The 128082-nt window shown below is 37.1% G+C and overlaps 1 long non-coding RNA gene across 2 annotated transcripts; it reads left to right on the top strand.

Moving 5' to 3' along the window:
- The first annotated feature begins 67069 nt into the window (after window positions 1-67069).
- Window positions 67070-125661, top strand: LOC110740426. Of its 2 annotated transcripts, XR_004180094.1 has the most exons (6): window positions 67070-67111; window positions 71076-71188; window positions 77380-77564; window positions 86424-86484; window positions 116476-116539; window positions 124626-125661. It is a non-coding gene; the product is annotated as an uncharacterized LOC110740426 (long non-coding RNA). The 2 variants fall into 2 exon arrangements; XR_002518725.2 differs by lacking the exons at window positions 86424-86484; window positions 116476-116539; window positions 124626-125661 and having other exon boundaries at window positions 77380-80578.
- Window positions 125662-128082: the final 2421 nt, after the last annotated feature.

Below are 128082 nucleotides of genomic sequence, written 5' to 3'. Positions count from 1 at the left end.
GAAGTTTACTTAGGTTTTTTTTCCTTTATATTTTGTGTATATCATAGTAATTATTTGGAAACTCTTGCATATCAACTTAAAAATCTGGTATAGTCATTAGTTTTCAGCTTTCTGGCGACATGGTGAGATTATACTTTCTTGTCTACTTTCGTGGTAAGATTATACCCCTTAGGCTTGGGTGTGACAGTGAGACAGTTCAGGACAATGAGTTCTGAGTGGAAGTCACATGGGTCACTTCTGGGCTGGGACATTTGATTGCTGATGTGAGACTTTCAGAGCTCTCTCTTTTTTTTTTCTGGCACAGATGGTAGCTGGTCCCTCAGCCCACATGTCTGAGACAGGTTTCTCCTTACCAAGTCACATTTGCATCAATAACATATGAGAACATTGGCCTAACAGCACCCTCCACAATACTTATAACTTAATATTTTTCTAGCTTGATGTCTTCTAGTCTCTATTATGTGTAAAGTACACCTGCTGACCTGAGATAAAAGGGTAGCAATCAGCAAGAATTAGACTGCAGCATAACATACTCTGGATTTAACTGTAATTTCACTTAATTTTAATACTTCCCTTCCAGTACTTTATATATATACACATATAATATATATAAAGATATATAATATGTATATATAATATATAAAGATATTTATAATAGTGCATATAAAATATATATTTATAGATAATATATGAAGATATATATATCAATACATATTTATATATTTTATATAAAGATAGAATACATAGAATATATATTTATGTATAATATATAAAGGTGTGTCTTATGTATAAATATATATTTTATATATAATATATAGGTATATATAATACAGAAATATAAAATATATAACATACATGCTCACATATGTATATATGGCACACATATATAGGCTACATGTTATATATAGAGCCTATATATTACATATGTAGCCTATATATTGATTTTTTTCTTTTCTTTTTGCTGTAGTATATAAGCATGTTTTGCTCTTGGCAAGCATCACTTTTTCAAAATAAACTATAACATAATTAACCTTTCCTCCAGTGATGAATACTTTTGGATTGTTTTCATTATTTTTGCTATATATGTTTAACTTCTCTGGTTGTTGCCCACATCTGTTCAAGGTTTCGCACAGACTTGGACAGCAACCAAGGAAGTTAACTGTACCTCCATATATTACTGACTGTCCATGGGGATTACTCACAAATGCTTATGAATAAGATGATTCCTGCTGGTGCTACCTGGCATGTGATGCTCTTCCAGGACCAACATCTCTTGGGAACCTTCTTTCTGCACTTGATACCACAGATGCACTAAATTCTCCGTTGACTCAGGAATAGTGTCAGAAAAAAATGAGGGTAAATTTCTCTCTCTATCATTAACTTACTCTTTGTTAAAGGGTCACCAAGCAGTGCTGTAATTGCTGACACATTGCCCTAAATAGATTTTTTTTTTTTCTGCAGAGGATTAAGATGTGTAATTATGGGGAAAATTTTCTAGGCTTTTTGCCTTTCATGTATGATAAATCAACTGGCCTGTACCATCAATTTTCTAGGCTTCTTAAGATCTGTCTAAACAGAAGCCACAGAAAGAGCTTTCATATTGTCCCAGGGAGCTCCTCAACCCACATTCGAATAAGCGTCGTATTGATTCTACCTCACCAGTTCCTCAGACAAGCATGACTGTTCAGCACTGATAAAGTCTAAGCTAAACTAAAATCTTTTCCCAAATAATGCTGAAATGAACATTGTTGAGCATGTAGATTTACCTGCATGTATCAGTTCATGATATATATTGACAGATTTCTTTCAAGACAGATTGCTTTTTGCCAAGTCACATTTGCATCAACAGCATGAGAAAATTGGCCGAATTAACTCTTGAAATATTGACTAACTTATTGTTTTTCAGGTTTGATAATTTGATGTGGAAACTTATAACATCTTGCTGCATTAACTTTTTAAAATTTGTTTTTCATTTGCACTTGTCATTGCTAAATAAAATTAGAAACCATAATAAGTATTTGTAACTTTTTCAAATACTTATTCAAATGATAACTTATTCAAATGATACATATATTTGGAAGCAAAATAATGCAAATTATCTTAAGTGACTACGAACAATTTCTTAAGCTTTATTTCCTAAACTCAGGTATCACTCTTCAGAGAAAGCCTCTTTTCAAAATGGCTTTAATTATATTTTTCTCTAGGTCATTTACATAGCTCACATATTTTTGACTCATTATTTTGAAGACTCATTGATTTATCAACTTTATCTGATGATTTCTAGACATATAAAATGAGCATTTAGCTCACTTAGTCTATTTTCTCCTCTCCTTACCCCAATGTTTGATATTTATATTTTGCTTATTTTCTTGTTTAATTTAATTAATGTACATAATCAACTTGAATCATTCTTTTTTTATCCTAATGAGCCATAGACAGTGTTCCAGTTATCTATTGCTGAGTAAAAACCATCTGAAAATATAGTGGCATAATAATTTCACTAATTTCACAGATTGTGGTCTGAAATTCCACCAGGACACAGAAAAGACAACTTATTTCTGCTCCATGATATTTGAGACTTCAGCTGAAAAGAGTCAAAGACTGACGAGTTGTAAAGTGGTTGGTGGCAAAGTCATTTCAAATGATTCCTCACATGTCTGGTGGATGATGCTGGCTATTGTCTGGAACCTCAGCCGAGACTGTCAGTCAAAGCGTTCAGAGCTTTTGCACATGGTCTTTCCACGTAGCCTGATTTCTTCATAGCAAGGCAGTTTCAGAGTCTCAGGACTCCCAAGAGCTGTCTCCAAAGAGGAGGAGGAAGCTGTGTGACTTGAAATTTATGCAATGCCACTTCTCCTTCATTCTATTATAAGTGGAGTCACCCTGGGTGACCCAGAATCAAGAATAGGTGACACAGATTCCACCTCTTGTTGGGAGGAGTGCCAAATAATTTACACATGTCTTTTAAAACTGCCATAATGACCTTATGCAGATTGCTTAGGGCCAACCTACGTAGTACAGTGGGATTTCATTTCCTTCTCTATAGGTCTTGTATCAGAGCCACTGGGCCACATGAGGAAGAATGTCCTTAGCAACAAGATCAATTGGGTTTTCCTTTCTTTCACTCCATGTAACGCTTAAAATAATGTTACATTTTATTATGCTTTGTATTTTGTATTTGAATCATTGATCTGTTGCATAGTTCTCATTTTTCCTCTCTTTAAAGCTTTTAATTGCATTACTTTTTCTTCTACAATTTGCCTTAATTTTCTCCTCAATTTTTTCCCCAGTAGCTCAACTTTACCTTCTAATCTTGAAATCCTTTCTTTCTGGGTGCCTTTTCTCAGGACTCCTTGTTTGTTTGTTTGTTTTGTTGTTGTTGTTTTGTGCTAACCAGGGAAGGTTCTCGCCAGGCTTAGGGTACAGCTGTCATGTTGAGATTCTCATTTGCTGCTCTCCTGCATTGGGGATATCTAGGCTTCCATTTTCTTGGTTGATTCTCTTTTTTTCTGAGTTCTTCTCCTAAAGAAGGATATCTATGAGGTAAATTTTATGAACACTTCTATGTATGAAAATGTCTACTTTCATTGTTAAACACTAGTTTAGTCACATAGGCAGTGTAATAGGTCAAAAATAAGTATCCTGTTATACTTTTAAAGGAATTTTCATATTGTCTTCTAGAATCCAGTGCTGCTGATGAGAATTCTGATGTCAGTCTTATTTATTTTCTTTGTAAGTGGCCTGTGATTTTTTTACTCACCTTTCTTGAATATTTTCCTCTATTGGAATATTTTTTAAAATGTATCTTGGCTGGGTGTGGTGGCTCACGCCTGTAATCCCAGCACTTTGGGAGGCTGAGTTGGGCAGATCTTGAGGTCAGGAGATTGAGACCATCCTGACGAACACGGTGAAACCCATCTCTACTAAAAATACAAAAACAAAATTAGCTGGGCGTGGTGGTGGGCGTCTGTAGTCCCAGCTACTCAGGAGGCTGAAGCAGGAGAATGGCATGAACCCAGGAGGTGGAGCTTGCAGTGAACTGAGATCGTGCTGCTGCACTCTAGCCTGGGCGACAGAGCAAGACTCTGTCTCAAAAAAAAAAAAAAAAAAAAAAAAAAAAAAAAAAAAAAAAAAATCTTTACTTTCGGTTTATTCGGTTTTGTAAACAAGGTGTAGGTCTATTTTTATTGATTATGCACATCATGTGGTGGGATGGAAACTGCTATACTTTAGCTCTGAGAGCTTCTATATAATATTTTTGGTAATTTTCTTTGATTTATTTCTTCTCTTCTAGAACCTCAATATATCTTGATTTTTCTCATATTTTACATTTCTTTCTCTCTTTTAAAATTGCTAATATAACTTTCTCTTTTGATTGCTCCTTTTTCATAACACCATCTTATTTTAGTTATAACTTTTAGAACATTTTTTGGACTATTAAGAAGGTTTTTTTTTTAAAGTTTTGTGTTTTTTTTTACTCTATTATTTAATCTATATTTCTCTCTCTGTGTCTTCACTTGGTTTTTCTCTCATACTACTTTCTTCACTCATATGCCTAATGATCCTTTGATGTCTACACAGATTTTTATATTACGAGAATTCCTTCGGCTATTGCTATAAAAGGATGCTTGCCAATAAATTTTTTCTCGAGTAGAATTTGTGCTTTGGAGCCCCTCGTGGTGAAACAGGTGTGTTATGAACTAGCAGATTGCCATTTAAGATGCGCAAGTAGGAGTTAACTCTCAGACTACTGAAGCTCCACGTCCCAGACAGGGAGTGGTTTTCTGGGGATTAGACACCTAAGCCTTGCACCTTAAATGTCTCTATATATTTTATTAAATTTTACTATAGTAGAGATTTCTGCTATAAGAAGACAAATAAAGCCTATTTTTGCTCTGAGGGCTGGTGAAGTAAAGGGGGATGAGGATGGTAACTGAGAGCTGTGCCATATATCTCATCTACAGACTTTCACCGAGTCCTTCTATTTTGGGCTTCACTTTTTACTTTAGAATTCAGCTTTACCTGTTGACTCTGAGCTCAGTTTGCAACCAGCAGGATTCTTGCCAACAGGGTATATCCCCATCTTCTTGGTAGTGTCTTTGTAGTGTATTATGGGCTAGAGAATTATTTGTCTTTTTCATCTTCCCATGTTTCCATGCATATTCTTTCTTCTGGGAATTTATGGAAATTTCTCCTTTGCTGTTGACCACACATTTTCTGCTTTCTTAGCAGTTATAGGTTCACTGCCTAAACTGTTAGCTTGTTTATTCATTCACTTATGTTTTAGTCTTTCATTTGGAGGATCTTCAAAATTTTAAGAATCAAATTTCTGTGCCCATTCTTCCATCTTGAATTAACATGTTTTAAACTGAAGAATATATTTTAATTCCATAGACATTCAGGAGAAAGAAATGGGCTTCCTTCCTGTTTGCCATGCCAACCTGCTTGTTTAGAAGAGTCAAGCAAACACAAGACACCTGTTTCACATCAGGTTCTTAATCGTTCACCTGCAATCACTTGAGCTAATGTTTGATTTAACCGCGTTGTGAAAATTGTAGTTTCTCCAAAAGCAAGAGTTCCTCATCTGCTGTAGCATTATGCACCTCAAGAACTGAATCACTGCCACAGACGACATCTGGATTCTGACAACACCGTGAGTATTTCTTAGAGAAAATATTGCAGTGAGCAGCTTTATATCTCAGTAAGGGCCGATATATCATAGAAACTGAATATAAATATAGAGAATGGCTGTTTTGTACAGGGTGATAAAAGGAATTCCATTTGGTCATGACAAGCCAAACGAACAATTTTTTTTTTTTTTTTGCATAGCGTAATATTAGGTAGGAGCTTCAGGATGTCTCAAATAATTCCTACTTGGTTCCTGATGTCTAAAACTTCATCATCATTTAATTACAAAGCAGATAACCCTGAAAATAGTAGCATGAGGTTTTATTAGTTATTTGCACTTCATATGGATGAAGAAATTAGAAACAAATATGTACAATAATATGTAAACATGAAGGGGTGGAACCCGGAGTGGGGATGAGGTTACTCTTCCTAAAAGAGGAGCTGAGGGTCAGCAGTGGAGGGCACTAGAGGCCAACTCTACTTGATCGAATGACTTGGTTGTGCCCAGCATGTTAATTATTCCCATCACAGGCTGCCGTCTTGAGTCTACAGATCATATTCACATAGGCATGTCAGAGAAATGGGCAGAGAACTTTTGAAGCAAATTAATATCATTTTCTTGTGATGTACCTAGAATTATTTATTTTATAAAAGCAGTCAATATCTACAAAACATTTTATATATTATGCAATTTAAATTCACGTATTTTTATGGCACTCATTGTTGCATTAATAATGAATAGAGGTATCAATGTTGGAGAGAACTTGATGCATCATGAAAATAAGAGATCTCTCTATCTGGGAGACACATGATGTAATACAAGGAAATTACTCCCTATAAGTTACAACAATCTATTCTCTCTCTCTCTCTTCAATGTCTATTTGATGTCTTCTTTCCCCTTCAATCTCCAAACTCTCCTCCTCTATCCCCGTTCTCAGCTGAATTTTTTTTCTATGTCACTGAGAAAATAAAGTTGATCAGAAAACTTCCATGTTCGCACATCATTACATCTTCTTAATGACTAGCATCTGCCCCACAAACTCTCCTCACTCAAAATTTAGCACAGATGGTCCTGTTTAGAGCCACCCCACTGCCTGGAAATTAGATAGCTCCATCATATCCTTCTTCTCCCTGCTCTCTCCTTCATTATCACCCCTTCACTTCTACTAGATCATTCCTGGTAGCACACAAGCTTGCTCTTATTCCTCGCCTCTTTAAACAAACAAACCTTCTTCTTGAAGCTACTAAATGTGCCAGCTACGCACTATGGTTCCTCTCTTCTTATTCTCCCCTAGATGTGCCACTCACTGGAATAAAGTGCTCATGTTAACATTGCCAATGTCCTCTATGTTGCTCAATCCAATGGTCAGGCCTCAATCCTCACCTCACTTGAACCTGAAGTAGTGTTTTACACAGGTGGTGACCCCTCCCCCTCCTTACCGTTTTTTCAGTTGGCTTTCTAGACACCACAATCTGTTGGTTTTCCTCCTACCATTTTTGTTGCTCATTCTCAGTTTTGTACTCTCAATGTTAGGTGTTGCTTTAGCTTATGTTCCCCGGCAAGGAAATTACAGAGACAAGGACTTGCCTGCAGGTAGTTATTTTTATTAAGTGATTCCAAAGAGGAGTGGGGAGCCAAAATGAAAACTGAATCAGGGATGGAGGGAAAACCGAATGAAAGGTGATTTATTAAGTTGATTACAACTATTGTGAATAACTGAGGCTCAATCTTTCTGGGGCCTTTTTGAGAAACCAGAAGGTTTAGGTTTAGAAAATAAAACTAGTAGTGGCCCAGGCAACATGTAGATGAGGGGGATATTTATGTATTTCACAGATGAAGGGTTGCCTCTGCTGTTACCCGTACCTTAAATCTTCCTGGTATAAACATGCACTGAAATGGCTGAGGGGGCTACCACAGGCTTCCAAGTAGTGGCCAGAAAGAAAGCCCAGAGTGAAACCAGGAGATAACACAGTTCGGTTGATATAGGGAGCTGTGCGGCTATAGTTGCACAGCAGCTGGCTGCTACAGCAATGGCTGAATTAAAAAGGTCAACAGAGAGGATGTGATTCAGGGAGGGAAAGATACTAACACAAATGCACCAGAGCTTGTCCTTGAGTTCTTTTTTCTACCTGTGCTCATCCTCTTGTTGAGACCCATTCTGTGTTGGTTTTAAATACCATCCCTATGCTAACAACTTCCAAATGTGTAAATCCAACTCATACTTTTTATATACCCAACAGCCGATGGGACCTCTATGTATTCAACAGGCATGCCCATCTTAACATGCCTCAAGTGGTACTTCCAACCTTTCCGTTTCACGCTGGCTTCACCATTTTAGGCACAATACATCTACTTCTCACCATCTCCCTCGTTACTGCCCTGTTTCAAATTGCCATCATCTTTGACCTGAAGTAGGGCAATTGTTCCTTAACTTTGCCATCATCTTTGACTGGAAGCATGGTCGCATTTGGTGACATCTACTACATCTGCCACAATCTGTGTGAACCTCATCAAATGTAGACTCGGAGTTTGAGAATCTTTTAAAATCAGCATAAAACATGTAAACTGAGACTGTTAGAATGTTCCAGCTCTAAAATGTTATCATTACTATTTCATAAGGCTAAGCTTGGTGAAAGTTTTCTATATTTCCTTGAAATTGTGAAAGTTATTGAAACAGTATATTTCTGAATGTTATATTTGGCTTAGAAATCTATACTTCAGTGAACTAAATAAAAGTGAACTATTATTTTGGGTATGTCATTAAGAAATGAAACAAGCCTCTTTAAATGCTATAAAATAAGCTTCACGTAAAGGTTCTAGGCTCCTTTGTAGAAAACAAAATCTACTTTGTAAAATGTAATTTTAAAATAATTTAAAATGCATTTTTAGATGTTATGGACCAAATTTGCCAGTATCTTCTATTAGACTTTCAGCAATAAACAGTAATGAACTGAGATAAATTCATCTCATGTATCCAGTTTAGTATTAGAGTGGTGAATGTTTCCAAAATGCTCAATGGCAAAGAAATGAAATGTTTTCCTGAGTTTTGAGGGGCTTTATAAAGTTTACCTGTGCCTGTTTTGATATTCTCTCTAGAAATTATCCTCTCATTATGAGTTTCACAAAACATTTCTTTTTTGAATCACAATTGCTTCAACTAAATGATGACATATTGTGTACTTGAGAAACGTAGAGAATAGATATTAAGTGCTCCCACCACACAATAATAACTATGCAATGTAATGCATTTGCTAATTATTTAACCATTTCACAATATATGTATATTTCAAAACATGATGTGATACATGAAAAAAACATACAATGTTAGCTCTCAGTCTTAAAGAAACTAACACATTTCATTTCATTTTTACTTTTTAACTTGTATTTTAAGTTCGGGGGTACAGGTTTGATATATAGGTAAACATTAACAAGTTCAGGTTTGATAATGGGTAAAGTAGAGTCATGGGGGTTTGTTGTACAGATTATGTTTCACCCAAATACTAAGCAATTAGTAACTCATTAGTTATTTTTCCTGATCCTCTCCTTCTTCCCACACTTCATCCTCTGGTAAGCCCCAGTTTCTGTTTTTCCCCTCTTGGTGTCCATGTGTTCTCATCGTTTTAAACGATGTGCCTGAGCCTCAGCATGGTGCGACAAGAGTCATTGTGAATTTCAGTTGACCCTTTATCCTGACAGCTTTCTAACAAGTGTGTAACTGTGGTGAGTAAACACACACATATTGAGTCATTGCAGTAGACTTTTATTTTTTTGCTATATGTTCTCTTTTGAATCGTGTCTAAAATTGTACTCATACAGTTGTTTAATCTGAGTAAGAAAAAGAATTCCCAAATTCTCAAGGGAAAAAATGAATATCACATTAATGCCAAGAATAATGTTTGTAAGAATTATTCTTTATATAGCTTAGTTGTGTTGATTAGTTAGTTTTTCAGCTTCCCTTGGTTCACCCAGAATCATGTTATAGGCCAGTCATAGTTTACTACTTTACTTTAGCTATTATCATTGTAGGCAAATAAATTTCTCACTACATGTATGTTTTAAAAATGCTCTTTCTACAGTAATGACTCTCTGTTTAGTATGACTTCCGAAGTAAGTAATTTGAACACTCATGCACTATGAACAGAATACTTAATGATGCTACTTTCCTTTTGTTTTGTTTTGTTTTGTTTGTTTCTGAGATGGAGTCTCACTCTGTCACCCAGGCTGGAGTGCAATGGTGCGATCTCGGCTCACTGCAAGCTCGGCCTGCCGGGTTCACGCCATTCTCATACCTAGCCTCTAGTGTAGCTGGGACTACAGGTGCCTGCCACCATGCCCAGCTAATTTATTTGCATTTTTAGTAGAGACGAGGTTTCACCATGTTAGCCAGGATGGTCTCGATTTCCTGACCTTGTGATCCGCCTGCCTCGGCCTCCCAAAGTGTTGGGATTACAGGCGTGAGCCACCACGCCCAGCCCGATACTACTTTCAATAATGTGTCCTTGGCCTTAGTATTATTTCAGAGACAGAGAAAAATAGAGACTATATATTTGAACTGCTAAAATTCCATGATCAGCTGAAAATGGTTATAAAATTAAGTATATTTAAAGAAATTTAATGAATTTTTATTAAATCAAATAGACAATATGAGACAAGAGAACCAATACTGTTAATACCATTCTACAAGAGTTTGGATAAATAACATTTGTTTTGATAAGGAGTGGGTCCATCTCTGCGGGTTTCTAAGATGTTTCCTTGTTAAAAACAAAACAAGAACACACATTTGAAAGTAGCAGTAACTGTTTTAGAATATCAGGGTACCCCTCGGAGTATGACGGTTATAGTATACTAAGTGCCATCCTTATAGTCCCACACAGATAATGCAATTTATAAAGCCTTTATTGGTCTTTAGTGAATATCCTACACACTGGGAGAATATGGCTACACATATTTTTATGTCTGCTGAGCTTCAATAAGGATGGACCTATGTAAGTTTAATATAAAAATATATGTATTTCTCATTTGAATACTCCACATGGTATGAGATCATGCATTTATAGTTCCCTAATGTGCCACCTTACTGTTTCAGCAAGATTTATGGATTTTGTAAAATGTGTTAGACTGAGATCTTTCACTGTAATACTTAAACCTAACATGCTGTGGTACAGTAGCAATTCTAATATCTCTTCAAGTTAACAGTGCGTAGAATAGTGCTAAAGGAAAGGCATAATCTAATGCCTCTAGTGTTGACGGATATTTTTCTAAGAGCTTTAAAGGCTCAAAATACTATGTTTTATTGTGAGCTCATTTTAGTTCCCAATAAAGTGATAATGTAAATATTTTACTAAGCATATACATTTACTTGTTGCCAATATAGCATGAAAATAATTAGTAATGAGCTTGATGCATTTGGCATTAAGACACTTCCATGATGAAACTTTTAAGATGCTTAAGTATTTAGGCAACAAAAAGCAGATGAGTAGGGCATAACAAACACGTATAAATGATATGTTTATATAATGTATTTAATTTTAGATTTTGAAAAAATATAGTTTATCCTTGTGAATATTGTTATTTTTGATTCAATGTGAGAGTAGATAGTCTTTGAATAGACTTTTTATAGCTTCTTTCTTCCAGATCTCTAAGTACAAATTAATTTTAAAAAGGGTATACATATGTTAGCAGAAAATGTGTCCTCCTTTCCAAGTAAAAAATAATCCCACTAATTAAAATAACTGGAAAAATTGGACTAAACCTGGTTTTCTGAATGGATTACTGCTTTTCTTATATTCTGTTGAATTAGAGTAGTCTTTAAGAATTTCTGATTCACCTTCAGGAAGTAATTTTGTGAGATGTTTTCACCATATTACATCACATTTTAAAGATGTATATGCAGAAGCAGAGTATGGAAGGGTTCTCTTTATCCTTGCTGCCTCTATTCATTATTATGACGTTCAACCCCATTTTTCTGTATTTGTGAAGATCTACAGTTGTTCCAATCTCATGCAATTTTCTTCCTTTTATATTTGCGAGCTCTGATGCCATCAAAATGTACTGCATAACAAGAGACAAGACTTATCTGTATAAATGACCACTCTTGGTAAATACACATCTGGGGAAGAATATTTACGGCATATGCTTTTATAATGCAGTTTTTCACTGGGTCTACATTCTAGTGACTTCTCATTTAGAAAGTGTTTCATGGCCACCCTGCAACCGTATAATTGGAGGATGATAAGAAAATTTGCAGTGGTTCACCTTTTTGTTGTTGCTGTTGATTTCTTTAAAATTACCCAGAGAGTGTTCTTGTTTGTGGGGTGGGGGTGGGAATCAATTAATTTTGACATATGTCAGATTTCCCTAGAGAAAAGATGAGTATCTGCCAGCTGACCGTTAGTCCTTTCCAATTGCTTGTTTCCTTGCAGAGAGAAAATTAGAGATCTGTAATAATTGGATAAAGTCTGCTTCCTGGATAACCTACTGTCTTGACTGTGGTCTCTTGGTTTAAGGAGTAGAAACAAACCCAAATTCGTGGTACAGTCTTGTTATTTAAAGGATTTAGGGTAATAGCTCAATCAGGTGAAATGCGCTCGGCTTATTAGAAACCATATACTATGTTTTATTGTGTGCTTTCCTCATTCCTCATTTCTATATGGCAGAAATCATGTTTTTGTGTGCCTACATTCTAATATTTCACATATTGTATGACACATTGAGGGTACTGAATAAATATGTGGTGAGTCTTCCTAAGCATCAGGTACTATCTAATGTTTTAGGGATACAGATGGGAAAGAACAAACTACATCTGCCTTTAATGAGCCTTGCTTTTTGACATTTAAAGAAAAAGAAAGAAAGAAAGGGAGCCCAGGGAAGAAGGAAGCTCAAGGATCAAGGCTGGTACTTGTGAGTCTGCATCTTCTCTCATCTCTCCTTTTCTATAACCATTCATCAGCCTGGTATTTATTTGTTACTCATTCACTACCAAATATTTGTGGACCACCACTAGATGGGAATTAAGTCATGAACAAAAAAGTATAAAAGCAGTAAATAATTCATTAGAGAAGCTATGCATAAATTTATAGGGGATATGTGCTAGATGAAGACTAATCTGGCAGAGAACAGATCTTGGAGAGCTCTGCAAGTGAAGTGAGGGAGTTTGCCTTTCCTTTGCTATTGATCATGAAAACTACCTAGTTCCTAGTCTTTTAGATCTCTCCTTCCAAAAATAAGTGTTTTCTGTATGCTTAGTGTTAGTTAAAATTCTAAGGAAAGAATAGGATTGATCACTGACAAACCAGTGAATTGAATCTTTGTAATTCAATCACCCATGATTGTATGAATACAAGGGAAAAGGGGAGTAACAAATATTCACATGGAATATAAATGGCGACCCAAGCCTTACTCTTCAGCAGTTTGTGTAAAGGTCAGTAAGACAATGTGTTAGGGCTGAGTGTGTACCACCAGACCTTCCTTTAGAATGTGCCCAACTTTTTTCTTATTCGTTGGTGAAACTTTTGTGTTGAGACTTGCAGGCCTTTACAAAGAGATCATCAGCGATCATCAGCATATTTTCATCTAGTGTTTCATATCTGAGGGCAATTATTATAATTTATTTAATATGAAATTATTTGACTAGAAATGGCATTTAAAAAAATATCACAAATATATCTCAAGCATCCATCTTGTTACAGCACAAACTCTCCTTGCTTTAGATCCAAAAGAAAGACAGGAATTATAGAGCCTCCATCGTTAAAATTCAGTGACCTTATTTCTTACTAGAAGTGAGAGTAGAGGAAAGCTTGGGAGTGGGTCTTGAGAAACGAATATTATTTGAACTTGAAGATTTGGTGAAATTCGGGGAGCAAATCCTTAAAGAGATGTTCCAAATTTGAGAAAGTATATTGATATTTAAATGAAAAATCTTTAAACAATTGGGGATTGTTTCCAGAACAATATTAATCAACAACTTTAAGAAGTTGTAATTAAGTTACTAGTGTTTTCTCAGGCCCACCTGGTATTGTACTATTTGCTTAGATAGCTTCTGTTTCCGCTTTTCCCTTCCAATCACTCTTATTGATTAATCAGACTGAGTTCAACCTATGATGTATATTATTTTAGCCCAATTAAAAAAATCTGAATATTGATAGAGGTGGCAATCTAACTCTGAGGTGATACATCGATACTTGACCTCTTAGATTTGTGGCATCATTAAATGGTCTCCATACCCAAGATATGGCAAAAAGCAAGGCACATTAAAGGCAGATATAGTTTGTTCTTTCCCATCTGTATCCCTTAAACTTTAGACATTACCTGATGCTTAGTGAAGATTCACCAAATATTTATTCAGTACCCTCAATGTGTCATACAATATGTGAAATATTAGAATGTAGGCATACACAAAAGCCTGATTTCTGCCATATAGAGATGAGGAATGAGGGAAGCTACAATTTCTTGAATATTTACTATATTCCTAGGACTATTCTAAGTGCTTTCATATCATTTAAGTTAATCCAGACAACAATTTTATGAGCTTTTGACACTTAAAAAGAACTGCTGTTTTCTATTTCTCTCCTATGTGATTTCAAAAGAGAAGGTGGTAGAATCTATATTTTGTTTATACCAAACTGCATATTTCTGTTATATTTTTAACAAGATACAGTTATTGCATTTTTGAAATCTCTTAGAGTTTTACAAAGATAAAAGCATATTAGAAAGAACTTCTTTCTAATAATAGAAAGAACTTCTATCATTTGATGATATATGCTTTACAATTATATGGATCAGGACACAGAAATAAATACCAACTGAATAAGGTTTTACATAACAACTTATTACAAAGTGAATATATAACATTTGATGAATTTTCTAAAATACAAAAAAAAAGTTATCTGTTCATGGAAGAGGATATTTGTGATAAATTTAACTTTTTTTCTCCAACCAGTCCCAGGCTTGCTTACTTTGTAAAATTAATGGGAATGCACTTGCATAGGATTATTTTTTAAAGAGAGATAAACATGTCTTTCAGAAAACTGTACTACTGCAATTTTTTTTTCTTTTGTTAAGAAATAGCTTATGGTAAAGGAATTCCAAGCATTGGCAACATAATTTTTATTTATTTTTTTGAGACAGAGTCTTTTGCTCTGTCGCCCTGGCTGGAGTACAGTGGCACAATCTTGGCTCACTGAAGCCTCTGCCTCCCGGGTTCAAGCAATTCTGCTGCCTCAGCCTCCCGAGTAACTGGGACTACAGGTGCCTGCCACCACACCCAGCTAATCTTTGTATTTTTAGCAGAGACGGGGTTTCACCATATTGGCCATGCTGGTCTCGAACTCCTGACCTTATGATCTGCCCACCTCGGCCTCCCAAAGTGCTGGGATTACAGGTGTGAGCCACTGCACCCAGCCAGCCAACATATATATATATATATATTTAATGTGGAGGGAAAAATGACAACAGGATTGAAATTCATGTAATTTCACCAAAAAGAAATTATTTAAAGCTTTCTTCTTTCACATGGATACAGTAAGAGTTTTCCCATTAGAGAGTAGCTAACCTCCACAGTAGCACTGATGTTTACAAATGCAGGAGATTTTTGTTAATCACATTGGACGATTTTAATTACATCCTTTCAGGTATATAAAATGTTACCCTATTCCTGCAAATCCTCCCAATGTCTGTTTAAAAAGAAAACTTGCTCAGCATTGGAAATATTTTCAAAATTTAAAAATTGTTCTAGACCTTTGGGATTTTAAAAATACATAAAGCATGTTTTTTATTGAACAAAGCATGACAATTTGTAGACCATGTAGTGTAGCAGCAAAGGTGGCATTCACTGTTCAGCTGACACAGTGAATGGGTTCATCAAGTTTCTTTGAATATGTTACGGAGCTTTTGAATATCTGAAAAAACATTTCTTTGAAACGATCAGACAACTGTTTGATAGGTTTTTCTTATTTGTTAAGATTCAGAAGCTCTATTTTTCTCAGCATGCAGTGCTGAGCACAATGGGCAATGTTGACTAGTCTTTATTTAGATACGCTGGAAGAGCATTAGTTTTCCTTGGGAAGCCATGCACATGCAAAATTAATTGAGGAAACCAACTGATTTTTCTTTCCCAGCTGCAATTCAAATGACTCAGGTGTAATACAGTGCAGCTGAGAAAAGTCAAGCTATACAAAGCCCAGCATTAAACAGTTGCCACTCACAGAATAAATTGTTGATTGTCAAATCATCATTAAGAAAATCCACAATTTCCAAAGGTAAATTTAAAAACTCCATCCTTTCCTGCAGACCACTGCCCAACTAATAGATTTAGAGTTGAAACAACAGATTTCAAAATTCTGATTCATTTCATTCTCAGTGTGAACCTGTTTTCAGGAAAGTTGTTTTCTCAGTAATAACATTGGTCATCCTAACAAGTCGAATGACAATTTTCCAGGGGAAGCATTTTCCAAACAATAGTTTCTCTGCTTTAAAGTGATGTGAAGCAGTAAATGTTTAAGAAACATGATATTTTGGATGAATTAGGTAAAGCTTTTTTTTTTTTTCTCTTTCATGCATAGCTCATGCTCCACTAATCATCAAAAATGACATTTTGTCAAAAACGATTGAAAATTTATTGAGTTCTTTATAGTATTCAAAATAACATTCCCTTTTGTGGAGTTATTCACATTGTTCATTGAGCCTCAAAATTGTTTTTAATCATCTGAAACGTACAAGGTCTGTCTGTAGTAATCACGTGTCTGCACTTAACCAAGACCCGAAGGATAAGATCTACTATTATCTCCTTTAATCTTATTTTGTGTGTCTTATTCTCACAGCACATACTTGAATAATCTGCTGCCCAAAGTGAGGTCAAAATCGTTCTTTCATTTCATTGGTTTTGTTCTTTAAATCTGTTTATTATCCAATCACAGTTTTGTTTTTCAAGTCCCTCAAGATATGAACTAATTTTCCACTCAAAATATTGCTTATGTCATAATAAATCAGACTGTGTTCACTGTTAGTGAATAATACATTTCAAATGAACTGAACGTTCAATTCATTGTATATAGATCAGCATCTTTGCAATTTCTTAACAATTCAGAAAAAAAAATTGTTTTTCTTTGACTTCCCTTAAGTTTGACTAACTTGACCAATACAATAATTTACCAAGAGTTTCTGTGGCTTATGATTTGGTTGCAAAGAGTTAAAGACCAAATGCTACATTCTCAGAAATGATTCACAAATACATTTCAAGGACAGTTTGGAAACCGTTGAGGGGATGAGACTCTTTATAGTAAGGGAATTAGGACACATTAGGATCTGGGTTTGTTTCATTTTTAGAGAGAATAGTCAAGAAAGTCCTCTGCCAGGAAACATGTTCTTTCTCCCTAAAATAACTTGATTTCTGGAGAGAAAATGAATAGAAATTCTATTGTTCAGAAACTTGGTTAAAAGGTGAACCTCAGAACCACTCCATACGCCAAGGGAATGCTTTTAGTATTGCTTCCTGAAGTCAACTAATGGATTGAAAAGGGACTGGGAAAAGTGGTCACCAGGGGAAGCCTGATGACGGGCAGCTGCAGCTGCACCAGTGCCAAGCACTGACCATTTAGGACAAAGAGGAGCATGTGAAGATGCACTGGGGGCATCAAGAGCAGTAGAAGTAGCAATAGAAGTGCCTCTTTCTTCCTCCTAGACAAAAGGAATAGAAAAACGTACAGAAGAATGGAAGGAAATGTGTAAGGAGAAAATAATAAAACACACAGTAAAGAGAGATTGATGGAATGGGATGGCAGAACACTGTAGGGTGTTTCACAAAGGGAAGCAAAGCTCAAATAAAAATGAAAATTATTGGATGGTAAGCCTTTGTAGAAAATGATCACACACATACATTCACACATACAAACACATGACACAAAGGGACGAGGAAGGAACTCAAGAAGATAATAAATATAAAACTGAGACACTGATCAAATAATTTCCTGCATGACTGAGAACTGATGGACAGCATGAAACACCTACTTATATGATATGCTTGTAAATCAGCTATTTGGTTAATACAACAATAGTGGGTGCAATTAGCAATATTTCCTTTTAAAAATACTTCAATATTAAAGAGGTCAAGTCTACTTGATATGTTTTCATGTTAAGAAGGGCCCTACTCAGGTACTGCTTGAAACCCTGCCCTATTCAGATTTCCTGAGAATCAGTGCAGCATGCGAGATGGAGCGTGACTTTGGAGTCAGGCCGACCTATATTTTGCTGTAGGTTAGCTGTGTGGCCTGAGGTGAGTTACCTAATTTTTGTGGCTTTAGTTTCCTTTCATGCAACATGAGAATCATAAACTGTTTTAGGGAATTGTGGGAATGACAATAGGCAACATCTAAAGAAGTGCTAGGACATACCAGAAGCTCAAAAATGGAAGTTTCTATTGTTTCTGTTGTTGTTGTAGTTATTGTTATAATCATTGAGAGAGACTATTTAATATCACCCTTTAGTAAGGCTTCAGACAGAGTAGGTAGAATATGAAGTAGTTTTAAAATTATGATTAGGATGTAAACTCCCAGAGAGGGGGCACAAAAATTTTTGAGTAGAGAAAGTAACATTGGAAAAGACACCAGAGTGGAATCCATAAGGAAAACGTCGATTTGGTTCATTTGGCCATTTGGAGGCAAGACCAAAGACCTCACTCTGAAATGCATTATGCATATTTCACTTCCGTATGGATTGCTGAACCTTCAGTTGCACTGCAGTGCTTATGATAGGTCTATGGTCTGCATGTTTTATATTCTTGTGGTGATTTTTCATTCTAAAGAATTTGCTGGAAGCAGTATGTAAATGCAACCTCTTTTGTATTGTCAGGGTCTGCCTGTTTCTTACAAGCCAGAGTGAAAATCTACACCAAAATATCACTTGACTTCAAAGAACAATCATTTTTCACTTATTTGTATCAAGGGACAGTGAACATTTGTGAAAGCGTCTACATTTATTTTCAAAATACAGCGGGTTGTATTTTGTAATCCTCTGCATATATTTGTAAAGCTGCAGATAGGCTTAGAACCTTCCAAAATGAGGGTCTTTTGATGAGCATGACTTCTGAATTGCAGGTGGAACAGATGCCCCAGAAGGGGACATGATTTTTCACTAACTGGGACAAACTGGCTAAAAGCAAATCTTGGAATTGTGATGGCTTTGTAAATAGGCTGAACTGAAGCAAGGATTTTGAGATTAGATTAATGCCAGCCTTAGCTGGAATGATGTGTGCTCTTGAGTATCTGCAGCTGTGAAATCACTACAACATGCTCTAGTTGAATGTGATTTTCTTGCCCTGATCCCTGGTACACTTTAGCTCAAACAGATATCCACATGTAGAAATAGGTCACTCAGGGGAAAATGTGTATTTCTTATACCCTCAAAGGGCTTTAGATTTACATATCAGCAATGGCTTACCATGAAACTCAGAGAAAATACTGTATTTCCATCTGTAGCATGAAGATTATTGACATTTAAGGGGAAACTACACATTTTCACTTTTAGCAACACTTAGAAAAAAAAACCATAAACAGCATCTCGTAAAGGCCAATATTTGGTTCATATTTTTTCTCATTAGCTGTTTGCTAGAAGAGCAAATGATTAGAATATAGGTCCAAGTACATCTTTTACCCTCTAGAAAAATGTCATAATCTTAGCATACATTGAAAAAAGAAATACTAATGTTTCAGGTTAGCAAGGGTAGGAGAAGGTACTAATCTATTATGTGAGGGGGAAATGATATGGATTTTTCTTGACTGAAAACCAGCTGAGTTTATGACAATGAAATGAATTCTTTATAGAATGCTCACTTTTCATTGAGTTGGATTTTAAGCTTTTGAAAATCTAGAATTCTGAGCTAAAACGATAGTCAACAACACATGGAATAATTTCACAAACATAATAGTGAGAAGCCCGACACAAAAGAATATATATTATATATGAAGTTCAAAACAGGAAAAAACTAATCCAAGTTAGAAGTCAAAAGATTGATTCCCTTTGACAGGTAGAGCAGACTGGCAGGATGCATAATGGGGCTTCTGGGGTGCAGATAAACTTTTGCTTCTTGGTCTGGCGCTGGTTACATAGGTGTGCCACTTTATAAAAAATCCATCAATCTGTATACTTATAATGTTGTACCTCTCTGTACTTTGTTATGCCTCAGCACAAAGATGTTAATAACTTGGTTCTGTAAAACTCTCTCTTGATCTACTTCAAGGGTGAGTCCTATGGCTATGAGAATGTATCAGTGGTGGTATGGCACTGTGACTGATAAGCACTGCAAGTTCTTATGGTGCCAAAGATGCTCACATTTCGAAGGCTCAGCATCTTCTTTAGCAGGAGTCCATCAAGTGTGCATATTAATAGAGCAAAAAGTCCATAAGTAACTAGGACCAAATAAACCGATCACAGGGCAAGCTTAGGGGGCATTTGGGAAATTGTACTAGCTTTTTTTTAAAGCCAGAATTTCATATATTTTTCCTTAGAATCACTACAAGGTAAGAATATAAACATCTGTATCAGAAGAAACATAATGATTCTTACCTAAAATAATGTAATTATAGTAAGAGCATTATTGGGAGGCAAGCTCTTATTCTATACTATTTTTGGTGCCAAAATGAAATGAAAACTTATTTTTAACCAAGAAATATTATATTCAGGGAACAGAACCGTCCTTTGGAAGCATGAGGCATAATTTTATTTGCAATTTGCCCATTTCTTTACCTACAGGGACCACTTTCCAGTTGTCATTGTTCACAGATGCGAAGAGATCTTATGTCTAATTCAGTACTTTGTACATCTGTCCAGAAACACAAAACCAGACCCCCATTTTACATTATGGGAGAATCAAAAGCAGTTCCAGAGCATAATACTGATGCTTTTCTACACATGAGGGAATTTTCTCAGCAAGATGAATAGGACGCTCTTTAACATCAGCCAGACCTAAGTCGAAGTGCTGCCTCTTACTACCCCAAAAAAGGAGAAAGTCACTTATGTTTTTGTTTGTTTGTTTGTTTGTTTTCTGTAAAACATCTACTTCCTGGAATTTTTCTACTGTTTAAATGAGATAATATCTATAAAACTTGTTTAAAAAGTTTTCCCCATATTATTTGGTAAATATTCATGAATATACTACTACTATTGCTACTACTGCTGCTAATGACAATAATAATAATAATAAATTAGTAGTAGTAGCTAACATATGTGCCAAACTATTACTAGTGTTACTAGTATTACTAGTGTTATTAGTATCCTCTTTACATAATAGTGGTGGTGGTAGTCGTATGCACATTTACAACTCGATTCCAACTTCAAATCTGAAATCATATAACTTATGTCACTCAATTCTACCTCTTGCAAGCAGACATCTGTATATAAAACACAATTCCCTAACCTCATAATACTCAGCTCTCTTAACCTTTTCCCAAACTTTCCTTGCATAGATTTGTTTCTTTTTCAATTTTCCCTGTTATAAATATTAAAATTTTAAGTACTAAAACATTTCCCCTTTCCTTCTTTTCTGAGAACTCACTCCTTCAACAAATAGAAGGCGTGTTCTCATATGCCTCTTTTCTGCTGGCCATAATGCTAGGCAATGGTGAATAAGGTGGACAAGGTACCTGTACTCATGAGACTTAATGTTCCAGTGTGACAGGAAGAATATAAATAAGTATAGAAAATAATTGCTGATTTTGATAGTTTCTATGAAGGAAACCTGCAGGGTAAAGTGAAGAGGAGCAGCAGGTGGCAGGAACCACGTTAGATGCTTAAGTTGGGACAGGTATCTCTGAGGGGATGACGTCTGTGGTGAGATCTGGATAAATTACTTCAAGAGCAAATCTCAAAGCAATTCCCTACTATGAAGTAACAAACCTTTCTATTTAATGAGAAAGAAAATGAAAGTTTGAGAATGGTTAAATCATAAGAATAGCACGTTATTCTTCAGTGCAATGCATAAATAACTCATTAAAACATTTTCATGTGAGTTAATTCATTTAATCTACATAATAATCTAAGGAAATAAATCATAGGGCAAGTATTACTGTTTGTCCCCCAACCCTAACTTTATAGATAACAAAACCAAGACCCTGAGAGTAAGTACTTTTCCAGTTTTCCACAGCTAGTGAGCAATTGAAGTGAGATGTAAATATTGTCTCTTGATTCTTGATACTAAGACTTATTTTCTCTAAGGGATGTATAGACTGACTTTTGTAGGATGTGATTTTAAAGGAATTTTCAGAGTGCAACCTATACTGTGTCCTGCATTTAGTTGGTCTTTTTATCTTTTCCTTTCTTTCTATCCTGTGCTATTCCCATTCCCTATGGCCAAATCCAATTCTTCTCAGGCCATTATCACTACCTTTGTTAGAGGGAAAATTCAGGGGATATAAATACACAGTCATTATAAAATGAGTTCTGATGACCTTTTAGTATTTGTTGTGTATGAACTGTAAGCAGCAGTTAAAGATGAAAAGGAATTGGCATTGAGCCTTCTTAATTATTGTTCCTGTTTCAGACCTTTAATATAGCTTTGGCTCTTGCTGACACATCTAAATGAGGTTTACAGAACCTGGAGCTGAGAATTCAGTGCTCATTAACAGAGAGATGACAGGACGGCGGCGTTTTCTTTTTTGCCCTTTTAGAAAAAGAAATCATCATGGATCTCAGATTTAGATGTTTTATTTTACATGTGGATTACCTTCTGATTTGGAATTATTGTAAGTGTGCTCATCTAGAGGAAAGTCTAAAATAGGTTCATGAAAGCAAGAAAAAAGAATGAAGGCTGTGCTTTGTTGGGCTTTCTGAATTCTGTAAGACATAACTGATGTGACTAGTATCAGAACTCAACACACCATTGTAAATTATGCTATCCAAAGAGGGTTGAAAAGCAGAGGTTCACAACCTGGGTGAATTCCATCTCCATGGATACCACGGTCATCATCATCCCGACTGGTTGCAGGTCTTTAACTGGTCTTCTGACCTCTAAGGTCTTCTCATCTTGAACTCACCTATACATCGCTGCCAGATTTGACTTCTGAAAGGGGCAGCTTGGGTTATATAGTATCCTCCAAATTTGTTTTTTTTGAGACACAGTCTTGCTCTGTTGCCCAGGCTGGAGTGCAGTGGCGTGATCTCAGCTCACTACAAGCTCCACCTCCCCTAGGTTCAAGTGATTCTCCTGCCTCAGCCTCCCATGTAGCTGGGATTGCAGGCGGGCACCACTACCATGTATGGTTATTTTTTTAAAAAAACTTTTAGTAGAGACAGGGTTTTGCCATGTTGGCCAGGCTGATCTTGAACTCCTGACCTCAAGAGATCCACCTGCCTCGGCCTCCCAAAGTGTTGGGATTATAGGCATGAGCCACCGTGCCCAACCAATAACCCCCGAATTCTGTTGCGGGTGGCCTATTTAATAATGAATTATATATAAACTCTTTCTACTTGTTATTTATTAGTTTTTAAATTATGATGTTAGAGTAACTAAGTCAACTAGTTAATAACAAAAGGCAAATAGAAGGTTAGTAGGTTGCTTAGCATGATGTAGTTTGCATATTTATTGGGTGTGAAGTTCTCACTTAATCAACTTTTACAAGAAATACCATGGTGGCTGTGTTTCTGCTAAAATTGGGATTATGGCTTCCTGATAACCCCTCCCCCTCCCCGCTAAAATGTGTGAAAACTGACTTCTTGTCTTGTGTGTGGAATAGAACATGGGGAACAATAAAAAGGCTTATTGCAAGACACACATAGATAAGAAGCTGAATTCCAGGGCAAAGAAAATGGAAAATGATATTATAACTCAGCTAAATATGGTGGCAGTTTCTTAGCCAGCAGAGTAGACAGACTCTTTAAAATGTATTAACAGAAAACATATACCAAAAATCTGAACTTCGGACAGTGACTAAGAGAGTAGGAATTCTTTGTAGTAAGGAGCTTGATGTAAAGAAACAATTATCCATGCATAAAACCTTGTGAAGTAAAAAAGCACACAGAGGGCCAGAGAAGGATCATCAGGACTTAGGTTCTGCAAGAAGAACGGCTCACGGCAGAATAAACAGAAGGGACAATTTCCTGACCATGCCCACTTCCTATCATTAACCTGTTCTTCAGTGAGAGGAATTATAAACAGATGTTGGAACTGCACGTTGTAGTCGTTTTTGTGTATAACTGATGTTTACATTTACTCTATAGTTCTTATTTCGGCCATTCTCAACTCTGTTCTCATGCACTTGAAATTCAGAGGATGAATACAAATATGGTTATGACTAGATAATTTGCTTAAAGTGTGTGAACACAAAGTAGACAAATTAAGGACACTTCATGCTTGTTACCTTCTCAGAGTTTATTTACATGTGAACTGAGCTGGATGTTACAAAGGCATTCTCAGTTTAGTATCCTGTTTCTTTACTGGATGATAGATATTATTAGGGGATCCTCATATCTCAGTATTTGAAAGGGTCTCCTAATACACAGCAATGATCTTACTTTCATACTTCATTCTAACATGGTGACCAGGAGAATTAGCAAATGTGGAAAATGCTATAAGGAAATACTCAGTTAAAAATAAATCGGCAGTGAATATGAATATCCTTGTCCTGACTTTCAAAACCTCAAAAAGTCAAGGCCATTTGAAAATTTGTTCACTGAATAAACAGTTATTAGCATCACATATGCCACTCACTGTGCTTGGTCCTAAAGAAATTTAGATAAAAGGAAATAGAGTTACTGTCTCTGAAAAGGTCAGGTGCTAGTTGGAAAGCATGTACGCAAATAAATAAAATAATACAAGGGATAGATAAAAAGCTGTTCATTATATTCTGATAATTCTTCTAGGGCAGATTGGGGAGGGACTGGTAAATTCTTCAGGAGTAGATAAATGACTTTTGAGTCTTAAAGAGTGGACTCAGGAAAGGCATTGGAGAATGAAAGAAAGCAACATGGTAAAGTGTGGATGACTTACACACACACACACACACACACTTAAAATATAGTTTTACCTAGTTGGTTGCAATGGTCTACATGTTTGTCCCCCCCAAAATAATATTTTAAATCCTAATCTCCAAGGTGATAGTATTAAGAGGAGTGGCTTTAGAGAGGTGATTAGGTCATGAGGGCAGATCCTTCATGAATGACATTAACTCCCTTATAAAAGAGATCCTAGAAGCCAGGCACGGTGGCTCATGCCTGTAATCCCAGCACTTTGGGACCCCGGTGGGCGGATCACGAGGTCAGGAGATCAAGACCATCCTGGCTAACACAGGGAAACTCCATCTCTATTAAAACTACAAAAAATTAGCCGGGCGTGGTGGCGGGCGCCTGTAGTCCCAGCTACTCAGGAGGCTGAGGCAGGAGAATGGCGTGAACCTGGGAGGTGGAGCTTGCAGTGAGCCGAGATTGCACCACTGCACTCCAGCCTGGGGGATACAGTGAGACTCCATCTAGAAAAAAAAAAAAAGAGAGAGAGAGAGAGAGATCCTAGAGACCGAGCTAGCCAGCCCCTTTCTCCACATGAGGACACAGCTAGAAGTCACCTTCTGTAAGGAATGGACTCTCACCAGACACCAACTGCTGGAGCCTTGATCTTGGACTTTCCCATCTCTAAAACTGTGAGAAATAAACTTTCATTGTTTATGAGATACCCAGTTTGGGGTATTTTGTTACAGCAGCCCAAAGACGTTGGTCTGATCCTTAGACCATTCAGAGGTCAGGATCACCTCTGACACATGTTGAAAAGGCAAATTTTCAGATAATCACATCAGACTTCCTAGATTGGAGTCCCTAAGAGCCAACTTTAAAATATATCATTGTAACCAGACTCCGAGTGATTCCAATGCCCACTATAGATGGTGAATGAGCATTCTAGAAGCTAAAACTAGTTCCATGTAACAGGTGCCTCTGTGGAATTTCACAAGTCATAGGACCGTTTTATCTTAGGTATGTCATACTGGCAGACAGACCATATTGAACTCATAGACATCCAAGGTGAAAAATGCCAGGACATAAAGATCAAGTCGTGGAGTTTTCTAGGAATATGGGACATGTAGTACTCATGACTTGGGACTCATTTTCAATATGCCACCAGGTTTTCTCTAAGTGGATTGGAGGGTGTTGAAGGATGGTGCATAACTCTTCATAGAAGAAAGTTCTACTGGAAAGAGGAAAATCATGTAGAATAAAAAATCATTTTTCTTTTAATTTTTATTTAATTTTTATTTTAGTTCATGTGGGTACATGTGTAGGTTTTTTATATAGGTTAACTTGTGCCATGGGGGATTGGTGTACAGATTATTTCATCGCTCAAGTACCTGATAATCATAATATTGCCAAGTATCTGATAATTAGGTACTAACCATAGTACCTGATAGGTATTTTTTCTGATCATCTACTTTCTTACACCCTCTACCCTCCCTCAAGTAGGCACTAGTATCTGTTTGCCTCTTCACGTCCATGTGTCATTATTTAGCTTCCGCCTATAAGTGAGAACATGTGGTATTTGGTTTTTCAGTTTTAGTGTTAGTTTGCTAAGGTTAATGGTCTCCAGCTCTATCCATGTTGCTGCTGCAAAGGACATGATCTCATTTTTTATGGCTGCATTATATTTCATGGTGTATATGTACCACATTTTCTTTATCTTGTCTACCACTGATGGGCATTTGATTGATTCTATGTTTTTGCTGTTGTGAATAGACCTCTAATGAACATATGTGTGCATGTGTTTTTATGGTAGAATGATTCATATTACTTTGGGTATATACACAATAATGGGATTGCTAGGTCAAATAATAATTCTGTTTTTAGTTCCTTGAGGAATGGCTGACTTAATTTACACTCCCACCAGCAGTGTATAACCATACCCTTTTCTCTATACCATCTGTTATTTTTTAATTTTTTATTAATAGCCATTCTGCCTGATGTGAGATGGTATCTCATTGTGGTTTTGGAAAATCATTCTTTTTGACAGGCAGACTTGTGCCTATATGAGTTTTACATACTTCATTGCTTTTTAAATATTTCTTTAGGCAACTTTAGAACATGCAGATTTAAAAACCATACTGTTAAGGTCTTAGTTATTATTGTATTTCATGCTTGAGGATAAAAATCTCAACCAAAACCCATCATTCTCAGGAAAGTATCACAAGGACAGAAAATCAAACACTGCATGTTCTCACTCATAGGTGGGAATTGAACATTGAGAACCTTTGGACACACGGCGGGGAACATCACACACCAGGGTCTGTCGGGGGGTAGGGGGCTGGGGGAGGGATAGCGTTAGGAGAAATACCTAATCTAAATGACGAGTTGATGGGTGCAGCAAACCAACATGGCACATGTGTACCTATGTAACCTGCACGTTGTGCACATGTATCCAGAACTTAAAGTATAAAGAAAAGAAATCACAACCAAAAACTGAGGACTCTGCCTACTCCCTTTTTTGGGATTGAAGCCCTTTACAGGAGGTCGCATATATGATGGGCTGCTTAATTTTAAGACATTTTAATTTTCATTTATATTGGCATTTTTTTAAGACTCTGTTTACGTTTAAACTGATTATGGTTTAAAGTGATTATTTATCCACGGTGATTTCTCTGTGGGAATCCTGAACAGATATGATGATTGTTCTCCCTTAATATATGGCTGAAACTTTATCCCTAGGCAGTTCCCTCTATTAGGAGATATTTGCCTCATGTCTTAAACCATCTATTTTTAAAATGAAATTAATTCATTTAGAAGAATTCTTAGTGGTGGTTGATAAAGTATTGTAGCGAGGATGATGAGAATGTTGACAGCTATGAATCATTGAATACTTACCACATGCCTAAAGTTGTTTAAAGATATTTACCTGGATATATTTATTTATTCCATTACAACAACCTTATTAATAGCCCCATTTTATAGGTGACAGAACAAAATCATAAAAAAGTAAAATATATTGCTCCAGGATGCTGTGAATAAGGGGGTAAGGTTTAGGATCCTGAGGATCCTAACTCAGGTAGTGGATCTCCCAAGCCTAGGCTTTGAACCTTAATGGCATTCTGCTTGGTTTTGAAGCTGCCAGTTCTGTTTCAGATTTTTTTTTTTTAACCCATTACTTATTATCTGAATTTAGCAATTTCTTCAACGTTCATTATCTTCATTTTGAGATAGATAAAACAAAAAATGCCAATCATATTTCTTTAGCTGTATCTTAGGCTAACACCAAACATGAGCTTGTACTTTTGCCTTTCACACCCAAGAGCATGCTGTCAATTATCAGGTTACCCACCCCCTGCCCTCATGCCTGGTGACATGCCTTTGTTTGGCTCAAAGAGAAATTATTCTCTTGGTGATTTGGCCATTGAAGCTTCTGGTCCAAATGAGTTTTTATCCTTAACAATAAGATGGCACAACGGGCTTTGGATACCTAGTTGCAAATAAATAATGCCAGTCTCTCCCACTATGCTCTATGGAAGGGCACAAGAATTCCAACCCGACAAAAGGCCGTATAATTTCATAGCCAAAAAAAATAAAGAAAAATAAACAGGGGCAGAACAAGAGGGCCGAATAGGAACAGCTCCAGTCTCCAGCTCCCAGCGCGAGTGACACAGAAGACAGGTGATTTCTGCATTATCAACTGAGGTACTGGGTTCATCTCACTGGGGAGTGCCGGACAATCCGTGCTGGTCAGCTGCTGCAGCCCGACCAGCGAGAGCCGAAGCAGGGCGAGGCATCGCCTCACCTGGGAAGCACAAGGGGGAAGGGAATCCCTTTTCCTAGCCAGGGGAACAGAGACACACAACACCTGGAAAATCGGGTAACTCCCACCCCAATACTGCGCTTTAAGCAAACGGGCACACCAGGAGATTATATCCCACACCTGGCCAGGAGGGTCCCATGCCCACAGAGCCTTCCTCATTGCTAGCACAGCAGTCTGTGATCTAGCCGCAAGGCAGCAGCGAGGCTAGGGAGGGGCGCCCGCCATTGCTGAGGCGTAAGTAGGTAAACAAAGCCCTGGGAAGCTCGAACTGGGTGGAGCTCACAGCAGCTCAAGGAGGCCTGCCAGTCTCTGTAGACTCCACCTCTGGGGACAGGGCACAGCTAAACAACAACAACAACAAAAAAGCAGCTGAAACCTCTGCAGACACAAGCAACTCTGTCTGACAGCTTTGAAGAGAGCAGTGGATCTCCCAACACGGAGGTTGAGATCTGAGAAGGGACAGACAGACTGCTCAAGTGGGTCCCTGACCCCTGAGTAGCCTAACTGGGAGACATCCCCCACTAGGGGCAGACCGACACCCCACACCTCACACGGTGGAGTACATCCCTGAGAGGAAGCTTCCAAAGCAAGAATCAGACAGGTACACTCGCTGTTCAGCAGTATTCTATCTTCTGCAGCCTCTGCTGCTGACACCCAGGCAAACAGGGTCTAGAGTGGACCTCAAGCAATCTCCAACAGACCTACAGCTGAGAGTCCTGACTGTTAGAAGGAAAACTAACAAACAGGAAGGACACCCACACCAAAACCCCATCAGTACGTCACCATCATCAAAGACCAGAGGCAGATAAAACCACAAAGATGGGGAAAAAGCAGGGCAGAAAAGCTGGAAATTCAAAAAATAAGAGCGCATCGCCCCCTCCAAAGGAGCGCAGCTCATCGCCAGCAACGGATCAAAGCTGGACGGAGAATAACTTTGAGGAGATGAGAGAAGAAGGCTTCAGTCCATCAAACTTCTCAGAGCTAAAGGAGGAATTACGTACCCAGCGCAAAGAAACTAAAAAACCTTGAAAAAAGAGTGGAAGAATTGATAACCAGAATAATTAATGCAGAGAAGGCCATAAACGAACGGACAGAGATGAAAACCATGACACGAGAAATACATGACAAATGCACAAGCTTAAGTAACCGACTCGATCAACTGGAAGAAAGAGTATCAGTGATTGAGGATCAAATGAATGAAATGAAGCGAGAAGAGAAACCAAAAGAAAAAAGAAGAAAAAGAAAGGAACAAAGCCTGCAAGAAGTATGGGATTATGTAAAAAGACAAAATCTACGTTTGATTGGGGTGCCTGAAAGTGAGGGGGAAAATGGAACCAAGTTGGAAAACACTCTTCAGGATATCATCCAGGAGAACTTCCCCAACCTAGTAGGGCAGGCCAACATTCAAATTCAGGAAATACAGAGAATGCCACAAAGATAATCCTCGAGAAGAGCAACTCCAAGACACATAATTGCCAGATTCACCAAAGTTGAAATGAAGGAAAAAATCCTAAGGGCAGCCAGAGAGAAAGGTCGGGTTACCCACAAAGGGAAGCCCATCAGACTCACAGCAGATCTCTCGGCAGAAACTCTACAAGCCAGAAGAGAGTGGGGGCCAATATTCAACATTCTTAAAGAAAAGAATTTTAAACCCAGAATTTCATATCCAGCCAAACTAAGTTTCATAAGTGAAGGAGAAATAAAATCCTTTACAGATAAGCAAATGCTTAGAGATTTTGTCACCACCAGGCCTGCCTTACAAGAGACCCTGAAGGAAGCACTAAACATGGAAAGGAACAACCAGTACCAGCCATTGCAAAAACATGCCAAAATATAAAGAACATCGAGGCTAGGAAGAAACTGCATCAACTAATGAGCAAAATAACCAGTTAATATCATAATAGCAGGATCAAGTTCACACATAACAATATTAACCTTAAATGTAAATGGACTAAATGCTCCAATTAAAAGACACAGACTGGCAAACTGGATAAAGTGTCAAGACCCATCAGTCTGCTGTGTTCAGGAGACCCATCTCACATGCAGAGACATACATAGGCTCAAAAGAAAGGGATGGAGGAAGATCTACCAAGCAAATGGAGAACAAAAAAAAGCAGGGGTTGCAATACTAGTCTCTGATAAAACAGACTTTACACCATCAAAGATCAAAAGAGACAAAGAAGGCCATTACATAATGGTAAAGGGATCAATTCAACAGGAAGAGCTAACTATCCTAAATATATATGCACCCAATAGAGGAGCACCCAGATTCATAAAGCAAGTCCTTAGAGACTTACAAAGAGACTTAGACTCCCATACAATAATAATGGGAGACTTCAACAACTGACTGTCAACATTAGACAGATCAACGAGACAGAAAGTTAACAAGGATATCCAGGAATTGAACTCATCTCTGCAGCAAGCAGACATAATAGACATCTACAGAACTCTCCACCCCAAATCAACAGAATATACATTCTTCTCATCACCACATCACACTTACTCCACAATTGACCACATAATTCGAAGTAAAGCACTCCTCAGCAAATGTACAAGAACAGAAATTATAACAAACATTCTCTCAGACCACAGTGCAATCAAACTAGAACTCAGGACTAAGAAACTCAATCGAAACCGCTCAACTACATGGAAACTGAATAACCTGCTCCTGAATGACTACTGGGTGCACAATGAAATGAAGGCAGAAATAAAGATGTTCTTTGAAACCAATGAGAACAAAGATACAACATACCAGAATCTCTGGGACACATTTAAAGCAGTGTGTAGAGGGAAATTTATAGCACTAAATGCCCACAAGAGAAAGCTGGAAAGATCTAAAATTGACACTCTAACATCACAATTAAAAGAACTAGAGAAGCAAGAGCAAACACATTCAAAAGCTAGCAGAAGGCAAGAAATAACTAAGATCAGAGTAGAACTGAAGGAGATAGAGACACAAAAAACCCTCTAAAAAATCAATGAATCCAGGAGTTGGTTTTTTGAAAAGATCAACAAAATTGATAGACCGCTAGCAAGACTAATAAAGAAGAAAAGAGAGAAGAATCAAATAGATGCAACAAAAAATGATAAAGGGGATATCACCACCGACCCCACAGAAATACAAACTACCATCAGAGAATGCTATAAACACCTCTACGCAAATAAACTAGAAAATCTAGAAGAAAAGGATAATTTCCTGGACACGTACACTCTCCCGAGACTAAACCAGGAAGAACCTGAATTCCTGAATAGACCAATAGCAGGCTCTGAAATTGAGGCAATAATTAATAGCCTACCAACCAAAAAAAGTCCAGGACCAGATGGATTCACAGCTAAATTCTACCAGAGGTACAAGGAGGAGCTGGTACCATTCCTTCTGAAACTATTCCAATCAACAGAAAAAGAGGGAATCCCCCCTAACTCATTTTATGAGGCCAATATCATCCTGATACCAAAGCCTGGCAGAGACACAACAAAAAAAGAGAATTTTAGACCAATATCCCTGATGAACATCGATGCAAAAATCCTCAATAAAATACTGGCAAACCGGATACAGCAGTACATCAAAAAGCTTATCCACCATGATCAAGTGGGCTTCATCCCTGGGATGCAAGGCTGGTTCAACATATGCCAATCAATAAACGTAATCCAGCATATAAATAGAACCAAACACAAAAACCACATGATTATCTCCATAGATGCAGAAAAGGCCTTTGAGAAAATTCAACAGCCCTTCATGCTAAAAACTCTCAATAAATTTGGTATTGATGGAATGTATCTCAAAATCATAAGAGCTCTTTATGACAAACCAACAGCCAATATCATACTGAATGGACAAAAACTGGAAAAATTCCCTTTGAAAACTGGCACAAGACAGGGATGCCCTCTCTCACCATTCCTATTCAACATAGGTTGGAAGTTCTGGCTAGGGCAATCAGGAAAGAGAAAGAAATCAAGGGTATTCGGTTAGGAAAAGAAGAAGTCAAATTGTCCCTCTTTGCAGATGACATGATTGTATATTTAGAAAACCCCATTATCTCAGCCCAAAATCTCCTTAAGCTGATGAGAAACTTCAGCAAAGTCTCAGGATACAAAATTAATGTGCAAAAATCACAAGCATTCTTATACACCAGTAACAGATAAACAGAGAGCCAAATCAGGAATGAACTTCCATTCACAATTGCTTCAAAGAGAATAAAATACCTAGGAATCCAACTTACAAGGGATGTAAAGGACCTCTTCAAGGAGAACTACAAACCACTGCTCAGTGAAATAAAAGAGGACATAAACAAATGGAAGAACATACCATGCTCATGGATAGGAAGAATCAATATCGTGAAAATGGCCATACTACCCAAGGTAATTTATAGATTCAATGCCATCCCCATCAAGCTACCAATGAGTTTCTTCACAGAATTGGAAAAAACTGCTTTAAAGTTCATATGGAACCAAAAAAGAGCCCGCATCTCCAAGACAATCCTAAGTCAAAAGAACAAAGCTGGAGGCATCACGCTACCTGACTTCAAACTATACTACAAGGCTACAGTAACCAAAACAGCATGGTACTGGTACCAAAACAGAGATACAGACCAATGGAACAGAACAGAGTCCTCAGAAATAAAACCACACATCTACAGCCATCTGATCTTTGACAAACCTGAGAAAAACAAGAAATGGGCAAAGGATTCTCTATTTAATAAATGATGCTGGGATAATTGGCTAGCCATAAGTAGAAAGCTGAAACTGGATCCTTTCCTTACTCCTTATACGAAAATTAATTCAAGATGGATTAGAAACTTAAATGTTAGACCTAATACCCTAAAAACCCTAGAAGAAAACCTAGGTAATACCATTCAGGACATAGGCATGGGCAAGGACTTCATGTCTAAAACACCAAAAGCAACGGCAACAAAAGCCACAATTGACAAATGAGATCTAATTAAACTAAAGAGCTTCTGCACAGCAAAAGAAACTACCATCAGAGTGAACAGGTAACCTACAGAATGAGAGAAAATTTTTGCAATCTACTCATCAAAGGGCTAATATCCAGAACCTACAAAGAACTCAAACAAATTTACAAGAAAAAAACAACCCCATCATAAAGTGGGCAAAAGATATGAATAGACATTTCTCAAAAGAAGACATTCATACAGCCAACAGACACATGAAAAAATGCTCATCATCACTCACCATCAGAGAAATGCAAAAAAAAAAACACAATGAGATACCATCTCACACCAGTTAGAATAGCAATCATTAAAAAGTCAGGAAAGAACACGTGCTGGAGAGGATGTGGAGAAATAGGAACACTTTTACACTGTTGGTGGGACTGTAAACTAGTTCAACCATTATGGAAAACAGTATGGCGATTCCTCAAGGATCTAGAACTAGAAGTACCATATGACCCAGCCATCCCATTACTGGGAATATACCCAAAGGATTATAAATCATGCTGCTGTAAAGACACATGCACACTTATGTTTATTGCGGCACTATTCACAATAGCAAAGACTTGGAATCAACCCAAATGTCCATCAGTGACAGACTGGATTAAGAAAATGTGGCACATATACACCATGGAATACTATGCAGCCATAAAAAAGGATGAGTTTGTGTCCTTTGTAGGGATATGGATGCAGCTGGAAACCATCATTCTCAGCCAACTATCGCAAGAACAGAAAACCAAACACCGCATGTTCTCACTCATAGGTGGGAACTGAACAATGAGATCACTTGGACTCGGGAAGGGGAACATCACACACCGGGGCCTATCATGGGGAACGGGGAGTTGGGAGGGATTGCATTGGGAGTTATACCTGATGTAAATGACGAGTTGATGAGTGCTGACGAGTTGATGGGTGCAGCACACCAACACGGCACAAGTATACATATGTAACAAACCTGCACGTTATGCACATGTACCCTAGAACTTAAAGTATAATAAAAAAATAAAAGAAAAAAGAAAAATAAACAGTGTTTGGGTGTCCTGTGAAAGAGCTCCTTCTTTATATTTTTGTTCTTTGAATGAAAAACTCTATTTACAGAATATTATGCTTAGTAATGCCATTGTAACTACCTTGTTCTTTTTACTATTTCATAGTACATGAGTGTTCTTACAGGTATAATGGATATCTTAACATCACCTCACATTTTACAGTGATATTCTTTGGCATATTACAAGGCAATAATAACACATGCCTTTTCAACACACATTTATATCATCAACTGCAATAATTTAGCTAATACAAAAAGCTACGTAGTAATGTATAGCTTTTCCCTTCTTAGGCTCTTCCACGGCTTTGTGCTTCTGTGTTATAATAATAATGACTAGGAAGAAAATGATCTATCACCATTTAGTACACCATAAATTTTCTACAAAATTGATGCTGTGTCAGTCATAGATGACCTGCCTCTTGGTGAGAATTTGCTAGCAAAGCAAGCCCTTGTTGAGATTTTTCTGAAATTTAGTTTGTGATGAAACCTGCTGTCAGCTTGAGGGCTTTATATCAGTGAGTATCTTGCCAACTTAGGTGTTCTTTTTCTTTCTTGGACAGGTTCTTCCTCATTTTAAAAACACAGCAAATATCCTTCCCTCCCAAATACAGCACATATTATCATTTAATAGATGACAGAAAATATTTAAACTTAATTTCAGGAAAGAAAACATTATTTTAAATCATAACATAAAATTAAATGTTAACATCAATGTGAAAAATTACAAGATAAAACAATGAAAGCCCAAGTGTTTGGAAGTTAAAAAACAAAACAAAGCACACACTTCTTTCCCATATAAATATTTTGTCAAAGAGAAAAACAAAATTGCAATTAGGCACCACTACAATTATACATATTAGGACTGCCAGAATGGCTGTGTGAGGAACTCAGTGGACCTATGTAACTCAAAAATAAATACAACAGCAAAAACAAGAATAAAAATATTTAAAATCTCTCAGAAATGTCATAAGGACATAAAGCAAATGGAAACCTGTTAATTCAATAAAATGAATTAAATCTCTGTAAGAAGAGCAAAAGTCTATAAAACAAGAACCTACTGCTGTATCTGGAGTTGGTTCCTTCTGGTGGGTTCATGCTTTCGCTGACTTCAAGAATGAAGCTGTGGACCTTTGTGGTGAGTGTTTACAGCTCTTAAAGGTGCCACAGACTCAAAGAGCGAGCCTCAGCAAGATTTATTGTAACAGTGGAAGAACAAAGCTTCCACAGCCTGGAAGGGCACCCAAAGGGGTTGTTGCTGCTGGCTGAGGTGGCCAGATTTTATTCCCTTATTTGTCCCCACCCATGTTCCATTTCTGTCCTATCAGAGTGCTGTTTTTTCAATCATTCCTGCTATTGGCTACTTTTAGACTCCTGCTGATTGGTGTGTTTTACAGAGGGCCGATTGGTGCGCTTTTTAGAGCACTGATTGGTGCATTTTACATAGTACTGATTGGTGCATTTTATAATCCTCTTGCTAGATGCAGAACACTGACTGGTGCATTTTACAATCCTTTTGCAAGACAGAAAAGTTCTCCAAGTCCCCACCAGACCCAGGAAGTCCAGGTGGCTTCACCTCTCACTGCTGTTCTTTCTCTCCTTTCCTCCTCCGGGTGTTATGGAAGCTCCACTCTGGAATGTGTGGCCAAGAAGATGAGAACTCTCTCTTCCTATAACTCCTAGTTAGGGACTACAGTTTCATTCTGAAAGGCATAGGCCACTAGCACCACTTATATCCCAGGTCACCCCCAGTTCCATGCTGTGGAAGCTCTATTCCAAGCAGGCATAGCAGAGAGGACTGGGGGTGCCTTCTGCCACCCAGGCTTCACTAGCAGGGTGGGAGCTCTACCCCAAGCATGGTATAAGTTGAGAATAGCGGGCTCTAGCCGCCCATCAGTTCATCCTGCTCATAAGCTAGGGTCTGCCTTCTGGGAAACGTAAGCCTATAAGATGAGTAGCTACTCAGCTTCCCCTACGGGGAGTGCTAGCAGAGTAAAAGGTCACTGTGAGAATCTGGCTATTGTCTCTACCCACGATGGTGATACAGAGGTGAAGTGGTTGTGCCTTAAGGGAGAGGCAGCTGATAAGAATTAAGACAGAAAACCAAACACCAGCTGATAAGAATTAAGACAGAAAACCAAACACCGCATGTTCTCACTCATAGGTGGGACCTGAATGATGAGAACACTTGGACACAGGGCGGGGAACATCACACACCAGGGCCTGTCCTGGCGTGGGGGGGGGGGGGGGGGGGGGGGAAAAGCGGTAGTTGAAAACCCTATGGGGGAGTGGCGTTTAATGGGGTGGGGCACCCAAACCGGCCAATGTAAAAATATGTAACAAACCTGCATGTTGTGCACATGTACCCTAGAACTTAAAGTATTAAAAAAAAAAAAAAAAAGAAGAAGAAGAACTCCACAGTTCTTCCCAAGGGGACTGACTTTACTTGGAACAGATGATAGAGAAGTTCATGCCTAAGGGCACTTTTTAAAAGTTTTATTTTATTTCAAGATTTTGGGGGAAACAGGTGGTTTTTGGTTACATGGATAAGTTATTTAGTGGTGATTTCTGAGATTTTGGTGTACCCATCACCTGAGCAGTGTACACTGTACTCAATATATAGTCTTTTGTCCCTCACCCCTTCCCATCCTTCCCCACAATCCCCAAAGTCCATTATATCATTCTTATGCCTTTGCATCGTCAAAACTTAGCTCCCACTTCTAAGTGAGAACATACAGTATTTGGTTTTCCATTCCTAAGTTACTTCATTTAGAATAATAGTTTCCAACTCCATCCAAGTTGCTGCAAATGCCATTATTTCATTTCTTTTTATGACTGAGTAGTAGTTCATGGTGTACGTATACCGCATTTTCTTTATCCACTCATTGGTTAATGGGCAATTAGGTTGGTTCCAAATTTTTGCAATTGTGAATAGTACTGCTGTAAACATGGGAGTGCAAGTGTCTTTTTCATATAATGACAACTTCTTTCCTCTGGGTAGATACCCAGTAGTGGGATTGCTGGATCGAATGGTAGTTGTACTTTTAGTTCTTTAAGGAATCTCCGTACTGATTTCATAGTGATTGTACAAGTTTACATTCCCACCAGCAGTGTGAAAGTGTTCCCTTTTTACCACATCCACACCAACATCTATTATTTTTTGATTTTTTAGTTGTGTCCATTCTTGCAGGAGTGAAGTGATATCTAATTGCAGTTTTGATTTGCCTTTCCCTCATCATTAGTGACGTGGAGCATTTTTTTCTTTTCAAATGTTTCTTGGCCATTTCCTTATCCCCCTTTTGATGGGATTTTTTTTTTTTTCTTGCTGATTTGTTTGAGTTCCTTGCATATTCAGGATATTAGTCCTTTGTTGGATGCAAGTTTGCAAATACCTTCTCCCACTCTGTGTGTTGTCTGTTTACTCTGCTGATTATTTTGTGGTGCAGAAGCATTTTAGTTTAATTAGGTCCTATTTATTTATTTATTTATTTATTTTGTATTTGTTGCATTTGCTTTTGGGTTCTTGGTCATGAAGTCTTTGCCTAAGCCAATGTCTAAAAGTTGTTCTGATGTTATCCTCTAGAATTTTATATGGTTTCAGGTGTTAGACTTAAGTCTTTTATACATCTTGAGTTGGTTTTTGTATGAGAGTTGAGGGTCGTTTCATTCTACATGTAGCTTGCCAACTATCCCAGCACTATTTGTTGAACAGGGTCTCCTTTCCCCACTTTAAAATATAAAAAGAAGAAAAAATGGTGAGCACGAACATTGGAGGCTACATATTGCATGGAAAATAGGCCTTGTAAGTTTATTTTCACCAAGTCAGTAAGTACATAAGTACATAAACACAATCATCCAATCAACAACAGCAACAATAGCAAGTCTAAGTAAAGGAGGATTGGAAAGTATCCTGAGTTCCTACATTTTACTATCAAAGATGCTGAGTTTTCAATAAAAATCATTACACATGGAAAAAAACACATTATGACCATACACTGGGAAACAAATAGGCAATAGATACTGCCCTTGAAGGCACTCAGATGTTGAACTTAGAGATAGTTTTCAAAGCAGCTAATAGAAATATGTTCAAGGAAATAAAAACCATGCTTAAAGAATAAAAAGCAGGTATGAGAAAATGATTTATCAAACAGCACATATTAATAGATCTTTTAAGAAAGAAACAAATGGATATTCTGGAATCAAAAGTATAAAAACTGAAATAAAAATTTACTAAAAAGTCTCAGGATAGATTGAGCTGATAGAATCAGCAAATTTGAGGAAAGATAAAGATCATACATCTGAAAATCAAAAATTAATGGGCAAAAATAAATAAAAATTCAGAAAAATATAAGACATTTTAAACCCAACAACATACATATAATAAGAATACCAGAAGGAAATGAAAGAGAGGAATGAATAGAAAAATTATGCAAACAATGATGGCTGAAAAATTTCTAAACAGACTTAAAAACACTTTTGTAAATATTAGAGAAGCTCAGCAAACTCTAGTATATTTGACAATAGCAATACGATAGAACAACGTGGGAATGAAGCTGTATTAGAGCCAGGAAATGAGCCAAGATGGTAACAGGACCAAACAAGAACACAAAACAAACCAAAAATGCTAAATAAGAAAACTAATTTATAAATATTTGTGATTGTGCTCTCCTTTATTATCATAATTTCTTTAAAAGACATAAGGTGATGTAAAGCAATAATTATAACAATATGTTATTGGGTTTGTAACACATATAGACATAATATGCATAACAATAATAGCACGAAAAATAAGGAAGAAGGAAGCGAATGGAGCTATCTAGGTATAAGATGTATATGCCTTATTAGAACATTTAAATAATTAACACAAACTCTTTCAAAAATATAAAAGACAAAGAAACACTTCCCAACTTATGCTGTATATATAGCATTACTCTGATATCTAAACCAAATGAAAATAGACCTTATGAATATACTCATACACTTAATGGATACGGAATAAAAAATCTTCAACAAAATACTAAAACCTGAGTATTTCATAATACCTATTGAAGGTATTATAGGCCGGGTGCGGTGACTCAAGCCTGTAATCCCAGCACTTTGGGAGGCCGAGGCAGGTGGATCACAAGGTCAGGAGTTCAAGACCAGCCTGGCCAACGTAGTGAAACCCCATTTCTACTAAAAATACAAAAAATTAGCCGGGCATGGTGGTGGGCTCCTGTAATCCCAGCTACTCAGGAGGCTGAGGCAGGAGAATCACTTGAACCTGGGAGGTGGAGGTTCCACTGAGTCAAGATCGTACCATTGCACTCCAGGAGATGCGACAGTGTGAGACTCCATCTCAAAGAAAAAAAAAAGTATTATAAATTATGACCAGGTGCATTTTATCTGAAAAATGCAAGTTTGGTGTAATATCTAAAAATCAATTCAAGTAATACACGATATTAATAGAATAGGGGGGTATTAATCCCTTATCAGATACCTCGTTTGCAAAAGTTTTCTCCCATTCCATGGGTTGCCTTTTTACTCTACTGATTATTTCCTTTGCTATGAAGAAGCTTTTTATTTTGATGCTATCCCATTTGTCTATTTCTGCTTTTGTTGGTTAAGCTTTTGGTGTCATATCCGAAAATCATTGCCCAAACCAATGTTAAGATTTTTCTCCATTTTCTTTCTAGTCGTTTCATGGTTTCAGAAATTACATTTAAGTATTTAATCCCTTTTAGTTGATTTTTGTATATGGTGTGAGATAAGGGTCCAATTTCATTTTTCTGCTTGTGGATATCCAGTTCCAAAGTAAATAACCTGACTAAAAAATGTGCAAAGAATTGAACAGATGTTTCTCAAAAGAAGGCATGCAAATGGCCAGCAGGTATACAAAAAAGTGCTCAAGATCACTAAACATCAAGGAAATGCAAATCAAAGCCACTATGAGTTATCACCTCACACTTGCTAGGATGGCTATTATCAAAAAGACAAGTGATACCAAACGTTGGTGAGGATATGGAGAAAAGGGATCTCTTGTATACTGTTGGTGGGAATATAAATTAGTAAGTCGTTATGGAAAACAATATGGAGGTTTCTTGAAATATTAAAAATAGAACTATCTCATGATCTAGCATTCCCACTTCTGGGTATATATGTATAATATATATAATATATAATATATTGTATATATTATTTATTATAAATTATATATGATATATAATATATAGAGAGAAAGTAAATAAAATCAGGAACTCAAAGAGATATCTGTAAGGTCATGTTTATTGCAGCATTATTAGCAATAGTCAAGATATGAAAACAACTAAATGTCCATCCATGTGTGAGTGGATAAAGAAAATAGTGTTCATGCATTTACATGGAACAGAATATTATTCAGCCTTTAAAAAGCAGACTCTGCCATTAATTACCATATGGATGAACTTGAGGATACTATACTATGTGAAATAAGCCAGATGCAGAAATACAAATACTGCATAATCTCACTTATAGGCAGATCTCAAATAGTCAGCCTAATGGGCAGACAATAGGGTGGTGTTTACCAGAGGCTGGGAGTAAGGGAGAATGGGGAGGTGATGGTCAAGGAAGTAAAGTTGAAGTTATAAAAGATAAATAAGTTACCAAGATCAAATGTACACCAGTGTGACTATAGTTAACAATGCTGTATTGTGTTCCTGAAATTTGCTAAGAAAGTAGATCTCAAGTGTTCTCACCACAAAAAAGATAAAGGTAATTGTGTGAAATAATGGATATGATAATAAGATTGATTTTGGTGAATTTTCTACAATGTATATGTGTATCAAAACATCAAGTTGTTCTATATTCAAAATATATTCAAACTATGTTCAAAAATATAGTTTTTATTTGTCTATAAAGCCTCAATAACCTGAAAATTAAAAAAATTGAATAGAGGAGTTAAACCACATGATTATCTCAGTAGATGCAGAGAAAGTATTGACAAAATCCACACCCTTTCATGATATTATATTCAAAAACTATGAAAAAGGGAGCTTCATCAATCATATAAAGGGTATCTATGAAAAGCCCACAGCTATCATCATTTCTAATGCTCAGTATTTTTCCTTTAAGATTGAAAACAAGATAAAGATGTTCACTCTCACCACTTCTATTCAATAGTGGATCTAATCTGAGCAACCAGGCAAAGAAAAATAGAAAATGCTGTTTCTCAAATAACATGATATTGTATATAAATGCACAATAAAAATATTAATATGGAAATATTCCCCAAATTGATCTGTAGATTTGACACAATCCTCAAAATCCCAGCTTTTTTCTCTTGCAGAAATTGACAAGCTGATCCTAAAATTCATATGAAATTCTATGCATTCAGAATAGTCAAAATGGTCTTGGAAAAGAAATTGGAAGATTCACACTTCTCAACCTGAAAACTTACTACAAAGCTACATTAATCAAGATAATGTGCTTCTCTATTCACAATAGCAAAGACTTGGAATCAACCCAAATGTCCATCAGTGACAGACTGGATTAAGAAAATGTGGCACATATACACCATGGAATACTATGCAGCCATAAAAAAGGATGAGTTTGTGTCCTTTGTAGGGACATGGATGCAGCTGGAAACCATCATTCTTAGCAAACTATCACAAGAACAGAAAACCAAACACCGCATGTTCTCACTCATAGGTGGGAACTGAACGATGAGATCACTTGGACTCGGGAAGGGGAACATCACACACCGGGGCCTATTATGGGGAGGGGGGAGGGGAGAGGGATTGCATTGGGAGTTATACCTGATGTAAATGACGAGTTGATGGGTGCTGACAAGTTGATGGGTGCAGCACACCAACATGGCACAAGTAACAAACCTGCACGTTATCATGTACCCTAGAACTTAAAACTATAATAATAAAAAATAATAATAATTTAAAAAAAGATAATGTGCTTCTGGCATAAGGATAGACATATAGGTTAAAGTCCTGAAAATAAACTCTTACCTCTAAGGTCAATTGATTTCAGTAAAGATATGAAGAAAATTCAATGGAGGAAGAATAGCCATTTTTACAAATGGTGCTGGAATGACTAGATATCCACATGTAAAGAACAAAATCGGACTTCTACTCACATGATACCAAACAAAGCCCCCTCGTAATGAATCAAGGACCTAAATATAAGAACTGAAACTACAAAAATCTCAGAAGAAAGCATGGAAGTAAATATTTGCGACCGTAAATTAGACAATGATTTCTTAGATAAAATACTATATAGATGACATAGATAAATTAGGCTTCATAATATTAAATATTTTGTGCTTCAAAAAACACTATCAAGAAACTCTAAAGATAACTCACAAAATCAGCGGACATATTTTCAAATTATATATCTCACAAGTGACTTGTGTTCCAGCTATATAAATTATTCTTGCCATTCGACAACTAAAAGACACATAATAAAACGAGTAAATTATTTTAATAGGCATTTCTTCAAAGAAGACATACAAATGGCCATTAAGCACATGATAAGATGCTCTACACCATTAGTCATTAGGAAAATGCAACTCAAAATCCAAATAAAAGTCTACTTCACCTGCAGTAAAATTGTTGTAATGAAAAAGATAATAACGGTTTTTGGTAAGAATGTGGAGAAACTGGAACCCACATGTGGGAATGTAAAATTCTGCAGCCCCTTTTGAAAAGTTTGGTAGTTCCGCGCAATGCTAAACATACAGTCACCCTGTGATCTAGCAATTCCACTCTTATATATGTACCCAAGAAAAATGAAAAGATGCCCATACAAAAGCTTGTGTATGAGTGCTCAAAGCAATGTAATTCATAATAGCCAAAAGATGCCAATAAGTCAAGAGCTCATCAACTTATGAATGGATTTTTAAAAAGTGACTTACCCTAAAATGAGATATCATTCAGTCTTAAAATTAATGAAATATATGTTGTGATGTGGATGAGCCTTGAAAACATTGTGCTAAGTGAGAGAAAGCAGATTTTTAAAAGGCCACATATTGTATGATTCCATTTATATACACCGGCAAAAATAAGCAAAGGTATAGAGTTAAAAAGTAGCTTAGTCAGTAACTATAGCAGCAGCATGGGGGCAGTAGAGCTCAGAATGTGGGGAGGGGGAAGACGAGCTGCTGCTCGTTCATTCGTAGTTTCCCTTGGGATGATGAAAACATTCTAATATTTAGTTATGGTGATGGTTACACAACCTGTAAATATATTAAAAACTATTAACTGTACACTTAAAATGGGTAAATTATATGGTATGTAAATTATATTTTAATAATGCTATTAAAAAGCCAATGATAAAAATAGTACATACATTCTGATACCCATCCTGTTATTGAATATATTAATTAGAAACTCATCTAATCACGTGTACCAATAGGATGTTCATGACATTAAATTATTTTAATTTTTCTTATTTTTCCTGTTTTTGAAAAGTTTTACAATGCATAGGAATTATACTAAAATAGCTTTTCAAAAACTTTTATTTAGAGGAAATAACAAAAAAATACATTTTTGATTTTTTTTTTTGACCACATAGATCTTGTTAGATTTTGTGGTTTCCCTTTTAATTGTAAAAATTGGACACTTTTGTTCTATTAAAAAATTTGCTTTTTCTCTCTGCTTCGGGAATAGAGATACTGTCTCACTAGTGAGGCCAGGAAATGATCCCTTAGTTTGTATTTCCCATTCCCAGGCTTACATGAAGGAGAAAATACTCAGATTTGTATGGAATCAAAGCGAAGCAGCATGCTAGCCTACTCCCTCAAGAAACCCCCACACTAGACAGTTTTGAATATATGGGTCTCATACAAGGAATTAAGCTCCAATTTGAGAGACAGACTTGATGGGGCCAGTACTTTTCATTTCTGAGTGTTCATAAAAAAGGGAAGTGCCCAACTCCTGTGACTGGGGGAAGGGAGATGATTCCAGAGGCAGAAAAGGACGGAAACTCTAGGTTCTAGGGATCTGAATTCCAAATCACTCCAAGACAGTGCTGTTTAGTGCCTGCTACCCTGAGGAAATGGCCATGTAATACTGAACTGAAAGATCTAAGAATAAAGGGCAGGTGACTTGGGAATCAGAAAGAGGCACACCTGGAACACATGAGCTAGAGGGCGAGTTCTGTTTTCTCTTAAAGATGATCAGAGGCCTGGACAGACAGACAGCAGCAGATGGACCTGAGGATGCCCACATTTCACTAGCAATATTGGCAGCAATGTGAACTAGGGCAAAAGGAGGTCAATTGAAAATCCAACCAACTCTTTTCTACTTTGTACTGAGTATAACCTGTGTTTTTGGAGTGGGAGGGTAATGTAGAGGGCAGAGTCGCTCATTAAGGGGAGAACAGGATATACCAGCTAGTTCTGCAGGCAAGGAATTTGAAGTTCTGATTTGGAGAAATAAAACAGTGATAAAATTGTCCCTGGTGTTTTGGTGCAGTGTGAGTGTGGGTTACATAAACAAGCTCTATGCATATTTTGAAAGTTACTCTGTATTTTTCATTTTCCTGCTGGTATTTTGTACTACGAGTTTAGCACAAATTTGGTTGAAAGGCGTCAAATGAAGCACACAAAATGGTGATGTGGTAATAATATAATTAAATAATTTACATGCACCTCTTTTTTCCTTTCAAAAAGCAATTATGCTAAATACATTGTGGTGTTCCGAATCAGTGTTTGAAACAGAAGAATAGCATTAATGGAAAAACTGGTGAAAGCCGTACAAAGTCTAGAGTTCAGTTAGTAATGATGTGTACTGATGTGGGTTTCTCAGCTTTGAGAAATGTCTTATATAACAACAGCAGAAATTGTGCAAAGGGTTTATGGGAATTCTCTGTACTTTCTTTGCAACTTTTCTGTAAATTTAAGAAGTTCTGGAATAAAATGTTAATTAGAAAAGTAGTTATGACTCACATGGTCTCTACTACATGTTACTCTTCCCTCAAGTTTCCAGCTGAAGAGCCAATTCATGTGGCATTTAAAAGGAATTTATGGATATATAATAGTTGTACATATTTATGGGATACATGTGATACTTTGATACAAGTATATAATGTTTAATGATCAGAGTAACTGGGATATCCGTCACCTTAAAAAATGTACCATTTCTTTGTGTGGGAAACATTACAAATCCATTCCTCTAGTTATTTTGAATTACACAATAAATTATGTGAACTATAGTCACCCTATTATGCTACCAAATACTAGATCTTATTCCTTCTAACATTTCAACATTACAGACTCAAAATATTGGCACCCGGTTTGTACAAGCTTTCAATCTAACTGCTGCTTATTCTAGAGAAAACTCAAGAAAGGAAATCCATCAGTTAACATAGTTAAATTTGATGCACACTATCAGTTACAAATAAGCTATATATTTGCTACTTTATAATTTGCTTCAGATTAATTTTCAACTAGAAATTTCTTCTTGTGTTCTTTTTTGCATGTTTCATGCAATGTTAATTTTTTTTTTTTTTTTTTTTTTTTTTTTGAAACGGAGTCTCGCTCTGCCGCAATGTTCGTTTTTTTTTTTTTTTTTTTTTTTTGAGACGGAGTCTCGCTCTGCCGCCCAGGCTGGAGTGCAGTGGCCGGATCTCAGCTCACTGCAAGCTCCGCCTCCCGGGTTTACGCCATTCTCCTGCCTCAGCCTCCCGAGTAGCTGGGACTACAGGCGCCCGCCACGTCGCCCAGCTAGTTTTTTGTATTTTTTAGTAGAGACGGGGTTTCACCGTGTTAGCCAGGATGGTCTCGATCTCCTGACCTCGTGATCCGCCCGTCTCGGCCTCCCAAAGTGCTAATTTTACTTTAATTTTTAGCTTAGTAGCCAATGAAAGTGCAGGCAGAGAATAATACGCATGCAAAGTGAGCTGTCACGTGCTCTATGGCACTCTTTCCCAAGCAATAACCCAGTTCTACCATCAGGATGAAATTTCTAACCTTCGTTCTTCCAGTGTATCTCCTCTGGAGGTGAACAAATGCCTCATAAAACAGCCCAGTGGTGCAATTATCACTTTAGTATTAGAGGGACACTGGCAAGTGCTAAAATTCCACATTAGATACAACATTTTACTGTAACTATAAACTCGCAGTGGCCTTTAGGTATTTGCTACAGTGTTAGTAATGATTCATGCTTGGCATCTGACAAGAAATGGAAGGATGCCTTATTTGATAAAAACCAGTATAAGGAGATTAAGAGATGAGTTTTGGGTAAATTGTGTGAAAGATAATGGCTCATCAAATATCCAGTGCCACACTTCAATAGTGCTGGCAATTTAACATGTTTCATGGCAAAATATGATGTTTCAAGTGAAATATTACCATCTATGATTTTCAAAGTACATAGTGATACCCTAAGCAGTCTTAACAGGTGGGGACATAAAGCAGGTTCTCTTCCCCTTTCTTTATTTACACAAATAGCTGCCAGCATAATTCTAGGTTACCAGATTGAACAGAGCCTAAAAGAACATCACTAATATTTGATATATCTTTTGGTTAGTCTAAATTATAAATTTCTTATTTTGAATTAATTCTACTTTTCTCTGGAATTTATACCCAAAAGTATTTTTCTTTACTTTTGACAATTCAGAGAAACACTGAAGGAAAGGATTATTTTGTAAAGAACAATCAAATCCCTTTTACTCTCATTGCCTTAAACAAACGTAGGTTTATGGAGAATCCTCTTCACAGTATTTCTGTGTTAAAAAAATGTTATCATCACTATAAACCTATAATGCCTTTTAAATTTTTAAAATGTAACATTAGATAAGTAATGTTTTCTGTTTTCATATGGATTTTATAATTATGCTAGATAAATAATATTACATCAAGTGGGGTCCTATCCCAGAATTCATTGAGCTGTTCATCTGCTGTAGAACCTTTCAATTTCTTTCAACATTTTTTCATTGTAGATAACATTGCAATTGGCATCTTTATGCAGCTATCTTTTTTGTATAATTACTTTCTTAATATAAATTTCCCAGAAATGGTATTATTGCCTTAAAACAGTAGCTGTGTTATAGTTCTTAAGGTATATTTCCATATTGTTTTGTAACGTGTTTTGTCCTTTTGCTGTCCTGCTTTCATGCACAGATATTTAATGAAACATGCCATATATGTTGACAGAACTCATGTTTACATTATGGTTCCCCCAAATACCATTTGAGTAGAGAAGTTAGAGACATTCACTTATGTTTTTGCTATAGGAAGGAGTATCCTCTATTTTATTTTATTTTATTTTATTTTAAAGATAGAATACATCTGCCTAGGATACGAGCAACCTTTTGTTTTTGCCTTTCCAGATTTTAGAAGCTGTACTATTACCAGATTGCACATTAAGCATCAGTAATGTACCATAGCAAATGTTGCTACCCAGCTTTATATTGGTTGATATAACTTTTCATTTTTTTTTTGTCTAGGTAAAATCTAGTTCTAATGTTTATAGTACTTTAAGTAAGACATCAACTTATTTGTATCTGTTATTTTATTTAAAAAGTGACACCTAAGAATTTTCTGCTAATGTAGTTTTTATTTGCATGTAAAGCTGCGTAGTGTTATATTGAACAATAAACCCTGTTACATAATTAGTTGTGAGGAATCATTTCAATTAAAGTAGATTATAATCACAACATAGTATATAACATATAATCATAATATAACACATATATAATAAAACATTCAAGACTACTCTTAGTATCAGTGACAACAATTATAGAAACTGTGAATGTCGGGTTAGTCTGATCATTGACATTATAATGGTTAAATCAGATTCTATTATTATTAGACAATAATGCATTGCTACTGATTAATGAGCCGTGAACAATGCAATCATTTAGAAAAACAACAAGATCAAATAACCCAAAAGATCTCTTTTAGTTAGAAACATATAATAATTCATATACTCTCAGGGTGTACATGCTTTCCATTCAGTTGACTTTCTTCTATCTCAATATTTCTGTATTAACTGGGATGATCCTAATTACAGAGAAAATGATGTGTGGGGAACAGAATAGATTTCTGCTCTCACTCTGCAATATCAAATGATAGAGAGGATATTATCAAACTATTTGTATTTACATTTGCCAATTTAAAACCTCATAATCATATGATGAGAAATAAGGGTTAACATGAAACTATTAAGTTGTGAAATAAATTAGAAATTGGTGAAGGTTCACCATTACCTTGAGGGGACACAAGTAAATTAGTACAGCCTCCTCTGTTGAGTGATACTGAGGGTAGGTTTAGGCATAATTTGACTACTAGGTTTTCAGAGGGTTGTTCTGTTATCCTCAAATGTTGCTCTGTTCTCCTCAGAGGTCAATTATGCAATCATTAATTGTCTTCATTTTGCTAATTTTTCTGTAAGAAGAAAGACATTCACACGTTAGCCCTAACTGTTTCACTTCAACTTACATACATTTGATATAACTTCTGGGATGGGCAGGGGAGAATGAGGCATTTTCCAGTGAAATGAAGCCATTTCTTGTCAGCAAACTAATCTGATTAGAGCTCTAATAAATCCACCTAAACTGAAATGCCTTTGTGTAAAGCAACTGTGTGCAATAAAAAACCAAAACTTCATAAATCATTTGAGACTGAACTGTCCATAATAGAAATTGCTTGACAACCACTGTTTCCTGTAGACTGCCCTCTTGTTATATCTACGTAATCCTGCTCCATGGAAGAAAAGCGAGATGATTCCAGGTAAAGGAGGCATGAATAAATTTGCCTCTAAAATACTTGCTCCTCTCAGTGGTGACCTTACTGCATTGTGTTTCTCTCTTTTTATCAATCACTAATTCAGATATCATAAAACAGTTTGGATTTAGAATTCTGAAACTTTCTATTTGTATATTTCATATATAATATTTGCATAAATTATCCACATATGTATTTACATAATTTATTTGTTCAGCACGCATTTTTTATTTTATTTTTTATTTTATTTCTTTTTATTTACTTTTTTTAAATTATACTTTGAGTTCTAGGGTACATGGGCACAATGTGCAGGTTTGTTACATATGTATACATGTGCCATGTTGGTGTGCTGCACCCATCAACTCGTCAGCACCCATCAACTCGTCATTTACATCAGGTATAACTCCCAATGCAATCGCTCCCCTCTCCTTGCTCCCCACAATAGGCCCCGGTGTGTGATGTTCCCCTTCCCGTGTCCAAGTGATCTCATTGTTCAATTCCCACCTATGAGTGAGAACATGCAGTGTTTGGTTTTCTGTTCTTGCGATAGTTTGCTGAGAATGATGGTTTCCAGTTGCATCCATGTCCCTACAAAGGACACGAACTCATCCTTTTTTTATGGCTGCATAGTATTCCATGGTGCATATGTGCCACATTTTCTTAATCCAGACAGTCACGGATGGACATTGGGGTTGATTCCAAGTCTTTGCTATTGTGAATAGTGCCACAATAAACATATGTGTGCATGTGTCTTTATAGCAGCATGATTTATAATCCTTTGGGTATATGCCCAGTAATGGGATGGCTGGGTCATAGGGTACTTCTAGTTCTAGATCCTTGAGGAATCACCACACTGTTTTCCACAATGGTGGAACTAGTTTACAGTCTCACCAACAGTGTAAAAGTGTTCCTATTTCTCCACATCCTCTCCAGCACCTGTTGTTTCCTGACCTTTTAATGATTGTCATTCTAACTGGTGTGAGATGGTATCTCATTGTGGTTTTGATTTCCATTTCTCTGATGGCCAGTGATGATGAGCATTTTTTTCATGTGTCTGTTGGCTGTATGAATGTCTTCTTTTGAGAAGTGTCTGTTCATATCCTTTGCCCACTTTTCGATGGGGTTGTTTGTTTTTTTCTTGTAAATTTGTTTGAGTTCTTTGTAGGTTCTGGATATTAGCCCTTTGTCAGATGAGTAGATTGCAAACATTTTCTCCCATTCTGTAGGTTGCCTGTTCACTCTGATGGTAGTTTCTTTTGCTGTGCAGAAGCTCTTTAGTTTAATTAGATCCCATTTGTCAATTTTGGCTTTTCTTGCCGTTGCTTTGGTGTTTTAGACAGGAAGTCCTTGCCCATGCCTATGTCCTGAATGGTATTACCTAGGTTTTCTTCTACGGGTTTTATGGTATTAGGTCTAACATTTAAGTCTCTAATGCATCTTGAATTAATTTTCATATAAGGAATAAGGAAAGGATCCTGTTTCAGCTTTCTATTTATGGCTAGCCAATTTTGCCAGCACCATTTATTAAATAGGGAATCCTTTCCCCATTTCTTGTTTTTGTCAGGTTTGTCAAAGATCAGATGGCTGTAGATGTGTGGCATTATTTCTGAGGGCTCTGTTCTGTTCCATTGGTGTATATCACTGTTTTGGTACCAGTACCATGCTGTTTTGGTTACTGTAGCCTTGTAGTATAGTTTGAAGTCAGGTAGCGTGATGCCTCCAGCTTTGTTCTTTTGACTTAGGATTGTCTTGGCAATGCAGGCTCTTTTTTGTTTACATATGGATTTTAAAGCAGTTTTTTCCAATTCTGTGAAGAAACTCATTGGTAGCTTGATGGGAATGGCATTGAATCTATAAATTACCTTGGGCAGTATGGCCATTTTCACAATATTGATTCTTCCTAACCATGAGCATAGTATGTTCTTCCATTTGTTTGTGTCCTCTTTTATTTCATTGAGCAGTGGTTTGTAGTTCTCCTTGAAGAGGTCCTTTACATCCCTTGTAAGTTGGATTCCTATGTATTTCATTCTCTTTGAAGCTATTGTGAATGGAAGTTCATTCATGATTTGGCTCTCTGTTTGTCTCTTACTGGCGTATAAGAATGCTTGTGATTTTTGCACATTAATTTTGTATCCTGAGACTTTGCTAAAGTTGCTTATCAGCTTAAGGAGATTTTGGGCTGAGACAATGGGGTTTTCTAAATATACAATCATGTCATCTGCAAACAGGGACAATTTGACTTCTTCTTCTCCTAACTGAATATCCTTGATTTCTTTCTCTTGCCTGATTGCCCTAGCCAGAACTTCCATGTTGAATAGGAGTGGTGAGAGAGGGCATCCCTGTCTTGTGCCAGTTTTCAAAGGGAATTTTTCCAGTTTTTGCCCAATCAGTATGATATTGGCTGTGGGTTTGTCGAAAATAGCTGTTATTATTTTGAGATACGTTCCATCAATACCAAATTTATTGTGTGTTTTTAGCATGAAGGGATGTTGAATTTTGTCAAAGGCCTTTTCTGCATCTATGGAGATAATCATGTGGTTTTTGTCTTTGGTTCTGTTTATATGCTGGATTACGTTTATTGATTTGCATATGTTGAACCAGCCTTGCATCCCAGGGATGAAGCCCACTAGATCGTGGTAGATAAGGTTTTTGATGTGCTGCTGGATTCGGATTGCCAGTATTTTATTGAGGATTTTTGCATCAATGTGCATCAGGGATATTGGTCTAAAATTCTCTTTCTTTGTTGTGTCTCTGCCAAGCTTTGGTATCAGGATGATTTTGGCCAAAAAATGAGTTGGGGAAGATTCCCTCTTTTTCTGTTGATTGGAATAGTTTCAGAAGGAATGGTACCAGCTCCTCCTTGTACCTCTGGTAGAATTTGGCTGTGAATCCTTCTGGTCCTGGACTTTTTTTGGTTGGTAGGCTATTAATTATTGCCTCAATTTCAGAGCCTGCTATTGGTCTATTCAGGGATTCAACTTCTTCCTGCTTCAGTCTTGGGATAGTGTAAGTGTCCAGGAAATTATCCATTTCTTCTAGGTTTTCTAGTTTATTTGCGTAGAGGTGTTTATAGTATTCTCTGATGGTAGTTTGTATTTCTGTGGGGTCGGTGATGATATCTCCTTTATCATTTTTTATTGCATCTATTTGATTCTTCTCTTTTTTCTTCTTTATTAGTCTTGCTAGTGGTCTATCAATTTTGTTGATCTTTTCAGAAAACCAGCTCCTGAATTCACTGATTTTTTGGAGGGATTTTTGTGTTTCTATCTCTTTCACTTCTGCTCTGATCTTAGTTATTTCTTGCCTTCTGCTAGCTTTTGAATGTGTTTGCTCTGGTTTCTCTAGTTCTTTTAATTGTGATGTTAGGGTGTCAATTTTAGATCTTTCAGGTTTTCTCTTGTGGGTATTTAGTGCTATAAATTTCCCTCTACACACTGCTTTAAATGTGTCCCAGAGATTCTCGTATGTTGTATCTTTGTTCTCATTGGTTTCAAAGAATATCTTTACTTCTGCCTTCATTTTGTTATGTACCAAGTAGTCATTCAGGAGTAGGTTGTTCAGTTCCATGTAGTTGAGCGGTTTTGATTGAGTTTCTTAGTCCTGAGTTCCAGTTTGATTGCCCTGTGGTCTGAGAGACAGTTTGTTATAATTTCTGTTCTTGTACATTTGCTGAGGAGTGCTTTACTTCCAACTATGTGGTCAATTTTGGAATAAGTGTGATGTGGTGCTGAGTAGAATGTATATTCTGTTGATTTGTGGTGGAGAGTTCTGTAGATATCTATTAGGTCTGCTTGGTGCAGTGTTGAGTTCAATTCCTGGATATCCTTGTTAACTTTCTGTCTCGTTGATCTGTCTAATGTTGACAGTGGGGTGTTGAAGTCTCCCATTATTATTGTATGGGAGTCTAAGTCTCTTTGTAAGTCTCTAAGGACTTGCTTTATGGATCTGGGTGCTCCTGTATTGGGTGCATATATATTTAGGATAGTTAGCTCTTCCTGTTGAATTGATCCCTTTACCATTACGTAATGGCCTTCTTTGTCTCTTTTGATCTTTGATGGTTTAAAGTCTGTTTTATCAGAGACTAGGTTTGCAACCCCTGCTTTTTTTTTGTTTTCCATTTGCTTGGTAGATTTTCCTCCATCCCTTTATTTTGAGTCTATGTATGTCTCTGCATGTGAGATGGGTCTCCTGAATACAGCAAACTGATAGGGCTTGACACTTTATCCAGTTTGCCAATCTGTGTCTTTTAATTGGACCATTTAGTCCATTTACATTTAAGGTTAATATTGTTATGTGTGAACCTGATATTAGCTGGTTATTTTGCTTGTTAGTTGATGCAGTTTCTTCCTAGCATTGATGGTCTTTACATTTTGGCTTGCTTTTTGCAATGGCTGGTACCGGTTCTTCCTTTCCATGTTTAGTGCTTCCTTCAGGGTCTCCTGTAAGGCAGGCCTGGTGATGACAAAATCTCTAAGCATTTGCTTGTCTGTAAAGGATTTCTCCTTCACTTATGAAACTTAGTTTGGCTGGATATGAAATTCTGGGTTGAAAATTCTTTAAGAATGTTGAATATTGGTCCCCACTCTCTTCTGGCTTGTAGAGTTTCTGCCAAGAGATCTGCTGTTAGTCTTGATGGGCTTCCCTTTGTGGGTAACCCGACCTTTCTCTCTGGCTGCCCTTAACATTTTTTCCTTCATTTCAAGTTTGGTGAATCTGACAATTACATGTCTTGGAGTTGTTCTTCTCGAGGAGTATCTTTGTGGCATCCTCTGTATTTCCTGAATTTGAATGCTGGCCTGCCCTCCTAGGTTGGGGAAGTTCTCCTGGATGATATCCTGAAGAGTGTTTTCCAACTTGGTTCCATTTCCCCACTCACTTCCTTGCACACCAATCAGACGTACATTTGGTCTTTTCACATAATCCCATACTTCTTGGAGCCTTTGTTCATTTCCTTTTCCTCTGTTTTCTCTAGACTTCTCTTCTCACTTCATTTCATTCATTTGATCTTCAATCATCGATACTCTTTCCTCCAGTTGATAGAGTCGGTTACTGAAGCTTGTGCATTTGTCACGTAATTCTCGTGTCATGGTTTTTATCTTTGTCAGTTCGTTTATGGCCTTCTCTGCATTGATTATTCTAGTTATCCATTCTTCCATTCTTTTTTCAAGATTTTTAGTTTCTTTGTGCTGGGTACGTAGTTCCTTCTTTAGCTCTGAGAAGTTTAATCGACTGAAGCCTTCTTCTCTCAACTCATCAAAGTCATTCTCCATCCAGCTTTGATCCATTGCTGGCGATGAGCTGTGTTTTTTTGTAGGGGGTGATGCACTCTGAGTTTTTGAATTTCCAGTTTTTCTGCCCTGCTTTTTCCCCATCTTTGTGGTTTTATCTGCCTTTGGTCTTTGATGATGGTGACGTACTGATGGGGTTTTGGTGTGGGTGTCCTTTCTGTTTGTTAGTTTTCCTTCTAACAGTCCAGGACCCTCAGCTGCAGGTCTGTTGGAGTTTACTTGAGGTCCACTCCAAATCCTTTTTGCCTGGGTATCAGCAGCAGAGGCTGCAGAAGATAGAATATTGCTGAACAGTGAGTGTTGCTGTCTGATTCTTGCTCTGGAAACTTCATTTCAGAGGTGTGCCGAGCCATGTGAGGTGTGGGGTGTCAGTCTGCACCTAGTGGGGTATGTCTCCCAGTTAGGTTACTCAAGGGTCAGGGACCCACTTGAGCATGTAGTCTGTCCATTCTCAGATCTCAGCCTCCGTGCTGGGAGACTCACTGCTCTCTTCAAAGCTGTCAGACAGGGTCATTTACCACATTTTTTAAGTAATTAGTATATATTATGCTTTTTCTGGATACCTTAAATATGAGGATGAGAAGACACACTTTCCATTCTTGGGGAGTTCTATCTGGTATTAGAGACAGGAATTTAAAAATGTATTTGCCACATTGGATAATTAAAGCAATAGTAAAAATATTATTATGCATACTTTTTGTAATGCAGTGTATAGTATCATGAAAATGCTCCACTCAGTTCTTTTGCTGTTGAAAGCATAGTTGATTGATGGCCCCAGCTGCTGTCCCTCTGTGTCTACCATGGACTTGTGCCCAGACACCACCTCTGGCTGCTCTCAGCCAGTGACTGAGCACTGCAGGCATAGTTAGACAGGCCCAATCTAGTCAGACATAAGACTTCTCCCACAGGTAGTATTGGATCAAAGATTCTTCCTTGGCCTAACTCAACGTTTTTTGGACCTGGGGTGCAGTCTGAGACTTTTCCTCCATGATCTTTTTTCCCTTGTCCTTTACGGGTGCCAGACTTGCTGCTCCCTTGGAAGAACCTCCCTACCCTCTCTTGCTTGCCCTCGTTTGTACTTTACAGGCTTTTCTTCAATAAATCTCGTGTACATCTCATCTCATCTTGTTGTCTCCATCTTGGAGGACCTGAACTAATGAGCCATATGTACTGAAGGCTCACTTTGTGGCAAGAACGAACTAAATACATTACTACATGTCCTTTCCTCAGAACAAGCCTGTATGCCAAGTCTCCAGTAAGCCAATTTTGCAGATGAAGAAATTAATGCTTGGAAAGATTAAATGACTAGACTGAAATCACATGGCTAGCAAGAGATGGAGATGGAATTTGTAGCCCTCAAATTTATAACAGCCACCAAGCTGCCACTATACTTAATTGCAAAACCATAACAACTGGTAAAAGAAATGTAGAAGCACAAAAGAAATGATTGTCCTGATAGATGAGAAAATATACTAAACAGTGTGTAACTTTATGTGTATTCAAGGGTAGTAGGTAGCTGGCTAAAAGAGGATTTAAAAAGCACCATGGCATTAATCATAAAAAGACAAATGACCCAACAAGAAAAATAGGTAAAGGATATGAATAGACATTTATCCAAAAAGATGTACAAATGGCTAGAATACACATGAAAAGATGCTTGGAATCATTAGTAACTAAGATAATGCAACACAAAATCCCAATGAGGTTCTACTTTGTACCTAATAAAATGGTTGTAATGAAAGAGGCAGATGATAACATGGGTTTGCAAGGATATGGAGAAGTTGAAACCCTGGAATACCACTGGTAGAAATGTAAAATAGTGCAGCCACTTTTGAAAACAGTTTGACAGTTTCTCAAAAGGTTAAACCTAGAATTAACATATGACCCAGTAACTGCATTCCTAGTTATTTACCCAAGAGAATTAAAAATGCAAGTCCACACAAAAACTTGTATATAAATGTTCATGGCATTATTATTTGTATAGCAAAAAATGCAAACACCCAAGTTTCATTAACTGATGAATGAATATTAAAAAAGATATATCTGTATAATGGAGTGTTATTTGGCCACACAAAGTAACGAAGAACTGAAGCATCCTCCAATGTGGAAGAACCTTGAAAACATACTAAAAAAAAATTAAGCCAGACATCACAGGCCACGTATTGTGTGACTACACATTTATTTAAAATCTGGAATAGGCAAATCCATAAAGGCAGAAAGTAGATTAGTGATTGTCAGAGAATGGGGGAAGACACAATTGGGAGTACCTGCTTACAATGAGTTTTCTTTTAGGGGGTGATGAAAATTTTCCAGATTTATATAGTGGTGATGATTGTGTGATTTTTGTGAATACACTAAAAATCATTGAATTGCATACTTGGGAAGGGTGAATTTTGTGGCATTTGAAGTGTGTGTCAATAAAAAGAAACCCAAAAGGTTAGAGAAAATGTTTAAATACAATTTAAATCGTCATGCTTTCTTTTTCTCTGTGTTCACAAAGGCATCCCATCCAAATATCTGTAGAACATGATTTGAAAACCAATGCTTTCAGGGTCCGAATAAAAATGAAAATTAAAGCAAGACAACAATGACAATTTAAAAACCAACAATGTTGGACAGCATGTTGTCTCTGATTGTAATTCAAAGGAGAAAGTGGAAAGAATGTGGTGAAAATCAACATGGAAAGAAATGAATTTTCTAAAGGAGTGTAAACTCTCACCTGAAGACAGTGGTCAATCATCACCAGCTTTTAGCACAAAGGAGTGAACTGGTTTGAATTGTGTTTCAAGACTAAAGTTCAAGGAGCAGAAACTGGAAAAATGTTATCAGGGAGAGGCTGGATGCAGGAAGGTCTGTTGGGAAGTCCGTGGTGATAGTTCAGATAGGAGGACTTGACCTAAGATAGTGGTGATGGAGATGGAGACGGAGGTGGAGGAAAGGTGAGAGTTACTCTTATAGTAGAATCCACAGGGCTTGGGTCAGAAGTGAGGATGGAAAGAGAAAGAAAAATTGAGATCCTGCCATCTCCTGCTTGGGCACCTGGATACGTCATAGAACTACATTAGCTTATATTGGGAATCTAAGGCATTAACAATCAAAGTTGGAGGTAAATATTTATTTGAGTATTTTGACTTTGTGGTGCTTGCAAGACATTTGGGTACAATTCTCTTTTTATAATTCGAGATATGAATCCAGGACACAAGAGAATGATTCGGAGTAACACTCTGAGATCAGCCTGTTTTCTCCGTGAAATTACTTTACTCCTGACCTTTTCCTATTGTTAGATACCAAGAGTTCTTTCATGTACACTGTCTCAAGGCATTTGTTTTTTTTTTTGTTTTTTTAATTGCAAAGTGAATGTAGTTTCAATGTTCTTTCTTGAGTTTCAAAAGAGATGTCTGAATCCAGGGAAGAGAGAGTTGCTTTCAGACAAAATTATTTTGTTTGTGTTGTAATATTCTTGGCATTTTATACCCTAAGCCAAAAATACCATAAGCAACAGATTTTTGGAAAAATGCAAACACCCATGCAGACAGCATAGACACTATGGTTGAGAGTTGCCTGGCTAGAGATGGCAGTAATTTGAAAGTATTTAAAATACATTAAGTCCCTTGGGTTTCCTCAACACTTCGACCCCTCATTTCTCTAAAGTGCAACCTTGAAGGTGAAGGCTGATGGTAGGTGGGGATGGGGTGGGTTAGTCAGATTTGTGTGCATTTTTCCTGGAAGAAAACCAGAAGTTGTAGCACGTCCTTGTTAGAATTCCTATCCACTGGCATAAGCAGACGGCTGGAAGTAAAGACCACAGGTATTGCTTAGTTTTAAGTAATCCTGTGGGAATCCCCCGTAAATTTTCTGTGTGCACCAGAGAACGTCTAAGAGCTTCTAGTCACTGAAAATGATTTGAAGAAAATGCCTCAGTTTCTTCATCTGTAAAATGGAGAACTGATACGGGAATTAAATGAGTAGAAAAATATAGAATACTTAAAATAGTGCCTAGCATGTAGCATGTGCTCCAAATGAATTATCGTTATTAGTGTAGAACTGGGAAAGAACAAACTGAAATCTACCCTGGCCTCACCTGGATGTGGGTATTGCAAACCCCCAAGTAGGAAAGGTTGTAAGCTGACACCAAACCTGTTATATTAATGTTAAATATCTGTATTTTTGTGGTGTGTGTTTCTGCATGAACACCTACAGTTCAGTATGTACAATACGCACAACTAGTAAGTACCCATAAAAAATTTTAAAAGAGTAAATGTACCAGTCCTCAATGGTTATACCATTAAGGACTTTTGGTTTTTTTTTTGTTTGTTTTCTTAGAAAGTCTTGAGTTACAGAGTCCACTTCATTATACTTAAGTAATAGTACTTGAAGTGGGTTTACTACTCTGATATAATAACCACTAATTTCATTTGGGTTCCTCAGTTTGGTAAACTCCATTACAAAGTCTTATCAAACTGATACTCCAGCCAAATGGGGACTTGATTAGACTTTAACTGACCCTTCAATTGACTGGAGAATAATGCAGACTCACCATGTTTATTTAATGGGTTCCCTCTTTAGAGTAGAGGTCTGGATACTGCCTCCTGGTTCTGCATCCTATTAAATGTCTGTCCAACCATACCAAATGCAATCTCTTGGTCTACAAATTTTTTCTTGAAAATAAAGTGAGGCATACATTTAGTCTCTAAGATCAATTTAGGGGATTTAAATACTTGAAGGTGGTAACATCAGAGACAGAAAAGTAGTTTATAATCTATAACTCACTATTCCATCTTTTTCAAAGATGTTATATTAAATTTGCTTATTTTCTCATATTTCTAAAAATGTGAAAACTCTATTGCCAGAATTCCTCTGGCATAATTTGGTCTTTGACCTTGGCAGTGTGTTGGGCTTTGGGAAGTGAAGTGTGACATTACTCAGGAGGTGGGATCAAGGCTGAGGTTACTTCCATCCCCATAGGAAGACTTCACTCAACAATGGGCAAAAAGAGCCAAGGGACATTCAAGAGGAGACCTATCCATGAGTAAAGGCACAAGATAGAATGTGAATGTCACGTTAATGACTAAGTAGGTGGTGTTCCAGTCAAGAGAATAAATGTCTAATTGTGGTACAGTGGGATATTTGGGTGGAAAGTAGCTAAGTAACTCCAAGAAGGGAGAAGGATTTGAACACGGAGAAAGTAAGTGTGGACTTCTGTGGGCGGAAATACAATAGAGACTATGACAGAAATCTTAAGGCTTTGAGGAAATAAAGATCCCTTGTCTTTTCAAAAGTATTAGGTGTATCTTGCCTATAAGATAGTCTTTCATGGTATAAGAACAGGGAATGTTAACTTAGTAATACATTTTCTACACTTTGGAAATGGAGAAGAGTGTAGTCAGGAATCTTTACAGGTATTGGCTTTTAAAGCTGTCAGTTCTATTTGATAACTTTGATTCAGGTTTACTGGTTGATCATTCCTACAACAGGCATGAAGGCACTCTGATTATCAGGGAAAGGTGTTCTACATGGAAACTACAGTCATTAATTCAGATAATTTGATATTATTTAGTATGAAATAAAAATTTAAATAAAACAAAAATGCTTGATGCACGAGATAAACTAGTTACATTCAACTCTCCCTGTATTTGTCAAAGAGACAGGAGAATTTTCAGGACAAATACCTACTGTGTTGTCTTCAAAGAACCATAATATATATAGGCTTGTGTTGTGCTCATAAATGAGAAAGTGTGTATATATTTGTTCTTGCACTACTGTAAAGAAATACCTGAGACTGGGTAATTTGTAAAGAAAAGAGGTTTAACTAGCTCATGGTTCTGCAGGCTGTACAGAAAGTATGGCTGGGGAGACCTCAGGAAACTTACAATCATGGTGAAAGTTGAAGGGGAGGAGGCGAGGCATGTCTTTCATGGCAGGAGCAAGAGGAAGAGAGAGAAGGGAAATGTGTCACACAGTTTTAAACAACCAGATTTCATGAGAACTCACTCACTATCATGAGAGCAGCACTGAGGGGATGGCATTAAACCATTCGTGAAGAATCTACCCCCAATATCCAATCACCTCCCAGCAGACCCCACATCCAACATTGATGATTACAATTCAACAAGAAGTTTGGGTGGGGACACAGTTCGAACCATATCAAAGAGGGAAACCATTTGCAAAAATAAGATGTTATAAGTATGCCACTGGTTGAAGAGGAAAAGGATAATGCAGACCCAATGTTTATTACAGGGCTGTGGCTAACAACATATAGTTCTCCATATCATTGTGTGACATCATCTGGTAAATTATGACATTCATTTAATTGACCCATGCAGAAGTAATTTTCTGTTTCAGGCAAAGCTGCATGAATAAAATAAAAGAAAATAAACTACTTTTACTTAGTGAGTTAACAATTCTTATACCCCCACCCCCGATAAATCTAGACGTTTCCTTGAGTTTTTCTGTTTTTGTTTGAGTTTGGAAACCGGAAACTATTAAGTGGCTCTATAAACATTTAAATGTTTTACTATCTTGGTTCCTAATCACATTAAAGAAGCAGTGGGAAGCAAGAAAGGAGAACCAGGCAAAGCAATACATAAACATTCCACATTTCACAGCTCTCACTATTCAATAAAGGTGTGGGCATTAATTATAGGTTCAGAGGAAATGTACTTTATTGGATAAATTTACTATTTTAAAGACTCTTCATGAATCTATTGCAGAAAATTAGAAAAGAAGAAAATTTGTTGAGACTCTTGCATATTCTCTATATTCTATTTTGGTGTCTGTAATTACTGAGTGTGTGTGTGTGTGTGTGTGTTTACAGTAAAGTCATATGTTACATCTTCTTTTGTAATTTTGATTTTTTTAATTTTTGAGACAGCATCTCACTCCATCACCCAGGCCTGCAGTGCTGTGTTGCAATCATGGCTCAGCTCACTACAGCCTCAGCCTCTGGGCTCCAGCAATCCTCCCATCTCAGCCTCCCCAGAAGTTGGGGCTACAGTCATGTGCCACTATTCCAGGTTAATTTTTTGTATTTTTTGTAGAGACAGGGTTTCACCATATTACCCAGACTGGTCTTGAACTCCTGGGATCAAGCGATCCACCCAATTCAGCCTTCCATAGTGCTGGGACTCCAGATGTGAGCCACCCTGCCTGGTCTATCTTGTTTTAGAAATTAACCTTTTGATATTTTTTGCACCACCTAGATTGCTTATTATTTTTTTAAAAAAGACTTGTTCCTTAGAGCAGTCTTAGATTCACAGCAAAATTGAGTAGAAAGTACAGAGTTTCCATATATTTACTGCCCCCACACAAACACAGCCTCCCAAAAGTGGAACATTGTCACCTTTATTTTTAAAGTTTAGTCTAGACACCAGAGAAACATATTCAATGTAGTTATTTCAGAGAAAACTTGCATTTAGTACTAGAGACTATGCAATTCAGGCATCTGAAACACCCTTCCTCACAGAGATCCTGAATCACATGAAGATGATGTCATAAGTCAATTCCAGAAATAGGATCAAAGCTAAAAATACTTTGATGTCTATTGTTTCTCTCCAGTTTTGTTATTGTCCCCTTTTCTAATCCTTGCAGCGTTGTTACAATCCAATTATCTATGAGAACTTTAACTTCTATAGCTATCACTATCCATTGTATTTCCACATACATTATCTATGCTTTCCTTGTTGTTTTCAACTGTTTCAAAACAACTAGAGCTCTTGGTTTAATTGACATACTTTGCAACATATTCAATTTTATGTTTGTATCTTTTCACATTTTTAAAATTGTTGTAGAAGGTATATAATATGTAACATCATATATTAAATATACACAGTGTATATAAATATACATATACATGTGTCTCTATATATACATATATACATGCTCTGTGTGTGTGTGTGTGTGTGTGTGTGTGTATGATTTACCCCAGAGTACTTACTACCAGACTGTAAGTGACTCTCTTTCAGTCCTGGCCACAAACAGCTTTTTCCAAAATCTGATGCTTGAGTCCTACCTCTTAGCCAATTGAATCTGAAGTTTCAGGAATAAGGCCTGGGCATCAGAATGGTTGGTAATGTGCAACCAAGTTTGAAAACTCCTAACGTAGCCAAGCACAGTGGCTCACGCCTGTAATCTCAGTACTTTCAGAGGTCGAGGCAGGAGGATTACTTGAGCTCGGGAGTTTGAGTCCCACCTGGATAACATAGAAAGACCCTGTCTCTACAAAAAAAAAAAAAAAAAAAAAAAAAAAGTAAAATCTATTGACTGGGCATGGTGGCCTACATCTGTGGTCCCAGCTATTTGAGAGGCTCTGGTGAGAAGACTGCCCAAGCTGAAGAGGCTGAGGCTGCAGTGAGACAGAGTAATGCCACTGCAGTCCGGTGTGACAGAGTGAGATTCTATCTCAAAAAAAAAGAAAAAAATAAAAATTATTTTAAATAAAAAATAAAACTAGTGACATAAATGTTGGGCTTAGAAAGCTGTTCTTTCATTAAAATGAAGTTTCCCAGTAGGTGTAGATTAAGGAGTTTTGTATAGAAATCCATAGAGAATCGCCTTTGTCCATGAGAATTGTTCTAGATTTAGAGCATCCTCACCTAGGCTTTTGTGCCCACTCTGTGTCTCATCGTGGCTTTTCACACTTTCAAATTTTGTGTATTTTATTCAGTTATCCAGGGAACTGATCATGGTCAAATATTTCAATTTTTCTTCTAAAGTATATATTTGTTTTGCTCATCTTTCACGTTCTGTTAATAGATATTTCAATTCCCGCCCACTTTCTGACATTTCTACTCCTTAGTTTTGATTTGGCACTGAAAGCAGAAGGTGAATCTGCTTTTCTATATGGCTGAGATAGGATACATACTAGGTGGACAAAAGCACTGTATGTTAAAGAGATGAACTTCACGTGTGCGTGCGCCTCTCAAGTAGCTGGGACTGCAGATGCTTGGTACCATGCACAGCTAATAGTTTTTACTATTTTTTGTAGAGACAGGGTCTTGCTGTATTATCCAGGTGGGTCTCAAACTCCTGGGTACAAGTTATCCTCCTGCCTTGACTTCCCACAAGTGCTTAGATTTTGGCTACACACACCCCCCCCCCTACACACACACACACATGCAAACACACACACCCAAATGCCAAAAACCTTCCTTATTAAATCTCTTAAATGAAGTGTATTCAAATGATGAAACTCTCATATAGTATACCAATTTATCCTTCCCTCAAACAACGTCTTCAGAAATACTTTGCTATACTTCATGTCCCCATTTTCTTTTAAACAAACAATGTATTAATCATGGTCCCCTGTTTCACAGAATTCCACCTGGAGCTGTCATTCACTGTGCATCAACTGAAAATACTTCAGAGCCCTCTCTTGTGCTCTTCTCCTTTCCCAACAGTTTCATACATAATCTATGGGTAATTCTACAGCACTTTTTTTTAATGACTGAGTATATCTCTGATCAGGATGTAGCAATCACAGAATAATAAGCGTAATCACATCAAGAAAGACTTTGTTGCTTTGTCTGTGGAATATGCCTATTGGAACCTGCACCTGCTCCAAATCTGGAAATGCTTTCAGGTTGTCAAATATCAGTTGTCAGTGGACTTCCAATGAACCTTTTCTGAAAACAGAATTAATGCAGTTTCCTTGAAACATTATCTCATTTGGCTTGTAAATAGTCATCCTGAAGTGTTTTATGGGGTGGGGGGAAACATATATCACAGAAATCAAAAAATTAAAATGAAGATTTATGTGTATCATTTTCCAGTTTAGAGAACAATTATTCTTTTGAGAGATGGCTTTTTAAAGAAATAACTTGTATATATGTTTTCTGTTTTTATGAATGATTTACACTTAATATGCTGAAATTTGGAAATCTCACAGAACCTGAAATACCAAAGCCAGAGTAGATGAGTATTGATTTAACAGATTTCACTTGGCATTGTTAGAGAATTCTTAAATTACGTAATTCAAGGTTATTCCCAAAGAGTAAGTTATGTTATTGTTCTACAATGAAGTTGCTATCTTTCATGTCAAAACGTAAGATATATTTTCTATGCAAATTTGATAAAATGACTTCTCATTCTATTCTATGCAAGGAAGACTATACAATTGTTCTTCAATATGTCTCTAAATCCCATTTAGTCAGTGGTCAATGGGACATTACCTTTTAATCTGAAAACATATAACTATTTTATAAGTCTCGTTCATCTGAATTATATTAGCATTAGTTACCAGTTGAGAAAAGGGGGAGATGTAAAAATTGTAAAATGGCTACTATCACATAAGCAAGTTGATAAGTGAGTCAATGTATGAGAATTTCAGGAAAAAAGAGCTCTGTCCACAATCTAATTTTTTTTCATATTCTGAAGATCATCTTCCTTCTCATACTCACTCACATCTTCCTTAACTAAAGCTGCTAGTCAGATGAATGAATGGAAGCTCTCCGTAGAGGAGACACACAAGGGTGAAAAGCTGAATGAAAGCAGGGATGATGATGAGCAATCAGAAATCCTGCATAATTAAATGACAGCTTGCTGGCTTCAGCCAAGAGCATTAAAATGATCTCGGTGGACATTAGACATCCTTGATGAGATCTTAGTTGGCTGTGACATTACCCTTAAAGGAAATCTGTGCTATCTGGAGAAATACCATTTCAGAGATCAGACTGAATTGCAGCTAGGATCATATTCGTTAGCAGTCATTAGAATGTTCTCGTTCAATGTCATATCTGGGGTTCTTGGATATGAGATTGCCTGTCTCACACTGCCCTTGGGCATTTTTCAGTCTTCTGGGCTGATTCCCTGAGATTAAGGTATCAGTAATCAATTTTCGTGATAGTCCTATGACTCAACAATTATTTATTGGATGTTTACAAGGAGGCACCGTTGTTCTAAAACCTAGGGTGTTTTAGACAAATGGAAATGTTACTACATATAAATATTTTATACTATATTGGTAATAAACAAACACCAGTAAATGAAATAATAACAAATTATGTAAAATGTTGGAAATAGAATTTGTTCTCTGCCTTTGTAAGCTTGAATTGTTTATGTTGTCTACTAGTTGCCATTAATTTTTAATGGAGGAGTGTGCTGTCCAAAAATGGTGAGCGTCTGACTTTTGTTGGCCTGTTAGTCTGTCTTGTTCTGCATGTTTTCCTTTTCTTTTATTATGAAAATGTATATAATCTGCTTAAAATTATCTTCTATATGTCTATTATGTATTTCAGTATCTTTACTGATAAACACTACATTTCAATGAATATTTTTATAATAAAATCTAGCAAAATAATAAGTGTTTAAAGTATAAAGCCTTCTGCCATATATATATCCATACATATATGTTGGTTTGTCTTAAGAAAATTGGGACAGAGCTGTACCTACAACCTCGAACTTTGCTCTTTATTTTTAAAACATCAAGGTAATATATGCAGATTTATCTCACTCTGTTTTAATAGCTGCATAATATTTCATTATATGGCCATATCATGTTGTATTAATTTGAAACCATTTGAAAGACATTAGATTGGTTCAGAATTTTCAATAATACTAACTTCCTTGTACATATGCAATCATTTCTATGAAATATGAAGGGTTGGTGGATGCAAATGCATTTTAAATTTAGAGTTACTGCCTAATTGGCCAACAGAATTTGTACGCCAACTTGTACTGTCCCAGTTACATCTGAAAATACCTGTTTCCCCACTAGAATGTTGACTCTTCAAGGACACAGCCTTATCTGCATTTCCACCACTATTTTTGGTCATGTCACTTGTCTACTGAAATCCCTTCGGTGGCTTCTGATTGCTTTCTACAATCTGTTCCCTCCTCATCTCCTCGCCTCATTGGTGGTGTTTGCCTCTTGCTTCCTGCATTCTCCACACTGATTTCTCTTTTAGTTTCTCACATATATTTGCTCCTTCTCACCTCACGTTTTTGTTCACATGATGATTTTTTCTTGGAAAGCACTTTGTCCTCCTCTTTGCCCTGCTGATTTCGACTCATCTGTTAGAATTCAGATCAAATGTTAATTTTTCAAAGGACACTTCTCTTGCCCTGATTAATTTAGTTCTGATATTATTAACTCCTGCAGGGGCCATAATATCTCATTTATAGCACTTTTCACTATTTAAACGTGTATTTTGGTGCGTGATTATTTTTTAAATGTCTGTCTCGTTTGCTAGCATGTAAGCTCCATGAGGGCAGGAAGCAATCTTTCCTGTCCACCAGGAAATCCCAGTCCTCAGCAAACCAGTTTCTACGTGGTAGATGTTTTGTAAGTAGATACTGAATAAAATAATTTTTTATTTTATTTAGTATCCCTAGTGCTTAGCAAAATACCTAAGACACAGTAAACACTCAATAATTTATTGTTGAATAGAATGTTTTTTATGTCTGTTCCCAACATTAGCTATTATATTTTCAAACATTCGTGCCAACTTAAAGAAAAAAACCTCACTGTAATTTCATTTTCATTTCTTTAAAATTACAAGATCAATCTATTTTCATGCATATTTTTTCATGTTTATTATTATATTTAATTTATTTGGTGAATCCTCTATTCTCAGTATTTTCCTATCTTTCAGTTGGGATAAAAAGCAATGTCTATTTTTTACTACAGATCAGCAGTCCCGAACCTTTTTGGCACCAGGGACCAGTTTCATGGAAGACAATTTTTCCATGGATGAAAGGAAGAGTGGTGGATGGTTTCAGGATGAAGCTGTTTCACCTCAGATCATCAGGCATTAGATTCTCATAAGGTGTGTACAACCTAGATCCCTCACATGCACAGTTCACAGTAGAGTTCGCGCTCCTATGAGACTGTAATGCTACTGTGGATCTGACAGGAGGAAGAGCCCAGGTAGTAATGCTTGCTCACCTACTGTTCGCCTCCTGCTGTGCTGTCTGGTTCCTAACAGGCCACCAGCAGGAACTGTCCACAGCCCAGGAGTCAAAGACCCCTGCTACAGATGAAAATATGAAGATCCATCCAGCTTGTAGCTCAGGCTACTGTGCTGCTGTGGCTTCTCATAGCAACTCAGGTGGGGAACATATCCTCCCATTCATATTGGTGTGGAATAGAAATAGCAGTGGGTGGTCACAGGAGGATGGAAAAACTGAAACAACAGCTAAAACAAAAACCAGGCAAAGAAACTACAGAATAACAGAAAACCCAAAATAAGGAAGAGGAAATAGCCAAAACCCCAGTCAGGGTGACATGTCCATGACTCTTTCAAACAAACCCAAATAAGGGAGAAAAGGGGTGGTAACTGGGAGGCCTCGGAAATCCCCTTTTTCCAGAATACCTAATAATTATTTCATCCCCTTATTAAAGAAAGACCCATAAAATAGAAATACTGGGTGGTCACAGGAGAATGAGAAAATATCAAGCAGCAATTTCACACAGCAGCAAGAGAGGAGATGTTAAAGTTAGTTACAAAGAGAAGGACGAGCCTGGGCTGGTAAGACCAACAGCTGGGGCAGGGGCTCCAGCTGCTTGAAAGCACCTAAGTCCAACATAGCATTGGATTTGACCCACACCCAACCCCGGGCCTAAATATATGCTCGTTGCCATACTAAATTACTCACCCACCAGTGCAATGGAGGACACGAGAATGCCCATATTTAGTATAAAAATGGGAGGCACCTCAATTCTCAGAAAGCTCTGCCTTTTTCCCTAGAAAACCTCATGATGATTCCACCCTTTAATTGGAAGAGCCCATAAAATTAGAAACCCAAACTCCATGTGTGCAACTCGCTCTCCCCACTATGCCTGCACGCCCGCTCTTGAACGTGTACTTCCGCTTTGCAGTGAAAGTTCCTTGCCTTTCACTTCTTTGTGACCCATTCCTGAATTCTTTCTGCTGCCGTGTCAATAACCCAGACACCAGCTGGGCTGCGGTCTCACCAGCATCCAGAGACCCACTTAAGCCTTCCAGCAACATTACCACTATTGGGAAAACTATAAACTCTGTTTCTAATGGTGATTGATGGCTTTTCAAGAAACACCTCCTTTAGTTCTCTTCTCCTCTCTATGACTCAGGAACAAGCCTTTTCTCTGACTTTGTCCTAATAATTTTTAGTATCTAAAAGGATGCTACTTCTTGCTTTTTATTTGTGTATCTCTTCTCACATTCCCCACTCTCCTTCCCCAAATCTCCCCTGCCCCCACCCCCTACTGCCCCATTAAGAAGGAATTGTTTCAAAGACTGGGACTCATTCTTGGTCCCTGATGAATCTCCAGTGGCAACAACAGGACATGGAACATAGTAGGAACTCAATAATTATCCGTTGACTTATTGAGTGGCTGTCCTGTCCAGAGAGCACTGCAAGTTACAAGCATCAAGCTGTTAAAAAAAAAAAAATTATCCATTTGTTCCAATGTTAACTGTTTTGATCCAGATCTATGCTTCTTACCCATCTCTTCCACTTGGATGAGTTTTCCTGGGATGACTCTCAGTGTTTCAGAGAAGAAAGCTCATCTAGATATTAGTCCCAGGTGAGCACAGGCCCATTCTGACCCTGGCAGGCATTGTAGAAGAGTGGGATGGATGGCTGTGCCTGACGGGGGGTGGCTAAATGTCCGGATTCTAGATAAACCATTAGCATTAGACATAGCTCCATATAACCTTGGGCATTCCACTTAATCTCCTGGTGCCTACTTTTCCCCAACTGCTAAACGGGCTAACAAGAGCGCCTGCCTTGTAGAGTCAGTGTGAGGATTAATAGAAGTAATATATGTAAAGCACTTAGAGCAGTGCCTGGCATGTAGTAAGTGCCTGATAGATGTTGTTAGTATTCTATTAGTCTGGGCTCTTAGCTAGAGTTATGTGTCTGTCTCCCTCCCTTGAGGTTAACAAGGAATCCGCACATAGAAAGGTGGTGGCAGATGTAGATCTGGCTTGTTTGCAAATTACTGTCCAGGAATTATTTTTTTCTAACACTCATTTTTGTAAAATGCCATACACTTTTCCTTTTCATTTACTGTCTGTGAATATCTGTGATCAAAGTGGGTATTATTTCATTTAAGAGTCTGAGGCATAGAAAGGTTAAATGATTTGCTCAAGGACATAACAAATGACTGGTGACTGGGAGATAGAAATTATATGACTTCTAGTCCACTGCTCCAGACCAGGCTCATTCTATTTAGATGTTAAGTTCTTACTTAATATTATAGATCCAAGTGACCTGGACTCATCTCACATTTCCTGTATCATAGCGATATGCAGATGGTGAGTGTAAAAGCAAGGTTACAAGTCAAATGTTGTATCATAGACAGAAAGACTATAAAATTGAAACATGATGCTTTATATCATTCCACTTTTATTTGAGGCCTGTTCTTTCTCCTTACTGACATGAAAATACTATTTATTTGCTTTCTGGAGATGGCATATCCTAGTTTGAAATTATATCTGTCAATTGCAAAATAAAGTTACCAACTATATAAAATAAAAAAAGATCACCTTGGCAACTTCAAAAATAATAAAGTATGCTATTATAAGAAGTAAAGTTTTACACTAGCAGCAATTTATAATAAAACATTAAATTCATATTTATTGCATGAAAAATAAATGGGACCACATTTATACCCACTACTTTATAGCCACATGCTATATTAGAGGAGAAAGCTGTAATCCATAATGGAAATACACAAATAGAAAAATATTTCCTAGAGCTGTTTTAGTGACTGAGAGTAAGGTAAGCCTTTTGTTAAAATTACACATTGGTATTGCATGAATTGAAAGGTGGAGTTATGGTTTAGAGAGAATGGCACTGCAGGTTTCATCCAGTGCTGTGGAGTAGAATTCATCAGCATGGGGTAGGAGGAAGAAGCAGCCCAGAGCAGCTGGCCATGGAAGCAAGGCAGAGCAGCTGGGAACTGCTGTGGGAAGCGGCAAAGGCAATGATCCCAGTGGCACCAACAGCCACGGGGTCCAATAGATGAACAGTGTGAGCCATGGGACAGCAGTAGTGACCCCAGAGGAAGAAAACAGCATGGTTACCAGCACCACTACTGACAGTTGTGCAAACAAGGACAAGAGTGAGGAGCTGTTCAGGCTGAAAGTGTGGGTCACAGCCATGACAGGAAGAGGGCTGATGACTGTACACTGGGCCCAATCTTTGGGTTTTTTTTCCATGCTGGATGAGGAAGGAAATATTGAAAAGAAATATGTCTATCAAACTGAAAAAAAGAAAAAAATCAGGCCTGGCTTGTAACTTCAGACACCACAGTGTAGTAAAGCCCTGGGCCATTTCAGTTCACATAACATACCATACTTCTGTTAATAAGTCTAATATCACAATGTGCTGTGACTTATTGAACACTTATTCTATGTCAAACATATTTTATCTCATGTGACTCTTACAAAAACCGTGCTAGGAAACATTATTATGCGCAGCTCCACAATGAGCATAATAATGTTTCCTAGCAGGGTTGTTGTAAGAGTTGCGTGAGATAAAATGAGCTCCAAAAACACAAAATTAATCTTCAGTGTCAGCAATGGAGGTGTCAAGATTACAGCAGGGACCATGAACTTTTCACCTAGCTTTACTACCTCTGCTTAGGAGACCATCATCTCAGGAGTTTATAGTCTAAATCTGGTTGTTAAAGCAATGCAACCAATTTGAAAAAGGAACATTTGCTGGAATACGGACTGTTAATTTGTCTTAAACATGTTTTACTGAGATTGTAGTCACTGCTTTTCCTGTATTTTTCTTTTTCAGAGATGGAAATTGCTTGGCAAATTTCTCTGCTGCCATTTAAGAAACTTTGTATAACAAGTAAAATAAGAGCCAATTCACATGGACGCATACAGAAAATAGACTTGTTTGTTCAGGTAATGGAAAAGTCACTGGGTATGTCTAGAGCTTCAAAACCAGTTTGATTCGGAGACTCAGGAATGTCACCAGAGCCCCAGCACCTACTTTCTGCACATCTCCTAACTGTCTAACTATATGAATTACAGAAGTGTGCTACCCATTGGCCTAAATTGGGCAAAGTGAACCATCCTTAAAGCTAGAGAGGGCTTTGCCTGGCCATGAGCACTAAGAGTGGAGGAGTATGGGTTCCTGTAGATGGAAAGCTGGGTTAGTTCCTAGGACAGTAAACCTCTGGATCCTGGGCAGCAAAATACCCCTATAGAGAAATAAATGCAGAAGGGATAGAGTAAAAATCTGAATTGCAAGTCAGCACTAGGGGGTTCACTTGAGCTCTGTGAGTATGCCCTGAAGGCTACCTGTAATATTGTTATAAAGAGGGTAATGGGAAGAGTTTACTTTGTATTTGTGGTGAATGGAATGGAAGACTTTATTCTTCAAACATTTTCCATAAGAAATAATGTAATATAGGAACATGATGAATAAAGCAAGCAGCCTGAGGAGACTATAATGAAAACACAGGCCTCCCTCTCCCTCTTCATCACTCCCTGTCCCTTAAGCCTTTATCCCTTCTCCCTAAGGTGACCACTGTAATAGATTTGCTATGAAATTCCAGCAAAAAGGTATACATTGACATATATCTTTGTTCCTCCAAATATTTATGAAGGAAAATGAAGAAGCATTTCCCAACTCATTCAAGGAGGCTAGTACAATTCTCATCACAAAACAGAAAAAAGAGGTTATAAAAAAGACAAAGCTCAGGCCTGTTTTACTGATTATTACATATGTGCTAAAAATCTTGAGCAAAATTGCAATTGGAATGCAAATGTATATTTAAAGAGATAATATACCATGAATAAGTGGATTTATCCCAGGTACACAAGAATAGTTTCCATCAGAAAATCCATGAATGTTGTTCATCACATTAACAAATCAAAAGAGAAAACAAATAATCATCTTATTAGATAGAAAAGCCATCTGATAAAATTACTCTTTAACACAAAACTTTCAGTAAATTGAAAACAGGGAGCTTCCCTAGTCCGATAAGCATATCATTTATAACAAATCTGAGCAAATATCACCCTAAATGAAGAAATATTAAAACATATTCTTTGAAAGAAGGAATGACACAAGATGCCCACTCTTGACTTCTAATGGCAACCCCAAATAGTGTAATGAGACAAGAAAAAGGTATTAGAGGAGTAAGGCGTGAAATGGAGGAAATTAAAATCCAGTTGGCCCTTGAGCAACATCAGTTTGACCTGTGTGCATCCACTTACACAGGGATGTTTTTCAATCAAATGTGGGCTGAAAACATAGTATTTCAGGATGCAAAACTTGATACTGAGAGCCGGCTTTTTCATTTGTGGATTCTGCAGGGCCAACTAGGAGACTTGAGTATGCATGGTTTTGGTATCACAGGGGTCCTGGAAAAATCGTCTCCTGTATATTGAGGTATAACTGTGTTATTATTTCTAGATGATAGAATTTTTTTGATGATCCAAAATATTCTACAAACAAATAATTAGAAATGACAAAAATATTTTCCCCAAGAGAGTTAGATATAAAATTAAATTTAAAAATCAGTTGAACTTCTATACACAGCAATAAAGTACTTGACAATTAAAGAGAAGATAACAGATATAATATTATCAGAGATTATTAAATACAATTAGGGATAAGTAAACAAAGGAAATATAAGAAATTTGTAGGGAAATGACAAAAAATACTTTAAACACAAAAATTCTTCAAGGGCTATTATGATCATGCACAGGAACACTGAATATGTGAACATATGAATTCTTACTGAATTGATCTATCGGGTCAATAAATTTACAATTAAAATCTAAACAGTTTTTTGACTTAATAACATGTTATTGAAATTGAATTATTATACTACACCATACACTAAGATCAACTCAAAATAAATTAAAAACCTAAACATAGGCCGGGCGTATTGGCTCATGCCTGTAATCCCAGCACTTTGGGAGGCTGAGGCGGGCGGATCACGAGGTCAGGAGATCAAGACCGTTCTGGCTAACACGGTGAAACTCCATCTCTACTAAAAATACAAAGAAATTAGCCTGGCATGGTGGCATGCACCTGTAGTCCCAGCTACTCAGGGGGCTGAGACAGGAGAATGGCGTGAACCTAGGAGGCAGAGCTTGCAGTGAGCCGAGATCACGCCACTGCACTCCAGCCTGGGGCACAGAGCAAGACTCCATCTCAAAAAAAAAAAAAAAAAAAAACCATAAAAATGGTCAAATACGTAAAAAAAAAACGGTGCCCAACATTTTGCTAAATGAGCAGATTTTAGCCGCTCTTACCTTACACACACAATGGATGACTGTGAGATAATGAATATGTTAATTTGCTTCACTGTAGTAAACATTTTACAATCTATATAAATTCCATAATATCATATTGTATACCTTAAATACATACAACAAACTTTATTAAAATGTTTTAAAAATAAAATTTATATAGAAGAGCAAAACGCTAAAACTACACTGTTTCTGAAGAAGAGTAGGAACTTATAACAGTGACCAAGATTTATTAAGAAGCTAATAAAATAAACAAATAACCTAATGATGCATCTTAAAGATCTAGAAAAGCAACAGCAAACCAAACCCCAAATTAGTAGAAGAAAATAAATAATAATGGTCAGAGCAGAAATAAAATAATTTGAAATGAAGAAAACTATACAAAAGATCAATCAAATGAAGAGTTTGTTTTTTTGGAAAAGATAACTAAAATTGACAACCTTTAGCCAGGCTGAGTAAGAAGGGGAGAAACCCAAATAAAAATCAGAAATGAAAAAGGAGAGATGACAACTGATACTGCAAAAACCTAAAGGATCATAGTGGCTATGAGTAACTGTATCCCAACCAACTGGAAAGTATAGAGGAAGTGAGTAAATTTCTAGACATAAAACTTACAAAGATTGAACCATAAAGAAATCCCAAACCTGCACAGACCAGACAGGTAATGAGATGAAAGCCATAAAAGGAAAGCTAGGGACCTAATGGCCTCACTACTGACTTCTACCAAACATTTACACAACCAATACCAAAACTACTCAAACTATTCCAAAGTATAGAGGAGGAGGGAACACTCCCAAACTCACCCCACAAGGCCAATATTGCCAATACCAAACCCAGACAAAAAAAAAAAAAAAAAAAAAAAGAAAGAAAACTACAGGCCAGTATTTCTGATGGATATTGATGCAAAAATCCTCAACAAAATGAAGGCAAACCGAATTTAACAACACATTAAAAAGATCATTCATCATTACAAAGTGGGATTTATCCCAGGGATGCAAGGATGGTTCAACATACGCAAATCAATCAGTGTGATACATCACATCAATAGGATGAAGGACAAAAACCATATGATCAGTTCAGCTGATGATTCTCCTTATTTTGCAGTCAGCTGATTAGAAAATGAAAATTTTAATTCCTCCTTACATATAACATAATATATTCATTCACAGGTTCTGCAGATTGAGGCATGGACATTGTTGTTGTTGTTGTTGTTGCTGAGACAGAGTCTCACTCTGTCATCTCCCAGGATGGAATTCAGTGGCATGATCTGGGCTCATGGCAACCTCCGCCTCCAGGGTTCAAGCAGTTCTCCAGCCTCAGCCTCCCAAGTTGCTGGAATTACAGGGGCATGCCACCATGCCTGTCTAATTTTTGTATTTTTTTAGTAGAGACGGAGTTTCACCATATTGGCCAGGCTGGTCTTGAATTCCTGACCTCAGGTGATCCGCCTGCCTCGGGCTTTCAAAGTGCTGGGATAATAAGTGTGAGCCCCTGCACCCAGCCGAGGCATGGACATCTTGTTAGGGATATATTCTGCCTACTACAACAATAACATAGTTTGTGACTTCCGCGACAGCTCTTCAGACAACTAATGACTCCTATATAAATAACCACTTGCAATGCTAGGACTCACACTATGCCTTCTGTTGTCTATTAATATTGCATGTAGATGGACATTCAATTTTAATTCTTTAGCTTTCTAGTATGAGTTCTTATCAGTCTTAATTCACAAAACTAAAATCCATATTGTGTTTTAACACATCCAGCATGGTAGCTTCTTCATTTTATCAAGTCCTTCAAAATAATTCAAAAAAGTAAACAGATTGGTGGGTGCAGTTATATTAATTCTCTTGACCACATTTGTTATAACTGTCCTACTTGTCAGATGAGCAACTTTTATATATAATAGATGCCTAAGTTTCCCTACCATAGGTTGGAGATCAAAGGTGAATACAGAAAAGAATGCTAATACAAAACAAGCCTAAAATTTTACTGACATTCAAGTTAGGTAGACAAATAGTAAAATATTTTTATAGTGTTATTTACATTTTTGATAAAGTGGAATTTATATTTATACTCATCAAGTTTTGGGAAAATGAATAACCATTAGTAATTACATTCTCCCTATTTATACATGATTAGAATATTTCAAGATAGTTATCAATTATTCCTAGAGGAAAAAATCAAGTGCAAATGCCATTTTTAATCATACATTACAAACAATTATATTTTTTTTTATTAGCTTTTGCAGATTTTTTTGTCCTGGATGTTGTTATTATCATTTTTATTTCAGTAATTTACCTATATTCTCAAACAGTAGTAGCTGCTGAATTAAAGTTGTTTGTTTGTTTTTTGGGGGCATTTCAATAGATTTTACTGAAACTACACATGAGTAATTTGCAATTACCTATGTTTAACAGGTAGTAAAATATATAGGCATAGCAGTCTTTATCTTAGCAGCTACAGATGGCTGATTCCAACTGCTACCAATTGCTACCAACACATACAAGACATAGGTGGTTAGAAATGACCTTTTGGAGTGCCTTCTTGTCTTGTTAATCTCCATATATCTACATTATGTATGTGTGTTTTAATGTTAGGAGCTCACGGTGTCAGAAAGCATCATCAGAAACAAATAGAAATGCACTTTATTTTAATTTTCTTCCATTTGAAAACCAAATCCAGAAAAAGATGTTGCGGGACCTGAATATTTATACAACGTAACCCCTATTTGTCTCATGCTCCATTATTTATATACTATATTCTGCCATAACTGGTTAATTAAATCTCTTTGTCCTTGGTAACCAGGTGTTACTACCAGTCACATTTTACTGGTAGGTACCTTGAGAAAATGAGTATGTAAGCAGTATGCCTACACACATTCTGCATACAGATTCTGTTGAATGCCACAAAAAGAAAAGCAGAATGTAAGGCAGAGCTTCCCTGATGAGATAAGAGATGCAAAGAACTGTTTTAACCAGTGTTTTGAACCTAGTTTGTTGAATTTAATTAAATGAACCTGGGTTAGAAAAGCAAATATTCTAAAATCTGTGGAGGATACAGAGATAAATAGGATTCAGTTCCAGCTCTCAAAGTTTAAAATCAAGACAGGCTGGTGTATTTGCAACTACTCTAATGTAGTCAGAACGTTACAATAGAGGGAAGAGAAGAAGAGATTGATTGCAGTTTTGATTTTGTTTTTGAGGTAGGTGTGGATTTTGGTCATTTTAAGAAAGCTTTTTATTTTAAATTAATAGATTCACAAGAAGTTGCAAAAATAGCATGGAGAGGTCCCCTGTAGTCATTATCTAGCTTCCCCCAGTGGTACCAGGAAATGGACATTGGTACAATACAATTAACTAGACTCCATACCCTATTGAGTGGTCTTTTAATGTATAGAAATGAGGAAGGGAGGAGACAGAAACTCCAGATTGGGGAAATAGCATTTGGTTGAGGGTCGGTCATGATGCAATTTGGAGTTTTCAAGAAATCTGCTGAAAGGGAGTTTAACAAATAGGCCAAGCTTTCCATTTTACAAATGAGTGATTGAGGCCCAGATAAATTAGACAGCTTGCATATTTAATTTTCTTTCTGTGGCAAGACTTGACACCTAGGTATCAGTCTCCAGGGTCTTAGTCCAGGTATATTCCTCCCCACACTATGTGTTCTTTGATGGAATAAAAACACAATTCTTTTGGAACCTCCATTGAGAGCTCACTCAGTGTACGTTTTTTTATGAGTCCCTAGAGACTAATGCAGAGTCTGCCACATCATAGATGTTCAATAAATATTTATTGAATAGATAAAGCAATGCATTTCATTTTTAGCCTTTAGAATCTGGAAGAGAGATCCACGGAGGACAACGAGAGGATAAATCACACAATTAGCCAACTGCAATGGAAATTCATTACTAAAAGTCAATTTGCAGTTGGGCAAAATGACAGCTGCAAGAAGAAAGTTAGACAAAGAAACACATTTCATTTGAATTCTGATGAATTTAAAATGTACACAGGTAATTAGCCCCATTTCAGCTACACTGCGAAGTAAATCTGTAAATAAAAAGTGTGAGTTTCCAATGTGCAAAATCGTATATCCTCACTCTCTGCATTTTGAACACATGCATCAGACATCCCATCATGAGGACCATTACGGTTTTTAGCTTAATTCCAAGCTTAAAAACAGAATCATTACAGGAATGCTGCTTTTCTTATGAACACTCTACAAGATAGCTTGTTGCCAAATTAAGCTGCACACAGCACTTGTTAACTTAATTAGCAACCTAATGGCTGAACCACAGCCTGACAAAATGCATGTTGCCTTGGATGGAAATTGCAATGAAACTATGGGCACTTTAAGAAAAGCGCAATCCAGGGGGATATTTATTTTCCCTTTTGGACGAAAGGAAAATCTGATTGCCTGGAAAGACCTTTCTCTTCCTATTGAAGCCCAAACAGCTTTACTAGGAGCCAGCACCTTCCACAGATACGAAGCATGCGTTTTTCAAAGGCTACATGCACGCGAGCTCCCAAATGGCTAATGGATATACTTCTGCCTCCGTTAATAGCACACAAAGCAAACTAATTAATTAGAGGACGTACTGAATGAACTCCATTTATCACCAAATGGCTCAAGTGATAAACGAATTATTTAAGAGCTTATTGAAAGCAGGAATCAGGACAGCGATTGCCAAGGATTCAACCCAGTGTATTTGTGAATATCCCTAGATTAGCAGGAGTTTCAAGGCCCCTTGTTAGAGACAGTCATGACATTTGTGATAGAGAATCTGTGTAGGTTGACTTGCCATCAAATCTTAAATTATTGTTGAATTGCTACTCCTCTTCAGAATCCGTTGATGTCTCCCTGATAAAACCCAGGTGTTCTGATTTTTAGAGAACACAAGCTCAAATCTGATATGCCAGCATAAATGGGCATAGCTTTAATCCCAGTGTCACTCTGGTATTTTAAAATGCAAAATTTTCTTTTTTTCAGGCTGCTGTGCATTTTCAGGGAAACACTAACCTACTAGAGAAAGAGCTAAAAGCAATAAATATAAGAGAGAGTGCTAAAAGCAATAAAGATGATTGCAAGTTTTATTTTATACTGAGAATATCTATTTGATGTGGCATATTTACCTAATATATAATGATTAATTTCTATAACAATACCCCTAAAACCCAATACTACATAAGATAAAATAGGTTTCTGTGACTGGTCACTTGCTCCCATTTTCTTCCTTCCTTTCTTTGTCTGAGCCTGTTTTCTCTTATAACCTATCATGTCACTGCATTTTGCCAGGGCCTTAGAAACCTACATTGATTCTTGTCTCATGAAAAAACACTGACCTGGCTGCAGTATATTTTGTTCCACTAAATACTTCGGGGAAGGGAATGCGAACGGAGGCCATCTCTATTGTAAGTGGGTCCCCCGCCATCAGACTAATCCCAGGATTTGTGTGTGAACCTCAGTCTATGTGAAAGGTGGGTGCTTGTCTTGGGAGTCCCATTAGCACATGTTCCTAATCATTTGGGGAGGTGTTTTATGCTGTCTAATTATACAAGTAAGTATGAATGCTTTTGTATATTACAATTGAAAAAAAAAAAGAGTAGACAAGTTGGTTCTTGTATAAGGATGACACAGAAATCTCTTGTGTGCTCCTCCTCCATTTCAGGTCATTATTTTTTACCTCTTGATTTACCAGTTTGAAATTTTACCGACCACCTTTATCCAACATGATGTTGACTCAATTAGCGTGTGGATTCCTTGGTAATAGGGACGATGCCGTTGTAATCTAATTAACTGAGCAGCTGCCATATGCCCAGCACTCTAGAACCTTGAGTTTTTAAAATCAATTAAAAGTTCTCCTACTCCCTCTGTACCCTAAAACTGCACTTGATCATATATATTCTTTAAGTCAATTTTTATTAGCTGAATCAGAGTGATTCTGGGGATGGCAACAGAAGATGTAGCCTGTTAGCCTGTTACCATCAGCCGGCTTTCTTTGAACCATGGGTATGTGGCCAAATGGAATTAGGCCCATGTCATGGTAACATCCATTTAGCTGACGTCTTATTTAAAAACAATTATAATTGATATGCATCATGCTTATGGTACTGTTACAATTGTTTATGTTGATATTAGGGAGAGTGACATTAAGGAGTGAAAATTACTATGGATTAAGGGTCGGTGAATTTGAATCCCATAATTTTGTCACATGTCTATAATTCTGAGATTCTTAAATCTTTAACATTTGATGTCTTCATAAGTCTAGAAAGAATGTCTATGAATCTTCTTAGAATACACTTTCTTATTCATTATTGAGTTTTCATCTTGATTATAATCTTACTTGGCATGTGGTTATGGTGTGAACAATAGAGAAACGTGAAAGAGAGTCTTTAGCTGGGTGGAAAAGAAAAAGAGACACAGCACAAAATCCAGCGTATGCTCCTTCTCATGGTTTCTAGACAGATAACAGTTCACTTCTAAAGGGAGCAATCACAGCTGTGCTCATAACACAGCTCTCTCCCGGAGTCATGTGTGCGACTTACATTAAGTTTTGGGGCTGGACTGTCAACTTCTGAAAGGCTCAGTGTTGCTAGTTTTGTTCATAAGGCTTTGCCTGAACACAGAATGAGTCTCAGTTTCCTACTGCTGTTCAGCAACAGACAAACATCTCCTGAGCTAGGCAGGCTCAGAGAGCCAGGGCTAAGTGGGTATTCAGCATTCCCCTTACATCCTCCTTCCAAAAGAGTGAGTGTGAGTCCCAAGTACATTTTGAATTCATATCTTCTAACATTTCGCCGCTCGCATCAATATATTTTTCTGATTAAATATAAAGAGAGTATATTTGATCACCAGCAGCTTGTAGTTTTTATAGGCCACGGTTACGTGTTCTTTACAAAGATACTTTCGTGTAACTGTTAGAGACTTACAATTTCAATCACATTCTGATATTTTTGTATTTATCATTTGGATACATACTTCCATAGCTTTGCCTTTTATAAATTTGCAAATTGCTATCCTCCCTTACATTTTTTTGCCCTGTTCCAATTATTACACTATTTTCTTTCTTTCCTTCCTTCCTTCCTTCCTCCCTCCCTCCCTCTCTCTCTCTCCCCCCTCTTCCTTCCTTCCTTCTTTTTTTTTTTTTTGAGATGGAGTCTCACTCTTTTGCCCAGGCTGGAGTGCAGTGGCATGATCTCGGCTCACTGCAACCCCTGCCTCCCGGGTTCAAGTGATTCTCCTGCCTCAGGTGCCTGAGTAGCTGGAATTACAGGCACCCACCACCACACCCAGCTAATTTTTGTATTTTTAGTAGAGACAGGGTTTCTCCATATTGGCCAGGCTGGTCTCTATAACTCCTGACCTCGTGATCTGCCCACCTCGACCTCCCAAAGTGATGGGATTATAGGTGTGAGCCACCCCGCCCAGCCTGCACTATTGATTTTTTGCTTTGAACTCATCCGTCTATGCTTGGCTTGGCATTGCTGAGGTTGAGACTCTGTCTACTACGTTTCTGCTTTGCAGGACTTCGCCACTGAAAGGTGCAAGAGGGAGACCATGAAGCTGGAGGAGCCTGCAAACTGAGTTCTTTCCTGTTTGTTTCCTGCTCCTATCAGTGTTATGTTACTACAGTCTTGCAACTTCACCTTGACAGGAGTAGTTATTTGAAGAAGCAGCGGTAACTCCCATTTGGAATGTGTATCACACTGGCTGAACCAGCCTCTGAGACACCAGGCCCAGTTGACCAGTGCCCTCTCCTGAGAGGTCTCATCTCCAACTCCTTGGAGCCAGGGAGCAGCAGGCTCAGCCCTAGATGTGGCAGCTGCTTCCTGCAGGTGCTCCCACCAACATGGCTTGGCATTTTCATGTTCGTTTTACCTTTCTAGTTAATATTATTTATACCTACTTACCTCTGCATATTAGATTCTCTGTTAAAAGAGCTGCTGTGATTTCTGCCTCCTGAGTAGACTGTGACTGACACAGACCATTACTCATTTATCCTGGCACAGCCATTCCTAGGGTTTTTCTTCAAGCCGGTTCTAGAAAATACTTCAAACCATTTTCCATTCTGTTTTTCTGACCTCACAACAAAGGCACCTCAGCTGTTGTTCTAAAGGATTTTGGTAAATGCCTCATGAATGCATGCAGTGAGTTGCAGTCTTTCAACAGAAAAGGTCATACTTGCCTTGCTATCAAGGCTCAGAAGCCACCCACACCTCTAAAGGAAAACGCTCAATGTTGACAACATTTCCACACATTTTGGATTTAGTCATCTTTTGCACAACCTCATTAAATCATAAGACTTGGAAGGAAAATTGAGAAATCATTTAGTTAATTTGTTTGCTTCAGGCGGTACTAAATCTTGATACTTGCATAATTTAGTTTTTGCATCAAAGCTAGACACTAGGCATTCAAAAAATGAGTAGATGAACGAATTCCATGATCTAGACATTATAGATGATAATAACTTAAGAAACTTCTCATGTGGGTATATGACTATTATCCCAAGATATATATTATCCTAAGATATATTAATTTGATCTCCCCATATTATTTAATTTTGATTTTTTTTGAGATAAAATAACACAGAGGGAATCTAGAAAAACCTCATGGGTGGTTGTGTATCTGGTTCTAGCACTAACATCTGGTTGCTATTCCTGCTGGTTTATGGTCATTAGCCTCAGTCCTCATTGTGTCTACTATAGCCTGGCTTGTTTTCTCACTGTGTGTCCTGCCCTGTTATGACTGAAGTGAAATGATCTGAAATTTGGCATAAGATTTGGCGAATGATACTTCTGATAATTCTTAATCTTAGGAGGACATGGCTTCGTGATAAGACTTTCTTATATTTGACTTTTCTCTGCTCCCAATCTGTGAGTCTTTAATTCTATAGTCACCTATGAGTTATCTCCTCAGATCTGTGGTCTAATTCAGGAATTTTTGGTGTTGGATTTCTAGCTAGCTGTCCCACAGACCTAGATTTTTTTTTTTTTTTTTAGACGGAGTTTTGCTCTGTTGCCAGGGTGGAGAGTGCAGGGGCACAATCTCAGCTCACTGCAACCTCTACCTGCCAGGTTCAAATGATTCTCCTGTCTCAGCCTCCCGAGTAGCTGGGACTACAGGCATGTGCCACCACGCCCAGCTAATTTTTGTATTTTTAGTAGAGATGTGGTTTCACCATGCTGGCCAGGATGGTCTCAATTTCTTGACCTTGTGATCCGCCTGACTTGGCCTCCCAAAGTACTGGGATTACAGGCATGAGCCACCGTGCCTGGCCAGGCCTAGAATGTTTTTACTTAATGTAGGAATTCTCCACAGGACACAGAATTCTTATATTCAAGTTGTCACCAAAAACTGGGCTATGCCTTATAACCACAAGTCCCAAATTGGCTTTGCTGACAGCATTGCCCCTTGTTTTGAGGTTCCCAAATGTGATGAGCTTTGACCTGAACCAGCCTTCTTCCAATTCACAAGTTTTTTAGAAATTTGACAATTCCCTCCTTTCTCTGAGTTCTGAAAATTCAGTATCAGTGGCATTCAAATTATTTTGCTCACGTATCTCCTGAATTAATTTTGGAGATCTAGTCACTACTCACACATTTTTAGTTTAGTTTCCTCATAAGTTTTAATAGTTGCAAGAGATATGATTTTAACATGTTGTAAATATTGACATTTTAAAATAGAACTGCTATATCACTTTTTAAAATATATCCAATGCAATTTAAATTCATCATAATTGGATACCCACTGTCATCCATATTAGAAACATTGAACAAGCCCTTCACTGAAAGTCATAAATTATATTTTTGTTCCTTTTCTCGTGAGTTCATATTTTCCCTTTATTTTTCCTATAGAATTTGTTCTTATATATTTCAGTGCTTTAAAGCCTTTTAGTTACTGCCCTGTGGTAGAGTACAAAAGTGGCCCTAAGGCTTTCCCCATCCATTGCCATGTGACTTTGTGCTACCTTCCCATTTTGACTCTGAGATTAATCTGTGACTTGCTTTGGCCAATGTGATGTTGGCAAATGTGAGATGAGCAGAGGCTTAGGAAGCTCTTGAATGATTGGACTTGCCCTCTCTATTATGCTTCTGCCAGAGTTAGTCTCTTAAAGAATAAAAGGTACCTGAAGCAGAGCTGAGTGTCCCCAGCTGTCTGAGCCTAGATCAGTCAACATCCAGGCATCACAGAGGGACGAGCAAGACCAGCCAACACAAGCAGAATCACCAAGCCAAACTCCAGCTGCTCCAAATGAGCAAATAGATCCTTACTGCTTTATGATACTGTTTTTATGTAAAGCATGCTTGTATGTAAAATCTAACTGATTTTCTCTACCATGCTTTTCTATAAAGATTTTTTTTCTGTAAGCATGTTGTAAATATGCTTAAAAATTTTAATGTTAAAAATGTTTAAAATTTAAAAAAATTCTTTATGTTTATCAATTCTATTATTAGTATTCAGTTAATCCAAATAATTCAAATATATTTTAAAATTGGATGCATATTCATTAAATAAAAAGGTAAAACTTTACTGAAAATCCATCCATTATGAGAGAGATGAGGAATTTTTTCCAATTATTTCAAGAATTCATAGTTGAATATTACGTACTACTGAATTAAAAAAAAAGCTAATGATCAAATTTATTCATTTAAAAATGTTTACAGATATAAATGTCCAAAAATCTTGTCCACACACGTAAGTTTATGAGAAAAGAAGTTGTTTTATAACAATGTCATTCATTTGTTTTGTCTTCCTTGATTATATACCAAATTTAACACAATGATCTATAACCAAAGGTATTTTTAATGGTTGAGTAGTTGACAGCACCATAGACCATACTTGAATTATTACCAAAACCTAAAGACTAGATAATCATCTGGTTTACAAGATAAATATTTAAATCCAGTTAGGTAGAGATATTCACTCTCTCAACAGATAGACCAAGAATGACAATTGTCTCTTTATTTTGTGTCCCATACTTTTTACATCCAGGGCAATGCACTAAAGAATATGTTCTTATTTTGTAAAATGGAAGGACTATTGTCTAAAGAGAGGGAGTGAGTCCTCAGGCAAATCAAATTTTGGAAGGAGTACATCTGGAAGTTGAACATCTGGAAATTAATTTCACTTAAAATAAACCTTCAAATATTGCTAACCTTGGAAAACATATGTATTCTCTTAGGGGAAAGCACACCCTGGTGTTTGGTTTACTGCTCTTACACAGAGCCAGAGAGGTGAAGCTGGTTCTGGGTTCACTCACCCGGACCCCAAGTCAACCATTTGTCCTCTTCCATTTCCACAGCAGTTGGATGTAATGCTGGGAATTTAGGTCTCTTCTGGCAAGTTTTCACTCCTCCCAGGCTATGACTGAGAAAAAGGGATATCAGGCTGATGTCCTTAGATTCACTTAAACTTGTCTGGCAATTTTCATTCTATTCCAATTAGGAATTAATCATTGGTTGTAGTCATGATCTTTCCACTTCAAATCTCCTGTCCTTTCTCTCCACTCTATCTCCCCACCCCAGACCCAGAAGAGTTGTTTTGTCTGTTTTTTTCTGAGATGTCTTAGTTCAGGCTGCTGTAACAAATTACCATAGACTGGGTAACTTAAACAATGGAAATTTATTTCTCACAGTTCTGCAGTCCAAGATCAACGAATAGTGTGATTATGGTAAGAGTCCTTGTCATGGTTTATACTGGGTGTCAACTTGATTGGATTGAAGGATACAAAGTATTGATCCTGGGTGTGTCTGTGAGAGTGTTGCCAAAGGAGATTAATATCTGAGTCAGTGGACTGGGAAAGGCAGACCTACGCTTAATCTGGGTGGGCACAATCTAATCAGCTGCCAATGCGGTTAGAATATAAGCAGGCAGAAAAATGTGAAGAGAGAGACTGGCCTAGCCTCCCAGCCTACATCTTTCTCCCATGCTGGATGTTTCCTGCCCTCGAACATCAGACTCCAAGTTCTTCAGTTTTGGGACTCGGACTGGCTCTCCTTGCTCCTCAGCTTGCCGACGGCCCATTGTGGGACCTTGTGATCATGTGAGTTAACACTTAATAAACTCCGCTTTATATGTATATGTATATATGTATCTATTCCATTAGTTCTGTCCCTCTAGAGAACCCTAATACAATCTTCTTCTGGTTTTGTAGATGGCCTTCTTCTTGCTGTGTCCTCAGGTGACAGAGAGCAGAAAAAGAGGAAACCAGCTCTCTCGTGTCTCTTTGCATGAAGGCACTAATCTCATCATAAGGGTTTTACCCTCATCACCGAATTACCTTCCAAAGGACTCATTTCCAAACAGAAGCATCACATTAGGAATAGGGTTTCCACATACAAATTTTGAGTGGACACAAGCATTCAGTTCATAGCCTGTGGGTTGGACTTTTCTCTTTAACATAAATACCCTGTGTTTTTTTCTTGTATTTCAAGGTTGATTCTTTGGGTAACCCGCCAATATTTGTTCTTAATATGAAAATTAAGAGTCCTCTCTTAAAAGACTGGGAGTAAAAATCTATGATTTCCTGAAAGTCTGGAAAAGGCTGGACTAACCTCACTGCTATGGTTGTACCCATCTTCCTTTTTGGCGGTGTTAGTATAAGCTTCATGGATATATTATTTTATTTGTGTGAAATACCTGAAGGAAGAATATAAAATCACACACAAAACCAAATAACAAAACCTACACTATACCAAGAAAGATGAGAAAGTTACGTGATATTCCAAAACACTCTCCATATTACTATAAGCTTTAATTATACTAAAGTGTTTCCACTGAATTTTGACCTATGAGGTCATGAGTGTATATTTTGTATTCAGGAACATGTTCTGCTTAATTATGTACTCATAACCATGCTTCCTGTCCCTAGGACCCCACAGTGAGGCTGCCTGGGCAATTTTCAGTGCACTGACTAGAGTAGCAGAAAGCAGGTAAGAGGATGCCAAATATATACACTTAAGTGGTTTTCTATCAGCCACAGAATAAAGTCCAAATTCCTTACTGTGGTACCCACATTCTCCCTTAATATATTTCATTTGGCTCTTCTATAAAAACTAAATCGGACATAGACCATATATTCAACCTCTCTCGTTTGTTTCTTTAAAGCCTTCTACTATAGCTAGGCAAATCTGTTCTGAAACTCTTAAATGAGGTGCATGTCCATTTCATCATCAAGAATATTTGCCTCCATTTTTTTTGTGATACATCTTTTCAGGTTAGATTAAATTCCATATCTTGAAATCTTTGTTCATCACTCAAACCAATGTTGTTTCTTTTAAACTCCAACTGTTTTCATTGCCTTTACAATTTCCTAGGAATTTAAATTTATTACCTATGGTATTATTCATATTTTTATTATTTTGTCCAGTCTTCCAACTAAAGAGCAAGTTTCTTGAGAGGCCAGAAAACATGTTTTATGATTCTTTGAACCCACATTATTATACAATGAGTTGTACACATGTGTCATATTGGGTGTCATTAAATGTCCAAAGCCCTTTCACAATCCATGCCTCATTGTTAACATATAATATTGCCTTAAGTTTCTCAGAAACAAAATTTTGCATTAATCATAGGGGATCTTATTAACATGTTAGCTTCCTATAGCTACACATCTGCCTACCCTTGTTCTTGCCTCCCTACTGCTAGCCATCAAAGAAACTGATGTTTGAGCTTTACCCAAGAAAAATTTAATTAGAATCTCTGAGCATAGGCCTTGGAAATTAGAATTGTAAAGAAGCCTCTCATGATTGATAACCAGCATTTTCAATCTCTAGAATAGATTCTAGCCTCTCCCATCTTGAAGACAGTATTTCTTTTTCTAGTACCTTCATCCTACTTCTGTATCGATTCTTTCCTTCAGCTTACTCAGTTGCTAATTTTTCCCCAAGCCCAAACAATCCAAACAAAAACGCTTGATTCTTGCTCTCATCTCTCATGTTATAGTTTTAGTACATGTTTTCCTTTCATAGATTACTTTTGGAAAATGCATTCAGATAAGCTACCGCAAGTCCAGGTCCGATCAGGAGATAGAAACCACACAGTAGGTTAAACAGGAGGAATTTAATACAAAGAATTACTGACTAGGATAAAAGAGTAAAATAAAAAAAAAAAAAACTCTATATGATATCCTGAGAGAAAGTGCCTTAAAAAGGACAATTTGGGGCTGGGTGCAGTGGCTCATGTCTATAATCCCAGCACTTTGTGAGGCCAAGGCAGGTGGATCACGAAGTCAGGAGTTTGAAACTAGTCTGACCAACATGGTGAAATGCTATCTCTACTAAAAATATAAAAATTAGCCGGGCATGGTGGTGCATGCCTGTAATCCCAGCTACTCGGGAGGCTGAGGCAGGAGAATCGCTTGAACCCAGGAGGCAGAGGTTGCGGTGAGCCGAAATTGTGCCATTGTACTCCAGCCTGGGTGACAGAGTGAGACTCCATCTCAAAACAACAACAAAAAACAAACAAACAAAAACACCACCACCAACAAAAGCAACATAAGGACCATTTGGAAGAAGTTCAGATTTCTCTAGAAGAAATATAGTTTATTCCATCAGATAGCAAAGAAGTTTGCTTCTTTAGTCAGAGCTAGTCTGGAGTTACTGGGTGAGCAATTACCCACTGTGGTAGGAAGAATAAAGGCCCCCTGAAGATGTCCACATCTTAATTCCCATAACCTGTGAATTTGTTAACATACATGGCAAAAAGCACTTGCAGATGTGATGAAATTAAGAACCATGAGATGGAGAAATTATGTGGATTTTTCTGGATGGAGCCATTATAATAACATTCTTAAGTAGTGCCGCTTTCTCACCTGTAGCTAGAGAGAGCTGACTATAGGAGAATTGTCAGAGAGATGCAACCTTGCTGCTTTTGAAGAGAAAGGAGCCAGGAGCCAAGGAATGTGGGAAGGTTCCAGAAGCTAGAAAAGGCAAGAAAAGGGATTCTACCTACAGATTGCAGACAGGGAAATCAGCCCTGTTGCCATCTTGATTTCAGTCTAGTGAGACATGTTGGATTTCAACTTGCAGAAGTTTAGGATAGTAAATTTGTGTTTCAGACCACTAAGTTTGTGGTAATTTGTTACAGTTGGAATAGAAAACAAATACATCCACTCCTCAGAGTACAGGAGGGAGCAGGTAGCGGACCGGCAACTGGTGGCAAAGTGTGCTGTGGGAGTTCTGGAGCTGGTGATGCTGGGAGATGCTCAGAGAAGAGGACTCTGGTTTCTAGGTAGAGGGGGCAACAGAGAGGTTACCTCTAGGCTGAAGCTGCGAAGTCTCATAGGGACCACAGTTGGGGCCTGTGGTTGGGTAGGCTTCACTGGATGCCTTCAGGTGCACATAGCCCACTTCTGGCTCCCGGAGAAAGAGGATGGGAGAGCCCTTTCGTTTTGCAGTGTTTCTCCAGTGCACTTTACTGAAAAGCAAAACATCACGCTCACTTGAAAGGAGACACAATTAAAGGAATTATGTTGTTTATCACAGAGCATATATTAAAAGGTATATTTGGATCTGAGAGGCAATAAAATAACTGACATATATTCTAACTCCAAATTAGGCTATCCTTTTATTATAGCCCATGATTTTCTGACATTATTCCTCATTCTCCTCCCATGTCTGAGTGATTATTCATATTTTCCTTCCAGGGATCTTTTTTATTCTTCTATGTCTTTAACTCCTCCTCAGCTCTCTACTCACTTTACATTCTGTTTTTGGGTGAACATGTTCAAATCTACAGATGTGAATTCATTAAACAGTAGATGGTGTTAATTCCCAATCTGTCCTCCCCCTGGATTTCTCAACTCTGTTGCCGGGCCCTTCCTGGGCATACATCACAGGAACCACAAGATGCCATGGCCCAAACTGAATTCATTATCTTCCCTAGCTCTTCTTCGCATCTTCACATAGTACATATTGATGGGTAACACTAGCATTCCAAACTGCAAGTCAGAAACCTGTGCATGATCTTTTGTTTGTTTTTTGTTTGTTTTTATTATACTTTAAGTTCTGGGATACATGTGTAGAATGTGCAGGTTTGTTACAGAGGTATACACATGCTACGGTGGTTTGCTTCACCCATCGACTCATCATCGACATTAGATATTTCTCCTAATGCTATCCCTCCCCTAGCCCCCCATCCCCTGACAGGCCCTGGTGTGTAATCTTTACTCTTTCTCTCACATGCCCTGCAATCAATTCTTAACAAATATCACCACGTTGAATACAATTTCTGAATGCATCTAAAGTCCAGTCACTTCTACTATTCTCCTTTCCTTAGTTGAAGCAGGATTTTCCCCCTGTCTGGAACACTGCAGTGGATTCCAGGTGATCACTAGCTCTTCAAAGGACTGGTCTTTCTGGCTTCCTATCTATCCATGCTCTAAAACAAATAGTGGGCTGGGCGTGGTGCCTCACGCCTGTAATCCCAACACTTTGGGAGGCAAAAGCAGGCAGATCACCTGAGGTCAGGAGTTCGAGACCAGCCTGGGCAACATGGTGTAACACTGTCTCTATTAAAAATAGAAAAATGAGCCAGGTGTGGTGGTGTGTGCCTGTGATTCCAGCTACCCGGGAGGCTGAGGCGGGAGAATCACTGAAACCCAGGAGGCAGAGGCTGCAGTGAGCCAAGAGTATGCCACTGCGCTCCAGCCTGGGTGACAGAGCAAGACTCCATCTCAAAAAAACAAAAAACAAAACAAACAAACAAACAACAACAACAACAAAGTGGAATTCTGCTCACAGTGACCTATAGCATATAATCACTTCTCAACACAGGAAGTGCTTTACAGAGATTTCTGTAGAGGTAAAGGAGACCACTGATGGAGAAGTGTTTGACTTCTGCCTTTAGAATGGATTAAATTCAGCTAGAAGGTGACATGGAAAATAAATGGGAAGAAGAGAATTACAGTTGGTACTTTTTTCCAGCTAGATTAGTATATTTACATGAAAATGCAATGTGTGCTTTTAAAAAAATTAACCCATATTTGGAGTCTTTGAGTGACTGAAGACTGAAGTAACTAATTAAAGGGTATTGATAGAGCAAGGAGATTTTTTAACTGGAAAACCTTTCTTAAACCTACATACTCACCTGCATCTGCCTCTTCCTCTCGTGCTGTTCTAATTGATGTCACGTGCCTCCTGTCAAAAGGAAATCCTTTCATGTATGCTTAAGATCTCACCCGATCCGGCCTTCTGAGGTGTGCTCTCTGTGTGTTTTCTTCTCCCTAATACAAAACCTTCACCATCCTCTGTACTTCAACTTTCCCTGGTCATTTAAACACACTTTAATATCTTTGACATCTTACATCCACTCCCTTGGGCCTCTCCTTCCATCATAGTCCCTGAAAAGAGTTGCACACATACACATTCCTCATTTCCTCACCAGCATTTCACTTTTCAAAGATTTCTGTTTGGTTTCTGTCTCCGACACCTCACCAAAACTGTTCTTGCAAATGTAACAAAACAATTTCATGGTATCAAACCCTATGGACATTTCTCAATTGTTTTTGATGTTTCAGTCAATTTTCCACATATTTCCTCTTTCTACCTCCCTTTAAAGCTGCTTCTTCTAGATTCCTTTGCTAAAATCGTCTTCTCTAATGGAAATGTTGGCCATCTTTGAGGCTTATTTCTGGGTCGGCTTCCTTCGTCACATACTTCCACCTTAAATGACTCATCTGTGTCTTTGTCTTCAAAAACCATGTGCTAAGAACTCCTGGGAATTTTCTCTCTCAGGATTGCAGGCGTCCAGGTATGAGCCCAAACTATAGACAGTTGGGTCTGAAGGAAAAGGACAGATGGAGAAGCATGATGAAAGATGAGTCAGCCTGATTTCATTTCTCATTACTTCGAACCAAAGCTAAATTTTGGAGAAACTAGCTAAATTTTAGTTCAGAGCTTTAAAAATCTCAGAGAAATGAATATTCATTTAGATAAAAAGTATCTATCTCCCCCATTGCATCATACACCCTTTGTAAGATACCTTAATTTATCCTATAAATGTGCCCAATGTATTTTTTGAACTGGAGATTGAACATTTTAGAAGATCTATAAATATTTTTTTTTGGATAAGGCATTGCAAATTTAAGTGTGCCTGAGCTGCCCTTGTGAACCATTTTTCCCTGGGTAAATCTTCAGGCCTCCCTCCAAACAAGTCTCACAGTTATCTCCTAATTTAATTCATTGATAATATTGTTAAGGCAGGAATTAGGAAACTTTGAAAATACTGTTTTTAAACTTATGCCATAACTCATACAATTTTCCTGTATGCTGTCACAAGTAATGTGCTTATTGGCTAGGTCAGTACAATTGATGTCTAGTTGGCAAGGCATTTTACAACAACACTTGTATTTCAGTAAGACTTGAATATTATTGTACTTTTAGAGTCATCAGGTTTAAACGAATTGTGACTGAAAATTAAATGTTTTAATTGGCTTGCTATAATACTGGGTGAAATCGTATTTTTATATTGATGAAAGTGACATGAAGTAGTAGTAAGACCTCAATCAAAATCATAATCATTTCCTTAACACTATGGTGTCTTAATTAGCATTGGAACAAATTTTACTTTTTGCAAAATTGCTTCTTTGTATCTGAGATCTGTATGTGAGATTACTTCATGGTGAGAAATGGTGTGGCAGCCATTCTGATGTTCACAGCTATTCCTTCTTTGTAGTAACTCCTTTATTTTTTTATACTAACATTTGTTAAGTCCAAATAAACAGGCCATTCGCCACTTGACATTATCATATTGTCACATAACTTTTCAATTCTTTCATAAATAATAATGCAAATTCATTAGCTTCTTTTTGTGCCTTATTTTTGACTATTTCCCACAATTTTTCATTGAAATAGTATTTTATGAGAACATCTGCCATTGTTGGAAACATTTTTCCGTTATTTAACGTATTAGTGCTTGCTGTAGGATTAGCTGTTCATTCACTGATTCAGTCATACTTCTTGACATTAGTGGACAAATACCAGTTTTGTCTATGTATTAGAAGCCTTGACTGGGATTGATAATGAATTAACTTTATCAGTGACATACCTAGAGATATCATATTTGTCTCAAATCTTGTCTTGTCAATCACTTTTCTACTATTTTAAAAATTAAAGCTACAACATAACATTTCCTGAGCAGGCATATCTGATATCAACAGTAACACCATTCACTGACCACCTCTGTCTGCAGGCCATTAAGATTCATAATCACCTTTTTTTTAAAAAAAATTATTTCCTGAGATGGAGTTTCACACTTGTCACCCAGGCTGGACTGCAGTGGCGCGATCTCGGCTCATTGTAACCTCTGCCTCCCGGGTTAAAGCGATTCTCCTGCCTCAGCCTCCGGCGCAGCTGGAATTACAGGTGTCTGCCACCACACTCAGATAATTTTTGTATTTTTAGTAGAGACAGTTTTCGCCATGTTGGTCAGGCTGGTCTCAAACTCCTGACCTCAGGTAATCTGCCTGCTTTGGCCTCCCAGAGTGCTGGGATTATGGGTGTGAGCCACCGCGTCTGGCCCACAATCAACTTTAATGCTTATGTCAAGTGTGTATGTTCAATGTAATAATGTTGTGACTCAAAGAGGCTAAATCACTTAGCAAAAGTCTCTAAAAAATGTAAGTGGCAAAACAGACTCAAAATTATGATTGAACCTAAAACAACAATCTTTCCGTTTCTTTTATGACTTCCTTTATCTACATTTTGAAACTTCTTATTACCATTTATAGCTGACATTGATTGGTGGCAGTAACTTCAAAGTAATGGTGAGAGAAGTTTTGCTACCATAGTTGACTCTTTGTTGTATGTTCTAGACTTTATTCTCCTAGTTTTCTGCAATTTTGTCTTCTCCTATATTAAAGATTTTATGTCTCCTTTTAATGAAATATGTGATTTCTTAATATAATAGCTAATTGTAAGAGACAGAAAATATCCCAAATATAAACTTTTGATTCATGTAAAGGATTTATTCTGTCTACATAAAATTGTCATTCTCCTGTCAAATATTTTTTTTTTTTCTGAAATTGGTTGTTTTTGAGTTTGTGTTTTTTTCAGATTCAGACAGTATGAAAGCATAGATCCAAAGTTGTCTTCTCAATTGAATAAAAAATGGTGAAACGGAAGATACATATCTTTGTTATACTTCGTTATTCTATGTTGGTATCAAAATGCCTAGAATATGATGTTGCCTGTATTCTGAGACTCCTTCCCTTTGTGACTCTGCCTGGCCAGCCAACTTTTACAATAACCCTAGCTTCAGATCTCACCACCTCTTCCTTCCATCAAACCTTGACCTGTTGTGTGCTACAAACACTGACACCTCAGCAATGACCAGTATGCCTGGCACTCATATCTTGGATTCTTTTTTTTTTTTTTTTAATTTATTTATTATTATTATACTTTAAGTTGTAGGGTACATGTGCATAATGTGCAGGTTTGTTACATATGTATACTTGTGCCATGTTGCTGTGCTGCACCCATCAACTCGTCATTTACATCAGGTATAACTCCCAATGCAATCCCTCCCCCCTCCCCCCTCCCCATGATAGGCCCCGGTGTGTGATGTTCCCCTTCCTGAGTCCAAGTGATCTCATTGTTCAGTTCCCACCTATGAGTGAGAACATGCGGTGTTTGGTTTTCAGTTCTTGTGATAGTTTGCTAAGAATGATGGTTTCCAGCTGCATCCATGTCCCTACAAAGGACACAAACTCATCCTTTTTTATGGCTGCATAGTATTCCATGGTGTATATGTGCCACATTTTCTTAATCCAATCTGTCACTGATGGACATTTGGGTTGATTCCAAGTCTTTGCTATTGTGAATAGTGCCGCAATAAACATACGTGTGCATGTGTCTTTATAGCAGCATAATTTACAATCCTTTGGGTATATACCCAGTAATGGGATGGCTGGGTCATATGGTACATCTAGTTCTAGATCCTTGAGGAATCGCCATACTGTTTTCCATAATGGTTGAACTAGTTTACAATCCCACCAACAGTGTAAAAGCATTCCTATTTCTCCACATCCTCTCCAGCACGTGTTCTTTCCTGACTTTTTAATGATTGCCATTCTAACTGGTGTGAGATGGTATCTCATTGTGGTTTTGATTTGCATTTCTCTGATGGCCAGTGATGATGAGCATTTTTTCATGTGTCTGTTGGCTGTATGAATGTCTTCTTTTGAGAAGTGTCTGTTCATATCCTTTGCCCACTTTTTGATGGGGTTGTTTGTTTTTTTCTTGTAAATTTGTTTGAGTTCTTTGTAGGTTCTGGATATTAGCCCTTTGTCAGATGAGTAGATTGCAAAAATTTTCTCCCATTCTGTATATTGCCTGTTCACTCTGATGGTAGTTTCTTTTGCTGTGCAGAAGCTCTTTAGTTTAATGAGATCCCATTTGTCAATTTTGGCTTTTGCTGCCGTTGCTTTTGGTGTTTTAGACATGAAGTCTTTGCCCATGCCTATGTCCTGAATGGTACTACCTAGGTTTTCCTCTAGGATTTTTATGGTATTAGGTCTAACATTTAAGTCTCTAATCCATCTTGAATTAATTTTCGTATAAGGAGTAAGGAAAGGATCCAGTTTCAGCTTTCTACTTATGGCTAGCCAATTTTCCCAGCACCATTTATTAAATAGGGAATCCTTTCCCCATTTCTTGTTTCTCTCAGGTTTGTCAAAGATCAGATGGCTGTAGATGTGTGGTATTATTTCTGAGGACTCTGTTTAGGACCTCTTCAAGGAGAACTACAAACCACTGCTCAGTGAAATAAAAGAGGACACAAACAAATGGAAGAACATACTATGCTCATGGATAGGAAGAATCAATATCGTGAAAATGGCCATACTGCCCAAGGTAATTTATAGATTCAATGCCATCCCCATCAAGCTACCAATGAGTTTCTTCACAGAATTGGAAAAAACTGCTTTAAAGTTCATATGGAACCAAAAAAGACCCCGCATCTCCAAGACATATCTTGGATTCTAAATATAATTCCCCACTAGAAGAAGCCTAAGGTCTTTGAAAATATGGCTGATTCTACAACTAGGGCAAGGAATTTTCATCTCAAACCAGGAAAGAAGGGAGATGAATATGATGATATCACTCTGATTAGGCTGCACTATATGGCAAAGGTAAAGACATTTTGCAGATGTGATGAAGATCCTAAGTCAGTCGACTTTAAGTCAATCAAAAAGAGGATTTTCTTAGTTGAGGCTTTTAAACAAGGGTCTGTCAGAGACATACTTATGCTGACTTTGAGCACATGTAGACATCTAGAGGAAGAAAAACTGAGAAACCCTAAGTTGAAAAATTCTCAGCTATCTCAAAAACTCAGGGAATAATGGAGTTTTGAGCAGGTAAAGTTAAAAAATCATGTTTAACAACCACTGTATTTAGTAGGAACCTCAGAATAGTCAATCTATAATAGTAGGGCTAAATTAACCTTAGGCCAGGAGTTGGCAAACTACAGTCTATAGGTCCAATGTGGTCTTTCACCTGTTTTTCTTAGAATTTTAATGGAACACAGCTGCTCTCATTTTTTTTATGTGGTATCTGTTGCTGTTTTCAAGCTACAATGGCAGAATTAAGTAGTTGCAACAGAAACAGTATGACCAACAAGGCCTAAAGTATTTACTATCTTGCCTTTATGGAAAATGTTTGCCAACCCCTGCCCTAAAGCAAAGGCTAGTTAAATGAACCCTAACAAATATAAAAAAAGAATCTCAAAAAAGATTAGGCTGTTCTACAAGTAACTTAACTTCATGCTAAACAAAGTCCAATAATCTTCAAATGAAAAATCACAGGATCTAGACCCTCGACAATGTAAAATCAAAAAAGTCTAATATCAAATAAAAACTGCTAGATATTCAAAGAAGCAAAATGTGACCAATAATCAGAAAGAAAAAATTCAGTAGAAACAGATCCAGAAATGACAAGAGATGATTGGAATCAGCAAGCAAGGACTATTACATCTGCTTTAAATACGCTCAAGGATATAAAGGAAATTATGAACATAGTGGGAGAGATACTAAAGTTATAAAAAGGAGAATGAACTGAATACATAAAATTGAAAAAAGAGAAAATTTATGAATTAGGTTAAGACATTAGATATTGCTGAAAAAAGTATTAATGAACTTGAAGACATAGAAACTTTAAGACCTGATGCACAGAGGGAAAAAAAAAAGCTGAAAATAATCAGAGGCAATAATCTGAGGAACAATGCTAAGTTGTCTAACATACTTATTAATTGTAGTTCCAGAAGGAAAAGAAGATGGGGAAACCGCACCTGGCTGAAACAGGAAAAAATATTTTAAGAGATAATTATCAATTTTAAAAAAATTTGCTGAAATATATAAAGCCACTGGTTCAGGAAGTTTAACAAATCAAGTAGGAAAAACACAAAGACAGATGCATTAAGGCATATAATAATCAAATTAATGAAAACCAATGATAAACAATCTTAAAAACAGCCAAACAAAATAAGACACAGTACATAAGAAGAATAGATTCCACAGATTTCTCAACATGTTACCAAGACACCAGGGGTTCAGTCTGGGTCCTGATCCTTACCACACAAAAAGCCAATGACTGAGACAATGAGTAATGTCAAGGAAGAAGGCTTTAATCAGGTGCTGCAGTAAAGGAGATGGAAGATCAGTCTCAAGTCCATCACCCTGACCCACTAAAACTAGGGGTTTATATAGCAGGGAAGAAATGCAACAATGTATAAGAAAACAGGAACTAGGGAGGGGCAAGGAAACAATCATGATGAATGATGCTTTCTGCATCTCATTGTCTGGATGTGGTGACCTGGTGAGTTTCAGTTATTTGATACTTTTTGATTACTTGATACTTTTTGAGAGAACTAAGGGATTCTTTCCTGAGGAAGGAACTCGGGTAAAACAAATATAAATTGGCCTGGTGCAGTGGCTCACGCCTGTAATCCCAACACTTTGGGAGGCTGAGGCAGGTGGATCACCTGGGTCAGGAGTTCGAGACCAGCCTGGTCAACATGGTGAAACCCTGTCTCTATTAAAAGTACAAAAATTAGCCAGGCATAGTGGTGGGTGCCTGTAATCCCAGCTACTCAGGTGGCTGAGGCAGGGGAATAGCTTGAACTCGGGAAGCGGCCGTTGTGGTGAGCTAAGATTGTGCCACTGCACTCCAGCCTGGGCGACAAGAGTAAGACTCTGTCTCAAAAAAAAAAAAAAAAAAAAAAATTGTGTGTATATATATGTGTGTGTGTGTGTGTGTGTGTGTGTATGTATGTATGTTTTAAGTTTAAGACCAGGAAGGTTAATTTCTGTATATCCAAAAACAACTGTCTATTGGACCGCTGGGTTGATTTCAAACAGAAACTGTGAAAACCAGAATTGAGTGGAATGACATCCACAAAGTGCTAACAGAAAACAAATTGTCAGTCTAGAATTATAAACTTGGGAAAAATATATTTTTAAAACGAGGGTGAAATAAAAACATTTTCAGACTAACAAAAGTTGACTGAATTGGTGGCAAGCAGACTTGTTTTAAAATAAATATAGAAAAAAATCCAGACTGAAAGTAATATCAGATGGAAGTGTGGATTTATACATGAAGAGTTTTGGAAATAGTAACTGTGTACATAAATATAAAATAATGTTATCTAATGTTAAATTTTATTTAAAAGATTAAAAAGATCAACTCAAGATGGATTAAAGACTTAAATATAATACCTGAAAAATATAAAAATACTAGAAGAAAACTTAGAGAAAACTCTTCTGGACATTGGTCTGTGCAAAGAATTCATGATTAAGACTTCAAAAGCACAAACAACAAAAACAAAAATAGACAAATGGGACTTAATTAAACTAAAAAAGCTTGTGCACAGCAAAAGAAATAACACAGTGAACAGACAACCTGCAGAATGGGAGAAAATATTTCAAACTATACATCTGACAAGAGATTAATATCCAGAATCTACAAAAATCTCACACAACTCAGTAACAACCACCACCACCAAATTAACCCATTAAAAAAAAAAAGAAAAGAACACTAACAAAACAGACATTTTTCAAAAGAAGACATATAAATGGCCAAAAAGCATATGGAAAAATGCTCAACATCATTAATCATCAGAGAAATGCAATTAAAACTGCAATGAGATACCATCTCCCACCAGTCAAAATGGTTATTATTAAAAATTCAAAAAACAACAGAGGTTGGCGAGGATGCAGAGGCAAAGAAATGCTTATACAATGTTGATGGGAAAGTAAGTTAGTAAAACCTCTATGGAAAACAGTATGAAGCTTTCTCAAAAGGATCTCCCATTCAATCCAGCAATCCCACTACTGGGTCTCAAAAAGATACCTGGAGACTTCAACACCCCACTGTCAACATTAGACAGATCAACGAGAGAGAAAGTTAAGAAGGATATCCAGGAATTGAACTCATCTCTGTAGCAAGCAGACCTAATAGACATCGACAGAACTCTCCACCCCAAATCAACAGAATATACATTCTACTCAGCACCACATCACACTTATTCCAAAATTAACCACATCATTGGGAGTGAAGCACTCCTCAGCAAATGTACAAGAACAGAAATTATAACAAACAGTCTCTCAGACCACAGTGAAATCAAACTAGAACTCAAGACTAAGAAACTCAATCGAAACCTCTCAACTACATGGAAACTGAATAACCTGCTCCTGAATGACTACTGGGTACATAACGAAATGAAGGCAGAAATAAAGATGTTCTTTGAAACCAATGAGAACAAAGATACAACATACCAGAATCTCTGGGACACATTTAAAGCAGTGTGTAGAGGGAAATTTATAGCACTAAATGCACACAAGAGAAAGCAGGAAAGATCTAAAATTGACAGAGAAAGCAGGAAAGATCTAAAATTGACACTCTAACATCACAATTAAAAGAACTAGAGAAGCAAGAACAAACACATTCAAAAGCTAGCCAAGGCAAGAAATAACTAAGATCAGAGCAGAACTGAAGGAGATAGAGACACAAAAAACCCTCCAAAAAATCAATGAATCCAGAAGTTGGTTTTTTGAAAAGGTCAACAAAATTGATAGACCACTAGGAAGACTAATAAAGAAGAAAAGAGAGAAGAATCAAATAGACGCAATAAAAAATGATAACGGGGATATCACCACCGACCCCCTAGAAATACAAACTACCATCAGAGAATACTATAAACACCTCTACGCAAATAAACTAGAAAATCTAGAAGAAATGGATAATTTCCTGGACACGTACACTCTCCCAAGACTAAACCAGGAAGAAGCTGAATTCCTGAATAGACCAATAGCAGGCTCTGAAATTGAGGCAATAATTAATAGTCTACCAATGAAAAAAAGTCCAGGACCAGATGGATTCACAGCTGAATTCTACCAGAGGTACAAGGAGGAGCTGGTACCATTCCTTCTGAAACTATTCCAATCAATAGAAAAAGAGGGAGTCCTCCCTAACTCATTTTATGAGGCCAACATCATCCTGATAACAAAGCCTGGCAGAAACACAACAAAAAAAGAGAATTTTAGACCAATATCCCTGATGCACATTGATGCAAAAATCCTCAATAAAATACTGGCAAACCGGATCCAGCAGCACATCAAAAAGCTTATCCACCATGATCAAGTAGGCTTCATCCCTGGAATGCAAGGCTGGTTCAACATACACAAGTCAATAACTTAATCCAGCATATAAACAGAACCAAAGACAAGAACCACATGATTATCTCAATAGATGCAGAAAAGGCTTTTGACAAAATTCAACAGCCCTTCATGCTAAAAACGCTCAATAAATTCGGTATTGATGGAATGTATCTCAAAATCATAAGAGCTATTTATGACAAACCCACAGCCAATATCATACTGAATGGGCAAAAACTGGAAAAATTCCCTTTGAAAACTGGCACAACACAGGGATGCCCTCTCTCACCACTCCTGTTCAACATAGTGGTGGAAGTTCTGGCTAAGGCAATCAGGCAAGAGAAAGAAATCAAGGGTATTCAGTTAGGAAAAGAAGAAGTCAAATTGTCCCTGTTTGCAGATGACATGATTGTATATTTCGAAAACCCCATTATCTCAGCCTAAAATCTCCTTAAGCTGATAAGAAACTTCAGCAAAGTCTCAGGATACAAAGTTAATGTGCAAAAATCACAAGCATTCTTATACACCAGTAACAGACAAACAGAGAGCCAAATCAGGAATGAACTTCCATTCACAATTGCTTCAAAGAGAATAAAATACCTAGGAATCCAACTTACAAGGGATGTAAAGGACCTCTTCAAGGAGAACTACAAACCACTGCTCAGTGAAATAAAAGAGGACACAAACAAATGGAAGAACATACCATGCTCATGGATAGGAAGAATCAATATCGTGAAAATGGCCATACTGCCCAAGGTTATTTATAGATTCAATGCCATCCCCATCAAGCTACCAATGAGTTTCTTCACAGAATTGGAAAAAACTGCTTTAAAGTTCATATGGAACCAAAAAAGAGCCCGCATCTCCAAGACAATCCTAAGTCAAAAGGACAAAGCTGGAGGCATCACGCTACCTGACTTCAAACTATACTACAAGGCTACAGTAACCAAAACAGCATGGTACTGGTACCAAAACAGAGATATAGACCCATGGAACAGAACAGAGTCCTCAGAAATAATACTACACATCTACAGCCATCTGATCTTTGACAAACCTGAGAAAAACAAGAAATGGGGAAAGGATTTCCTATTTAATAAATGGTGCTGGGAAAATTGGCTAGCCATAAGTAGAAAGCTGAAACTGGATCCTTTCCTTACTCCTTATACGAAAATTAATTCAAGATGGATTAAAGACTTAAATGTTAGACCTAATACTATAAAAACCCTAGAAGAAAACCTAGGTAATATCATTCAGGACATAGGCATGGGCAAGGACTTCATGTCTAAAACACCAAAAGCAATGGCAAGAAAAGCCAAAATTGACAAATGGGATCTCATTAAACTAAAGAGCTTCTGCACAGCAAAAGAAACTACCATCAGAGTGAACAGGCAACCTACAGAATGGGAGAAAATTTTTGCAATCTACTCATCTGACAAAAGGGCTAATATCCAGAACCTACAAAGAACTCAAACAAATTTACAAGAAAAAAACAAACAACCCCATCGAAAAGTGGGCAAAGGATATGAACAGACAGTTCTCAAAAGAAGATATTCATGCAGCCAACAGACACATGAAAAAATGCTCATCATCACTAGCCATCAGAGAAATGCAAATCAAAACCACAATGAGATACCATCTCACACCAGTTAGAATGGCGATCATTAAAAAGTCAGGAAACAACAGGTGCTGGAGAGGATGTGGAGAAATAGGAACGCTTTTACACTGTTGGTGGGATTGTAAACTAGTTCAACCATTATGGAAAACAGTATGGCGATTCCTCAGGGATCTAGAACTAGAAGTACCATATGACCCAGCCATCCCATTACTGGGTATATACCCAAAGGATTATAAATCATGCTGCTATAAAGACACATGCACACGTATGTTTATTGCGGCACTATTCACAATAGCAAACACTTGGAATCAACCCAAATGTCCATCAGTGACAGACTGGATTAAGAAAATGTGGCACATATACACCATGGAATACTATGCAGCCATAAAAAAGGATGAGTTTGTGTCCTTTGTAGGGACATGGATGCAGCTGGAAACCATCATTCTTAGCAAACTATCGCAAGAACAGAAAACCAAACACCGCATGTTCTCACTCATAGGTGGGAAGTGAACAATGAGATCACTTGGAGTCGTGAAGGGGAACATCACACACTGGGGCCTATCACGGGTGGGGTGGGGGGAGGGATCGCATTGGGAGTTATACCTGATGTAAATGATGAGTTGATGGGTGCAGCATGCCAACATGGCACAGGTATACATAGGTAACAAACCTGCACGTTATCCACATGTACCCTAGAACTTAAAGTATAATAATAAAAAAAAACAAATAAATAAAAAAAATTAAATTAAAAAAAAAAAAGATACCTGCATTAGTATTTTCACTGTAGCACTATTCACAATAGCAAAGATCTGGAATCAACGTAAGTGTCCATTAACAGATGATTGGATAAAGAAAATGTGGTATAAGTATGTACATACAATGAAATAAAACTCAGCTATAAAAAAGAAAAATCATATCTTCTGTAGCAACGTGGATGGAACTGGAGGCCGTTATCTTAAGAGAAATAACTCAGAAACAGAAAGTCAAATATCACAAGTTCTCACTTGTAACTGGGAGTAAATAATGTGTACAAGTGCACATAGAGTGTAGAATAATAGACACTGGCAATTCGGAAGGGTGGGAGAATGGGAGGAGTATGAGAGATAAGAAATGACTTATTAAATGCAATGTACAGTATCTGCCTGATGGTTACACTAAAGCCCAGATTCCACCAGTATGCAATATGTCCATGTAACTATATACTCTCCTGCATTCCATAATTTACCTTTTGTGTATCCCAATGAGAAATTCAACTGTAAATTATATCCTCTCAAACTTTCCAAGTTCATACTGAAGATTTTAAATCTTACTTCCCACTTCATACCACTTACAATTAGTTTGTCTTTTAATCACGCACTTCTTGCACTATTTTTGTTTGTCTTTAAATTTTTATTTATTTATTTATTTATTTGTTTGTTTATTTATTTATTATTTATTATTGAATTTTATTTTATTTTTTGAGACGGAGTCTCACTCTGTTGCCCAGGCTACAGTGCAATGGTGTGATCTCAGTTCACTGCAACCTTCACCTCCCAGGTTCAAGCAATTCTCATGCCTCAGCCTCCTGAGTAACTAGTATTACAGGCACCCACAACCACACCCAGCTAAGTTTTTGTATTTTTTGTAGAGGCAAGGTTTCATCACGTTGGCCAGGCTGTTTTTAAACTCCTGACTTCAGGTGATCCGCCTGCCTCGGCCTCCCGAAGTGCTGGGATTACAGGAGTTAGCTACTGCACCCAGCCCAAATTCTTATAAAATAGATGTTTCTTTTAACTTTTCATGTAGCCATAAGTTTCTGGGTATCAAAAATGCCCTGTTCGATTTCATATCCCTTATGGTGATTGCTTTGTAATAGATGATGTACAGTTTAAGGACTTCCTTTATTGTAGGCAGGTTTTTGGCTAAAACAACAATTTCAGACAAAAACTAGAGAGGCTAGCACTACATTATTAAGGGCAGATTTTTAAAATGAACTTATGACCTTTAATTTAAAATGTTTTCAACTGTATCGATAAATTCTCATGTTATTATGACTACAGACAATGTTGACTTAGAATGTGAGTGGACAAGATTGTTTCCCTTTTAACCAGAATCCATATAGCTTACAAATAATGAGAAAAATAAATGCCAGTGGGCTGGAAATGTGTGTACATTGGTTAGGTATTGTCTGCCTGTCTATAGAAGAGGGCAATTATAGCCAGAAGTGTAGTGCTAAACCTGAAGGCAAAGCAAAACGTTATTCAGAAGATAATAATGGCTTTGTTACTTGTGGTGACTCATCAAATGCTCGAGTCTCCCAGTTCACGCCCCCTCTCCAAATGTGTATCAGAGACAGACTGATCAATCCTTGTTCTGTGGCACCATCTTTTTTCTGGATTTCATCCGGCATTTATCCCAAACTTTGTGTAAGAAAAAAAAACTGTATTTAAAAAGTAGAGGAATTTGGGACATTTTTCCAGTTCCCTTAGCTGGAACCCATTATGCCCCTTTTATTATCTTGTTTGATTTTGTGTTTTCATAGACTTTTCTACAACATGTATTTACAAAATATCTTATGTTCTTTCCTACAGATGGCTAATTCCATCGATTAGGAGTTTCACTTAGTTCCAAGTCCTGCAGACCTACTCTTTGCATCCCTTTTAGTAGTGATTATTGCCCTCCCCTACCTCTACTCACATTTTAAAAAATGTAACAAGTCATTAGCTTATTTCATGGCCCTAGCATATTACAATTATTTCATGTAATATGTCTGAAGGCACAGCTCAAATAAATTTCACTTTTTATAATTACAAAGAACTATGCATCTCCAAATGTATTTCCTTACTTAATTCCTCATATCTGAATCTCGTTAGATTTTTATCTCACAATGTTTATCCATTCGAATAGCTCTTGTTCTGACATTGCACTTAATTCTGTATAAAATAAATGGGTTCCTTCAGTCTCTTAAAATTCATCTATTGTATCTCTTCATAGTTTGTTCTCTCTTTCATTATGCATGTCAGGCTGTCAGATTTCTAACATTACTGAAAATGAGGATCCTCTTTAAGAGTTGATGTGGTAGGTGAAGAGTCTAGTTTAGTTCTAATAATTTCTCTTTTTAAAAAATAAGCAATGTGTAAGATCTGAGATGAGTTATTTTGTATTTTAATCTTCCCCCAAAGAAGGTGTCTTATCCTAAAATCCTTCTTCAAGGACATTTTTTAAAAGGTTTTCACCTTTAAATGTAGCACAACATAAAGGTTTCACAGATTGATGGACATCATATTACAGTTCTGGCTGGAGTTTAATGCTGTTCCTTAGAGATTGCCCACTGCAGGATTTTCCCCTATATTTCCTTTATTTATTTATTTATTTATTATTATTATTATACTTTAAGTTTTAGGGAACATGTGCATAACGTGCAGGTTTGTTACATATGTATACTTGTGCCATGTTGCTGTGCTGCACCCATCAACTTGTCAGCACCCATCAACTCGTCATTTACATCAGGTATAACTCCCAATGCAATCCCTCCCCCACAGCCCCCATGATAGGCCCCGGTGTGTGATGTTCCCCTTCCCGAGTCCAAGTGATCTCATTGTTCACTTCCCACCTATGAGTGAGAACATGCGGTGTTTGGTTTTCTGTTCTTGCGATAGTTTGCTAAGAATGATGGTTTCCAGCTGCATCCATGTCCCTACAAAGGACACAAACTCATCCTTTTTTATGGCTGCATAGTATTCCATGGTGTATATGTGCCACATTTTCTTAATCCAGTCTGTCACTGATGGACACTTGGGTTGATTCCAAGTGTTTGCTATCGTGAATAGTGCCGCAATAAACATACGTGTGCATGTGTCTTTATAGCAGCATGATTTATAATCCTTTGGGTGTATACCCAGTAATGGGATGGCTGGGTAATGAAAGCTCATCTTAAAACAATCATAGCAAAGTAACCAACAACTGTTTCTTTGCATGGGTTTGGTATGTATATGCACAGGATTTGCTTACTCAAGTTCGTTCGTTCTTTCTTTCTTTCTTTCTTTCTTTCTTTCTTATTTTTTTTTTTTTTTTTTTACATGCTAAAGGTCAGTAAACATGATGAAGTAGTAGAGAGAAGTTCAACATTTACCTAGACACTCTTTTGTGAATGCCTCCTATTGTACACAGTTGTTAAAGCCACATAGTTCAAAGTATGTTCCCTCCTGCATCCTGATAGTCTATTAAACCTGTTAAAAGATGGCCCCAATATATATTAACTCAATAGTACAGCAGTTTTATTACCATGGAATATCATGAATTCCATTTATTCTAACCCAATTTGGAATATAAACTCTCATGTATCATCAATTTTTTTGGAAGTTTTCTTCAATCTAGCAAAATATGCTAGATTTGTGAATGTAGAAAATTATGATTCACAAGAAACTTATAATTTGTCTTATCTTAATAGTCTTTGAAAAGTCCCCATAATGCAAACTTGGCAACAAATGAATATTATTCACAAGTATGTGGCTGTTGGAATGAATCATAGATTTCCCCTCACTAAGTCCTGGCTAGTTCGGATTTCTAATGTGTTCAAAAACTATCATGTCTTGAATTTCTATTAGGTAAAAATTCCTTTATATAAGTTATGTTTCACTTTCACAGCAACCTTATGAGATTGAGAATCTTATACCTGTTTTAACTGAGGAGTCTTAGGGGTATTTCTGCAAAAATGAAGACCTAAAAGTGTCGACAGTAATTGATCAATTCCTTCTATCCCAAGATCTAGGGATTTGCCAAAAGCAAACACAATAATACCAACTCTCTGTTACTTAAATAATACAAAAGGTTTATTACTTTTAGCTAAAAGTTTTACACATATTTCAAGCAGAAATCTAACATAGCTTGTGGTGGCTTGGTAGACTCTGAGTGCCACCTGACATCCCTCTCTTCTTGTCATGGCGCTCCATGGGCCCGCATCAGGCCTCTGTAGTGTCCACCATAAAAATAACAAAAAAGACTCTGGTGCACTGGAAGTCAGCTAAAGTATAGAGCACGAATCTCTGGTGCTAGTGCCCCTAGTAGTTAGGGTAGATGTTTCCATATAGGTCACTTTTGTAGTTTCTGCTGAAGTGAGGGAGTAGAGCAGCTGCTACACAACAAAATGGCCTGTAGGCCTTATGTTCATGGGCAAGACCTAGGGTATCATGCAATCACTATTCTAATTCATAGGAAGTAAGAAGGAGGGCATGGTAATGAAGTTAGCCATTTGCTGTACCACAGACATAAAGGAAATATCTAGGATGGTTTTTTTCCATCGTAATAGCAGTCGGCATCCCAGAGTAGCATAGGAGTTAGTGGAATATAATCCAAAGAATAAACCCTTGTTATGTATCTTTTACTTACACATTTCCTTAGTTTCAAAAGCTGGGGCTTTGGTAACAAAGCCCATTCATATTAGTGCAAACAGTAGGGTGCATGTGCCTTCTAAGAATTTAAAATAGTAAATTCCAAGTTAAATTGTATGTGAGCATGTATATGGCTGTTAAGCATTTAAAGTAAGTCCTAGCCTATTTCAGTAACACTTAGTTCTTCAGTGTCATATAGCAATAAATGTCAAGGAATGAATTTGATTCCAAGTATTGGAAGACTATGTTTTAAGTTTTCTCTATTACAGCATACTGTTTCTGGGCAGTTTGATGCCCTGGAAGTTAGTTGTTTACATAGTTTTGAAGGTGAGAACCTTGATCTATAGATCTATGGTCTGATTCCCAATTTTGCTTATCCATAAATTTTATTTTGCTAGTGTATCCAGAATTAATTGGACCTAGGGAATGGAATAAGGCAGCTAAACTTACAAAAGGTTTACTTACAAATAGAAATGTCAATATATTGATTTGTAATGATTAATATAAATGCAAAGAGTACAAGAAACAAGTACCAATTGATCAATTCAGTTTTACTTCTGTAAAAAATTATATATTGGAAGCCAAATACAACACATTACTTAGAACTAATTGAAGTATGGGAAGGTGTATAATTGGTTTTAATTGCTACATGTCTAGTGCATGCATTTCACTATAGGAACTTATTTATTATTAGGATCACACCGTTGAGTGTTTGTGTCAATATGTCCACCCTATTAAAGGAAAAGGAGAGCATGTTATTTTGATTTAGGTAATTTTATCATCTAACGGCAAGAATTATCTGCTAGCCGGGAAGCAGACTTTTTTGGAGGAGGGGGCAAAGCGTCAATTTTAAATAGTAGCCATAGAAGTTAAATTATTATATTCCAGAAAGGTTTCTTAGATCAGTCAGACTTTGGGGAGGCAGAGGTAAAGCACAAGAGCAAAGTGTTGGAACCTGAGTATAGGTCAGTGGCAAAGAGATCAGTAGGCATCGAACTAAATAAAAGATTCTGATCAGAGTCACATGGCGCATACCTCACCATGGAGGTCCAAGAAATAGGCTCTCTGCCTTGTGATTGATAATCACATAATAATAAGAAAAATTTCATGCAGATGAAGTAGAGAATAACTAATAATAAATCTGTAATTGGTCTAGTGGGATTCCTTTTAGGGAAGAATTGAAAGAGGCTGGAGGGAAATATTTGTGTTGCAGACCAAGAATCAAGTCACAGGAGGAAGAATAAGTCTCAGTTATGAAAGTGTTGGCAGGAATCTGTGCACTCGGAAGTTAAAGAAGGGGAGATCCTTGTGGCACTGCTGATCTGCTGATTCGCCAACTAATTCAAGTCCAAGCTCTGATCTAGTCCCATCTATATTCATGAATGATGGAGCCATAGATTCAAATTGCCTTCTAGTCCTTTCATTAGCCCTTGCTGTTTGGGGAGAAAAAAAAAATCCTAAAATCGGGAACTTAGGACTGAGAAAGGTGTACCCACTTTCCTGTTTAGAGCAGCTTACATGGTCTTCTTTCTGGAGTGCCCTCCTTTAACTTCCTGTCACCTGGAAAGTGTGTCAGGGGAAGTAGACTGGAAGTCAACAAATTTAGTGATGCAACAGGTAGAATATCTACATATAGATTGCAGAGAAAAGAGTAGATCTGAAACAGCAAACTTGTAACAATATGCTTGACTCCTTAATTTGTTCAGAGATTGTTCTGGTGCTTCTCAACATTGCCACACCTAATTCCTCTTTTTTGTAAAAAAATAAAAATTTATTATTTTAATATGTCTTCTTTAATCCTGATATGCAGTTCATAGATAGCATAACCTATACAGTTGGTCTCCATAATATTTTATTTTAAATTTTAATTGGAATTCTATTTAAAATAGAAATCAAAGTAATTTGTAACAGCATCACATATGTTTCAAAGGTGCAAATGCATGGACATGACTACACTGAGAGAGCCGAGGAAGCGGTCAAATGTTTACCATGAATGTGATTGCTACGGATGCAGTTGGGTATAGATGCACCGTATTGCAACTCAGATTTTATGAGTGGCATTTCCAGGGATGTTGTGGTTTTACAAAATGGTAATCAACTCCTGGTAAATGTCCAGAGAAAGCACAATCTTTTCTCTATTTACACAAATGTTGCATTCCTAGAGTAGCCAATTTGTGTTAAACCCACACAAGAAAATCTTGTGCTTGCACTTAAAACAGTCACGTTATAGTTTTAGTAAATTATGAACAAGCATTTCATTGCTAAGAATGTCCTGTAAAATATCTGGATATCTTGAAGAGTTAGGGGCAATGCTTCAGTTGGGCAGGACTGCAAGTTCATTTCAGGACATCTAGTATCCATGACTCTTTTTTTTCTTTTTTAATTCATCATATATGTCCTATAATTTATTATTTATTTATTTATTTATTTTGAGATTTTTATTTTTATTTTTATTTTTTATTATTATACTTTTAAGTTCTAGGGTACATGTGCATAACGTGCAGGTTTGTTACATACGTATACTTGTGCCATGTTGGTGTGCTGCACCCATCAACTCGTCAGCACCCATCAACTCGTCATTTACATCAGGTATAACTCCCAATGCAATCCCTCCCTCCTTCCCCCTCCCCATGATAGGCCCCGGTGTGTGATGTTCCCCTTCCCGAGTCCAAGTGCTCTCATTGTTCAGTTCCCACCTATGAGTGAGAACATGCGGTGTTTGGTTTTCTGTTCTTGCGATAGTTTGCTGAGAATGATGGTTTCCAGCTGCATCCATGTCCCTACATGACTCTTAAATTAAATTCTCGGAGTGGCCATAACCATTATGATAACCAAAACATCCTCTCACCTTCAAATTTCCAAAGCACGAGAAGTCACTAAGAGGTCACTAGAAACAAGTTTTCTATGCATTTTGGAAATGCATTAATTTGGGGTAAGCTATACATAACTGTTTCAAAAATTTTTAGAAAACTGGAGTACTCTTATTTGCGCTATGAAACTTACCAAGTTATTTTTTAAAATTTAATTTCGACATGTGGTCAAAGATACAGATAAGGATAGGAGTGAGGAGTTAATAAAAAGCAAATACAGTCATGAGCCAGAAAGTTATTTATTTCTAAATTTTTGAGATGAAAGGAAGTGAAACAATTATAAGCACCAAGCCCTCTTTATAAGAAGATCCGGGTCAAAGCTAGATTGGAGACGTTGACGTGACAAGTGTCTGAGATCTGGCGAGTGGGTATTTGAGTGAAAACACAGGATTTGGGGACTAACACATAAGGTTGTCATGAACATGTTTTCTAGTAGCCCAAAGTCCAGGACTTTGACAGTGTAGGACTGACTGAGTGGGGAGGTCTTGGCTACTCCAGTGTGTGATACATTAAGGATCTTTAGGGATATGTCAAATCGCTTCTGCTGGGAACCTCTTTAGTTCTAGAATCTCTGTTGTCTCAGCTTGACGTCAGATGCTGATGCTGTTCTGATGACACTCTGGCTATTCCCTCAGAATCCACAGGCTGACCATGCTTCCTTGTTGCACACAGGAATGATATTCTGTGACCCCGATCAGGGGCCCCAAAACACATTAGCTCTCAGCCAGAGATATGATGTGCAAGCCAGCGTGGAACCAATAAGCAGACTCCTGCTCTGCTGAGCTGTCATCAAACCCAGTGGGAAGGCAAAGAGGCTGTTACCTGCTGCCTCCCTGCAGCCTGAATTTTCACTTACATCTGAAATTATTTCTCTTCCTTTACTCTTTGTGGTTCTTTTGTCCTTACCTCCAATCTCTTCCTTTTGTCCCTTAAAATTGTGCTAACAAATTAGGAAGATTAGGCTCAAATTAGATAAATAATGCTACCCTTTTTTTGTCATTGGGGTAATTACACCTCCTTATCCATCTCTTTCCCTTTGGGGGCATGTCCCTTATCCCCATCCCTGACCCTCATTTATTAGTTACTGTAGCTTACACTGGTTGTTAGGTTTTACTTACTCCCCTCCCACAGCCAGGTTCTTGCCAACCATCTACCATATACAATATTGCAGCTACAAGCTGTTCTCAGAAAATCCACTCAAAATAGCTGAGGAACAGCTGCTCCTGTGATATTTTCAAAAGAAAGAAATTTGTATTTGGCTTCATGGTCTAAGGGTCTGTTGGTTTTGCATAGAAAGAGACAAATGAAGCCCTTCACTCCAGCTGAAATTCTCTGTCCCTCATTCTCAGGCTCCTATTTCAGCAGAAGGATAAGTGGGCCAGGAAATGGAAAGATGGTTCTGGAAAAAGCATGCATCATTTGCTTGAGGGCTGTTCATTTACTTCTCATATTTTTGCAACTGATATTTACAAGTAGATTAACAAGAGTTGATTTGTGGGTACAAATTAGTGGGAAAAACAAGACCAGTTGAATCCAATTAGCATTTTTTGACTCATTTGTCACTCACCTAACATAACACTGGTGGAAACACTTTAATAATGCAGAGGAAATGTATCATTAATGTGTGGCACGCTGCTTCTACTCTTGAAATTTAAAGGCTTTGATAAATTGTGAGAGTGGAGCTAAGTATCCTTAAATTGTTTAGTTTGCTAGTAAAAGTCTCTTTTTATGTCTTTCTTCTCATACTTCCCCAGGAAGCATCTGAAAGAACAGTATGGTTGTCAGGTTTGGAACAGAACAATTAGATGTCAAGGATGCAATTAGTCTAAAATTAGCACATTAGGGACTCAAAATCATAGCATCTGAGACCACACAGCTATGAACTAGCAATTAAGAAACTTACTGTTTCCTGGGAAAACAGTATGTATTTCCTGTGAGATAGTATTTATTCACTGTAGAATTATGTTTCATTTAAGCACTTGAAGCCATATCTTGATTCTGGAAGAGCTGAAATGCATCTTTGAAGGAACACGCCTGTATTAGCAAGAAGGGGTGTGTATTAGCAACATTGTCCATTGCTTCTAAAGTCAATTTTATGCTGCAGATCAAGCAGAGCTACAAATAATCACACTTCTTGTCACATGCTGTGGGATCACATCAAGCATTATAAATTATTAGAGATTTCACATGGACATCATGTAATACCACAGGAGTTCCATTATGATCTACCATTAATTAACATCCACTGCCTATATTTCAAACTGCTATTGCTCTGTCACACCACAGGCTGTTATACCGACCATAAATGCTATCAATATTCCTGCATTTATCTAAGCTCCAACTGATTAAAATGTGATTTGTCCCATAATACCTTCTTAGTTTGATATGTGACTCAAGATTGCTGACCTCACATTACTTCTATCTCAAGTTGTCATGCAGTCAATTATACTGAATAACTGCAGGGCTTAAGAGCACAGAGGAGAACCCGTATTGGAAGGAAAACATTACTCCCATAATTTTAAGAGAGAAAAGAAATACTAGGATGAAGAGTGTGGGGGCTATTCTGCGCCAATGAAAACAAGTTGTAAAGTTATGAGTTTCCTGGGGCAGAACATAATTTAGTCTGTGCCTTGCAGTTTAATGAGTTAGGAGATCCCGGCAACTTTGGAGAGAAAGCCTGCTGGTTTACGTACTTTCTTGCATTCTTCTCTTTCTCTCTCTTCTTCTCTTTCACCAACTTAGTTATTGAATGTCTAATACATGCATTCCGTAGTGGACCAAGGAGAAGCCAAAGTTTTCAGTGTAACAGCAAACAATAAGCCCATCACATTGTGGTTCCTTCCGCTGGGTTCTTGGTCTGGCTGACTTTAAGAATGAAGCTGCGGACTTTTGTGATGGGTGTTACAGTTCTTAAAGATGGTGTGTCCAGAGTTTGTTCCTTCAAATGTTCAGATGTGCCCTGAGTTTCTTACTTCTGGTGGGTTCGTGGTCTCGCTGACTTCAGGAGTGAAGCTGTAGACCTTCACAGTGAGTGTTACAGCTCTTAAAGGTGGCGGGTCTGGAGTTGTTCGTTCCTCCCAGTGGGTTGGTGGTCTTGTTGGCTTCAGGAGTGAAGCTGCAGACCTTCCCGGTGAGTATTACAGCTCATAAAGGTAGTGCAGACCTAAAGAGTAAGCAGCAAAATTTATTACCAAGAGCGATAGAACAAAGCTTCCACAGAGTGGAACACTGGGAGTGGGTTGCCACTGCTGGTTTAGGTGGCCAGCTTTTATTCCCTTATTTGGCCCTGCCCACATCCTGCTGATTGGTCCATTTTACAGAGCACTGATTGGTCCATTTTACAGAGTGCTGATTGGTCCGTTTTTACAGAGTGCTGATTGGTCCATTTTAACAGAGTGCTGATTGGTGCTTTTATAAACTTTTAGCTAGAGACAGCGCTGATTGGTGCCTTTTTACAGAGTGCTGCTTGGTGCATTTACAAACCTTTAGCTAGACACAGAGCGCTGATTGTTGTGTTTTTACAGAGTGCTGACTGGTGCGTTTACAAACCTTTAGCTAGACACAGAGTGCTGATTGGTGCATTTTTACAGAGTGCTGATTGGTGCATTTACAAACTCTTAGCTAGACACAGAGTGCTGATTGGTGTGTTTACAATCCTTTAGCTAGACAGAAAAGTTCTCCAAGTCCCCACCCGACCCAGAAGCCCAGCTGGCTTCACCTCTCAACACCACTAGATTAAATAGTAGTGTGAAAAAGTTAATACAACTTAACAAATAATTTTCTTTTACTATAAAGGTATTTGCTAAATATTAGAGTTTCATAGACTATTATGATTAAGGATTTTTTTAGTGATAACCTAGTCTAACATTACATAAGAAAAATGGGACAAAAATTAGCAAGTAAATGGTTGGAGTAATACCAAAAGTTAAGGCACTAGAAAATCAGGACTTGAGCCCCATCTCTTAGAACTTGGCTAGCAAATGTTTTGCCTCTTACACATGCTTTTATAATTTGCTATCCTAAAAAGACAATTGCAATTGCAAGACAGACAAATTTTATACCATATAGTTTAAGCACTTATTTTCCTTTAAGCAAAATACACTAATAGAGAAACTATGAAGGCAGAATGCAGTGGCTGATGCCTGTAATCTCAACACTTTGGGAGGCGGAGGCAAGTGGATTGCTTGAGCTCAGGAGTTTGAGACCAACCTAGGCAACATGCTGAAACCCTATCTCTACAAAAAATACAAAAATTAGCCAGGTGTGGTGGCATGCGTCTATTATGCTAGCTACTTAAGGGCTGAGGCAGGAGGATCGCTTGAGTGAGGGAGGTTGAGGCTGTGATGAGCCGTGTTCGCATTATTGTACCCCACCCTGAGTGACAAAGTGAGACTCTGTCAAGAAACAAATTACGGAGATGTTAACCCCTTAAGCCTTGTGTAATGGAAAAAGTCACAAAACTACAAAGGGAGCAAACAATACATGATTTGAGACAAAACACTGAAATTTGAAAAGTTTTTGAACTGCAAAGTGAGTCTCTCTAAGCTACAGTTGCTCACTATTATGGAGCATAGTAGGGCTTAAATGTGTCTTCTAAAGTTCATGTGTTAGAAACTTGATCCCCAGTGTGGAAATGTTCAGGTGATAGAGACGAATGGCAGGTGTTTGGATCATAGAGGTGATCCCCTATTGAGTTGATTAATGCTGTTTTTGTGGGAGGGGCTTCCTTGTAAAAGTGGACTTCAGCCCCCTTCTCTCTCTCTCTGTCTCACACACACACACACACACACACACACACACACTCAATTTCCATTATGGAATGACATAAAAAGAAGGCCCTCACCCAAGGCTGGCCCCTTGGTTTTGGACTTCTCAGCCTCCAAAACCGTGATAAATAAATTGCCCTTTTTAATAAATTGCTCAACCTCAGCCATTCTGTTATAAGAACAAAAAACGTACTAAAACAGAACACAAGGACGTTGTTTGGGGATGAGCTTTTTCACTTGTCTATCAGATAAGCTCCCTCACACGGTAAGAAAACCATTTGCATAAAACTGTTTTTGTGTTAAAAATGTACAAATGGTCAAACACTTAAAAGTTCTAGTGTTAAAAAGCAATGGCCCTTTGATGTTTTCTGAATGCTTGTCAGATAATGAAGTTATTGCCTGATCAGGCTGGAGAGGTTAATAAAGAGTATAGGGGTTCAGGGTTGCTTACAAATGACAGGAGGGCTGGCTGTATCCAGTCTATGAAGCCCTTATTAAGAAAAAGGAAGTCCCAGAAAAATAAATGGCATTTAGTGTTATGGTCTTTATAGATCCTTTACTTAGTTTTTGTGAGGTAAAACTCAACTTAGGATATTTTATTCTCAATGTATCCAGGCATCTTTACCAGCTCAGAATCAAATGTAGAGTTCTGCAATAGATAAAGCCTGCATTGTAATTAGATGAGCTGCCAAGCAAAGTCCTCAGTGGTGTCTGATTGGTGAACAGAATCCTGGATTTCTAGAAATTCGGAGTGGGCTGAACCAATAAACCTCCACACACCTCATATACCCTGGGACAAGTTCTGAGAAGAGAGCCAGAAACCACTATGCAGTGCGGGTCTGGGCAGAGACAGGAGTTTTCTCCAATGGGTGGAAAGAAAAAATTTGACAAAAGGAACAATCCTGGAGTTCCCAGGAGGCCACAGTGATCTCTTTATAACATACTCTAGATAGTTTTACCCATAGTACAAGTTTCAAAATGACAGTTTTCAACTTTGATATTAGCTTTTCTTATTATTTTGCTTCAAATGACATTTTTTAAATAATAGGTGTAAATATATATACTGAATTTTTATATATATTACATAATTTAGTAATTAGAGAGTTTATTTTTTCTGAAAAATAATCAAGCCCCACAGCTGGATAGTATATTTTCATAGATTTCTCAGTTAACCTTCATAGAGAAAAGTTCTGTTAGAGTTTTATGCTACCCTCAATGATGCCTCCTGGTAGCAGCTGAGCTGGGGTTAATTCCCAAAGTGAAATAAAGTAGTCTCTGGGCAATATGCCCTACAAATCTAGCTTAGTTGGTGATTACAAGTGTCATGCTCATTATCTTCTTTTTTTCATTCAAACAAATAAATATAGCATTTAAATATCAGGCAAGTTTAGAGAAATTTGTTTTTGTTTACTTATTTAAGGCTGAAGAAAGGGCTCAGATGAAGTCACAAAAAAATTAATATACATTTGCCCAACAAATATTTAGTGAGTACTTTTTTTTCCAGAACTGTGATTGTTCAAGATATAATATATTTCTATATTAGGGTTACTTTTCCTTTTTTAAAATTAAACTTATATCTCAGGAAGTATTTTAGGATGAAATGAATAAAATAAGAAAAGTATTATACATTTAATTTTTTTTTTTTTTTTGCATGAGGAACTTTCTGATAAACCCAGGAGATGGCAGGAATTGAAGAATAAAAGGAAGGATGAAAGCAATGGTAAGGGGGCATTGACTAGATCTTTGTGGAAATGCCATGTTGTTCAGCTGGCATCAGCTTCCTGGGTAGCTCAAATAGCTCTGCAATCTCAAGATTGATGGCTTCCTTGTGTTCCTTTCACTTAGAATAACAGTGAGTCATTGGGCTCAGCTCCAGCTTTAAGCAGAACTTTGGAAAGAACATTTCTTGTAGGGTTTAGTCGTTTTGCTAATGAATCACATGGAACTCTCTTATGGTTAGAGGGCCCCCAATGAGGAAGGATATTGGACCAGTTGGATAAAGGAGTTTGAGGAATCAGAGACATTCCTCATAAGTGAGGCTATATACTTGTAGAAATGTATTCAATCTGTGCACAATCTAGGTGATACATTTTTTAAAATTATTTCTAATCCTGGGGCTGTAGGAAATAGTAACCGGAGGGCTAAGGGAGTTACATTGCCATTGCACTGCTCATCTCCCTGTAAGATCCTCCCCTGAAAAAGCAAATTGGACTTTTGGGTTCATCCCGCTTCTTGACAGACTAAGTGAGCCATATTGAAAATGGCATTTTGTTTTTAAAAAAGATATTAGTTATTATGCAAAAGGGCAAAACTCCTGGTGGAAAAATAAGCATTGACAATCTTGAGGAGATTTCTTCAGAGGCCGTTCTATCACCTTCAGATGTTGGCCATTCCTTGGAGGTGGTCTTGACAAGACACTAGACCACATTCCTTTCGCTTTTATGTAACCGAAACATCATGATAGATGTGATAATCTTCTAATCTTTTTGGAGTTCTGATGAACACCTTTCCCCAAATAAGTCTGAGCTCTATTTGTCAGGTGACCAGGAGAACTGCCCAGACATGTGTTAACTGGAAATCAAGCTTTGGCTTGTGGTTTTTTCATTAGCCAAAGTTGAAATTCAAAAGGGGTTTCTTGTCACAGATGGCATGGGGAAACCTGGAGCACATTATGTCAAGTGACATAAAACCCAGTCACAGAAGTACAAATACTATGTGATTCCACTTACATGAGGTATCTAAAATAGTCACACACATTGAGGTTGCCAGGGATTGGGGGTGGGGAAAGTAGGGAGTTGGTCAATAGGTATAAAGTTTCAGTTGTTCTAGATGAATACCTTCAAAGTATCTGCTGTGCAAAATAGTGCCTATAGTTAACATCATGGTATTGTGTACTTCAAAGAGTGTGTTAAGAGGGTAGATCTCATGTTAAGTGTTCTTACCACAAAATAAAAGAAAAACAAATACAAATGAACAGAAACTTTTGGAGGTGTCAGATATGTCTATTACCTTGATTGCAGTGATGACATCATAGGAATTGCCATATGTCCAAACTCATCAAATTATATACATTAAATACATGAAGTTCTTTGTGCATTATTCATACCCCAGTAAGCTGTTAAGTATTTTTTTAAAAGATATTGGTTGAATGAATAAATGAATTAATGAATTCAGTAGCCATTGATTATAATGAGTCAGATTTTGTGGCAGGTCCCTGGAATATAGAATTAAAGAAGACAGTCACCAACATCAAGGGAAAGTGATTGAGACACACATAAAAATGCGTAATTGCAGTACAGAGTGATCGGTGTTAAAATAGAAGCTGACGGTAGAGCGCTGAAGAGTAAGAGTAATAGCCCAGTGAATCAGGAAATAATGCCACAGGAAGGAAACTTTGAGCTGGCATTTGGTCTTTTAATTAAGGCAACACTAATTTCACCATATCATTACTTTCAAATTGTTTCTATGTTACGTCTGTCAGTTGCTTTTGTAGGCTAACATATTGGCTAGGAGTTAAGCCATGGCGTTAAAATGCGTTCTGATGTGATTGTATTCGTTTACCAGTTGAAGAAACATTGTTGATACCATAGTTTATTTTCTGTGACTTTCCAAATTTTTTAAACTTTGAAAATCACCCAAACTATATCAAGAAATCTATAGTATGTCTATAAACTTAGAATATCTAACAAAAGACATCAATTGTTTTAATATAATCATCCTTTCCCTTTTCTGATAGCTTCTATTTTCCTGGACCATCATGCACTTCAGGTTTTAAAATACATTTCCATAGAGTTGAAACAGATTATTTTGATTTCCTTGCTATGATTCATTCTCATTACCAATTATAATTTTGTGATTTTGTGCTTTTCCCTGTATTTTTAAGTTCATATGTTTATTTTTTCAAATAACAAAATTCTGCATATGTTTATAAAAGTTTTTGTTTTGTTTTATTAATTTCTGCTTGTATATTTGTTATTTCTCTCCTGCCAGTATATTTTGGTTGATTTTGCTTATGTGTTTTCAAACTTTTTATGTGGAGTACTTATTTCCTTTAAAAAAAAAATCCTTTTTAAGCCTCCAGATTCTTTTGTGAGCATAGTTGTAGCCATTTTCCATATTGTGTAATTTTTATACTTTTATTCAAATTTTTTTATTTATATTTATTTTTTGCTGTTATAAAAGCATTGGTTCATTCTCATCAATATTGCTGATATTCTGATGGTTCAAATTGGCCAGCATGGCCCTCTCCTTACAGTAGGTAATCTGCAGACTCACTGGCTCACTGGGGGCAAAGGGAGGGGTCCTAGCTGAGCCCAGGGTGGGGACAATGACTCTTCAGGCAGGCGGTCTGTCCCATGTGAAAGAGGCATGGGTGGGTGGGGCCACCAGGGAAGCAGAGTTGGGAGAAACCGCCTCAGTGTCTTTTATTTTTCCCCATCTGTCAATGATTCTCCACGTATATTTCCAAGTTTCAGGTTAAAGTGTTTTCCTCTCAATTTCTGTCATGAATTTGTAGTGTTGTTTCATATTATTATAAATTACAGACTGTTTCTCTAGGACTTATTTGAATTTATTGCAAGTTTTGTTATATTGCCTAATTTAGAAAATGTTTTAATGACATTCATAAAAGGCAAATATCTTCTTTATTAAATGTGTTATTTTGTTCTACTTATTATTTATTAATATAAATAAAATTACCTCATTTTGCCAAAATTTTCAAGTACTTTTGACCTGCCTGTGGTATATTCTCAAGGTATATGGAAACTCTTTGGAAGAATCAAAAGACTACGCAGTCCAGGACCACTGAAGAATACTTGTCAGCACTCTAAAGATTTTAAGAGGTTTTGAAAGAAAAAGGATTGGTGTCCAAATAATTTTTGAATGATTTGAGGTTAACAAAAATTAAAAATTATTTTTTTCTGAGTTTCTAAAGGTCTTTAATATGTTAGCATGAATTGAGTATCTTTAAGATGTAGCTTTTTAATATAAGTTTTCCAAACTAATTTTGTCATGAAAAGTTGTTTTGTGGGACATCTCAAGTGAAGTGACTGGATTTCATTGGAAGTTTTTAATGAGGCAATAGAAACTAGGAAGCGTATGGTACATCTAGTTCTAGATCCCTGAGGAATCGCCATACTGCTTTCCATAATGGTTGAACTAGTTTACAATCCCACCAACAGTGTAAAAGTGTTCCTATTTCTCCCTCCTCTCCAGCACCTGTTGTTTCCTGACTTTTAATGATTGCCATTCTAACTGGTGTGAGATGGTGTCTCATTGTGGTTGATTTGCATTTCTCTGATGTGTGTTGATGAGCATTTTTCCTGTGTCTGTTGGCTGTATGAATGTCTTCTTTTGAGAAGTGTCCTGTTCATATCCTTTGCCCACTTTTCGATAGGGTTGTTTGTTTTTCTTGTAAATTTGTTTTGAGTTCTTTGTAGGTTCTGGATATTAGCCCTTTGTCTGATAAGTAGATTGCAAAATTTTTCTCCCATTCTGTGAGTTGCCTGTTCACTCTGATGGTAGTTTCTTTTTGCTTTGCAGAAGCTCTTTGGTTAATGAGGATTCCCATTTGTCAATTTCGGCTTTGCTGCCGTTTGCTTTGGTGTTTTAGACATGAAGTCTTGCCCATGCCTATGTCACGAATGGTATTACCTAGGTTTTCTTCTAGGGTTTTTATGGTATTAGGTCTAGCATTTAAGTCTCTAATCCATCTTGAATTAATTTTCATATAAGGAGTAAGGAAAGGATCAGTTTCAGCTTTCTACTTATGGCTATGTAATTTCCCAGCACCATTTATTAAAATAGGAATCCTTTCCCCATTTCTTGTTTTCTCTCAGGTTTGTCAAAGATCAGATGGCTGTAGATGTGTGGTATTATTTCTGAGGACTCTGTTCTGTTCCATGGGTCTATATCTCTGTTTTGGTACCAGTACCATGCTGTTTTGGTTACTGTAGCCTTGTAGTAAAGGATTATAAATCATGCTGCTATAAAGACACATGCACACGTATGTTTATTGCAGCACTATTCACAATAGCAAAGACTTGGAATCAACCCAAATGTCCGTCAGTGACAGACTGGATTAAGAAAATGTGGCACATATACACCATGGAATACTATGCAGCCATAAAAAAGGATGAGTTTGTGTCCTTTGTAGGGACATGGATGCACTGGAAACCATCATTCTTAGCAAACTATCGCAAGAACAGAAAACCAAACACCGCATGTTCTCATTCATAGGTGGGAACTGAACAATGAGATCACTTGGATTCAGGAAGGGGAACATCACACACCGGGTCCTATCACGGGAAGGGGGTAGGGGGGAGGGATTGCATTGGGAGTTATACCTGATGTAAATGACGAGTTGATGGGTGCCGACGAGTTGATGGGTGCAGCACAGCAACATGGCACAAGTATACATATGTAACAAACCTGCACGTTATCCACATGTACCCTAGAACTTAAAGTATAATAATAATAATAATAATAATAAAACTCAAAAAAAAAAAAAAGAAACTAGGAAGCGAAGAGACCTTTTCAAAGCTGTGAACTTAATTGACAAACTTTGGATCTAATGTTCTGGCAGTGCCAGTATTTCCATATCAAGTGTATCAATAGTTGGCTAAATATTGCCCATCAAATTACATGGAAAAAGAGTGAAACAACTTAGTCAGCAATCTGAACTGGATCTAGTCTAGCAATCTATTAAATTCCAATTGATAGCCTGTATCATGATGGCTCAATTTTTTCAACTGCTTCTGACCAACTGTGGGACATCATCCACAAGTGAATTTTCATTCCACACTATAACTGAAAATTCATTTATTCAGTTAAATATTAATTGAGCTCCTGTGACGTCTTAAGCACTGTTAGTAATAAACAGGACAGTTTATGCTCCCTTCTTGGAGCTCATATGCTCCAATAAATAGACAATAAATAGGAAAATATAAAAATTTTAAAAAGTTATGAATACAAATTATGTTTCTGGTGGGTTACTTCAGACTGGTGGACATGGAAAATATCTCCATATTCAGGAATGTGCTTTGAAAACGATATCTTAATTTTGCTCTTGAATTAGTCCACTTCTTCCTGATGCTGATACTCAAGCAGCTGTTTCCTAATGACTGGGTACAGAAAACCTCACCATGCTGGCTGATGGCCTCAGATCAAGCGTAAGAGCATGAGGAGGTTCAGAAAATTGTTTGACACAAATGTGTACTAAGTAGATGCAGTGTCTGCTTCACCTGAAGATGAGAAGTAATAGTTCTATTTAGGGAATATTTTTTATTCTGCCTTGTTCAATGGGGACAAATGCTGCCTTAATTTTTAAATTGACATGTGAAATTAAATGTATATGGAAACATATGTTTATCGCAGAGAAAATTAATCATTTGAACGGGTACCTAACAGAGCCTTTAAGAAAAAAAAAATAAGAGTTGGGGTTTCACTGTGTTGCCCAGGCTAGAGCTGAATTAACAGGCTCAAGTGATCCTCCCATCTGACCCTCCCAGGTAGCTAGGATTACAGGCGCCTGCCACCATGCCCTGCTAATTGAGCTTTTTAAATGATTGGTCATAGCAAAAATAGTTCTGTTTGCCCTGTGTGCTCATGTCATTTATCATTCATTATGTGGCCCTGATTAAGTTGAAATCAGACTTTAATATACATTTTCAAAAAAGGGTAAAAGAACATAGATTAAAGCACATTTCAAGATCTACCTATCTATCTGTCTATATACTAGATCTCACACAATTGTCATAGAAAAGTACACAAAATTGCATTCCAGTGTAAAATTCTATGTCACATTGTTCTCTGTTTTAAACATAAGCTTATTATTCTATTTCTATATTTGTGTATTTATTGATTTATTGAATAGTAAATAGTCCTGCTATACATATTATATATGTATTATGCATATATATTTCATGTAAAATAATCCCCACAACAAGTAATTGTTACTGGCACTATTGTTTTTGAGAGGAAAATGCATTTATAAAGGAAGGCACAGTATATATAAGGTTTTGATTTGCAAAAAGCCATGTGCAAATATCATTTCTAAATATATTAAACATTTGGCCCCAGGCAAATAATAATATTTTATAGGATGGAGGAAATATGGAGAGTTATTATTTTTACAAATATACAAGAAGCTGTCTGATCTTGAGTCACTTTAAATGCTCATTTTGCTCTTAATGAGTAAAAATGTTCTTCAAATAGTAATTTATAATTTGTATTTCTTCTTTTGTGTATTTTCTGTCAATTCATTTTGTCAAATGTTTTCCCACTATTGGGATTCATGTCCTGTTTCTTTTCATTTGACAAAGCTCTACTTTGCCATTTGTGTCACAGGTTGTAAATATTTATATCAAATTATAATTTGCTTTTTGGTTTCTTTACATATTTAACCCACTTGAGTAAATAAAAGTAAGGAAGCTCTAAAATGTAAGGTTATTTTTTGTTGCTAATTATGATTTCTGGCTTTAAATTTGTTAAAGAGTCATCTATGTGTTCTTCTATTTCTTTTAGGGTTTCGTATTTTACATTTAACATTTACTATGCAGAAATCATTTTATCTTTTTTCCCAATTGTTCACCAGGAGACATAAGCTTATTATTCTATTTGTATATTTATTGATTTATTGAATAGTAAATAGTCCTGCTATATATATTATATATATATATTGTGCATATATATTTTATGTAAAATAATCCCCACTCTTTTTTTTTGAGACAGAGTCTTACTCTGTCACCCAGGCTGGAATGCAGTGGTGCAATATCAGCTCACTGCAACCTCCACCTCCCGGGTTTAAACAAGTCTCCTGCATCAGCCTCCCAAGTAGCTGGGACTACAGGCACGCACCATCACACCTGGCTAATGTTTGTATTTTCCGTAGAGACGGGGTTTCACCATGTCAGCCAGGATGGTCTTCATCTCTTGACCTCCTGATCTGCTGGCCTCGTCCTCCCAGTACATTTTTTTTTTTTTTTTTTAGCTAAACTTGTACATTTATTTTTTAAAATAAACTCAGATTATATTGGAAAATTTCCTGCAACTCATAGTAATTTTTTTCTCTAGTTATTCAAGAATTATGTGTATATTCTAAAAAATAATTTATTCTTTACCTAATGGTGTGTAATAAATTATAGTTTTGGATTTATTGTAATAAATTATCTTTGCATTACTCTAAATATGCTTTTTTGATCATGGGTCCAGGTAGTAATATTGTTGGTAAACTCTAATAGTATTTTACATTTATTCATATTAGATTGTTCACAGTTTTCTATGTTTTGGTGCTATAAATTTCTAATATACTGGTTGCAATCGATTATAAATATGATTTGAAACTCCCAATATTTACGCCTTATGAATCATTATATAGCATGGGTATTATAAATGGACATGAGTAATGCAAGAATTTATTTTAAAATTGATATTGACATTTATTTTAGATATATTCTTTGACAACTAATTTTTTCAATATCTAACATTTATTTTCCTATTCATGTTTCTAATTACTCTTAATTTAATTTTAGTTGTATATTATGAATTTCATCGATATAGTCACATATATAGTATGAAGTCATAAGTTACTTCTACAAATGTATGTTTATTCCCCCATTAACATTAATTTTTAAATTAAGATTTTTCTATTTTTGCCTGATTTGTTCTGTTTTCTTGTTTGTCCCTCAAATAATAACCTTTTGGTTATATTCACAAACACCAACCTTTTAGTTTTAGGTTTTAATATTTTAATTTTACTTTTCTGAATTTATATTTTCTTGTTTTTTGTTTTGTTTTGTTTTTTGCAGTTTTTAAGTTTTTCTGTCTTCATCCCAAGATTTTATATCGCTGGATTTAATTTGCTGATATTTTGTGGGAATTTTATGTTGGCGTTCCTGAGGGATATTCATCTACAGTTTTATTGTTTTCAATGGCTCTTTTGCTTTCTGGGCAATTTTGGTCTCATAACAAGAGTTGGTAAGCATTCCCCCTTCTCACACTTTCTGGAAGGGTTTGTGTAGAATTGCATTATTTGTTCTTTAAACGTTTGGCAGTATACACTAGTGACACAATCTAGGTTTGAATTTTTCTTTGTTGGAAGTAACGTAGCAACTTCTACTTTGCTATTATTTGATTATTCTCTAATATCTAAGCTTGCTTTTTTATTTTCAAACTTTCTGGATCATTTCTTCTTTCACTTATTCCTTTTTAGATCCTATGCAATTGGTTTTGACTGATTGGTTTCTATCTTAATCTCATTATTTTCCTATTTTACTGAATAAGCTAAATTGTTTAGCTATTCAAATTTGCTGTCATAACTAATTATATAGTCTTATTTTGTCACTTTTTAAACTTTAATATGTATCTGCAATTGATTCCTTAGATTTGTGTGTTATGCTATGTAAACTGTTTTCTTTCCCTTGGTTGTATTTAATTATTTGGAATTTTCATCACATTTTTAATTATCTCACTATCTTTGTTCATTAAATATTGCTACAACTAATTAGGTGTAATATTTAATTCTCAGAGTCATAACAGTAGCATAGTTTAACTGCTTATTGCCTTCTTGTTTTATGATATAATTTTAATTTTTTGTGTAATTATTGTTAAATTATACTTTTTGTCTTATTTCTTTAAAGAAATACTTACAACACTTGGATTTTTTCTTGAGATGGAGTCTTGCCCTGTTGCCCAGGCTGGAGTGCAGTGGTGGATCTTGGCTCACTACAACCTTTTGATCAAGCCATTTCATCAAGGGTTCAAGTCATTCTCCTGCCTCAAGCCTCCTGAGTAGCTGAGATTACAAACATGCGACACCACACCGGGCTAATTTTGAATTTTAGTAGAGACAGGGTTTCATCATGTTGGCCAGGCTGGTCTCAAACGCCTCACCTCAAATGATCTGCCCACCTAGGCCTCCCAAAGTGCTGGGATTACAGGCATGAGCCACCACACCTGGCCCACATTAACTATATTTCCTGATGATTAAATCTATATTTCAATGGTTTTAATGCTTTCTTTCAGTTGCTTTATGTTGCAGTAACCCATTACATTTTATTTTTATTTAATAAATCTCATTTCTGTAATATATTTTGAGTACTTTACTAATACATAGTTGGTAAATAGTAATGAAGACTTTCTTATGTGATAATTTTTTCTTCAGGTGCCAAGTTGCATGAACCACAAATTAGCTCAACATATAATTTCTGGCAATAACTTTTTCTCATTGAAGTTCTATAGACTTTGAACCATTACTGGGATCTTACATTATGGGAAAAAGTCTGATAAGAGGTCAAAGTGTCTTCTTTTGTGAATAAACTGATTTTAACACTTGGTGTATGTACCAGTGAAGGTCTCTAGAGCATAGTAAACCCTCTTAGCTTGTATTAATTTAGGCCCCCACATAGGAATATTTTCTTCTATTATATTTTATTATTATCTTTTTTAAAAAAAATGGTTTTGCCCGAGGAACACCAAGGATCCATCTGTATGTTTTTGGTTGGGCTATCCACCTTATCTATTATAGCCTTTATTATTTGTGTGATTTGTTCTTCATAATCTATATTCTGCAGGATTTTTTTCAAGCATTTCATCCATAACATGGTTTTATTTTTTTCTGCTATTTCTTGTTAAGGACTAGTATTGTCTAGTTGTTTTTCTTTTTAATCTCAAACTATTTTTTTTTTTCTTCAACAAATGTTTGAGTGCATTCTATTGCCCTAGGAACACCAGTTAACAAAATGGTCAAACATCCTTGCACTGAGGGAACTTATATTCTGTGGCTAGAGAGAGATTTAAAAAAAAAAACATAAATGTGTAATATATCAGACGGTAGTATTTAGGAGAGAAAAAAGTAGGTAAGAAAGCTGGGGAGTGTTATGACTGGAGATTGGCCTCATCCCAAAGGTAAATTTTGAGCAAAAACTTGAAGGAGTTGAGCAAACAATGTGATGACAATATCTAAATAAAGAGCATTGCAGATAGAGGAAGAAGGAAAAATGTTTGAAGATGGGATGGTGTCTAACTTGTTCCAGTGATAGCAAGGAGGCCAGGGATTCTGGAGCAGGAAGACCAAAGGTAAGAGTAATATAAGAACAAAGAGTAACAGAGATGCTGACTGTGTAGGGCTTTCTAAAGCACAGTAAGAATGCAGCTATCTAGCCATCTAGCTATCTCTCTGTGTCCCTACCTGTCACTCACTCTTGAAAGGTAAATTAGATGTGATACTCATTCTAAAATAGTGCATATGAATTCTGCTTGTGTTCCCTCAAAAATTATCAAAATGCTACTGGAATTCTCTCTTAAATCTTAAGCTGGAGCACTGATAAATAATCAGACTAAAAGGAATGTGATAGGAGCTAGAACCATGAATCAATCCAAGTGTTTACCTCTACATGGCAGTTTCTTCACTGTTTTTATGGACGCACTGTACCAAGGACCAACTTTCCATTTGGGTCCAGCCTGGAATTATGTTGCATGGTGAGATGTTTCTCTTTCCAGGTCTTGTTGTCTGCCTTAGGAAATAGCTTCAGTAGCATGAGGGAGAAGCTCTGTCCCAGGACAACCCTATTATTCCCAGGTTTGGAGTGGCCACTAACTGCTGTTGCGGCAAAGCAATCTCCTCAACCCTCACCCCATATTCTTTCTTCACTTGGTCATTCAAATTAAGAGCTGTGTTTAAATTTACTTTCTTCATTTCCAATGTCATTGTACTTCCTTCAAAGGAGGAAGAGCAAAAAAATGGCTTTTAGTGTTTTCTATAATTGTGGGAAGAACTCTTAAAGCTTGTGTAATGTTTATTCTTGAATTTTTTGTTTTCTGGATGGTATCTTCCAAAGTTCACAGCAATATCATTTAGATGTTTAAGTTGAATTCTGTTGTATGAATGTGTGTACGTGTAGAGGGATTGAGGGTGGTAGATAAAGCAATATAAGGATAGTTAGGCATTCATATAAAAGTTTGTATTAGTTTTCTATTGCAGCATAACAAATCAACATCATTTTAGCGGCTTAGAGCAACACATTTATTATTTTAGAGTTTCCATAAGTTGCAAATCTGGGCACAGCTTGACTGGGTCCTATTAGCTGCTTTGTGTCCTGTAAAGCTGTAATCAAGATTTTTATTAGGCTGCATTCTCATCTAGTAGCTTGATTGGGGAAGAGTTGCTTCTAAGCTTATTCAAATTGTTGGAAGAATTCATTGTCTTGTGACTGTGTGAGGGCACCAGCTCTTCAGTGGTTGTTATCTTTATGCCAAACTCAGGTC

This window comes from Papio anubis, chromosome 19 (genome assembly GCF_008728515.1).
Source record: "Papio anubis isolate 15944 chromosome 19, Panubis1.0, whole genome shotgun sequence".
Lineage (NCBI taxonomy): Eukaryota > Metazoa > Chordata > Mammalia > Primates > Cercopithecidae > Papio > Papio anubis.
This window is presented reverse-complemented; position numbering and strand designations above follow the sequence as displayed.